This window comes from Chiloscyllium punctatum, chromosome 23 (genome assembly GCF_047496795.1).
Source record: "Chiloscyllium punctatum isolate Juve2018m chromosome 23, sChiPun1.3, whole genome shotgun sequence".
Taxonomy (NCBI): domain Eukaryota; kingdom Metazoa; phylum Chordata; class Chondrichthyes; order Orectolobiformes; family Hemiscylliidae; genus Chiloscyllium; species Chiloscyllium punctatum.
In genome coordinates, this window is record NC_092761.1 from 85,788,178 (window position 1) to 85,896,906 (window position 108,729).

Genomic DNA, 108,729 nt, shown 5'->3' on the forward strand with positions numbered 1-108,729 from the left:
GCCATCCCTCGAGGTTTGTAAAGCATCCCACTGATTTGAAGTAAAGGAGTAACCCACAACAGAAATGCATGAGGATGGTGACATATTATTCTGGTTAGAGGCAGTAAAAATGATTTACATGCTCCAAACACAATTTAACCATGACAAATGGATTTTCTCTCTACCAATGTAAAACACAATTAATGTGTTTAACATGAGGAACATTGAACCCTGCTCAGCTCCTAATTACCTCTCCTGTAACATTCAGAATCACATTTTGAGGAGCTAACAAGTGCAACGAAAATAAATACAGAAAGATTAATGGCAGTTATTATCACTGACCCGCCTGGTTTAAGAGGCAGGAACCAAAATGATAACTAGGTGCTGATGGGTAAACTTGAAAAGTTGCAGCATTTTCTCCAATAGACGCACATAAAAGTTTAGAGTGTGGTGCTGGAAAAGCACAGCAGGTCAGTCAGCATTTGAGGAGCAGGAGAGTCGATGTTTGTTTCGGGCAAAGGCCTTTCATCAGGAATGAGGCTGGGGACCTCAGGAGTGGAGAGATAAATGGGAGGGGGTGGGGTTGGGGGGGGAAGGTAGCTGAGAGTGGTACGTCGGCCGACCTATCATCTCCGCACTGCCCGATTCTACCTCCTACCCAACATCCACAAGCCTGACTACCCCGGCTGACCTATCGTCACACTCTCAGCTACCTTCCTCCCCCCTTTCCCCCACCAACCCCCTCCCATTTCTCTCTCCACCCCTGAGGCTCCCAGCCTCATTCCTGATGAAGGGCTTTTGCCCGAAATATCGTTTTTTCTGATCCTCAAATGCTGCTTGACCAGCTGTGCTTTTCCAGCACCACACTCTTGAGTCTAACCTCCAGCATCTGCCTTGCACAAAAGTCTGCTTTTCCCAGTCTGTGTTCAAGCAGAGTTATCAGAAAAGGACATGAGGTAAAAAAAGAAAAATGTGAAAATTAATCTGCAATCACCAGTGTAAATTAGAATATTTTGTACCCAGCGAGCTCCCATAAACAACAATGTGGTAATGAAGGGGAGGTGCTGCTATACAGTACTGAGTGGAGACTTGCAATGCCAGAGCCTTTGGCTACTGTATGGGAACATGGCTTTGAATCCTGCAATTGTAGATGGAGAAATTTCTATTTAATAAAAACTGCCACTGGGTCAAAATCCTCACACGTGGCATTGTGTGTCTACTTACATGAAATGATTAGATTAGATTACTTACAGTGTGGAAACAAGCCCTTCGCCCCAACAAGTCCACACCGACCCGCCGAAGAGCAACCCACCCAGGCCCATTCCCCTAACACTACGGGCCAATTTATCATGGCCAATTCACCTAACCTGCACACTTTTGGACTGTGGGAGGAAACCCACACAGAGACGGGGAGAATATGCAAACTCCACACAAAGTTGCCTGAGGTGGGAATTGAACCTGGGTCTCTGGTGCTGTGAGGCAGCAGTGCTAACCACTGTGCTGCCCATTTTTAAAAAGATTTCTTTTTGGCAAGTTATATTTTTATTCTATCATGCACCTTCTAATTTTACTGCCTAGTAGATCGATAAATCACAAGGTGAGTCTCCGATACAATTATTCAAACACAAATGTGCAGTTGTTCAAGAAGGCAGCTTACCACCACCTTCTGAAGGAATGGGTAAACAAATGTTGGCCCAGCCAGCAATGCCTATATCCTGGGAGTGAACAAAATAAAACTTAGATGTATGGTAACCATGTAACCACTGATTGTTGTAAAAATCCATCAGGCTCCTTTTGGGAAGGAAATCCACCATCCTTATTAGGTCTGACCCACATGTGACTCTAGACTCACAGCAACATGGTTAACTCTTAACTGCCCTCTGGGAAACTTGGGATGGGCAATAAACCGGCAACAACTCCCCAGTGATGTTCACAGCCTACGAGTAACTAAATTAAAACAGTTTGTTTTTGAATGTATCTTGTTTGAAGAAGACCAGGATGTCAGAGAGAACGGCCCTTCTTCAGAATTATCAAGGAATAGCCAATTAAGTGAGCTTTACGGTCCAATTCGTCCATGCCGACCAGATATCCCAACCCAATCTAGTCCCATTTGCTAGCACTTGGCCCATATCCCTCTAAATCCTTCCTATTCAAATTCCCATCCAGTTGCCTTTTGAAGTGTTGCAATTGTACCAGCCTCCACCACTTCCTCTGGCAGCTCATTCCATACACGTACCACTCTGTGTGAAAAGGTTGTCCCTTAGGTCTCTTTTATATCTTTCTCCTCTCACCCTAAACCTATGCCCTTTTGTTCTGAACTCTTTCTCTCCCCCCCCCCCCCCCCCCCCCCCCTCAAAGGAAAAGATCTTGTCCCTCATGATTTTATTAACCTCTATAAGGTCACCCCCTCAGCCTCTGATGCTCCATGGGAGACAGCCCCAGCCTGTTCAGCCTCTCCCTGTAGCTCAAATCCTCCAACCCTGGTAATGTCCTTGTAAATCATTTCTGAATCCTTTCATGTTTCACAACATCTTTTCCAATAGGAAGGAGACCAGAATTGCATGCAATATTCCAAAAGGGGCCTAACCAATATCCTGTACAGCCACAATATGACCTCCCAACTTCCATACTCCATGTTCTGTTCAATAAAGGAAAGCATACCAAATGCTGCCTTCACTATCCTATCTGCCTGAGACTCTATTTTCAAGGAGATATGAACACTTTTTAAGGTGTGGAGATGCCGATGTTGGACTGGGGTGGACAATGGAGAATGGGGATGAGAAACCTATCAGCTTAGATTGAATGGCAGAGCAGACTAGATGGGCTGATTGGCCTAATTTCTGCTCCTTTTGGCCTTATGATTGTCCATTATTGGCTTTATGATCTACTCAATAATATTTTTGCTTTTTCACAGGGTATACTGTTAGACCCATTAATTAATATAGTGCAGACTTGATAACCCAGCATGTCTTTTATTGCATATTGTTTTCTAGTGTGGTGCAGATTGGTCTTGCCTCTGAATCAGTGCCTGTGAGCTCAGTCAAGGATGATCATCCATTTGAGTACGACATATCTAACATTGAAATAGCAACAGTGCTTCATTTTCTGTAGCTTGCTCTGGGCCATTCTAATTGTGTGCTGTTTCAATCTATAAATCCACGTCCTGCTCTTTAGGGTGGCTTTGAATGTCTTTTTCTATCTGTCATTTTTGTGTGTTTATATTCTGTCACATACCTCTCTCTGGGGAGGAAGTTAATTTGAGGCATTCCTGCAAAATGACTGATAGTAAATTGACCACAGGTTTTATTCTCCATTGAGAAAAGAGAAAAAGAAATTGGACAGAGTGTAAAATGAGCTATCAATCATTATAATCCAAATCAGACAACCATCCAAAATGAATTTCATTCTGATTAACCAGTATTGAAAGAAACTCTGCGTTCCTTTAACAAAAGCCTCATGATTTCTCTGTTAGGAAGGTTTTGTTTATTTTTTATTTATGGGATGTCGGTGTCATGTTTTGGGCCAGTAGTTTTCACTCCTCCTTAACTTCCCTGGAGAAGGCAGTGATGAGCTGCTGCTTCAATCACCTGGTGAGAGTAGACTCACAATGCTGTTTGGCAGTGAATATTATGGTCCCAGCCAATGGCAAAACTGGACAAGTTTATATCCCAGAATAAAACATGGTGTGATAGATCATTAGTTTAATTTTAACTAAAGTGCAAGTTTTAATTTTGTTAGTTACCATGGTAATTGGTCACTGAACACATACACATGAAGCTGCAAATGTTATTTAACAAAAGAACACAAATTTATTTTGCCAATGAAGAAAAAAACCAAACCTATGGATTACAGTTTAGAAAGGCTAAATCATTGTTTATGTTAAAAATCTATGTGTCAGCAATATCTTTTACATATACTCAAATCGAGAGAATTATCACTCTAATCTCACTTCTCATATCTTCCTGAATTACTTTGCCCAGTTCCCCTCCTTTGACTACTGTCACAGTTTTATGATTGTTTTCAAGGTCTGCTGTCATGAACTATTTTTCAATTCTGCTGGTCCAAATTTTGATTCTGTTCTGACTACTTGAAAATGCCTATGAAATTCTCACGACCTACAGACTTCACAAACTAAAACCCTTCTGCTATGGTGAAACTATTGTCCTGACTGGAAATTTGAATGTTCTACTCTGAAGTCAAAACTAAATTTGTACCTTTTGACCCCTGTTTTACACTGTCAACCATAAACACAACAGTATAATCAATTCATCTATTAACACCACAGATATTTTGCTAGGTCCTTGTCTGAATCTCATGCTTTCTTAGAAATCAAGTCTTCAGTTCACTGTTTCAAATGACATTCTGACCTCTTTTAGAAAAGAATTTAGCTTCACAGAACTAAAACCAAAACCCACCTCCTTCTGCTTTTAATAATCTAAATCCCATACCATAATAATTTATTACACATCTTTTATCATGAATTCCAAGATTTTGCAACAATGACAATGAAGGAATGACAAATATAATGCAGCATCTGGCGGAGATGTGTCTTAGAGGCAAAATTGCAGGTACGAGTGCTCCCCTGCAACTCTCACCATTAACCTTCCAGGAGGAAGCTCTCAGATTTGGAAGCTGCTGCTGAAGGAGCTTTCTCAATATTCAAGAACAATGCCAGTCAATTCATGTTGATGAATTATAAAAGATTAGCCATTGCATATGCTTTCTGTAGTCAAACCAACCAGAAGGTGATATGTGAGGTTGAAAACGCGTACAGTAGGCAGGAACAAAATACATTGTATTGTTAATGACTGAACAAGCTTGATTAAAAACTGAGAACATATTCTCTGAGTGGTTGGCAGTTTCTCAGCACAGCCATGAGGCAGCCAGCAAGCTGCTGAGATCACCTGGATCTAAAATCTTGCAATTATAATGTGACATGATAAAAATCACACTTTGGGCACAGAATTGAAACCTTCAAACATTTTCTCACCATCGTAAGTGTCATAGCAAACTGTGCTATCAACATTGTTCTTGCAACTTAGGTGCAGTTTTTATTTTCTCTGTTTTGTTGCAGCATAGAAAACAGTATGGGAGATTTCCAGCACTTGTAACTCAACCCCAAAATGTTGGCTCTTCTGTAGACCCATTGCTGATCACAGGTTAGCCATTCAGTGGAAACTTACCTTGCACTATAATTTGTCGTGAGATCCATGTTCTGCAACATTTTGATAGTAGAGAATGAATTTTACGCAATTAAAATAGTTATTCCTGTTAATCTCTTATCTGAAATTTATCAATGAGGAAATTACAGCCCAATGTTTAATGTCTAATTTTTGCAGAAAGTATGCAAAATAATCAGCAGTGCCCTGACTAGGGATAAATTCAATACATTTTACTGCTTACAGAATCTGACATTTTATTCCACAATTTCAACCTTACTCCAATTTATGAGTGTCTGTGCATGTTGTGTCTCTGTGTTTGCACAACTATGTGTGCATGCATCTGTGCATGTGTCTATGTGTCTCTCTGCATGTGTAAGTTGTGCATGTGTGTTTGTGTTGGACATGTGCATGTATTTCTCTGCAAGTAAGTTGTGCATGTGTGTGTTTTTTTTGTCCATTTATCTATTTGTCTATAACTGTGTCTTTGTGTATATGTGCCTGTATGTGTCTATGCATTTGCAGGTGCTTGTATGTGTTTTTGTGTGGTAAAAACAAGGACTGCAGATGCTGGAAACCAGAGTTTAGATTAGAGTGGTGCTGGAAAAGCACAGCAGGTTAGGCAGCGTCCGAGGAGCAGGAAAATCGACATTTCGGGCAAAAGCCCTTCATCTATTCCTGATGAAGGGCTTTTGCCCAAAACGTTGACTTTTCCTGCTCCTTGGATGCCGCCTGACCTGTGTTTTTGTGTGTGTTGTGAGTCTGTTTGTGTGTGTGTCTGTTCTTGTCTTTATGTGACTGTGAGTGGGTGTGTGCACATCTGTGTGTCTGTGTCTGTGACTGTGAGTGTGTGTGCGTATGTGTATGCCTTTGTGAGTTCGTGTGTGTCTGTGAGTGTTTATCTTGTCTGTCTGTCTGTCTGTCCGTCCACCCACCCATGGGGACCCTTCACCAGACAAGCATCTCCATCCTCTAGCATTCTGTGAACATGTAACAGTTATGGAACTCTGCATTCCAAGAGTAGTTAGATGAAAATATTCAATTCTGACCTGTAATAGGAGTGGGTTTCTTACGAGTTTCTGAATAAGTCCCTAAAATCAGTGAAAGGGTTGCTGAAAAGCAGGTTGGGGACTCGGTTGGGTTAGATAGAAACACTCCATGTTTGAAATGCTGGTGTTCAGCTGTCCTTCAGGGAAGCAGTCAAAACCAGCTGTGGAGTTCAGTGCAGTCAGACCTCTGAAGAAGTCAGTGATGCTGAGGAACTGGGAAGGTTACTGTCTCCGGTTGGTGGAGGCTGTGAGGAGCTCAGGAGGAGCCTATGAGCATTAATACTTCAGTGCAGGCGTGAAAATGGAAGTGGAAAAGCCTATAAGCAACATTTCCAACATATGAATGAGCAAGCTGAAAGCATGGTGGCTCAGTAGTTAGCATTGCTGCCTCACAGCACCAGGGACCAGAGTTCAATTCCAACCTCTGGCGACTGTGTGGAGTTTGCACATTCTCCCCGTGTCTGCGTGGGTTTCCTTCCACAGTCCAAAGATGTGTAGATCAGGTTAATTGCCCATTGTGTTCCGGGATGTGTAGGTTAAGTGCATTAGTCAGGGGTAAATAGGGTAGTGGAATGGTTTTGGGTGGGTTACACTTTGGAGGAACAGTGTGGACTTGTTGGGCCGAAGGGCCTGTTTCATGATTTGAATATATCGAGGTTGGCAACATTAGCCATCAGTGAGAAGTTGTGCCAGTGAATAAGTAATTGGAGTACAGTCTCCGAGTGCCAGAAAGGATGAATTGTGATTCCTACTAAAGTTTAATGAGATTTGAAGACCCGCTGTGTCCTTAACATCAGAGAATTCTGTGGGACTTGTCTTATACAGTCATACAGCAAACAGACCCTTCAGTCTAACCAATCCATGCCAGCCATAATGCCAAACTAAACTAGTTCCACCTGTGTGTCCAAGTCTCATGAAACCTTTCTTGTTTATGTTCTTATCTGAATGTGTTTTTTAAACTTTGTAACTGTCCTCAGATCTGCCACTCCTTCTGGACGTTCATTACCCACACCCACACCCACACCCCACTTGATGAATTCTGTGGGGTGTTCAATCACAGTATGTTTATGTCTGTACTGACTTATATTGTACACAACTGCTGTCTGTTCCAAACTAGAATTTTGTTGACTTATCCTCTCAGTAAGCCCCTGAATCTCACCCTCAATCTACCTTAAAACTAAAGTTACTGGTCGCTAAATGGATCGCAACATAACTTGGTGATCTCTTAATTGACGGTCTGGACCGGGATCATAACAATATTTTTAAAAAGTTGACAGTAGCACATAGGCTGGAAAAAAAAAGTAGAAAGCAGTCCCATGCATGTGGAAGACTTAAACAGTCATGTCATTTAAAGGGAGGAAGGATTTAGCTGTCTGTATAAGTTTGTAGAGAGATCCAGGTATTCATTGCATCCTTTTCCTTTACCTCTTTGGACTGGTAGGAAATTTGACTGGACCAGCCATATGTTGCTACTGTGGCTACAAGCCTGAGTCAAAGGCTGTGAATTAGATTAGATTAGATTACTTAGTGTGGAAACAGGCCCTTCGGTCCAACATGTCCACACTGACCCGCCAAAGCGTAACCCACCAGACCCACTCTCCTAACACTACGGGCAATTTAGCATGGCCAATTCTTCAGTGAATATCTCACATCTGGGCTTCCCAAAGCCTGTCCACTGTCAACAAGTCACGAGTCAGGAGTGTGATGGAATTCTCCCTGCTTTCCTGGATGGTTGCAAATCTAACAACACTCGAAGCTCAACGCCATCCAGGAGAAAGCAGCCCACTTGCAGTTTTCCCTGCATTCCATCTTTCCCACTCGACCAATGTCCACTCAATGTATACTATACTTAGCTTATTTCAGATGATGTATAATACATGGAATGTTCCTGATCTCTTCTCCACTTTAATTTTCTTGCCTCTGTACAATGTGCTTGTCCTTGCATATGATGCTGTTGTCACACATTGTTGTTTCTCATTTGTATAAGGGTTTGGGGATGAGAATTTAGCAGGTATGATTAGTAGGTTAGTGGACAATACCAAAATTAATGGTATAGTCAATAGTGAAAAAGGCTATTTAAGACGACAAAAAAGAGATCTCGATCAATTGGGCCAATGGGCTGAGGAGTGGCAGATGGAGTTTAATTTGAATAAATGTAAAACAGACAAGGGCAGGACTTATACAGTTAATGATAGGGCTCTGGGGAATGTTGAGAGAAAGTGAGGACTGCAGATGCTGGAGATCAGAGTCGAAGACTAGGACACAGGAAAAGCACAGCAAGTCAGGCACCATCCGAGGAGCAGGGAGAGATGACATATTGGGCATTCCTGAAACGTGACTCTCCTACTCCTCGGATGCTGCCTGACCTGCTGTGCTTTTCCAGTGCCACAATTTTCGACCCTGAGGAGTGTTGTCAAACAGAGGGGCCTAGGGTTCAAGTACATAGTTCTTTGAAAGTTGTGTCACAGGTAGATAGGGTGGTTAAGAAGGCATTTACCATGCTTGCCATCATTGCTCAGAATATTGAGAATAGGAATTAGAACATCATGTTGAGGTTGTACAAGACGTTGGTTAGGCTACTTTTGAAGTACTGAAGTACAACTGTTCTGGTTGAACTGCTGTAGGAATGATATTATTAAATTGAAGAGGGTCAGAAAAGATTTACCACTATGTTGCTGAGACTGCAGGGTTTGAGATATAAAGAGAGGCTGGATAGGTTCGGACCTTTTTCACTGGAGGGGTGACCTTAGAGGTTGTTAAAATCATGAGGGGCAGAGATTAGGTGAATAGCAAAGATCTTTTCCCGAGGGTGGGGGAGTTCAAAACTAACAGACCTTATTTTTAAGGTGTGAGGAGAAAGATTAAAAGGGACTGGAAGAGCAACCTTTTCACAAAGGAATGGGCTGCCAGCGGAAGTGGTAGATGCAGGTAGTTGCAAAATTTAAAAGACACTTGGATAGGTACATGAATAGGAAAGATTTAGAGGGCTGTCAGCCAAATACAGGCAAGTGGGACTCATTTAGTTTGGGAAATTTGATCGGCACGGATGAGTTGGACCAAAGGGTCTGCTTCAGTGCTCTATGACTCTATAACTATGTGACTTGAACAATACTGTATACAGAGCATGTACTTTAGAATGTTAACCTTTAATCAGCTTACATTGAGAGGTTATCAGCATCATTTGTGATAAATAGGAGACTTATTGCTGTGCAAAAGTGATTCCATAGCCTCTCCACCATATATTGATATCAGCTAATGAGAATTAATAAATTATCTATACTATCAGGTTCTTCAGAAGTAAAGGGTCTTTATTATCTGCCAAACATTTGAAGGAAAGCTAGATAAATGTGATTAAGAAAGGAATATAAGGACATGCAAATAGGATGCGCTGAAAAAGACTGGGAGAAAAATCGCATGGAACATAAATAATAGCACAAACTGTTTGGACTGAATTGCTTATACAATACAATAGTACATTTTTTAAAAAATGGGATTGATGAAACTCCAGAGCTAATTTACTCTTTACACTGGCAATATAACTACTTTTTAAATGCCAGTCTAACCCTAGAGGAGATTAAATTGTGCCAGTTTTGAAAATGAAGACCCTCACCTCATACCGTCTACCAAGGCTGACAGCAAGACTAATGTTATGATACCTGAATCTGTAAAGCCTTGCTAATCTTTTTGTTTGCAGAACTGTAGTCACAGTCACTGCAGTTCCATTTCTATTGTTACAAGCAAGTCCGGGGGGGGTGAATAAATTCCTCTTCTTGGATAGCAAGATTGGTTGTAATAAAGTTTGAATTTTTAAAGAGTTGTAATGTATTTCTCCAAGTTAGTGCATATTTGACAGTGGACAAAGAAGCATGGAGGAATAAACTAGAAAGGTTTCTTGAGTTAACAAATTTAAGGAGATATTTTTGCTTCAAACTCATTCAAGTAAAGTATAAAACTGATTAAAATGTTAAACATCTTCCTAACATCTTCACACACATTCACATGCACATATTCTCTCTTCCCCACACACACACACACAACATTGGAGGAAGTCCATGAATTAAGGGAATTACAAGTTCTGAGGTAAATATGATGATCTGAGTTCCCTTGGGGTTGTGTCTGTTGTGGACTGATTATTCTTTGACCGTTTCATTTGAACTGCAATCTATCCTTTTGAAGGGTTGGTGCTGGGGCACTTCAAGTTCCCTGTATTTTAAAGTTCTTTACCTTGTGAAGTCCTCTAAATTGTGGTAGGATCACAGCACAACATTAAGTTTAACTTTGTATTTTGTACATTAAGTCTTAAGAAGGACGAACATGGTTTAAGTTTCATATTTTAAAAAGTTGTTCTTGTGAGTTTGGTGCCATGATGTCTGGAGACCAGTTTTTTAAAAATTAGATTAGATTCCCTAGAGTGTGGAAACAGGCCCCTCGGCCCAACCAGTCCACACCAACACTCCGAAGTGCAATCCACCCAGACCCATTCCCCTCTGACTAATGCACCTAACACTATGGGGCAATTTAGCATGGCCAATTCACTTAACCTGCACATCTTTAGACTGTGGGAGGAAACCAGAATACCTGGAGGAAACCGCACAGACAGGAAGAGAAAGTGCAAACTCCACACAGACAGTTGCCCAAGGTGGGAATTGAACCCGCGTCCCTGGTGCGGTGAGGCAGCAGTGCTAACCACTGAGCCACCGTGCCGCCCCAGTTTGTTCACATGTATTTTTTAAAAAGGCCGTAAGATGTAGGAGAAGAAATAGGCCATTCAGCCCATTGAATTTGCTCCTCCATTCAGTGAGGTCATGAGAGTTTGACAATTCTCAACTCTACTTTCCTGCCCTTTTCCCCCAATACCTAGGACAAACCCAGTGAGTAAATACAGTCTACCCCAGCCCTGAATATACCTAATGATCCAGTCTCTACAGCACTTCACAGGAAGGTATTCCATAGATCCACCACCCGCAAGGAGAAGAAATTCATTTTCACCCTGTTCGAAACGGGTGATCACTTATTCTGAGATGATGTCATCTGGACCTAACTTCTACCACAAGGGGAAGCAACCTCTCTGCATGGACCTTGTCATCCCCCAAGAATCCGATATGTTTCAATAAGGTCACCTCTCTTTCTTCTAAATTCCAATGAGTACAGGCCCAACTTCCTCAACTTCTCCTCATAAGGCAAGCTCTCTAAGATTTTACAAGCCTGAAAGTGAAAAAGTGGGGTTTGGTAGTTGAGTCGAAACAGAAGTTGAAAAAACTGTGCCAATGCCGAGCAATAGGTGATCTAGGAAAATACAATGACATATAAAAATCCAAAAAGGTGTTTTTTTGTGTGTATGTGTTATGTTTTGTGTTGCATTTTATCATGTGTCTGTGTGTATGGAAGTGTCATGTGTGTTTGTGTACATGTCTCTAAGAAACTCTCAAATAGTAAATTATGCAGGACTGCTGAAAACTGAGTTGGAGAACTTGTGTTTGTTCTGAAATTAAAGTAATAGTTTGCAGTTTGTTTTTTGTTGTCTCAGAGATACCAGCTGAAAAAAAGCATCTTCTGGTTGTGCAGAAATTCAACTGAAAGAAACCAATGGCATCTGCACCAGCCTGAGCTTGACACTTCAGTGGAGTTTTACTGGAGTTTTAGTGTTTGTAAGAATATTGCTGGGATTAAAGGAATAGTGTAAGTTTTGATTATTTTATGATGTGTAATGAAATATTCCCTATATTTCTTTTTGTCCAGTAAGATAATGCTCACGTCTCTTGTTCACGGAATGTTTTACTGTGTTCAAAGCAAACTGGCAGGCTCTTGTGAAATTGAAACTGACCTCCAAGTTTTAAAAGTAAATAATAAAAGGCAGGGTCTATCAAACCAGGTTTCTCTGAGATCAATTTTACCCAGTTCTAATGTCAGGGTGGGATTATAACGTTTGTAACAGAGAAATAAAAAGCTGCTGAGAGAGAGCTGTTGTGACTGTTCCATCCTGCATGTTTTTATGATGTTACGTCAGTCTGTAACGATTGGCTAAACTTATAATCATCACTTTTCACAAGGAGGAATTCCAGTCATGTGGTGATTGGTACAGAACAATGTATGTACATGAATGACTTCAGACCCTAATTACCAATGTTATTGAAACAGATAAGAGTCTTCAGCAAAATGAAGCAAAGAACTTCATTACTAGAAATCTGAAACAGAAACAAAAAAACTCAATAGATCTGACAGCATCTGCGGAGGGAGAACAAGAGTTAACATTTTGAGTTCTTCAGTTCTTGAAGAAGAGTCATATTAAGGTTTGAAACATTTGCTTGGTTTCTCTTTCTACAGATGCTGCCTGATCTCCAGCGTTCTCTGTGTTTAAACTAAGCTGATTGCTAATCTCAGTCCTCATGTTCCAGGCTTAATCTTAAAAAAGGCTTGGTTGATATGCTCCAAGTTGCAGGTCTCAATATTCGGAAGGGACAGTTGGTCTAGCCAAATCATTCCCACTTCCAATGGGTGAAGCACAAGTTTTAAAAAATGAGGGAATTGGGAGGAAGAAATTTCAACCCATGCTCATAGCAAAATGTAAAAAAAAAGTAGGAAAGGACATTGAGTTACTTTTATGATCTGCCAGTCATACATCTCCTGAGTTATAAAAATTCACTAGGGTCACCCTTCAGACAGATGTAATATATAAACCCTTTATATTCCGTCCTTTAAGTCCCTCACTGGAGGTTTCCCATAGTGTCAGATGCAACATTGATACATTTTAAGAGAAAGAATAAGACTTGACTCTGCCTTTTTCCAACGGTTTTCACATAATTTGACATGTTGAGATGGGTTCACAAGCAATGCTGTGCTGTCCTCTGCTGGCTTAGCAATAGATCAGATAAGGCATGATTTAATCACTGTAACAATTCATGCATATGTATGCAAAGGAAAGATTTACACGTGTACGGGAAGAAATGTAGGAGTAACTTAGGCCACTCATTTAGAGAGACCTTAGTGGCACAATGGAAAGGATAGCCTTATTTAAGGCTACAAATCACACAATACCAGGTTATAGTCCAACAGGTTTAATTGGAAGCACTAGCTCCTTCAACGAGGAGCGTCGCTCCGAAAGCTAGTGCTTCCAATTAAACCTGTTGGACTATAACCTGGTGTTGTGTGATTTGTAACTTTATACACCCCAGTCCAACACCAGCATCTCCAAATCATTTAAGGCTATATGCTTATACCTTTGTTGAAATACTGTAAACTGGCTGACAAAGGCTTCTCATGGTTGTAACTCCACTGAAAGCAATATGTTGCCTGGGAAATCAAATAGGTCAATAATGCCTCTTTAACAGCTCTTAATAGCAGCCGAAAGAGATGGTTTCTGTCCCAGTTCTGGTAGAACAGAGGGAATTTAATAACCTTCGCTGATGATTTCAGTCACCCGCCTCAAGCCGGAAATTTTGAACCAGTTTCTATTCTCTTCACAGAAAGGCCTAAATCACTCAATTTAAGTTGTGGTCGATTTGCTAAGACGCAAAGGTTCAGAGCATTTTTTAAAATCAATAACAAACTACAGGGTAGTCTGGTGGATTTAGAATTCCTCTAATGTTCTTTCAGTCCAATGTTCATCCTAAAGCACTTTACTTACAATTCTCTCTCTCTCTCTCTCTCACTGGAATGGTTATACAGAAAAAGGTTATTCAATCCTGTTGATGTTTATCTTCCAAATGAGCTGTGGTCTTAATCCTATCTGCCCAGCAAGCTTTTTCCAATATTCTTTAATCACCTTTTCGCTAACCACATTCCAAATCTATTAAAATGTTGACAAAGTGTTCCCTTCAGGCCTCCTAGTACATTACAATCCTCTGTGTAAACTACATTTGCCCTGCTGCATCTTTTGTACATAACCTTGTAGCGGTGGCCCTCCCTTCTAAGTCAATTGAAAGTGACATTTCAAAATATTCCAGCCACAACAGACCAAATGGCACAAAGAACAGGCATGTCAACCACGATCCAGAAATGACACTGGTCAGGAGCAGAGGCAACAGATTTGCTCTCTAGAGATCATTGGCAGTCCAGTCACACAGTTCAGAAACTCTGCTCCTACCTCAGAATCGTGACCCCAGGAACATATTGAAAAAATTATACTCAACCTGTAAAACTTTATGACATAAGAGACTGTCAGCAAGTCACAATCCAGTCAGGAGACTAATTTCCTTGGGGCATATGAGAAACTCATGACCTTTTTCAACTTATAAATAAATGAATCATCTATATTTTCTATTCCTCAGAGTGAATGTGCCATCTTGGATGGTTTAGAGCCTTTGTTCTATATGGGGGATTGTTCCCATAAAAACAACCTTATCACATGCTCTCAAAATGTCCTTGAGGTATTTCCAGAGACCAATTAAAGTTCTCATAGCTCTCTCTTTCTCCTGTCTGGTGAGCTTAGTGTTTCAAAAGTTTGGTCTTTTCGTTGCATCTGTTGACAGACCAACATGGCGTTTCAGAGCTGTAAGACAATGAAAACTGTGCTCTGAGAGAACAACATTGCTCTGTTGAGAGCTGGTGCTGAACTTTGGGGTTAGAACAAGGAATCTAGCATTAACATCGGCAGGGGAACCCCAGGTTATGCAAGTATCTGCAGGGGAAACCCTGGTTATGTCAGTATCTGTAGGGGATGCCCAGGTGTGTATCAGCATTTACAGGGGATCCCCAGGTATGTATCAATATCTACTGGGGATGCCCAGGTGCATATCAACAGCTGCAGAGGAATCACAGCAATGTGATTGACTCTCAACTGCCCTTTGAAAGGCTTAGCAAGCCACTCAGTTCAAAGGCAACGAAGAATGGACAATAAATGCTGACCAGCCAATGACACCCACATCTATGAGTGAATAAAAAGAAAAAAAGAAAGTCCTGAGACAAGAGAAGATTCTCTCTATCTTACTCCATTAACTCCCTTAATCTCAACATCTCCAGTAAATCACACGTTTACTCTCCAAGAAGCAGAAGCTTCAATCCAAGGATACAAAGTCAAATTTTGGAGGAACTTTGCATAACCTCAGGCCTGACTGTTAAACCGGGATTAAACCAAGAAAGTCTCACTTCTGGAAAAATTTACATTGACCTCCAATATGGAGGCAGGAAAGAAAAGAGGTTTCGGTGGTGGAAATTCAACTTATCCAAAGTTTTATCTCATACGGAAATTCATTAAGTTTTAGGTCATGTTGAGCTGACGCAAAGAAATACTTTTGCATTAGAATTTAATTAAAAACCATTTTTATGAGAAAAAGAAAGCTATCATACTTGGTGTGTAATTAATATCAACAAATGCCTAGTCTTCAGGGAATCACTTTTACTGATCCAGGTAAAGTATACACAGATCTTTAAGCACAACAGGGAAATTAAGCCAAAATATCATTTCTCTCTTGAACTAGTCACCTTTGTTTTCATAACGTGCAGACATTTAATAACTTGCTTTCTATAATCTTGCAGAATTTATAATTCATTGAACATACTCCTAGAAGATTTAAGATTCTTTTCCAAATACCAATTCTGGCTTTCCTAAACTCTAAGTTTTTCTTTAATCATCGATTACATTGGAAGAAGAGAATGTGGAGGCTAGAAATGTTAATGATATAAATTAAGGGTTTTTAAAATTTGGGAATTTTGTAAGACATTGATTGAGGGAGACATTTTTCTGCTGGTGGGCTAGAAGCAAGTCGAAGAAAAGGGGACTTAAAAATCTTAAAAACATTAAAATCAGAATTATTCAGGAGACAAGTTAGGAAGCACATCTTCATCAATAGGTAATAGAAATGTGGAATTCTCTCCCACAGTCGATACCAACTCAATTAGTCCTTTTAAATCTGAGATGAATAGACTTTTGTTACATAAATGTCTCAAAGGATATGGATCCAAGGTGGGTAAAGTTAAGATAGAGATTAGATGTGATGTTGAATGGTCAAATGGATTTGAAGGGCTGAATGGTCTTCACTATTTCCAATGTTCCTTTGTTCTTAAAGTAAAGTGAGGAGAATAGCCCAAGAGAGCATTGAACTCTTGGAAGCTTATAGGTCTCTTGCTGTGACTCAAACGTGTGTGGTGAAAAACAATGCTATAACAGGGATGAATAGACAGCACTGCCAGTGTGTCCTGATTTAACACTATCTAACAGGCACAGACTAGAGATCAAATCTAAGGCTTTCCCACTCAGCAACTTACTTGAGAAGATAACCAAAAGAGAAAATGCTGGAAAATCTCAGCAGGTCTGGCAGCATCTGTAAGGAGAGAAAAGAGCTGACATTTCGAGTCTAGCTGACCCTTTGTCAAAGCTAAAAAAAAAGGGAGAAATAAGGAGGTATTTATACGAGGCTGAGAGAAGGTGAGTCATGGCTCCAGAAGCAAAAGTAGCAATAAAGAGGTGATACTGTCTAGTGGGCTCCCTATTTATCCCTTTTTTTAGCTTTGACAAAGGGTCAGTTCGACTCAAAACGTCAGCTCTTTTTTCTCCTTACAGATGCTGCCAGACCTGCTGAGATTTTCCAGCATTTTCTCTTTTGGTTTCAGATTCTAACATCTGCAGTAATTTGCTTTTTTACTTGAGAAGATCACTGATCCATGGAGAAACATTACAATCTACTCAACAAAAAAGGTTGTTTATGTCCAGGAGCATTGACTAACTGTGAGAAGTTATAATAAGGGATTAGGTTTTTCCCAATTTCAACTGAAGATAAGTTAGCAACTAGGGGATTAAGATTATTAATTATCGATTAAAATTAATGCCGACAAACACAGCGAGCAGTTAATAAAGGGGATGTTATGATGTGGAATATAGAAACAGTAATTCAAAGACAATCTACAATAACTTTTAAAAGGAAGGAAGATAAATCATCATCGCCAGATGCAAGGTACAAGTCAGGAGTGTATTGGAATGCTCTCCTCTTCTTGCAGTTCAAACAACACTCAAGAAACTCAACATCATCCAGAGCATCGCAATGTGACCTACTCTACATTGGAGAAACCAAATGCAGATTGGTTGACAGCTTTGCGGATCACCTCCAGTCCATGCACAACATGAGCCTGATCTTACTGTAGCTGGTCATTTTAACACAACGTCCTGGTCACATGCCCCACATGTCTGACCTCTGTATGCTGCAGTGTTCCAGTGAATCACAGCGCAAACTGGAGGAACAACATCTCATCTTCACACTAGGCACTTTACAGCCTTCTGGACTTAATATTGAGTTCAATACCTTCAAACTGTAGACCATTTCTTTTAGCTTGTTATCATGTCCTCCCCTCCCCCTATCCCGTCTGGTAGGAGGCAAGCCATTGCCCTGCCATTCTCACATTCTGAGCACTTAATCTGAGCTAGCAACATCTTTTCTTCACCAGGACTCGACACCTACTCCCCTCAAACTATAACATAAAAGCTGCACCCTCCACACATCATTTCAGCTCTAATGAAGAGTCATCTAGACTCGAAACATTAGTTTGCTCTCTCTCCAAGGATGCTGTCTGACCTGCTGTGATCTCCAGCATTTGTTGTTTTCAGTACCATCCAGAGGAACCCAGCCCACTTTTTAAATGTTTTTTATATTTCCCTTTTGTATTGATCAGGAATGCACACCAAAATGACCCAGCAACCAGTTGGAATAACTGAGCCCCATTTGCTCACGAAAACATCTCACAAATTTTAACTGCATGAAAACTCCTGAAAGTTTATAATCCCTGCTCCTGAGAAGGTTATAACTCCTTTGATAAGCTTCAGTTATCTTGTCGCATGAGTTATCAAATCTTATAGACTTGGAAGACATGGTGTTTGATCTCTAGTTTATTTTGAATTGAACATGAAGTGAAGTAGCAGTGGGGATACTGCAATTAATCTCAATGGCTGTGGATTATTTTCATACGCAAAATTTTAAAAATCAGACAATAGTCCTGTCATCAGCATTCCCTGTTAGCAGACACAGTTGAAGATAGGATTCTCTTCCGTTGAAGAATACTCTGTGGTCAGATATAAATAATCCTGCGAGCAAGTGTTCAAATCGCACCATGCCACTTTGACGGCGAATACCCTTGCCAACTTTTATAGGTGCACTATCGAGAGCATTCTGTCTGGATGTATCACGACCTGGTATGGCAACTATACCATTCAAGAATGGCGATGATTACGGAAAGTGGTGAACTCTGCCCGGACAAACACAAACGACAACCTCCCATCTGGAGAATCCATCTACCAGGCCCGCTATCAAGGAAAAGCCGCCAGCATTCTCAACGATCCATCCCACCCTGGCAATGTTTTTCTACAGCCTCTACCATCGGGGAGAAGGTACAGAAGCCTGAACACACGCATCAGCCGGTTTCGAAACGGTTTCTACCCTCCTGTTGTTCGAATACTGAATGGACTCACGAGCTCTTAACATTCACCTGTACCTGAGTTTTTGTTTTTGCTGCTGTTTACCTATTATTTACTTATCTATGCTACTTAACTATGTGACCTGTCTGTATTGCTTGCAAGACAAAGCTTTTCACTGTGCCTCCGTACACGTGACAATAAATTCAATTCAATTCAATTTCTGTTTATTAAAAACACATTTAAAATGTGTAAATAAAACAATAAAATGATGTCAGTGGAAGATGACAAGAAGCTGTTGGATTGTTGTAACAAGCCAATTGATTCTTTAGAGAAAGAAACCTGTCATACTTCCTTGATAGGGGTCTATTTGTAACTCCAACCCCACTTCAACAATATTGAGTTTTAACCACACAGCCATCCATGTACTCAGCCAGATCAAACCATCAGCCTCCCCATTCAAATCACCTAACAATGCCATCTTCAGGCATCAAGGTGGCTCAGTGGTAAACACTGCTGCTCCAAAGCGCCAGGGAACCAGCATTGATTCTAGTGTTGGCTGACTGCATGTTTGCACATTCTTCCCGTGTCTGTATGTGTTTCCTGTGGCTGCTCCGGTTTCCTCCCACAGCCCAAAGATGTGCAGGCTAGGTCGATTAGCCCTGACAAATGCAGGGCCACAGGGATGGAGTGAGCCTGGATGGGATACTCTTCGGAGGGTCACTGTGGAGTTGCTGGGCTGAATGATCTGCTTCCAAACTGTAAGGATTCCATGTTGACAATTTGAGGTGAGCAATAGCCCCCTTTGCCAGATTTTCCAGGAACATTCATATCCTGAGAATAATTAATAACTCATTAACTAGGCTTGCATGTGGGGAACGGTCATTTAAAATGTACATTGGACAAATGATGTGGTGATATCCATTTTGATCTGGCACCTATGTCAAATTCCCACCTCTTACACTAGTGCCAGTCAGTTGCTTCAGAACAAGATGGAAAATCCGAACTTCTAAATAGCTGAATTAAACTGCTGAGCCATTATCATATGATTGCCTGGAATCTTCAGTTAATCTACATTGAAATTCATTGACAGTTGTCCAATGTTCTTTAAACAATGCTGTCAGTGTCACAGTGGCACTGCAATCATTGCTGTGCTCTCTGAGCAATCCTAATTATCTAATTAACCATTTGTCAATAATAAAATGTAATCTTCAGCAGAGAATTCAAATGCCTGTGCACAAGTGGAGATGTGCCAAAGTCATCTGTCTGCACAGAACCTGACAGAATCATTTGTACAAAGATTGAAACAGCACAAGAAATTGTCTCTTCAATTTCTACCTCCACATGCCGCAGTCATCATAAGACATTCTGGGACTGCCAATGACAGGAGGTGTGATTGTGACTGGAGATACAACTGTTTCCAAATGTTCATATTAGGATTCCAAGTAAGCTGCAGGGTTGGTTCACAGGATATCTGTCTTTTCTCAACCTGATGGCCCAACTTTTCACAGAATTTCGGGTTGAAATCAAGCCAGAGGATTTTTTAATCATTGCCAAATATTTCATGAGAATGCTTGAATGGGTTAATGTCATCATCTAAACCTCAGTTGATGGAATTTGAAGGAAATTACTCTATCAAAAAGTACCGAGATCCATTTAGTTCACATGTCTAATGAAAGATTATTGTACTGGAATGTTAACTCAGTCTCTCTCTTCACAGATGCTGCCATTTTTTGTCTCTAATTTAGCCTTTTGCCATTCTGTGAGTGACACCATCATGTTGACTGATCACAGCAATCAATCTCTATAAATTACTCTGACCTGACCCAGACAGGAGGCAAAGAAAACTTCATTGTTTGTAGACAGTTTTAGGAAGCATTGTTGCTTCCTCCCTCCCAAGCATTGCCAGACGCACTGGCACCCCATGTTTTAAATCACTCCTATATTGTGAGAAACCCAAAGAATGAATGTGCTCAATTTATCCAATGTTAAATCATAGGCCATGAATTTAACACCATGGACATAAACCGGATATCAAAATGAGGATTTCACAATCTATAAGCCCAATACAGAGCTTGCTTGCTGGGAAACAAATGGAGAAATCATAAGGTTCATGATGTGTGTCAATGGTCAAGGGGGCTACCATCATTTGTAATGTTATGAGTCATAGAGTCATAGAGATGTACAGCATGGAAACAGACCCTTCAGTCCAACCTGTCCATGCTGACCAGATATCCCAACGCAATCTAGTCCCACCTGCCAGCAACCGGCCCATATCCCTCCAAACCCTTCTTATTCATATACCCATCCAAATGCCTCTTCAATGTTCCAATTGTACCAGTCTCCACCACATCCTCTGGCAACTCATTCCATACACGTACCATCATTTGCGTGAAAAAGTTGTCCCTTAGGTCTCTTTTATATCTTTCCCCTCTCACCCTAAACCTATGCCCTCTAGTTCTGGACTCCCCAACCCCAGGGAAAAGACTTTGTCTATTTATCCTATCCATGCCCCTCATAATTTTGTAAACCTCGATAAGGTCACACCTCAGCCTCCGACGCTCCAGGGAAAACAGTCCCAGCCTGTTCAGCCTCTCCCTGTAGCTCAAATCCTCTTATGGAAGCAAAATACTTCAGATGTTGGAAATTTCAAACATGAGCAGAAAAGGCTGGAGAAACCCAGCAGGCATGACGACATCTGTGGAGAGAGATACATGTTAACATGTTCAGTGTGACGCCTCTCCAGAACTGTGTCTTCATTGGAACTATGTTCTTCAGTTCTGAAGAAGAATCAGACCTGACTTGAAACACTAACTCTGTTTCTCTCTCCACTGTTTCTCCAGCCTCCTCTATGCTTGTTTCTTTCCTAATGTTGAAAATCACACACACCAGGTTATAGTCCAACAGGCTTATTTGGAAGCACTAGCTTTCAGAGCGCTGCTCCTTCATCAGGTAACCAGTTCATCAGGTAACCTGATGAAGGAGCAGCACTCCGAAAGCTTGTACTTCCAAATAAATCTATTGGACTATAACCTGGCATTGTGTGATTTTTAACTTTGTCCACCCCAGTTCCACACCATCTCCTCCACACCTTTCCTAACATTGTTTAACTTATTATATAATTCCAGCATTTCTGTTGTATTTCATATGATTGTACAATAGAAGGCCATTCAGTTCAAAATGCTTGTGCTGACTCTTTCAGAGTACTCTTGGTCCCCCTATTCCTGGTCTGTACCCAAAACACCTCTTCTTCACTTTTCAAATATTTTTCCAGCTATCTTTTGAAAGTTTCTGTTGAATGTTTTTCCAATGTCCAATCAAGCATAATGCCGAGCTGTGAACAAGTTGTCTTTGTCCTCTATTAGGTTCTTCTGTCAGTTATTTTAAACTTACATCATCTAGCTACTGCCCCACTCATTGGTGGAAGCAGTTTCTCTTTAGTTACCCCAAAATTTTTTTCGCACCTTAATTAAATACTTTCTGTACTTCACAGGGAACAAATACTACCTTCTTTGTAGGACTTATTTAACCTTGAAAAAAAACTTTGATGGTTATCTGAAGAAGGTTTAGTTAATAAGACTATAAGACGTAGGTGCAGAATTAGGACAGTTAACCCATTCTGTCTGCTTAACCATTCAATGAGATCATGGCTGATCTGATAATAAGCATAACAGATATCACAGCAGAAGTAGGCCATTCTGCCCATCGGGTTTTGTCTCCTCAAACTCCACTTTCCTGCCTTTTTCCCTTGTGTCGTGATTGCAACAAGGTCAGCTAGATGGATCTCATTGTTTCTGAGTTCCCAGGTTAGGGCTGTTAACCTGGGCCTGATAGAGAGCCCTGACTGACAGATATAATCCGGAGTGTAAGAGGTTACATTCACTCTGAGAGCTGGATCTTAGGATGCCAGATCAATGTCAGATATATGTATGTGTAAGTAAAGGGTGACTAGATGATGGAATACTAGCCTCTGTAGAGTTATTTCACCTTGATTTCCTTATTGATTAAAAATCTGTCTATCTCAGCCTTGTATATACTTAATGATCGAGTAACTACAACCCTCTGCAGGTAAAATATTCCACCAATTCACTTGAACCTAAGAGAAGAAATTCTTCCTCATCTCTAACTTAAATTTGAGATTCCTTCCTCTGTGATTATGCCCTCTGATTCTAAACTGTCCCATTAGGGAAAATTACCTCTGAGTGTCTACCTTGTTAAGTCCCCCAAGAATCCTGATACATTTCAATAACATCACCTCTCAATCCCCTAAATTCCAGTTTGTATGGACTAATTCTACCAAGAGCAAAAGGTACCTATCTCATCTCTTTCTGACAGAAGACGTTGTGTTCTGAGTGCAGTAAGCAATCGGTTCAGCATGAATTATTTTTTGAAGTGCCTCAGGCTACTTCTCCCAGTTGGTGTGCCTCACAGTGGAGGTCACATGACTATGGCAAAGCAGGAAGGACATTTTTACATGATTTCATTAAGTCCAAATATTGTTCAGAACAGCTCAGCAATGCTTCATGAATTCCATTCACTAGTAATCCTTTAGTTAAGGAATGGTGAGTGGGTGGAAGATTGAGAGCAAATCCCTGCAATTTCCTCCATTGGGAGGTCTCGCTCATGACAATTTTCATTTATATAGCAATTTTAATCAGACACTACATAGCAAGAGTCAAGATGTGTGGCGCTGGAAAAGCACTGCATGTCAGGCTTCTTGACTCTGCAGCATCTGCAGTCCTCACTTTCTCTTCATATGTAGCAAGGGTTAGCAAGCAAACTCTGACACCGTGCTAGCGAAGGAGATATTAGGATGGAGAAATCGAAAGGCTTGGTCAAAGAGGTTTGTGTCAAGCAGCATCTTGAAGGAGAGAGAGAGAGAGAGAGGTAGAAAGGTGATGAGCTTTAGGGAGGGAATTCAGCAGCTGAAATTACAGGCTTGGAATGAGGAATGATTAATATCAGGGTAGCGTAAAAAGATCAAACTGGAGGAACACAAAAATTCTCAGATGGTTTACGATCAGCAGGTGTTTGCAGATGGGGTTATGTTATGTATGGGCTTAAATCAGTAGGCACCAAGGTATAAAAGCATCATCATTACACCTACACAGTTTACTTTCAAATTAAAATCATAAATGCTTTGTTTGTGAACACATTAGTTTTAATATTAATATAGCACTAATTATGCAACAGGGGACAAGATAAAATACTCTGTGCAAAAATTTTGATGAGGTGCCTGAAGTAAATGTGACTGTAATAACAATAAAGGAAACAGAAAGGCCATCTCAAAATTAAACCTGATGACGAGCACAGCTGCTAACTGTCCAAAGAATCTTAATTGTATGATATTAATCCAATGAGGAGCAAATGAGTGAAATGCGTGGATGCTGTGGCGCTACAGCTCTGCATTACTGTTCTTGAATTCAAATTAAATCATGTTCATTCCCCTGGGATCCTGGGGCTGTATTAAAGTGTCAATCAGGCAGAGCCTTCCACAAACTGTGGAAACTCCTTAATCATGGTGTGAAGCAGTACTCTGTCCAACTCACAGGCTGCTTTATTAAAGAAAGTGCAACAGGAAAAATGGTGAAGTTACAAATGTTTTAAAATGATGCAGTTCTAAATTGTGTCTTGCCCCTCCCCCACCCCCCCACCCCCAGCAGGACATAGAAGAATCACAGAATCCCAACAGTTTGGAAGCAGGCTATTTGGCCCATCACATCCACAATGACCCTCCAAAGAGCATCCCACCCAGACCCACCTGGTAACCCTGTATTTCCCACAGCTCACCCATCTAACCTGCACACTATGGACGATTTAGCACGGCCAATCCATTTGACCTGCAGATTGTCGTACTGTGGGAGGAAACCATACCCACACAGACACGTGGAGAATGTGCAAACTCCGCCGCCGTAGGGTGGACTCAAACCTGGATCCCTGGCATTGTGAGGCAACAGTGAGCCGCTCAACAGGGTTGTCATTTTAGAATTAAATCTGGGAAGGATGACCCTAAAAATACAACACAAGACTATGAGAGTGAGTGTCCCACTGTGGAGAGGCAATTGGGAGCACCATTTGAAGATTTTCAGCAGTAGCATGGGTTTTCCAGATGCTGGGAAATGCGGTAGTGAAAGCTAGGTGGGAACTGCTGGATTTACCAAAGTAAGTAAATCATCCTGAGCTCAACCAGTCCCACTGCTTCCAGGAAGCTGTCGACCACTTCCCTCCTGATCTCATGCCTCATCAGCTCTCAGGTGCTGGGGTCAGTCCCCAAAGGTCCCTGGCTCTAGGCTCCTGCTCACCCAACAGCCAGGCTTTCCATCTGAGCAGCAGCTGAGAGCCAAAAGGAGCTAAAACAAAAATGCTACTTTTGACATGAATTTCACAAACCCAGACTTCCTGAGTTTTCAGACTTTGCCATTGCCCTGGTAAGACATCAAAGCAAACAATGAAGGAGCAATACCTTCTAGGTAAGGATGGTGAGTGAAAAAAAAACAAAAGAACTGGGGATGCTGGAAATCAGAATCAAAAACAGAAATTGCCAGAAAAGCTCGGCAGGTCTGGCAGTATCAGAAATCAGGAGTTAACATTTCAGGTCCCGTGACTCTTTCTCAGAACACAGGATGGTGACTGGCTTGGAGGCGAACCTGCAAGTGGTGGTGATCCTATGTATCCGCTACTCTTGCTTTTTAAGAAACTCATAAATACTCACAGAGTCTTGCAGCGTGGAAGCAGAGGTCACACATTTTCAAGGTGCTATCAGAGGAGGCTTGGTGAATTGTGACATCCATCTTGTGAAGGGTGTGTCATCGAGTGAACTGCTTTGACCTGGTTAATGTCAAGCTTCTCAAGTTTTTTGGAGCTGCACTCATCCAGGCAAGTAGAAGGTATTCCGTCAAAGTCCTGACTTGTGCCTTGCAGATGGGGGACAGGCTTTGTGGAGTCAGTTGAATTATTCACCTCAGAACTCCTGACGTATTCTCCTAGCCGTATTACTTTTATGACTGGCCCAGTTAGGTCTAATTCTAAACCCCAGAATATTGATAATGGTGGATTCGGCAATAGTGATGCCACTGAAGGCCAAGAGAAGATGGTTGCACTCCCTCTTGTTGAAGATGTCATTACCTAGGCCTCTTCTTTGTTGTGTATTTGTTCCTTATCAACCTTGCCTGAATGTTGTCTCAATGTTGCTGCAGGCAGGGATAGATAATTTGAGTATGTGAGGAGTTGCAGATGGACCAAATACTGTGAGGTCATCAGCAAGTATCCCCATTTCTGACTTTGTGATGGAGGGGAGGTCATTAATGAAGCAGATGAAGATGGTTGAACCTAAGAGACTGAGAAACTGTTGTAGCAATGTCCTGAGACTAAGATGATTGACATTCAACAACAAAATCATCATCCCTTTAGACTAGATATGACTCCAAAATGTGACGAGCTCCCCAAAATTGATTAACTTCAATTTACTCAATCAAATGATGCCTTAAATTCAAGGAGAGTCAATTACACTTGTCCTCTGCAGTTGAATTATTTTGCCATTTTGGACCAGTACATTAATAAGATCAGGAGTCAAATGACTCTGGTGAAACCCATACTGAACATCAGTGAGCAGGTTATTGCTGGGTAGGTTTTGTTTGATAGCACGATCAACAATTGTTTCCATTATTCTGCTGATGATCCAGGGTAAATTGATGGGTTCATAAGTGACCAAATTGGATTTGTACAGAATTTTTGTGGACAGGACAATCTGGACTATTTTTCCACATTGTTGTGTCGTAGCCAGACTGGAACAGCTTGAATAGGAGCATAGCGAGTGCTGGAGCACAAATCTTCAGTACTAATGCTGGGATCCTGCAAGGACACACAGCCTTTCCTGTGTTCAGTGCCTTCAGCCATTTCTTGATATCATCTGACGTCAATCTAATTGGCTGAAGATGGACACTTCTGGAGAAAGCCAAGATTAATCATCCACTTGGCACTTCTGGTTGACAATGATTACAAATGGTTCAGGCTTGTCTTTTGCACAGATGTATTGGGATCCCCATCACAGAGGACAAACCATTTTAATTGGTAACTCCTTCCTTCGATTAGTTGCTTAAATGTCTCCCACCCACTCACATCTGTTTGTGACAGGACTGCAGAGCTCCGATGTGATCCTTTGTTGTGAGATCTCTTTGCCCTGTCTATTGTAAACCCTTCTCACTTTTTAGCACATAGTTAGTCCACTGTTGCACCTTCACCAGGTTGGCATCTCACTTTAAGCAGCGTCTGGTGTTGCTGCTGTGTACACCTGTACAGAGGAAGCAAAGACTCAACTTGACAGCGGAAGAAGCGCTTGTTTAAGAAATGGTGCTATAAGTGGTGGTTTGAGGGTTAAAAGTTGCAACCATGCAGCTACCACTGAACTGGTCAAAGTCTAAACTGTGTTATTGCCATGGGACCTGTGACTAACAAATAGCATCCGCCCAGCTTCTGGATATTTTGTAGATAACTATACTAATCATGCAAAATACTAGATTAGAGATGTGGAGGCTGAAAAAAATCTCTGGGTTAAATATTAACGGATAGTGGAAAAAAGATCATATCTACAGCAAACAACTTGCAGCTAATGGAACCACATGACAGAGTTCTTCCCTAGAGCTAATCACGTAATTGACTCACTTCTATATAAATGAACATCTCTCGCTCTGTTATTTCCATGAAGCAGTAACAGCTGAAGCCTTGCAGGCTATACTACATCATGACCACTTGTTTCCAAACAGCCTTCTTCCCCACTGCGAATTTGTACTTGGATAGAACAATGCACAGAGACATCTGGGAGAGAGCACAGGTCAGAGTGACACATCTTTCTCTGTCCTGCAGCAGAGAAGCTTTATTTTCAAAGAAGCATATTGCCCTTCCTTTCAAGTCAATGCAAAATGGTCAAGCTTGAGGCTCTTTAATGCCGTTAGCTGCTTGTTTTTGATTTTCTTTTTCAAATTGAAAAAGGAAAAAGCTGAGAGATCCACTGCAGTAATTACGAATGATGAATGAAGGACCTCCATTGCAGTCAATGCCAACAATGCATGCAGCTGTACAGGTAAAAACAACTCGTCATTTAATTGGAAATGCAGACATAGGATGGCACTGTAGGCTGTCAATGGGTTATTTATATTTTCTAATCCACCATTTCAGAGATGTTATGACATGAGTGAGAGTAAATGGGAATTGATCCTTGGTCTCCTGGCTTGGAGGTAGGGACTCTATCATTGCAGTACAAGGGCCCTACTTTAGGATTGCAATTAACTTTGTTGCTTGGTTGCTTGATGACTGGCTATTGGTATTTATAAAATATTTAGTGATAGGGGATGTAGTCTGAACTGGTCGACAATCTGCCTGGAATCTCTGCAGCAGGCTATGGTCAGGTTTGAAACAGTTTACATGAGATAGTTGTATTACAAACTTAGTTTTTCCTCAGGCTTCAAAAATGTGGAATTTCTCCATTTCTTCTGCAATAATGGTGGAGATGGTGGTGTAGTGGTACTTTATTTCTTTGAGAATGTATTTGTATTTGTTAATGAGATATTGGTGTTGCTGGTCAAGCCAGCATGAGTTTGTACTGAGCTAATAATCTAGAAAGCTTAAGCTATTGCTCTGTAGACAACAATACAAATTCTGCCATGGAAACTGATGACATTCAAATCCAATTTATTAACAAATCAGTAATTGAAAGTGGGTCTCAATAACAGGCACCATGAAACTAAAATTGATTGGTGTGAAAATCCATCGGGTTGACTAACGTCCCTTAAGGAGTAATATCTGCCATCCTTACTTGGTCTGGTCTACATGTGACTCCAGCCCAAAAGTTTCACAGCTGACTCTTGACTGCCCTCTGAAATGGTCAAAGGTTTCTGATTGGTTCTCCAGCTTTGACCGCCTGTCCCTGTCTTTAATTGGACAGTGAATATGCCATCTGACTAGTAATTGCCTAATTAACCATTGGGTGATTGTTCCAAAAATTGATAATAAGATCATAAGACATAGCACCAGCAGAAGTTTGCCATTCTCCCCATGTCTTTGTGGGTTTCCTCTAGGTGCTCTGGTTTCGAGTCCCACAGTCTAAAAATGTGCAGTTAGGGTGAATTAGCCTTGCCAAATTACCCACAGTGTTCAGAGATATGCAGGTTAGGTGTATTAGTCGGGTATAAATGTAGAGTAATATGATAGAGGAATGGGTCTGGTTGGGATACTTTTCAGAGGGTCAGTTAGGACTTGTTGGGCCAAATGGCCTGTTTCCAAACTGTAGGGATTCTATGATTTTAAGTCGGCCATTCAGTCTGTCAAAACACTTTGCCATTTAATAAGATCATGGCTGATCTGATAACTCCACTTTCCTACCTTTTCCACATAACCCTTGATTCCCCACTGATTAAAAATCTGTCTCTGCCTTGAGTATGCTTAACAATTCAGTCTTGGTCTTCTGCCTCCCCTCTGAAAGAAAAAAATTCTCCTCATCTCTACCTTAAATCTGCGACACCTTAGAATCCCTACAGTATTATTATTCTGAGTTTATATCTGTTGATCGTAGTCGCTCTCACAAGGGGAAACAGCCTCTCAGATCTCAAATTCCCAAAGAATGTTTCAGTAAAACTGCCGCTCATTTTTCTGAATTGCAGTGAGTACCTGGCCAACCTACTCAACACCTCCTGAAAAGACAGTCTTCCCCATGACCAGATGAACCTAATGAACTTTCTCTGGACTATCTGCAATGGCAATATATCTTTCCATAGAGAAGGACCCATCACATTTCACAATATTCTAGTTGTTGTCTGACCAGTACTTTGCAAAATCTCTCTACTTTAGATTCCTTTCTCACATAGCTAGGGAGTTCACCCACCACACCCACACCCACCCCAATTTGATTGTAGCAGTAAGGTTCTGAACCAAAACCCAAAGCCCTACAAATATTATAATTTTCCCCTGAGATCTAAATCCGCCAGTGAATTCTCCCTCTCATACAGCTGATAGGACATCTGCTAAAACCAAATTTTTAATTGCACCAAGCCACATTTCCATGAGAAAGATCATTTTCTTTTTCACGAGTTGGTGAAACCTTTGGGCTTTCATAGAAAAAAATAACTGTTTGTATACTGTGACCCCAAAGCAGTGAACAAAAGTCCAGAAATCCTTTTTCCTTCAAACATAGAGTCATAGAGTTGTCCCGCATGGAAATAGACCCTTCGGTCCAGCTCATCTATGCTGACTAGGTATCCTAAATTAACCTAATCCCATTTGCCAGCATTTGGCCCATGTTCCTCTAAACCCTTCCTATTCATATAACCATCCAGGTGCTTTGTAAATATTGTAATTGTACCAGCCTCCACCACTTCCTCTGGCAGCTCATTCCATCCACGTACCACCCTCTGTTTGAATAAGTTCCTCCTCAGGTCTGTTTTAAACTGAAAGAATTGCAGATGTTATAAATCAGAGACAAAAATATAAATTGCTGGAAAAGCTCAGTGGAAAAAGCTGAGCTTTTCCAGCGTTTCTATTTTTGGCTCTTTTAAATCTTTCCCTTCTCACCTTAAACCTATACCCTCCAGTTTTGGACTTCCCTACCCTAGGGAAAAGACCTCGACCATTCACCCTATACATGCCCGTCATGATTTTATAAACTTCTATAAGACCCCCCCACTTAGCCTCCGATGCTCCAGGGAAAACAGCCCCAGCCTATTCAGCCTCCCTATTGCTCAAACCCTCCAACCCTGGCAACGTCCTGGTAAATCTTTTCTGAACCCTTTCAATTTTCACAACATCCTTCCTATATTCAGCCTAACGTAAGCATGGGTGAATGGATTTAGCTTCAGAGCTGCTTTCAACTGTTAAGTGAGGGATGTGAGGCACATAAATTTATGCCTAAGGTCCTCTTAATTATCACAATATAATGTAAGGGCTTTATAATTTTGATGTACATGGCATTATTAGCTTTGGGAAAAGGTTTAAAAAAATGCTAGCTGCCTTTTCCCCTTGGTGTCCTCCTTCATTCCCACCCAGCTCCCTTTCTCCTGTTACCTGCTCTTCCATAATCACTCCCTCCTGATTTTATTTTGCATGCAGCCTGTTGTTTACTTATGTTTCTCCTCATAATATAAGAAATTCGATGTGAATGGCGTAATGTTGACGACCTCAACAGACAATTTTTACAACTACTGGTTATACATAAACATTGCATTTACAGGCACATAAATGTCTGGCTAATGGTAAACTGTCAGATTATAATAGAGCAGCAAGCTTTCGATAGTTTCATGCCTCAACTGGTCCTACACTAAGGTGGAAAATGAAGTTTATAAATTTAGGTCACATGTTAAGATACAATGATGATATCATTAGCATTTGGGGTGTAGGTTTGCTCGCTGAGCTGTAGGTTTGATATCCAGACGTTTCATTACCTGGCTAGGTAACATCATCAGTGGCGACCTCCAAGTGAAGTGAAGCTGTTGTCTCCTGCTTTCTATTTATATGTTTGTCCTGGATGGGGTTCCTGGAGTTTGTGGTGACGTCATTTCCTGTTTGTTTTCTGAGGGGTTGATAGATGGTATCTAGATCTATGTGTTTGTTTATGACGTTGTGGTTGGAGTGCCAAGCCTCTAGGAATTCTCTGGCCTCTCCCAGGATAGATGTGTTGTCCCAGTCAAATTGGTGGGTTTTTTCATCCATGTGTAGGGCTACGAGGGAGAGAGGGTCATGTCTTTTTGTGGCTAGCTGGTGTTAGTGTATCCTGGTGGCTAACGTTCTTCCTGTTTGTCCTACGTAGTGTTTGTGGCAGTCCTTGCATGGAATTTTGTAGATGACATTGGTTTTGTCCATGGGTTGTACTGGGTCTTTTAAGTTTGTTAGTTTTTGTTTGAGAGTGTTGGTGGGTTTGTGTGCTACTAGGATTCTGAGGGGTCTTAGTAGTCTGGCTGTCATTTCTGAAACCTCTTTGATATATGGTAAGGTGGTTAGGGTTTCTGGCTGTGTTCGGTCTGCTTGTCGTGGTTTGTTCTTGAGGAATCTGCGGACTGTATTTTTTGAGTATCCGTTCTTCTTGAATATGTTGTATAGGTGGTTCTCCTCTACCACAAACTGCAGGAACCCCATCCAGGACAAACATATAAATAGATATCAAACCTACAGCTCAGCGAGCAAACCTACACCCTAAACCTCAACCTTCACAAACCTTGCAAAAAATATCATTAGCATGTTTGAAAGACATACTGACTGTGAGATACAACACAACACTTGTCCCACTTCCCCAAATAACTATCTACTCCCCTTGGCCACACCTCTTCTCTCCCCAGACACACATCACATCTCCTACATACATCCTTCTCTCAGCTCTCCTGCCACATCTCCCTTCCTCCATCCTCAGGCCATGAAAGAGATGTTAAGAAATGTATACTGATATGATTAGGTTAAGGAGTTAGTTGGTCAGTTAGCTTAGTTGGCTGGTTTGTGATTTCAATTCCCACACCTACTGAGACTACCATGAAGGACTCTTCTTCTCAACCTCTCCCCCCACCTGAGGCTTGACGAACCTCAGGTTAAACCACCGTCACTCTTGTCTTGCATGAGAGAACAGTCCTATAGTTTGGTAGGGCAAAAATGACTTCAACCTTTTCAATGGGGTGAAAACTCTAAGGCCCGCTGCAGACTAATTGGCTTAATCCCATGATGTGGATTCTATGATGTGCGTAATAATATCTCTGAACAGGTTAATGAGAGAATACCTGTCACCTCAGTGCAAATGATGCTGCTTCCTGTGACTAAAGTTCGCTCATTCCCTCCCCAAAGACCTTTTGAGAAATATGTGATGGATATATTAATTGTTAGCACTAGAACACTGACAGCTAATTACTACTAATTCAAAGAGGGTTTGTCTGCTATTATCTACACTTAGAGTAGGAGGATCATCCATCTTGCTGAAGTTACTAATTCTAATACCCCTACAATTTAACTAACTGCAATCAGTTGACCGACATTGATTTATCTCATGTCATTGAGTTAAAAGCACCTGAAAAAGTCAAAACTGGATTAAAGTAACAAACTTTTGACTAGGGGGCGCACCTATGGAGTGAGTTCCTAAATGCAGAAAACTTTCTCACACCCTATAAGCAAACTCTGCAAGCACGTGGCTGAATATCTTTGGCTGTGGTTTGGATTTGTGCAAGTGAGATGCAGAGAAGCAGCAGCAGTGATCAGTGCCCAGAGGAGAATAGGCTCCAAATATAACTGGAGACATATCCTGAAGATGCAAATTAATATAGACTGAATTCAGATGTATGAACTCTTATCTCCTATGAAATACATCCTGCTGTATAGGTATCCTTATTTCCAGTAATCGTTCCCCATATTCAGTCTCTATTTTCTGCCGATTGATCTTCTGACTGTGTACAAGATGAATGCAGCAATAAAGTAGGCAGTGAGTGCCATTACCTGTTACACGTGATATAATTGCTTTCAACATTTCTGACATTATTTTACAATACCGGCTAACTTTCCTTTAAATCCTGCAGTCATGGTCCCTTTAAGAAGACAAGGACACAGATGCAAGATCGAAATTAAAATTACCGATCCAAAAATGACTCGAGCTTAAAGGTGTGGCCAACACAAAGTACATCTTGCTATGTTTAATGATCACATTTTGCTGGGTCAGCTCAGTGGAGAACAAAACCTTCAAACAGTTTTGCAGTGTTGTCAACACCACAGGTTTGTAAAACACAAGGTAAAACTCCCCAGAAAATCACCCCAGTTTGTTTTTTTCTATTTAATAGATATCAGGTATACTCCTCGAGGTCTTGTCACAGAAGTCTCTTGCCATCTGATTAGACACCCAAGTGAAGCATTCTCTCACGCCCACACTGTTAGAAAGAATGATTTGGAGATGCCGGTGTTGGACTGAGGTGTACAAAGTTAAAAATCACACAACACCAAGTTATAGTCCAACAGGTTTAATTGGAAGCACACTAGCTTTCGGAGCGACTATCACCTGATGAAGGAGCGTCGCTCCGAAAGCCGGTGTTTCCAATTAAACCTGTTGGACTATAACCTGGTGTTGTGTGATTTTTAACTTTGTTAGAAAGAACACAGGCTCTCTTTGCCAAAGTAGATGATATACAGATTAATTATCAATCAAACACCATTTACATTCTCATCCCTTATCCAATATATATTGTAGGAAAAAGCATGTGATCAAAAGCAAATAAGAAGAGCTTTTCTTAATTTCTTTTCAAAGATTGTTGAAAGCAGAATCAATGACAAAATCAGAATTATTACAGTGCAGAAGGAGACCACTAAATACATCATATCTGTGCCTGCTGTTCAAATGAGCACCTCATTTATTCCCATCCTTCTGCCTTATTCCCTACACATTGTTCCTTTTCAAATCACAGTCAAATTCCCTTTTGAAGGCCTTAATTGAAGCTGCCTCTAACACACACTCAGGCAATGCATTCGGGACCCTCACTATTCACTGTGTGAAAGAACAGAAATGAGAACATTAATCTTTTGATTCCTGGAAAATGGAAGGCAATTCTGGATGCATTCTGAGCTCATCAGATTCAGGCAAAAGGATCAATGAGCAGAGAAAGAAGTCCCAGATTGCCGTTGTCAGACACATTCAGAGAATGCACATTATAATTTGGAGGATAGGTTCAAAGTAGGTCCAGGCTAGCAGCTAGGTGAAAGTGAGTACTGCAGATGCTGGAGATTAAAGTCAAGATTAGAGTGATGCTGGGAAAGCACAGCAGGTCAGGCAGCATCTGAGGAGCAGGAAAATTGACGTTTGGGCAAAAGCCCTTCATCAGGATTAAGGTTGGGAGTTTTGGGGGTGGAGAGATAAATGGGAGGGTGGGGTGGGAGGGAAGGTAGTTAAGAGTGCAATAGGTAGATGGAGATGGGGTAAAGGTGATAGGTCGGAGAGAAAGGTGGAGCGAATAGGTGGGAATGAAGATTGACAGATGGGACAGGTCATGAGGACAGTGCTGAGCTGGAAGGTTGGAACTGGGATAAGGTGGGGGGCGGGGAGATGAGGAAACTGGTGAAGTCCACATTGATGCCATGGGGTTGAAGGGTCCTGAGGCGGAAGATGATGCGTTCTTCCTCCAGGCGTCGGGTGGTGAGGGAGTGGCGATGGAGGAGGCCCAGGACCTGCATGTCCTCAGCAGAGTGGGAGGGAGAATTGAAATGTTTGGCCATGGGGCAGTGGGGTTGATTGGTGCAGGTGTCCTGGAGATGTTAGCAGCTGTCTATTCCATTGAAGGAAAGATTTATCATTACATAGCACCTTCCATGGTCACCAAACATTACAAAATCCTTCATTGACAATCAACTGCATTGTTGAATGTAGTCACTATTGTATTGTAAAGAGTTCAAAATCTTCACAACCTGATGAACAGGCAGCACCTCAAAAGCTAGCGCTTCCAAATAAACCTGTTGGCCTATAACCTGGTGTTGTCTGATTTTTAAATTTGTCCACCCCAGTCCAACACCAGCACCTCTGAGTAATATAAAGAGCGCAGCAATCAATTTGCGTACAGCAACCTCCCAAAAACAGCAATGTGTCAATAATCAGACAATCTCTCTTTGTGATGTTGATTGAGGGATAAATGTTGCCAGGATTTCAATGAGCTAGAATGTATCTTATCTTCACTTTCAGACAAGGATGAATGGTAACTATATTCCCTGTGGATTTAATGTGTACATTATAAGCAAGGCATGTATTCAGGATTTAATCAAATTCCTGTCTAGGTGGGTTGACCTAATGTCATTCTATTTTACAAATCCATCATAGACTATGAAGATTCCATATAAGTGATTCCAGAGCAATTAATGCAACTTTGAACAGACAAATGAAGACAATAAGCCTCATTTTTATACATCTTACTAATCTCATAAACCAAACAGAATCTAACCATCATCCCTTAATGTTCAATGGCAGTACTATTGCTGAATTCTCCATTATCAATGTTCTAGAGGTTACTATTCGCCATAAACTGAACTGGACCCATCACAGAGTCATGGGGGGTCTTCAGCACAGAAAAGACTTGTCACCCCATCGAGTCTGCACTGGTCAACAACATGCCCCTATCTATTATAATCCCATTTTCCACCACTTGGCTCATAGCTTTGTATAGGCGAAAGTGAGGACTGCAGATGCTGGAGATCAGAGTGGAGAATGTGGTGCTGGAAAAGCACAGTATGTCAGGTAGCATCCGAGGAGCAGGAGAATTGATGTTTCAGGCAAAAGCCCTTCATCAGGAATGGGGCTGTGAGCCGAGGGGGTGGAGAGATAATTGGGAGGGAGATGGGGCTGGGGAGAAGGTACCTAATGAGGGAGTTGTGGAGGGAATAGTCTTTGTGGAAAGTGGATAGGGACGGGGAGGAAGAGGGACTTCAACACCTCCTCCCACTCCACCAAGGACATGCAGGTCCTGGGCCTCATCCATCGCTATTCCCTAACCACCCGACGCTTGGAGGAAGAACACTTCATCTTCCGCCTGGGACCCTCCAACCCCATGGCATCAATGTGGATTTCACCAGTTTCCTCATTTCCCCTCTCCCCACCTTACCCCAGTTCTAACCTTCTAGCTCAGCACCATCCTCATGACCTGTCCCACCTATCAATCTTCCTTCTCACCTATCCACTCCAGCCTCCGCTATGACCTATCACCATCACCCCCACCTCCATCCACCTATCACACTCTCAGCTACGTTCCCTCCAGCCCCAGCCCCCCTCCCCATTTATCCCTTCACCCACAAGGCTCACAGCTCCATTCCTGATGAAGAGCTATTGCCTGAAACATCAATTCTCCTGCTCCTCAGATGCTGCCTGACCTGCTGTGCTTTTCCTAAACTGCACTCTAGACTCATAGCCTTGGCATCAAAAGAACACATCTAAATACTTCTTTAGTGTTAAATATACTCTGTGGCTGCAAAATCAAATCCAAGGCTAGGAATTCTGCAATAAGTAATTCACTTCCTGACTCCCTTATCATTGCCTGGATTGGATGCAACTGAAATCACACTCAAGAAGTTCAACACCCTGCAGGACAAAACATCTTGCTTGATTGGCACTCCATTCACCACCTTTTACATTCACTCCCTTCAACATCAATCTACAAGATGGCTCCACCAAGGCTTCTTCAACACCACCTTCCATATTTTTGACCACTACCACCCTTAGAAGGGAAAGGTCAGCAGGTGTATGTGAATACCCACACATATTGTACCACAGAACATCACTGTTCCTTCATTGTTACTGGATCAACTTCCTGCAACTCCGTCCTTTACAGTGCTGTGATGTATCTATAACACATCAAACCTTTGAGAGGACAGTGCACCATCACTTTTTTGAAGGCAGTTTGGAATGGGCAATAATTGCTGGTCTTGAACAAATAAACTGGGACCAGATAGATTGAAGCTTTTGACCACAATTACTGAGACTAACTTTAGATAACTCTTAAGCACCTGCCATGAAGGCACTGGAGAATGAGTTGAAATCTTCTAATCTCCAGATTGTAGTAAACAAAAAAAGGAAGTTTCAGGCCAAGGAGGGCAGCTCGGCCAACTGGAATAACGATCCTGGGTTTTATGGGGAGTCATGAACACATTACTTGCCCTAGATTGTGTCACCAATTGGACTGAGCAAGTCAGGAAGCTAGCTCATCATCACCTTCTCAAAGGTAACCCAGGATTTTGCCACATTCTGTGACTGCTGCAGGAGGGGCACGGTTCAGTTAGAGTTTGGGATCGAGGGGTGTCGGATGTCTGAGGGAGGTGAGGGGATGAGGGAGTAAAGTAAGATGTTTCTCCTGCTTGGTGAGTCTAGAACTAGGAGCACAGTTTAAGAATATGGACTGAGGTAAAGAAAAATAGCTTTAGTCAGAGGGTTGTGAATCTTTGGAAATTTTTATCCCAGAGGGCTGTGGAAGCTCAATCTTAGGGTATAATTAAAGTAGAGATTGGTAGATGTTTGTTCATCCACAGTGTGATGGGTTCTGAGGATACTGTGGATAAAAGGCATTAATTGTATTAAATTCAAGTACAGGCTTTGGGGGGGGACTGGCCTATTTCTGTTCCTTTGATGTCTAAAGAAAGCTGAGTCTTCTTGTTCATTGGTCACTGAAAGCTACCATGTAGATGCAACAAACAATCAGAAAGACAAACAGAACACCTGCCTTTATCACAGAGTACAGAAGTAAAGATGTCTTACTTCAGTCATATAGAACCTTGGTGAGACCATACCTGGAATATGATGTGCCATCATGATCCCATTACCTAAAGAAGGACCCACCATAGAGAGAGTGGACCAAAGACTCATCAGAGTGATTCCCTGAGATGGCAGCAATGTCCTTTGAGGAGAGACTGAGGGGACTGGGCCTGCATTCTTCAGAGTTCTGAAGAATGAAAAGTGATCTCATTGAATCTTATAAATGTTCTTAATGAGCTCGATGTAGAAATAATTCTTCCCCTGGTTCAGTGGTCTTATACCAGGGACACAGTCTCCAAATACTTCATGACTGCAATGAGAAATTATATCCTCAAGAGGATGTGAGTCTTTGGAATTCTGTCCCAGAGAGGGTTGTGGAATCTCAGTCAAAAATATCTTCAAAGATTTCTAGATGCTAATGGCATTATGGTATATGGGGATAGCACAGGAAAGTGGCGATAAGATAAATGATCAGCCATGAGCTAGAATGGTGAAGCAAGATCAAGGGACTGAATGGCCTACTCTTATTCCTAGCTTTCACCAGCTGCCATCGTGTCCCCAGACCATGAGTCTGGGACACTGGGTTACTGGCCCAGTGACATTACTACGGTAATATCAACCTGCTTTGGTTGAAAAGTAAATTTATTTGTTGCCCAGCAACACTCAATTATATTTATGGAATTTGCCTGCAGCAGTGACATTGGGCAACTGGTTTTGCCAGCTGAATAACTTCTGCGATTGCTGTATTAAAGCAGAGCTCAATTGATTGCAGTATCTCTCAGAGTGTCATTGGACAGTGCACAGAATAAAACAAGCTCCAAAACTCCAGACACTGACAGCCATGAGTCGCATTTACTGAAAACCTTCAATTATGGTAAGACTAGCAAATTAGGAACTTAAATCATTGTTTCTGAAGTACCGATTACATTAATTTTTTTTAAGAGCTGTCATTTATTGTAACTTTGGTAGAAAATATTGAAAATATTGTTAGTCAGTCATTGCCTGAAGGGGAACAAATATCCTAACACTTCACGTAGACCTGATTCACCAATTCTACATTTATATTCATTTTTTATGCTAAAAAGTGGCTTGTACCCAAATTTTCAAAATGCTTTTTTTTTAAATGTTGCAACACATTATGCATTTACAAAATTACGTTGGAATAATGCTGAAAGTTGAAGGAATCAAATATGTCTTGGTGGGTAGCATTCTGGTTTGGAAACCACTACCCAAACGCAAATTCTAAGCTGTGTTGAAGAAGCACTGTGTTCTCTCTCTCTCTCTCTCTCTCTCTCTCTCTCTCTCTCTCTGAGGTGTTAAGGCTGCTTGGTCCATAGCCTGGTATTCCTTGGTTGAGCAAATGTACGTCTAAACTACTGAACATTCATGAGGATTTCTGCCTCTACCACAGGTACAGGCAGTGAGAGAGATGCAAAGATACCAGCATAGACTATCAGGACCAAATAACCTGTTTCCATGGCAAAGGTTTTCTGCATTTAAACAATCATAGATAGACCTGGGAATCTTCCACTATGTTAATATAGCTATGTATATAAATGCCAAGTTGGGTTTGACAGGCAGATCAAATGCAAATGTTCCATGCAGGAGTATGGGTGTCATTGTTTAACAGGCACACCCTATTTGCAAGTCACCAATGTCTGCCTCTTGCCTAAGGATCAGAAACTAATCCATTCCCTTTGAATGTAACAGCTATTGCAGAAATTAGCCCCAGTTCTTTACACAGAGAGTGGTAAGGGCGTGGAATGCCCTACCTGCTAAGGTAGTCACCTCAGCCCCATTAGGGAGATTCAAACAATCCTTAGATAAGCACATGGATGATTTTGGGAAAGTGTAGGGGGACGAGTTGAGAATGGTTCACAGGTCGGCGCAACATCGAGGGCCGAAGGGCCTGTTCTGCGCTATATTGTTCGATGTTCTATGTACCAGTGAACAAAGCTCTGGTAATAAATGAGCTTGCTATCATGTGGAAATATCTCAGTTTGTTGACAGTGAGCATGTGTCAGCTTGAATATAGATTTGGATGTGAGAACAGAAGAACATAAACATTAATGAAACTCCTTGGAGATACTCAGCACTAATAAAAATCATTTCTTTCCTACAGGATAAGAATTCAATGACACTCCCTACTCCCTTTCTCTCTCCCACCATGCTCTTCTTCTTCTCTTCCCCTCTTTCTCACCTATCCCTTTCTCTTTTCTTCACTCCCTGTCTCCTCCTCCCTCTTCTTCTCTCCCTCACTCCTCACTTTCTCTAATCCTTGCCTTCCCCCATTCTTCTCTTTCTTGATTTCCAAAGCCATCTCTCGGACACTCTCTCCAACACTCCTTCTTAAACAGTGTGGCACAGTGGGCAGTGTCCCTACGTCCTCAGCGCTTGATGGCCATGGAAGCGTATCAGAATGAAAGTTGATCATTAATCTGTAAATCCCTCTAATGGGAGACCATGAGAGCAGAAGACTTTCCTGGTCAGCCAGAACTGCACTAGCTGCCAGACGGCAGCCTCCATATGTAGGTTCTTGCCATGAGCAAGTGTCATCCTCATTCCAAGGGACTATCTCACACACTCTCCTTTCCATTAGACTCGTAGAAGGTCTCATCGGAATAGAAGCTCTGCAGTGTGGAAACAGGCCCTTCAGCCCAACAAGTCCACACCGACCCTCTCAAGAGTAACCCACCCAGGCCCATTCCCCTATCTTATATTTACCCCTGACTAATGTACCTAACCTACACATCCCTGAACACTATGGGCTATTTAACATGGCCAATTCACCTAACCTGCACGTCTTTGGACTGTGGGAGGACACTGGAGGAAACCCACACAGACACAGACACAATGTGCAAACTCCACACAGTCACCTGAGGCTGCAACTGAACCGGGGTCCCTGGCACTGTAAGGCAGCCGTACTAACCTTTGAGCCACTGTGCCACATTGACCCGCTATCTCCTCCTCCCTCCTCTTCTCTCCTCTTCTCTCGACCTGGGAAAATTGTTATGTAGAGGTAATGCTATGGAATTCAAAGTTAGTGAGAAGATTTGTAGCTCGGGTGCTCCCGAGATGGGTGAGCCCATGGGGGTGCCGTTGATTTGGACTCTGGACTCATAGCAGAAGCGGTAATGCAAAGATTAGAACAAACAGTCATACCACAAATTCAACCCAAACTCTGGGTCAGATATGTGGATGACACCTTTGTAATCATTCAAAACACAGACATAGAGAACACACACCAGATCATCAACGCCACACTCTCAGGAATCTGATTCACTAGAGAGAGGAAGAAAAGGACAACCAACTCCTATTCCTAGACGTGATGGTACAAAGAACACTGAACGGAGAATTCACCACAAACGTGTACAGGAAAGCCACACACACAGACCAAGTCCTGAACTACAAAAGCAACCACCCAATACACACAAAAGAAGTTACATCAAGGCACTGTTCAAAAGGGCCACAACACACTGCAGTACACCAGAACTGCAAAAAGAGGAAGAAGAACACCTATACAATGTATTCACCAAAAACAGATACCCACACAATTTCATCAACAGATGCCTAAGGGAAAGACAACGGAACGAGGACATGCCACAACCCAAAGGACTAGCCACACTACCATACATCAAGAGCATTTCCGAACTGATAGCCAGACAACTGCGACCACTAGGACTGATAACAGCACATAAACCAAAAGCCACTCTCAGACAACAACTCACCAGAATGAAGGACCCAATACCCAGCATGAGCAAAACCAATGTAGTGTACAAAATCCCATGCAAGGACTGCACAAAACACTACATAGGACAAACAGGAATACAGCTAACGATCTGCTTTCATGAACACCAACTAGCCACGAAACGACACAACCAGCTATCCTTAGTAGCCACACACTCAGATGACAAGCAACATGAGTTCGACTGGGACAACACTACTATTATAGGACAAGCCAAACAGAGAACAGCCAGGGAATTCCTAGAGGCATGGCACTCATCCACAGATTCAATCAATAAGCACATCGACCTGGACCCAATATACCGACAACTGCAACGGACAGCTGGAACGGACAACCGGAAGCAGCAGAGACAAACCACTATAAATGCCAGAGGAAACATCACAGAAGCGCTTCACAGGAGGCTCCCGAGCACTGAGGAGGTCACCTAGACAGGGGACGAAACGTCTGCAACACAAATTTCCAGCTCGGCGAACAGAACCACAACAATGCCATGGAATGGCCCAGATTATGGTTCTAGAGACTTAGGGTTAATCCTATCGCAGTATTTTTAAATTCTGCTAATTCATTTTCCAATATCTGAAATTGAAAGCTTGTCACAGTAATGGTGACCATGGAATGATCATCAATTGTCACAAAAACCCACCCAGTTCGTTCATTTTCTTTTAGAGAAAGAAATCATTTTTGTTCACTCTTTCGATCCGGGCATCACAGGCTCTATCAGCATTTACTACCCATCCCTAGTTATCCTTAGGAAGGTGTTGGTGAGTTGCCATTTTGTACCTCTGCAGTCCACATGCTTTAGATAAACCTGCAATGCCCTTATGAGGAAATTCTAGGAGTTTGACCCAGCAAGAGTGAAGGTATGGCAGTATATTTGTAAGTCAGGATTGTGAATAGCTCAGAGAAAAACTTGCAAGTCATCGTGCTCCGAGGTATCTGCTGCCCTTGTCCTTCTAGATATAAGTATTGATAGGTTTGGAAGATGCCATCTGAGGATCTTTGCTGAATTTCTGCAGTGTATCTTATAGATTGTAGATGCTGCTGCTACTAAGCATTGGTGGTGAAGGGAGTGGATATTTGTGGATGTTGGTGCCAATCAAGTGGGCTGCTTTGTCCTGGATGGTGTCAAGCCTCTTGAGTGTTGTTGGAGCTGCACTCATCCAGGCAAGTGGGGAGTATTCCATCATCCCCTTGACTTGTGCCTTGTAGACGGTGGACATGCTTTGGGGAGTCAGGAGGTGAGTCTGTATTCCTCGTGTCTAGTAGCCACTAGGTTTATGTTGTGAGTCTAGTTCAGTGTTTGGTCAATGGTAAGCCCCAGGATGTTGATAGTGTGGGATCAGTGAGGTAACCCCACTGAATGTCAAGGAGTGGTGGTTAGATTGTCTCTTATCGGAGATAGTCATTGCCTGACATTTCTGTATTGGGATGCTACTTGCCACTTGTTAGCCCAAGCTTGGATATTGTCCAGAGCTTGTTGCATCTTAACATGGATTGCTTCAGTATTTGAGGAGTTACAAATGGTGCTGAATAATTTACAATCATGAGCAAACATCCCAACTTCTGACATTGTTCAGAGTTCTGAAAAAATTGACTCCACTTTCTCTCCACAGACGCTGCCAGACCTGCTGAGTTTCTTGAGATACTGCTGTAAGTTTGAAAATGCCACAGCCAATCTGTACATTGCAAACTCTAAATAACGACAATGTGACAATGACCAAATTGTCTGTTTTAGTCTAGCCAGTCTATGCCAAACAAATGCCAAACTAAACTAATCCTACCTACCCACTCCTGGCCCATACCCCTCCAAACCTTTCCTATTCATTTATCTATTCAAATATCTTTTAAACATTGCAATTCTACAGAACCGGCTCAAAGGTAGAAGACAGAGGGTGGTGGTGGAGGATTGCTTTTCAGACTGGAGGCCTGTGACCAGTGGAGTGCCACAAGGATCGGTGCTGGGTCCTCTACTTTTCATCATTTATATAAATGATTTGGATGTGACCATAAGAGGAATAGTTAATAAGTTTGCAGATGACACCAAAATTGGAGGTATAGTGGACAGCGAAGAAGGTTACCTTAGATTACAACAGGATCATGATCAGATGGGCCAATGGGCTGAGAAGTGGCAGATGGAGTTTAATTTAGTTTAATGCGAGGTGCTCCATTTTGGGAAAGCAAATCTTAGCAGGACTTATACACTTAATGGTAAGGTCTTCGGGAGTGTTGCTGAACAAAGAGACCTTGAAGTGCAGGATCCTAGCTCCTTGAAAGTGGAGTAGCAGGTAGATAGGATAGTGAAGAAGGCATTTGGTATGCTTTCCTTTATTGGTCAGAGTATTGAGTACAGGAGTTGGGTGGTCATGTTGTGGAGGATATTGGTTAGGCTGGATGTTGTGAAACTTGAAAGGGTTCAGAAAAGATTTACAAGGATGTTGCCAGGGTTGGAGAATTTGAGCTATAGAGAGAGGTTGAATAGGCTGGGGCTGTTTTCCCTGGAGCATCAGTGACTGAGGGGTGACCTTACAGAGGTTTATAAAATCATGAGGGGCATGGATAAGATAAATTGACAAAGTCTTTTCCCTGGGGTGGGGAAGTGCAGAACTAGAGGGCATAAGTTTAGGGAGAGAGGGGAAAGATATAAAGAGACCTAAGGGAAACCATTTTCATGCAGAGGGTGGTGCGCGTGTGGAATGAGCTGCCAGATGAAGTAGTGGAGGCTGGTACAATTGCAACATTTAAAAGGCATCTGGATGGGTGTATGAATAGGAAGGGTTTGGAGGGATATGGAGTGGGTGCTGGCAGATGAGACTAGATTGGGATGGGATTTCTGGTCGGCATGAACAAGTTAGACCAACAGGTCTGTTTCCATGCTAAACATCCCATGACTCTACCCACATCCACCACTTCCTCAGGAAGTTTATTCCACATGCGAAACACCCTCTGTGTAAAAAATTTGCCCCTCGTGTCTTTTTTAAATCTCTCCCCTCTCACCTTAAAAATGTGTCCCCTGGTCTTGAAATCTCCTACAGTAGTACCACTGGACTGTTTAACATTTAGCTTACAGGCTGCCAGTACCTAGAGTTAGCACCATAAGGTAGCATCTTCAACTCAGAACTGCACTGGAATGTCAATTTGGATTTTTGCTGAAGGATCTGAAGCTTGTACCCACAGCCAAAGTTTATAATTACCTTTTGGCAATGCTCATAGTCCATTTGTAAAGTTCAGTTTGTTTCAACACCAAAGTTGGCTATTGCATTCAGAGACACTCACTTGATAGAGCCAACTAGTGGCCAGAGCCAACAATTACATTGTAACAGCTGTGATTTGGAGATGCCAGTGTTGGACTCGGGTGGACAAAGTCAAAAATCACACAACACCAGGTTATAGTCCAACAGGTTTAATTGGAAGCACTAGCTTTCGGAGCGTTGATCCTTCATCAGCTGGTTGTCACACCTGGTGTAGTGTGATTTTTAACATTGTAACAGCTGACATGGTTAAGTTGAATGGGAAATATTAATGCAGGAATTTACATCAGAAAATACAGACGCAATACTTTGATTGAATATTATTGGTTCTGAAGTAAAGCTTTGAAATTTAATGTCCTCAGAAATTCCCTGGGATGGCTGTGGCCCTCCAAATCCAGAGTCGTGTTTATCGCCAGGTTTTTGACTGTCCTATCATTGGCTGTTGAGACCTAAGCTCTGAAGGTCTATCCCTAAGCTTCTTCACCTGTCTGCCTCTCTCCCCTCCTTCAATATGTCTTTACAATCAATAGTTTTGGCCAACTTTTGGTCACCTGTCCTAATATGGCTTGGTAACAGAATGTTGATACTTCTGTGGAGAAAGTTAATGGGTTCTATACAAATGTAAAATGTTATTGTTAAACTGCTTTAAATAATGATGTGGAGGTGCCAGTGTTGGACTGGGTGGACAAGGTCAGAAGTCACATGACAAGATTGTGATTTCAAATAAACCTGTTGGACTATAACCTGGCATTTTGTGACTTCTGACCTTGCTTTGTATATACTCCTGCTATCTTTGATGAGTCATTTTCAATATTACAGAACTTGAACGTTGAATCTTCTGGGACCATGCAAACCGTCGAACCCCAGGGAGAGATTATACCTTTAATAAAAGCAACAGCCACTGATACATCACCAGCACAGATTTCAGGAGACTGCACTCAGAGCTCCAAATGCATTGAACTCCAGGCGATGGGTGTGCCCCTTTTAGCACAGTCAAAATTGGAAGCACCTGAGCTGCCTGCGCAAGACTCCAGCCTGGGGTCTGAATTGACAGTACCAGCTTCAAAGGAAGACTCTTATCTCACTACGAAACCGATTGAACCCCAGGCTGTACCCTTGTTAGAGGCACCAATAGCAGAGGGCCCCCCTGAAGCTGTGCGTCGTAGGCGTTGGCGTAGGAGATTCAGTAAGTCTGGAAAAGCATTCATACACAATCATTACAGTGTAGAATGAGACCATTCAGCCCATCCTACCGGTACTAGCTCTATTGTCTCGTGTCAATATCCTGCCTTTTGACCATATCCCTGCACAGCATTACTCTCCAAAGTAAACATCCAATGCCATTCCTTCTTCCTGCACCCCCCGTGGATCATTAACATTGGTGTATTAACAGAACAGCAGAACAAGCAGCTCTAAATTATGAAGCCTTGCTTTATGAGTTATTGCAGGGCACAGTTCCTAATAGTGTCAACTTACTGCAGTCATTGAACATCAATAGCAGATTAGAGGATGTTTTGCCATGTTCGTCTTTATTGCGCAATTCAAAAGACAAAAATTGAAATGCCACAAAGAATTTCAGAATTTCAGTAAGGCCTTATTTGAACCTGTTACCAGCACATTTCCAGGCAGTAGATTTCCGATCACCAGTCTTAAAAAATCTGCTTTAAAGGCTGAGTGTCAAAAATAACTCTTGAGCAGGTGTTTGGGATATTTTACAACATAAAAGACACCAATTAGATGCAGCTTGTTATGACACTGAATGACCCAGGAACTATGAAAGCATTTTATACATCTGTTTATTCTCTTCTCAAGTCTTAACAACTCTATGTTCTATGATGCCTATAAACATAAAAATCTTTATAATTCATAAACTCTTGCTCATGAGTAGATAAGCAATGAAGGAATTGCTTGAAGATGAAAGACTAATGTCTATTTATTTCTCTTCTACCATCCCATGATCCAATGATGATGGGTGTCTTACTAAGCACAATGATTGATGTGTATAACTAGACTACAAAGACCCAGAACATGAAGTAAGGAAGCACATCAATTAATAGAGAGATCTGAGAATCAAGGCAAGGTGACCTGATGTTCCTCATCACACTGTGCTCACAACATATGTCTCTTTAATCAATCAGCGATGCCGGCTATGCCTTATTAGTCCTACGCACAAGGTACTGAAATTCCTCCCCTTCACCTCTACCTCACTCTCTCCTCTGAGATGCTTTGTAGGATTCATGTCTTTAATCAAACTTGCCATTTTTATTATTTCATATGTGGTCCAAATTTATTGCTGTGAAGCATTTTGAGAAGTTTTCAGCAGTAAGACCTCTCTCTAGAAGTACAGGTTATTGTCTATCCAACGGGAGTTAGTGATAGACAGACTTCCTGCTGAAGAGGGGGATGGTTACATTCAATCCATTTGTCATCTTGTTCCTTTAGGACCTCGCAGACGACCACCCCGTGCAACCAAGAGGATCCTAGTTCTCCTTTGTGCGGTCACCATTTTCTCTGCAATTGTCGTTGGAATATATTTTGTAGGTAAGACAACTAAATGTTTCTCAGAGGATCTCTGCATAAGGTGGGGCATTTTGAAAGGGCCATCTCAAGTTTTAAGTTATCAACTTGAGTAAGTAGTCACATCTTAAAATCGCCTGATAGTTGCCATTCCTTCTTCCTGCACCCACGTGGATGATTAACATTTGTGTATTAACTGGAGGCTAACAGAACAGCAGAACAAGCAGCTTTAAATTATGAAGCCTTGCTTTTTGATTTACAGCAGGGCACCATTCCTAATAGTGTCATCTTACTGTAGTCATTGAACATCAATAGTAGATTAGGGGATGTTTTGCCATGTTCGGTTTTATGGCGCAATTCAAAAGACAAATTTGAAATGCCACAATGGAGTTCAGTTATTCACCTTTTAAAACTACAGAGTAGTGATGCTACAGGAGACCAGTCAGCTATCGGATCCATACTAACTCTCTGTAGGAAGTCAGTCCCATCTCCTCATCTCTCTTCATGGTCTTCTAAGTTTATGTCCTTCAAGTGCTCATCCAATTTCCTTTGGAAACCATTGATCATTGTCATTTTCACCATCTTTGCTCCACATCATTGGCACTCTAAACATTTGAAGGTCCTTCCTCTCATTCCCCCTGCATCTCTTGCTCAAAATCTTAAAACAGAAGTGGTTGAAGATGGGATCCTGCTCCATGAATGTCCAGAGTCCATCTGTGTCTTTGCAAGGAACCTCTCTTCATGTGTGAACAGGATATTGCTAAAATATTATCAGGATCATTGTCTGAAGTTATCTCTCCTCTCTAACCCAGTGCTGAAGTCAATGATCATACATCTATTCAATCCCACCTCCTCCCCTCCATTGACAGACATTGCTAATGTCCCTCAAGCTGAGTGACTGGCTGGACCATTTTAGAGGGAGGTTAAGAGTCTTAACATCTTGCTGAGAGTCACAGGTAGCCTAGACCAAGTGAAGGAAGGCAGATTTCCAACCTAAATAACATTAGTGAACCAGATGTGTTTCTGTGACAATCAATAGTCACTATAACTGACATTGTTTTGAATTCAAAAATTAATATTTTCCAAATCAACCTGTTCAGAGATGTTATTACAGACCTCTCGTGCAAATGGAAGCTGGACCCCAAACTCCTGACTCAGAAGTAGGACGCTCATTGGCAGTCACTCACTAATGAGTATGAATATGTCCACCTGGGAATTTCTGTGTCACTGGTCACGTGTTCTGTGGGTCCTTGTGTGACTGATGAGCCTGATCCTAGAGCCACGTCTCCCACCGCAGGTGTTTGGCAGGTGTTTCCAGGTGGAATTGGTCCCTGGCCTTGAGATTATTGCCATTCTTTCTCCGATTCCTTTTCCGCATTCATCTTACCAATGGGTATACTCAAAGAATTGTACCCCTTCATATAGGAGCTTCCTACAAGTTGGTTTCTTCTGAACAAGCATCTCCCATGCATTGACATTGATGTTGCATTTCCTGAGGGAAGCCTTCAGGGAGTCTTTGAAACACTCCCTTTGTCCTCCTCTCGTTTGAGTGCCTTCATTGAGCTGAGTGAAGAGGATTTGCTTTGGCAGGCATTCTCAACACAAGGCCAGCTCAGCAGAGTTGGTTTCATGGCCCAAATGCTGATGCTATTAGCTGCTGCAAGGTTGCAGATGTTAGTGCACCTGTTCTCTGATGCAGAGAATGTGTCTCAAACAACATTGATGGAATACCTTGAAGGCCTTGAGGTTGAGTCTGTATGTAGTCTAAGTTTCAGAGCCATATAGAAGAGTCAGAAGGATGACGGCCTTATGAACAAGGGTCTTGGTATCAGCATGGTTGTCACAGTCATCCTTAGGCATCCAAAGACAATGCTCACAGATTGGATGTATTGTTGAACCTTCATATCAATGTGATCCTCAGATGAGAGGTAGCTTCCCACACAGGGGAAATGTTCAAACGTTTCGGAGGATTGCTCCATGGATCTTAATGGAGAGATGAACTGGTCAAGGTTGAGGCTGAGACCAATTCTTCAGAACGTTTCCATAAAGGCATTAATCCGAGGCTCAAAGATCCTCATCTGAGAGAACAGAGATGACACCATCATCCACAGACTGAAGGTGTACAAGTGAGGTCAGTGTTCATTGTTCTCGGGTTCTGACCAGTTGAGTTAGAAATGTTTTGCATTCATCCTGTCGTAAAGCCCAGGCCCACTGGGGAGCTTGTTGTTGACAAGGGAAGAAATGGTGCCAGTGAAGATGGAGGAAAGAATGGGGCCAATGACGCATCCCTGCTTGACCTCAAAGGATTCTGTCAAATTACTATCGAGGGTGAGGACCATCATTGACATCTTGGCAGGGAGTTGACAAGAGGAAGTTGATGAACTTCTCTGTATTGTCAACATAACATTCCCGAGCCTTGGTCATGTCTATAAAGCCTATGTAGAGTGATTGGGTTTTTGTAACAATCAATGGTCACTATTACTGAGACTAGCTTTCAGTTCAAGATTTTCCTAACAATATGTTCAGAAATGTTGCAACAAACTTCTGGACCAGGTGAATGTAACTCTCCTAACTCAGAGGTTGGGACACTACCACTGTGCTACAAGAACCCTCAATTCAAGATTTCATTCATTGAATTTCAATGCCATCAGCTGTTGTGATGAGTCCTGAACTCATGGTTCCAGAGACTTAGCCTCAGTCTATGGGTCGCTAGTCCAGTGATGTTACCACTGTAGAGCCTGGTGATCAAAACCAGGAATCCTTACATGAACGCAGAACCAAAGAGGCGGACAGAAATCTGAAATGAGTACTTAAGACCTTGGAAATGCTCAGCAGATACACAGGCAGCATCAATGGACGGAATACAATGTTAATGTTCAGATCAATTCTGTTCCTGGAAGGCTTTGAAGAGGCAAAAGGTGAAGACGGAACACCCCATCACTCCATCAGTTCAAACTGCTCACCCTGACTTCACCAGAGCAATGAGAATTGGGTTATAAATGCGGGCCTATCCAATGACACACCCACATCCCATGAATGAACTATCAAACATAGGAGTTAAACGAGTACAGAGAAAGGAAATACAGGCAGGACAGGAGGATGGAATGTAAGGGAAGGTCAGGTCTATGATTAAATATAATTAGAATGACCGTACAAATTAAGAAACAAAAGTTCAGTCTAGAGGAAGGATAAATTCCAACAGCAGAATCAGAAATAACTGAAGTCTGAACAAAATGACAGCAGTGATCAGATCTGAAAGTTGTTGAACTCTACTCCGATTCTAACTCGAAACCAGTTTCACAGGATCTTGGAATCATTGTGAGTTAGATTGTATATTGCAACTAAAGGTGAGGCAAGAATACAAATATTTTCAATCACACCCAGCTGACCTCACCTAAATGTTTTCATAGAATCATAGAGTCCCTACAGTGTAGAAACAGGCCCAACTAGTCCACACTGACCCTCCGAAGAGTAACCCATCCAGACCCATTCCCCTACCCTATTACTCTTCATCTCCCCTGATGAACGTACCTAGCCTACCCATCCCTGAATGCTATTAATCAATGGTTGCACACCTCGCACAGCCTTACAGACCACCATTTAAATATCATTTCTGCTCTCACTCTTACTGATAACCTCTGTTGTGCTGAGGATTGTGAATTTCTTCTGGTTGTTTGCACCTATTTCTGAGTTACATCCAACACAGAGAAAGGTCAATCAGTAAACTAACCCACACCACACAACCATAATCCCACCCCACTTCATTTTATCCTGTCAGTATTTCATTCTCTCATGTGTTTAACTAGCTGTCCAGCTATCTAGCATTATTTTATTTATGGTAGATTGGGACCTGAATATGTCTGTGTGATAATGATGGTATTAGGCCAACAGAGAGGGATGTCATATGTTCAGGGAACCAGACTGTAGAAGTGGTTAGGGGAACAATGAATTATAGAAATCCCTACACTGCAGAAGGAGGCCATTCGACCCATCGAATCCACACCAACCCTCCAAAGGACATTGGACCCAGACCCATGCCCCCTCCCAATCGTATTCCCTGTAATCCAGCGTTTCCCACAAATAATCCACCTAACCTACTCATCACTGGTACTTTGGGCAAATTCCCATGGCCAATCCACCTGACCTACATATCTTTGGACTGTGGGAGGAAACCAGAGCACCCAGTGGAGACCCTCACAGACACAGGGAGAATGTGCAAACTCCACAGATTCAATTACCTGAGAGTGGGATTGAAAACGGGTCCTTGACACTGTTTAAGAGTAAGGACCAGTTTGGCAAGACAGAGGAGGGTACCTTCACCTATCCCCATTTCACCACCCTGCTCCTGCCTCCCCCTTTATCTACAGCTCCCCTGAGACCCACCCCCAGTCCTGAAGAAGGATTACGCTCGAAAGAGCGACTTCTCCACCTCCTGACGCTGCTGGCTTGCTGTGTTCTTCCAGCCTCCTGCCTGTTTACCTTGGATTCCAGCATCTGCTGTTTTCTTTGTCCTTGACACTGAGGCAGCAGTGCTAGCCACTGTGCTGTCCATGAGAAATTATAAAATCCAGAAGTCAGTTGTCACTGTGATGTGCTAGCACCCCCAAAGAGTGTTATCACATGGAAAGTAGACCAATAATTGTAGGGGGGGGGTTAACCCACTAGAGCAATCAAATGGACAAAGGAAGTTTTGAGGAGATCATTAAATACTTTGGGATGTTCTGTTCAGGCTGTAATTTATAGAGGCAACCAGAAAATAAGTTATACTGGACATAATATTTTGCAGCTTGAGACTTATGAATGGTTTTATAGTGAAGGAGCTCTAGGTAGCAATAATAATAATAATACAATTGAATTTTACATTCAGTTTGAGTGAGAGGGGAATGAGTCCAAAACTAGTATTTTAAAGTCGAATGAAAGCAATTTGAGAGCATGAAAACAGAGTGAACTGGCAAAGTAGGTAAAGGAGCCAGTCAATAGATTAAAAAAAAGATTAGGTACACTTCAATGAGAAAGAAACATTCCAAAGAGCAACCCCACCATCTCTGGTTCACTAAAAGAAATCAAGGATTGTAGCAAACTTGCATATAATTGCACAAAGATATGTGGTAGGTCAGAAGTCTTAATTTATATGTCCATACATTTGTATTTACCTCAATTACTTTACCTATAGTATGTTCCACATTCTAGCCTCCCTCTGGGTTTAATAAATTCTCCTTGAATTCCTGATTAGAATTATTAGTGCCAATCTTATATTTATGATTTTTACTATGGGACTTCTTGACAAATACTAACATTTTCTCTATGCTTAATCTATCAAATTCTTCCACTATCTTTAAGGTCTTTGTCAGGTACTGCATTTCCAATACAGGATGGCCATCGTGATTATCCCAGAGCTCAGCAGTGAGTCAGCACTGGCACCTAGCTCAGTCAGAATGTTTGCCTCAAGTATTCCCTCTTAGCTCTGCGAGTATGGCTGTGCCCTGGGCAACCATAAGCAATTGCACTTAATAAAGGTGCATGACACAATCACGTACAGTTTCATTTTGATTTCTCACATGTATGCCAGTTTACTGAATACAAATCAATTATAAACAGGAACGTAGAAAGAAGCTATTTTGTCTGTCTAGTCTGTTCTAGTCTGAGGTTAGGAGCAGTAGTAGGCCATTCGACCCCTTGAGTCTGCTCACCCATTCAATATGATCATGGCTGATCATCAAGCTCAATACTCTAAACCCAGCCTTCACCATGGTTTTGTCTCTCCCAGCTCAGGTGCAAACAATTCTGCATCAAACAATCGCATTTAATAAAGGTGCGTGACACAATCATGTACAGTGTCATTTTGACCTCTCGCACGTAAGCCAGTTGACTGGATACAGATCAATTATAACATGGAATGTAGAATCCAGTCCTGTTAGGATTTTAAATATTTTGCTTCACATATGAGGAATGTTTGAAGACCCTGGGTTTATTCTTGATGGAGTTTAGAAGGATGAGGGGGGATCTAATTGAAACATATATAATACTGAATGGCCTGGAGAGTAGATGTTGGGGAGATGTTTCCATTGGTAGGAGAGACTAGGACCCAAAGGCACAGCCTTAGAATAAAGAATGGAGATAAGGAGAACCTTCTTCAGCCATAGAGTGAGGAATCATTGCCACAGAAGGCTGTGGAGGCCAGGTCATTGAGTATATTTTAAGACTGAGATAGATAGATAGATAGATAGCTAGATAGATACTTGAATATGGGGAGAAAGCAGGAGAAAGGGGTTGAGCAACTTATCAGCCATGATTGAATGGCGAAGTAGACTCGATGGGCTGAATGGCCTAATTTCTGTTCCTATGTCTTTTGGTCTTATGGCTTCTATGAGATTCCTCCTCTTTCTTCTAAACAATGAATACAATCCTAACCGACTCATCCACCAGTCAATGCAATCAGCGCTGATTTAGATCTAACCATCATCTACTCACCTTGATTCAATCTTTTCAATTGAGCAAAACCTATTCATTTTGAGTTTTACGGTTATTACCGAGCTTGTGTAGGCTGTTTTGTGTGGAAGAAATTTCTTCACTTCAACTACAGGAAAGATATATAAGGGATCTAAGGGGCAACTTTTTTCGCATAGAGGGTGGTGTGTGCATGGAATGAGCTGCAAAAGGAAGTGGTGGAGGCTGGTACAATTACAACATTTAAAAGGCATCTGGATGCGTTTATGAATAGGAAAGGTTTAGAGGGATATGGGAATGGGACAGGATTAGGTAAATATATCTGGTCAGCATGGACGAGTTGAACCGAAGGATCTGCTTCCACATTGTACATCTCTATGACTCCAAGGCTCTATGACTACCATTTGTGTGAAAAAGTGTTTATTAATTTCTCTGATAAATTGGACTGGTTCTGATTTTGAGATTATTATATCTTCACATAGATCCCTCAAAGAGATCTAAAAGATAGTGACCTTTTGAGTGAAACTACAGTCTCTTTGATCTTCTAAGAATCGATAATTTTAGGATGGTCAAGGAACAATGGCTGATGGGCTGACACAATCGTCATTTTATTTCCTCCAGTGAAAACCAGCAGAAAAATTATTTTTGCCTTATCTTTAATTACAAGTCCGGTTTTAGTTGTATTCAATCCATGAGAAGAATTTTATCCAAAACATAATATTCCGAGAAAGAGTAACCTTTCTTCAATAAAATGGTTCACATTTTCTACTTGTGTAAATAATGTTAGTAAATGTTGAGAGAGTTAGGAGTTGATTTGCTTAACAAAGCTTAAATCTGACTCTTCCTGAGAGCTTGAACATTACTGATGTAATAAACACTGAGCCACCGCCCAGGAGAGTATAATCAATACTGGACTGAAAAGAGTGGGAGGGCTGATTCTATGTAGGATATTAAAGCATGTTTTTTGCTGATGGGAGCCACTCCTTAGCTGAGTCAACATCACCAATAATCTGAGTCAACTCTGGAGTCATAACGTTGCAAGAAACTGAAAACCAATTTAAGATGACAATTTTTAGTTAATTCACTCATGAGATGTGGTGATCACAGACTGAATGAACAATTCTCCAAACTTCCCTCATCAGCAGCCTCCAAACCTGCCAATTCTACCAGCCACAAGGACAAGGGCAGCAGACACGTGGGAAAGTTGCCAGCTACATTATACCCTCTAAGAGACATACCATCTGAAATGGGAACTATATCGCTGTTCCTTCATTGTCACTGGGTCAGAATCCCAGGACTTCCCTCCCTAACACCATTATATTGCACTGTATAGACTCCAGCGATTCCAAGAAAGCAGCTCACCACCACTTTCAACAAATGCTGGTCCTTCCAGCAATACACACATCCCATCAGCAAATTTTTAAAACTGACATGCAAAAAGCATGACTGACAACCTTCATTTTCATCTCGTGCAATATTGTCTGTTCTTGATTAGGTAGATGAGTGCTAACTAGTTTGAGACATGGAGAACTCACTCACTCTCCTCAGTTGGAGTCCTCAATTGGAATCATTGAAAGAAGCAGCAGTTCCGATTTAGATTTCATTGTCATGTGTACTCAAGTATAGGAGTACAGCCAAAAGTGCATAGTGTCACCACGCATGGTGCCATCTTAGGTATCAAGGTTCCTAGGTACAAAAGAAGCTTAGGTACAAAGCAGTAAGAGAAACAAAATTTAAACAGTTAAGCATTACTTCGTAGAATAGAAGAACAATAAAGAAATAGATAATAGTTCACTTTAAAGCCTTTTGTAGTTTAAACTAGGAAAATGAAGTTTCTTTAACACTCATTCAGCATCTTTGAAACTGCTGTTAAAGAACAATGCTAGAGATATGGGGCAGATTAACAAAACCTTCATAACTTTTCACAAACCAGTACGTTACCAAATATAATTCATTTGCCGATTATGGCACTGCACATGAGGAGTGAGACAGAGATACTCCAGGGCACCGAATTGTTCTGGCAACTAAAAGTCTCTTTCTTTTTAATGTTTTTTTTTGTACTACATTAGTGAAGCATTTGGAGAGACCAATTGAGAATAAAAACTCCATACCTACTGGAGGTAACAAACCCACAACTCTATGCAATGGAACCGACACATATGACAGCAGTACACCCTCAAGCGCAGGTTGGTGTCTTCTGTAAAAACTGAAAGGACTGTGGATGTTGTAAATGAACGACAAAAAGTAGAAACTGCTGGAACAGCTCAGCAGGTCTGGCAGCATCTGTGGAGAGAAATCAGAGTTAAAGTTTCAGGTCGAGTGACCCTTCCTCAGAACTTGAGGAACTGTGTGGAGGGGTCAATTCACCTGAAATGTTAACTCTGATTTCTCTCCCCAGATGCCGCCAGATCTGCCGAGCTTTTCCAGCAACTTCTATTCTTGCCTGATGTCTTCTATAGTTCTGTTGGAAAAAACTTGGCATTAAATGAAGGTTAACTCTTCCAGAGAATTATTCTGTTCATCCCTCTTAATTATTGATGCCTCAGCCAACAACTCTCTTTTTGCATTTGATTGGTTAGAAATAGCCGATATGTAGAGTCCAGGAGTTGTTCAGCTGTTGGAGCTAAGCTGCTCTGAGCGTGCTCATGGAGTTTGTCAGCTTTTTGATGATACTCTATTTCTGGGGTTACTGTATTCCTAGAGCTGGTCTGCTCCAGTTGTCCTGATTTGTTTTGCTTCCGGAGTTGACCTGGAATAAATTTGCTCCTGATATTTGTCTCTCCCTGGTGATACTCTGCTCCTGGTTTGAGTCTGCTCCTTCAGTTAGTTTGTTCCAGGAGTAAGAATGCAGAAAGTTCTACCACAGAGTGAATTGAGGGTCCTACTGCATGAATTAGAAAAGCTGGCATTCAAGTTCAGTATTAAAAGGGAAGGTGATAAAACATTGCCTTTATTTCTCAAGGACGTGCAATTCTGGTCTCCTTCCAGAAGGTTGTTGTGAAACTTGAAAGGGTTCAGAAAAGATTTACAAGGATGTTGCCAGGGTTGGAGGATCTGAGCTATAGGGAGAGGCTGAACAGGCTGGGGCTGTTATCCCTGGAATGTCGGAGGCTGAGGGGTGACCTTATAGAGATTTACAAAATTATGAGGGGCATTAATAGGGTAAATAGGCAAAGACTTTTCCCTGGGGTGGGGGAGTCCAGAACTAGAGGGCATAGGTTTAGGATGAGAGGGGAAAGATATAAAAGAGTCTTACGGGGCAACATTTTCACACAGAGGGTGGTACGTGTATGGAATGAGCTGCCAGAGGAAGTGGTGGAGGCTGGTACAATTGCAACATTTAAGAGGCATTTGGATGGGTATATGAATAGGAAGGGTTTGGAGGGATACGGGCCGGGTGCTGGCAGGTGGGACTAGATTGGGTTGGGATGTCTGGTCAGCATGGACAGGTTGGACCGAAGGATCTGTTTCCATGCTGTACATCTCTATGACTCTATGACTAAGTTTTGCGAATTCTATGCAAGATGCTCATGAGGCCATAACTGGAATATTTTGTCAGTTCCAATCCCCTTATCTAAGGAAAGATATCCTGGCATTGGAGGTAATCCAGAAAAAGCTCACTAGGTTGATCCTGTGTTTGGAAGGTTTTCTTATGAGGTGGGTTTGAGTAGGTTGGCTCAGTACTCAGTAGAGTTCAGAAGAATGACAAGAGACCTTATTGAAACATATGAGATTCTGATGGGGTTTGTTAGGATAAATGCAGAATGGTAGGACCAGAGGGAATAATCTCAGAGTCGCCTATTTAAGACAGAAATGAGGAGGAATGTTTGTTAGAGTGTAATAAATCTGTGAAATTCTATACTGCAGAGGGCTGTAGAAGTTTAATGTATTCCATGCTGAAATGGACAGATTTTTAATCAGTAAGGAGAGTCAGAGGTGGGTGATAAAACAAATTACTGATATTCAGAATGATCAGATCTGGCATGACTTTGTGGAATGGTGGAGTGGACTCGATGGGCTGAATAGCCTACTTCTCCTATTATGCCTTATGGTCTCGCTCCTGTTCCTGAATTCACGCTACTCCTTATGTTAGACTGCTCCTGGATTTCTGGAATTACACTGTTCCCAGAGACAGGGAAAAGGCAGGAGAAAACAGATATTAAGTCATAATGCTGATTCAGAGAGCCAGCGCAGGTACGATGGACCAAGTGACCTCCTTCTGTACTCCTGCTGTGAGTCAGCTCCTCGTGCTCACTTAGTTCAGAGAAGCTATTCTCAATGGTCCACCTGAAGATAGTGAGAAAATAAAGTAAGTTGAATCAAAAAGAATCCAACTCAACTGCATCACAGAATGAACTCTGCTCTGACTACCAATGGTTTGTGTTCAGTCTCTTTCAGAATTAATACTGAGAACTCTCTCCTGGAAATACATCACCAGTCCTGGCAGGCCTGGCTTCCTGTGTGTGATGAGAGATGGAACTCCTCGCTGGGTAAACTGATGTGCAGATACATGGGACGTATTAAGTACGCTGTGATTATTCACTTGATACATTACTGTATAATCAGAATATCTGAAATTCTGCTCAGTGTATTTCCTTGCCAGCCCTGTTGGGGGATACATCTGAACTTGATCAGGTCAACCTCATTGACCATCCACAAGTTCCCTGAAAGTCTCAAGACCTGCCAACATTGAGGGTGTCACTGGTCCTCATCCAGGCTCCTACCACAGTGCACCCCATAAGGGGTAAGCAGACACTGAATAAGATGAGCTTCAGTGAGGACCCAACTTATCTAATTCTTTGCTTCTAGTTACCCTCACAAACTCCTATTAAAATTACTGACTGTTAGGAATGAGATAACAAGCTGTCTGTATTTACAGGGAAATGTTCAGGCTGTGCACAGAGTTGAAGACAGAATAATAAATCACTTGTAGTAAGCTGTGCACAGAGCACATTCAATAGTGTCATACAAAGAGGATGAATTAGCATCCTTAAGAGTACTCACAGCAGGAGTACAGAAGGAGGTCACTTGGTCCATCGTACCTGCGCTGGCTCTCTGAATCAGCATTATGACTTAATATCTGTTTTCTCCTGCCTTTTCCCTGTCTCTGGGAACAGTGTAATTCCAGAAATCCAGGAGCAGTCTAACATAAGGAGTAGCGTGAATTCAGGAACAGGAGCGAGACCATAAGGCATAATAGGAGAAGTAGGCTATTCAGCCCATCGAGTCCACTCCACCATTCCACAAAGTCATGCCAGATCTGATCATTCTGAATATCAGTAATTTGTTTTATCACCCACCTCTGACTCTCCTTACTGATTAAAAATCTGTCCATTTCAGGAATGTTAAGTACAGGATACTGGAAAGCACACAATACCTTATTTATAAGAGTATGTTCAATCACAGGTCCACATTATCAGCAGGACCACTTACTTTCACTGCCATAACAGCACCTGACTTCACCCCTGCCTCAATTCATCTGCTGTAAAAAACCTTCATTCATGCTTTGGTCACTCCGAGGCTAAATATGCAACAGCTGGGCTGCCTGGTCTCCCTTATTTACTGTTGAGAACTTAAGGTTATTCAAACTTTGCTGGAAATCTCCTTCATCATACCATGTCTCTTCCACCCTGATCCTCTCTGATGTATAACTTCCTCTGTTGAAGCAATGCCTTGATTTTGAAGTTGACATCTTTGTTTTCAAATTCTTTCAGGGCGTTTCCCCTCTCTATCTGTTTAATTACCTCATAACTCTCTGCACTCCTCATCTTAAATACCTGCACTCCTCAATTTCTGGCATCTTAAGCATCCTTGGTCTTAATCACTTCTCTGTTTATAATCGTGCCTTCAGCTGCCTGGGTCCTAATTTCCTCCACAAACCTCTCTCTGATCTCTACATTTCTTTCCTCATTTCGGATGTTTATCTAAAACCTGCCTCTTGACCTAAGCTTTCTGGCCAGCAGACTCACTTTTTGAGGCTCAGTATCTGGTTTTAATTTAAGGTAATTTTTCTCAAACCGTCCAGGAATGTTATGAGACACCTCTGGAGCAGATGGGACTCCCATGTGAACCTCCTCACTCAGAGACAGGGGTTCTACCACTGCATCACGGAGCCCTCTTAGTTCTGATTTTCTTTCTCTTTTTTTTGTTTTATGTCTTTTTTTTCCCCGTTTTTATATCCAGTAGTGCTATCACACACAACCAAATGGCTTTCTCTGTGCCAAATCACTTGTGGTCTTATTCACCATGTGTAAATTCACCTTGTTTCCAATTGTTCAATTTAATGCAGAACCCACTAAGGGGAATACAGTAACACCAAAAGTAAGGGAGAGGAAAGGGGTGGGGGGGTGTGGGGTGGTAATTCATAACGGAGTTTTTAGGGGAGATAAGGCACCCTACCCATTGCGATGCCCACCTCCCTCTAAAAGCATTAAGAGTATCGGGGAGCCAGCATGCTCCCTCTTCCCTAGTTTTGATTTATAATTAAATCATAGAGTCATACAGCACAGAAACAGACCCTTTGATCCAACCAGTCCATGCTGACCATAATCCCAAACTACACTAGAGTCATCTGCTTTTGCTTGGCCCATTTTCCTCAAAACATTTCCAAATGGTTTTAAATGTTATAACTGTACCTGCACCCATTGCTTCCTCTGGGAATTCATTCTGCATACAAACCACAAAAATTGCCTCTCATTGTCTTTCTTAAATCATTTTCCTCTCACCTTAAAATTACACCGTCTCGTCTTGAAATCCCACCATTCTAGGGAAAAGACACCTGCCATTCACATTATCTATATCCCTCATTATTTTATAATCCCTCATTATTTTATAAGGTCACCCCACTGCAAATGTGATTAGCCACAGACATCTCTATGAGATAGGAATTGCTTAAATATAGTTTAAAAGATACCACTCCACTAGTATGGGGCACGATGAGGAGATAGCCATTTCTGAACTGTAAAGGGCAGTACGTTTACTGTTAATATCTGTCAGGATCACATGCTGAGCTGACAGTTTCTCACTTCAGAATGCTTCACAAAGTACCTTATTATGTTAAGGGATTTTTACCAATATAAGCTGCTGTTGTAAGTCGGTGTGTAATGTGCAGCCCTTTGGATGTGTTTTGCAGGATAACATGTCGCTTGATACACATTGTACAGCAACAAGACTTCAAGGAGAGCACAAAGGTTTTTTTTTAAAATGATAAGAAAAACTGACAGAGTGAGAAAGAACTGCATCACTTCAGATTCTCAGTTTAGCAAAGCGGGCTTTGAGGTTTCTTTAACAGCTCATTGGGAAGGTACCACAGCTGCTGTCCATCACACTCCCAATCTCAGAGCAGAATCTTCCCACCTTAAACAGGGTGAGATCTTCAATTGTAGTCCCAACAGAGTCCCGAGGATTCGAAGCATAATCTGCCTCCACACAAGATGTTACAGTCGAAACACAACAAGAGATCTGCCCGTACTGCTCACAAACAAAGCTTTTCACTGTACTTAAGTACATGTGACAATAAATCAAATCAATCAATCACGAGTGTGATGTAGAAAGGCTTGCTTGGGAACGTTGATTGCAAACTGACTTAAAAAATAGAACATAACAGCACAATACAGGCCCTTCAGCCCTCGATGTTGCACCGCCCTGTGGAACCAATCTGAAACCCATCTAACCTACACTATTACATTCTCATCCAAAGTTAAAAATCACACAATGCCAGGTTAAAGTCCAACAGGTTTAATTGGAAGCACTAGCTTTCGGAGCACTGCTCCTTCATCAGGTGCTTTTGGAGGACACAGTTGTAAGACACAGAATTTATAGCAAAAGGTTACAATGTGATATAACTGAAATTATACATTGAAAAATGCCTTGATTATTTGTTGAGTCTGTCATCTGTTAGAGTGACCATGATAGTTTCACTTCTTTCATGTGTAAATCACAAAACTTTTTTTTAAAAGTTACATCCTCAGGTTAACTGTAACAATTGGTGTCAGCCAGATAAGATGTTAAGATGTTGAAGGTGTTAGCCCCCTTTGTTTCCTGTCTGTGCCACCTTGTTTTCCAAACCATTCTCATCCATACACCTCTCCAAGATTTTGAAGCTCCTTGGATGCTGCCTGAACTGCTGTGCTCTTCCAGCACCACTAATCCACCATTTAAATGCGCATAAAGTTAACGAGTCTATAACTGTTGCAGGCAGTGTATTTTACATCCCTACTACTCTCTGAGTAAAGCAGTCACTAGCATTCTTCCATTGATAATGAAAAAGTCCAGGAAATGGAGAGTTAACTTTATAATGAGCCCTTTAGTAGCTGGCTGAAAACATCAATCTGTGAGAAACACATTCCTTGACAAGTGTGACATTTGAACTGGCGATCAGGTATTTGTGTTAATAGCCCCTGTTATCACCCTGCTGAGGCCTGGGATATATTGTATGTTAATGGGAACTGAATAAATTCATTGGGTGTGACATCATTCCAAACATTTGTGCATTATTCTGCAGGTACCTGAACTCCAGTGAAACTCCAGTGAGTGAGATTGGACCCAACTACACACAAGGATTTGTTGAAGTCTCTGATGGATACAACAGAGATTTAGAGAAGATGTGGAGCTATAGGTTTGTACCGTTCCCTCAGATCTCAGAAATGTTACATTTACACTAGATCAGAGAGGTAAGGGTCTACAGTTGTGAAGTAGAAAGAACAAGCTCTTTAGAGGATTCTTTTGAGGGAAGATTTCATAGTGGTTACAGGCCAGAGCAGTTCCTATTGGCAAAGGTGCTGTTGGTATTATCATTAGACTATTAATCCAGAGAGAAAATGAGCTCTGCAGATGCTGGAGAGTCAGAGTTGAAAAGTGTGCCGCAGGCCAGGCAGCATCTGAGGAGCAGAGAGTTGATGTTTTGGGGTATAAGCCCTTCATCAGAAATCAATCCAGAGACCCAGGTAAGTCATAAAGACCTGGATTCAAATCCTGACATGGAAGAATGTGGAATTTTAATTCATTTTTTTTAACAATCTGGAATCAAGAGTCTAACAATAATCATGAAACTATTGTCAATGATCAGGAAAATCTCATCTGGTTCACTAAAGTCCTTTAAAGAAGGAACCTGCTTTCTTTACCTGGTCTGGCCTATGTGTGACTCCAGTCCCTCCACAATGTGGCTGACTCTTAACCACACACTCTGCAATTAATGCTTGCCTCACCAGTGACACTGACATCCCTTGAAGTTCTGCTGACCAGTATTCATTCCTTACCCCTTCACAAAGACGGACAATTTGATCATTATCATGCTGTTGTGTGTGGGAGCTTGCTGTGTGCACTTTGGCTGTGTATGTCCTACATTAAAGCAGTGACTATGTTTCAAAAACTGCCCCGTTGTTGTAAAGTGCCTTGGAACATCCTGAGGCAAAAGAAGGCATTGCAATATTTTCCCTTTATTTCCAAAAAACATCCTTGTTAGCATCAACCTAAATCAGCTTAAGAGAGAGAGATATAAAATACAACCATTGTTCAATTAGTTGTTCATTCCTTTTGGTGACAGGTGTTTGCAATCCTCACAGCATCTTCCTGATTATTAATTCTTCTTGTTTCTTTCTCCAGGGCTAGCTGTGCATCTGGAAAAGTAATAAAACTGAAATGCTCTGGTAAGTGCAAGTGTTCAAAATGGAATCTTTAATGGGCATTGCTTTGATTCATTGTTCTCAAACCGGGGAATGTACATGACCTCAATCAACACTGGAAACTACTAAGGTTTCACCTTTTACATTCTCCTCAAAGTCACATGGCACACTGACCTGGACCTGTACTAACTGTTTCTTCATCATCCCAGGATCAATATCCTGGAATTCCTGACCATCACTGCTGCCCCAAGTATCACAAAGACTCCAGGGGTTCAGTCATACAATCATACAGCACAGAAACAGAACCTTCAGTCCAACCAGTCCATGCCAAACATAGCTGAAAATGTGTTGCTGGAAAAGTGCAGCAGGTCAGGCAGCATCCAAGGAACAGGAGAATCGACGTTTCGGGCACAAGCCCTCCTTCAGGAACATAACCTCAAATGAAACTGGTCCCACCATCTGCTTCTCCTCAAAGAAAATAATAATTGCTTGATGAAGCAATTCTGCCACAAACAGGAACATTGAATTCATTCCCAGCAGAGTATGTAGCAGCAACAATGGCCAGATTAAGATTTTGTTAGTTTTTTTGGGAGAGGTTGCTTATAAAGAGATCCATCTGTGCTTTGAGACAAGGAGGAGCCAGAAAGGAACTGTGTCATTGCAAAATACATTTGACAAACAATATGATGACTCATTAATTTTTGACATTGTCCTTTCATCAGCCAGTCGAGAAAGTTTACACAAAGTTGGCATCATGATGTTTGGAACCTGAAAAGTGTGAGTGTTTCAGGGTGGAAAACCAACCACTTGACATGGAATATTTTTATTCAGGTTTGCATAGGTTTTACAGCAGAGAAACAGTCCATTCCACACAGACTGATCTGTGCTTTGTATGAACCTTCTCCCACTTTACATCATCCCACCATATCAGTGAATGAATGAATTTGTTTTATTGTCACATGTACTCAAATGAGTACAGTGAAAATTTTATGTCACACTTACAGTGCCATCTTTGGTACAAAGGTACTTAGATACAGCTTCTTCAATGCAGCACTTTGTCTGTCTGGATATTCTGGTAGGTTTCAGAGCCCAATCTGAGATGTCTCCCCAGATCTTACCACTTGGTGGTTTACTGTGTCTGCACATAATCCACAGGGACTACCGTGCACTGTTGTTCCTTGAGTATTTTTAAATGCAGTGTTTCTGAGCACCACTAGGTGGCTTACATATGCAGAGTTAGAATGACATTTGATGCAAAGCCAGTAAAACTGAGAACTGTTTTCCCCATTCAAAGGTTTGGGGTGATTCAGGAGAGTGTTTGTTTTTGTTGATTCAGATGCAACTGTATGGCAAATGGTCTTAGAGTTAGTGACATAGTTTTGATTAGTTCTTCCTCAGAAGGGTGAATCTACACCACCATTACTCTGGGAACCATTACTGTCTGTACCCTGCATTACACAGTGAAGCTAAACTTGGTTTGGAGCAGTGTAGCAGCTGCTGGGGTGACTGCAACCAATCTTCACTGCTTCAGTGAGCTTTGTTTGAAAAGCTGTTCTGTTCCTTTCCTGTTAATGGCAGGAAGTCACAGGTGCATATACACAGATGGGTTACAGTAATCATTTTTGATGTCAGCACCTTTTTTTTAAAATTTGTTCACGGGTGTGGGTCTCAATGGCTGGACCAAGATTAATTGTCCATCCCTAATTGTTGTTGAACTGAGTGGCTTGCTAGATCATTTCAGAAGGCAGTCAAGAGTCAATCACATTACTGGGGGTCAGGAGTCACATGTATCTAGACCAGGTAAGGGTTTCCTTCCCTAAAGGACATTAATGAACCAGATAGGTTTTTTTTAGTGACAATTTGGTCACCATTAGAACGGCATTTATATCCAGACATTTAAAAAAATAATGAATGCCTATGATCTTTCCTGGTCCATCCACATTGACACAACAGTCAAAAAAGCACAACAATGCTCCTACTTCCTCAGGAGGCTAAGGAAATTCAGCATGTCCACAGGACTGTTACCAATTTTATTGATGCACCATAGAAAACATCCTATCTGGGTACATCACAGCTTGGTATGGCAACTGCTCTAAGACCATAAGAGACTCCAGGGAGTTGTGAACACAGCCCAGTCCATCACGCAAACCCTCCTTCCAGCCATTGACTCCATCTATACTTCCCACTGCCTTGGAAAAGCAACCAACATCATCAAAGACCCATCCTACTCTGGTTATATTCTCTTCTACCCTCCTCTTCTTCAGGCAGAAGATATAAAAGTGTGAATACATGAACAGGTTCAACAACAGCTTCTTCCACGCCTTTACCAGACTTTTGAACGGACTTCTCAAATGTTAATGCTGATCTCTCTGCACCTTCTCTGAGGCTGTGACACTGTATTCTGCACTCTGTTTTGCTACCTTGATGCATTTTGTATGGTACAATCTGCCTGTATATCATGCAAAACAATACTTTTCACTGTATCTCGGTACGTAAGACCACAATAACTCAATCAATCAATTCACATTTCAAACACTTGCCATGATGGGATTCAAACCAATGCCCACAAATCATCAGTTCTCTAAGTCAATGATATCACCAGTATGATGCTTTTCCTGTATTAGGAATATACACTCCGTAGGATATCAGGGATGGGAATCCAAGACTAATGACCAGAGAGATATTGAAGTAATCTTAAAAAGCTACCAATATTCTAACTGAGTTACAATAACTCAGTACAGACCAAAGATTTCACCTGGGATCTTCCTTAGCTCTTATAGTCTACACCATGTAGAAAGTCTGTTAGTTCATTAAAACTCTGGAGCAAATTAGGGCTGTTTGCAAGTCAGGTATTATAAGCAGATACCACAGAATCCCTACAGTGTGGAAAAAGGCCATTTGGCCCATCAAGTCCATACCAACCCTCCAAAGAGTAACCTACTCAGACCCATTCCCATATTACTTTACATTTACCCCTGACACATACACCTAACCTACATATCCCTGAACACCATGGGCAATTTAGCATGGCCATTTCACCTGACCTGCACATCTTTGGACCATGGAGCACCCGGAGGAAACCCATGCAGACACTGGGAGGCTGGAATCGAACCTGGGTCCCTGGCGCTGAGAGGCAGCAGTGCTAACCACTGAGCCACCATGTCACCCCATGGTGTTTTCTCATAGTATCATCCCACATTAGCCTCATTAGCTGTCTACCCCACTCCAAAGTGCTCCTCTCGACCAAAACTAACTGGATTCTACCACTTACCATAGCTGGATGAAATCACCATGGTGCAAACCCTAAATAAATTGGTGTCTCTGGTGGCACCAGTTGAGAAGTTTATACCTGGTCAAGCATTGGCAGTCCAGAGTTGCCGATTTCTGTTGACAAAGGACGCAAACCAATGCTTCTCACAGCACCAAGGTTGATGTTTACTAGCACATAACTACCCCATTTGCCATTTAATTGCCAGGCTACACATCTCACCAGTACATGTGTACATAACATCATGCAGCCCTCTCCCCAGTGACCACTTTAGCCCAGCATCTGATCATTCTTCACTGGGGGGCTATCACATTTAGGGAAACCTTCAAGCAACGCAAAGGAAACCCTCCCACACACACGGGGAGAACGTGCAAACTCCACACAGACAGTCACCTGAGGCTGGAATTGAACCGGGGTCCCTGGTGCTATGAGGCAGCAGTGCTAACCACTGAGCCTTCATGCCACCCATTTTTTGCTCCCTTCACCCAGCCCCTTCTCCACCGCTTCAACTGAGCACCCGCCCACACCATTTGCCTCTGGGCTGTTAGAAACACCCTCCTTTGCACACGCACAATCTCTAACTGCAACAACCTGTCGCAGTCAAAACAGTCGGCTCTCATCCCAAGTACAAACAGTCTGCTATTGAGCCAATTGGCATTCAGGAACTCTAACTGTGATATATTTGCTTCGGCAATAGCGCTCCTAACTTCTGATTTCTGTATTCAAGTCCCACTTCAGGACTTGGGCACAAAGGTCAAAGCTGACAGCCCCAGCTGAGTGTGTGCTGCCTATTCAGAGATGCTGTCTTTTGAATGAGGAGTTAAGCTGTGGCTTTGTCTCTCTATTGAGGGGATGGAAAAAAAATCCATTGTGGTATTTTGAAGAAGAGTGTGGGTGTCCCAACCAATATTTATCCTTCAATGAGTATCACAAGAATAGGTTATCAGGTCATGGTTGTGTTGTGGGATCTTGCTGTGTGTGAATTGACAGCTGCATTTCCAACAATATAGCAGGGACTATGTTTCATAAGTACTTCATTGATTCTAAAGTGTTTTGAGGTGTCAAGCAATTGTGAACAGCTCTATCTAAATCCGACTTCTATCATCTTTCATTTGCTCTGTCTCTCAACATGAAGCCTGTGGAGAGAAGCATGACTTTTCCATGATCATCGGGGGACAGGAAGCTGAAAAGGGGAACTGGCCCTGGCAGGTCACACTGTACAATAACTACCAACACATGTGTGGAGGCTCCATCATTGACGGATACTGGATCATAACTGCAGCACACTGTTTACACAGGTACATCATCCATCAGCACAGAAGATAAAAGTTAAGCAATATTGTACGGATCATTTATGTCTCAGTCCATATTCTGGTGGAGGGAGTTGATGGTTAAGGGTTTCGCCTTGCTATTCCCGGGCATAATGGAAATGCCTGTATAATATTGATAAACTTCAACATCCCCCACCCACTCCCCTGTGGATCACAACACGCGATTGCATAACTATAATGATTGCCTTCACACACATCATTTATTTTGTATAATTATTGACAATACAGCTTGTTTTCACCCAGATGTGTTGTTCTCTCTGCTGCAGTTCTTATAGGGTTATTATGAATGAACTCTGTAGATTGTTTAATGTCTTGCACTGATCAAATAGACTCTGCTGAGTAAATAGACGGTTTGCTCTGAACAGACCTCACTCTGAGGACACTCTAAGCCCTTCCTCACCTCCAGTTCAATGCCTGAGTAGACGTTACGAGCAGATATGTGTTTCAATGGACAAAATATATCTTTTTCAAGTTTAAATGCAAGAGATTTGAGTATTGAGAAATGGAACCACTCTGTCATTTCATAGGAATATCAATGCATTTTTTTTTCATCTAAGATACAATCCAAAAGATGAGAAATCCTTCATTTCTCTTCCTCAGTGGTGTACCCTCATGCCAATACCATAGGATCAATCTGTATTTTGGATGTAGGTTTGCTCGCTGAGCTTTCAAATATTTTCTTTTTTATTGCATATTTATTCTGAGCCAGAATGACTCCTTTGATGTAAAATCTGTATGTTCTTTTTCAACCCTTTATGAGTATATTCTGTTTGGGAAGATGTGTCTTCTCTCGCCATTTAAGTATCCATACCCAATTAAATAATTTAGCAGCAAGCTTTTGTGAGTTTAAAAATAAATAGTTATTTACTCTCACACAATTAGCAACCTTGCACATCTTAATTCTCAAACATGCTCACAAAGGTCAGATATAAATTCCAGTTAATTCAGCTTCTGGCTTCTTCCGTAGATTTGATTCTTTAAAGTTGAGGCAAAGACCTTATAAAGTGCAGGTTTCCTGCAGTTGGGGATGGTCCTCAATGACTGTGCTGGCTCTCATCCACAGACTGTTCTGAATTAATCTGTTAGACACACGGAGAAAATATGATTGCCTCACCATGTGGCTTTTCACAACTTCTTGGTCTTTTCCAAATGAGGTGTGCTGTTTATGCTCTTCCAAACCCTGTGTTGCAGGGTTGATATTTCTGAAATGCACCCTCTTCTCCGCAGATGGAGGAGGCCATCATGATATAGTGGGAGACACTGACCAATACTGACTGCAGTAAACCATGACACATACTGTAATTTCTCCACAGTATAAAACTCCCCTCAATTTTAAAGAACGAAATCCAAGACAAAAAAGAAAGAGACTGTATTAACTATACTCCTCATCTGATTTTTTTGAGTGTTTTGGAGAATTAGCATATTGTTAATCCATCTGTCACAAATTGAATTTTGATCTTTTGTCCAGTATGAAACTGAGCAACATATCCTTAAACAAAGAGATGTGTGAATTGCCCAGATAGTGATAAGTTAACATTACCTGTGTGATGTTGTCTGATTAGGGTATTTGCCAAAAACTTGATACTTGCCTGTGGCTCAAATAGGACAAAGTGAGGACTGCAGATGCTGGAGATCAGAGCTGAAAATGTGTTGCTGGAAAAGCGCAGCAGGTCAGGCAGCATCCTGCTCCTTGGATGCTGCCTGACCTGCTGCACTTTTCCAACAACACATTTTCAGCTCTGTGGCTCAAATACCAAAGGTCCCATGATTTGTAGCAGCCATTTTAATAGCTTGTCTGTATCCAACCTTTGATGGTATTATCTAAAAGTTATGGCTTTCCTCTCCTGGGTATGACACTACAGATGTTACAGTTCACACCCTGTAAAGTCCAATGTCTCGAAACTCGAACCCATTTCAAATAGATCCTAGCAGAGATTTCTTCTTACCATGCTGGGCTGCTGGTAGATGCAGATTGCACTGTCAAAGCCCTGAGTTAATAACTGAAAATTAAAAACTGAAATTGATAGGTTATCAATAGGTAGGGTCACGGAGTCAAAGTGGAGAAGTGGAGTTAAGAAGCAGATCAGCCTTGATTGGTGGCACATGTTTAAAGGGCAGAATGGCCTCCGTGCTTGGCTACATTCCCTTCATCTGACTGCTGGAGAATTCCAGCACCGATTGGTGCTAGACTCTGGAATCCCCTCCCTAAATCTCTCTGCCTCTCCACTTGCCATTTTTTTCCAGATGTTCTGTAAAATCTGTCTCACTGGCCCCGAGTGCAAACATCACCTTCTCTGGCTTACTGTCAAATAGTGGCTGCTGATTGTTCCAGTGCAGCACATTGAGCTGTTTTATCACCTGCTGCAGAAGTTGTTGTAAACTGATAAAATTCAAGCAGGTTCAATGCAGGAAGGTTGTTTCTGATCACTGGGAAATCACTGAAATAGGCCATTCAGGACTAAAGTGAGAAGGAATCTTTTCACTCAGAAAGTGTTGAGCCTGAGGAATTTTCTGCCACTGCAAGTTGTTGAGGCCAAAACATTGAATGTTTTCAAGAAGGAGATAGATATTGAGTCACAGAGTCATACAGCATGGAAACAAACCCTTTAATCTAATCAGTCCATGCTGAACATAATCCCAAACTCAACCAGTCCCACCTGCCTGCTCTTGGCCCATATCCCTCCAAGCCTTTCCTGCTCATGTACTTATTTAAATGTTCTTTAAATGTTCTAATTGTACTCAACCACATCCACCACTTCCTCATAAAGTTCTTTCCACACACAAACCACGCTCTGTAAAACATTTGCCCCTCAGGTCTCTTTTAAATCTCTCTCCTCTCACTTAAAAATATGCCCCCTGGTCTTGAAATCCCCCACTCTAGGGAAAAGACATTTACCACAGGGCTACAAAGATCAAAGGTTATGGGGAGAAGTCGGGAACAGCGGACTGATTTGGGTGATCATATTGAATGACGAAGCAGGCTGGAAGGGCCGAATGGCCTACTCCTGCTCCTATTTTCTGTGTTTCCATGTTCCTTTGAGAGGTGCAGGGCAGCTCACCCATCCCTTTCTGTTTCAGGTCACCCCATCCCTACAGCTGGTTGGTGTATGCTGGCGTTCTGGATAGACAGACCATCTTGTTCAGCAGTGTCACCAGCTACTCAGTTGAGAAAATCATCTACCATGATGACTATGATGATGATACGCATGACTCCGACATTGCCCTCATGAAGCTAAAAAAGCCAGTGGAATTTTCAGGTATGAATGTTTGTTTAATTTGGACATGCAGATGGTTCCTTCCTCTGCTAGAATCTGTACAATGTATTCCCAGAAAATGTCGGCAGAGGCAAATTGGTTTCCCTTTGCCTTTGACCCAGTTCTCTGGCCTCTACCTTCCCCAGAAGCTTTGGTGGGTTGTGGGATCTTTCATCACAACCAGCTTTCCTGCACTCCTCCTTCATAGCTGAGCCAAGGCACCAGTTACATTGTACTCAACTGTGGTGAGATCAGTTGCTCAACCATGGTAGGCATCACATAGGAGTCTGGTCCCATTGTCTCTAGTCAGAGATTTTCCAGCAGTGACTGGCTTGCAATAAACTTGGTGGACAGATGGAATTTAATACGCTCCAACGAGGCACGTTTGAGGGGGGCATTTAGTCAGGGGATCATTGCACCATCTTGCTGCTCTGCCCTGATTAAGTCTAGCAAAGGGGTGTTCATTCATAGATGGCCTTCCTGTCCTGCAGCAGTCTGAGGCCATGAGTATCATCCTTTAATTTACCCAGCGACAAAGCAGGAAGCTTGTTATGACGGAAGCCCAAAAATGCAAACTCTGTGAACGTTGTTTCCAGCTTCTGTTTTTTGTTTGGTGGGTGGGTTTCACCTCAGGTGCTCAGTATGAATGGGTAGGTTTGTGTCAATCTATAACAAGCAGTGGTGAGTCTCTGATGAGGCAGATTTGAAGATCACAGTCAGCACTTTGTGCAGCACAGACTCTACAGACTTTGCAGTACTACAAAAAGCAGTAAGGACCTGGTGTGTGCGATAGTTGGCTTGGGAGGGTAGGGGGGAGACGAGTCAAGTTTGAACTGGGTTGAGATGTCCCCCGGTGCAATTCCCACTCAAGAGAAACACACATGAAACAGGGAAAAAAAAACTGCACGACAACCAAATTTGATAAAAATGCAAACACAGCAGCTATATTGCTGAATGTCCCCACAGAATAGCAAGGTTTTAAATTTCTCTCACACAGCAGATGTGTTCATAAAAGGCAGGAGCATCAGAATGTTTACGATCAAACTCCCTCACGTGAGTTACAGACTCGAATTTAAATACTTTAAGCAGAAGAAATGGTGACTTATTGACAAGCCCCTCTTGCTTTGGTTTGAGTACAGGAGTAGTGACCCCTTGTTTCAATTGCTTAGCAGCTTTGTCAGTCTGCAGCTGCAGTACTGTGTGCAGTGATGGTCTCCTTATCTCAAGAAAAACGATATTGTCATAGAGAGAGTGCCATGAAGGGTAAACCAGACTGGTTCCCAGGATAGTAGGACTGTCTGACAAAGAGAGATTGAATAAACTGGGTCTGTATTCTCCAGAGTTGCAAAGAATAAGAAATGATCTCGTTGAAATTTAGAGATAAAAAGGGTAGATGCGGGTAAGAAGTTTCCCTCTTATTGGGGAATTTCAAACTGGGGTGGGGGGGCACAATTTAAAAATAAGACGGTTGGCACTTCATTCTGAAAAGAGAAGAATGTTTTGTTGTTCAGAGGGTTGTGAATCTTTGGAATCCTCTACCCCATAGGCCTGAGGAAAGTCAGTCAATATAATACAATACAGCACGGGAACAAACCATTTGGCCCACCAAGCTTACACCTATTCCCAGTCCTTACTTAAACCCCGCTCTCTATTGCCCTTATGCAGTTTCTATCTCTCTGTTCGCCTCCCATTCATGTGTCTATCAAATTACTCCTTGAATGTTGCTAATGTCCCTGCTTCCACATCTTCACTGGCAGTATGTTCAGATTCAGAAAACTTTTCCCTACACTTCTCCCATAAACGTTCCCCCTCTCTTCTTGGTCTGGTGCCCTCTTGTAGTTGACCTTTCCACTCTAGGGTAAAGCTTCTGTCTAACCATCCCTATCTGTGACTCTCATAATTTTGTAGACCTCTACCATGTCACCCCTCAGCCTCCATCTTTCCAATGAAAACAATCCAAGATTATCCAACCTCTCCTCATAACTAAAACTCTCCAGACCAGGCAATACCCTGGTAAACCTTCCCTGCACCCTCTCCAAAGCACACAATATTCCAAATGTGGCCCTATGAACAGGAGGCAAACAGAGAGATAGAAACTGCACAAGAGCAATAGAGAGCGGTTTTAAATAAGACCTGGCAATAGGTGTAGGCTTGGTGGGCCAAAGGGCTTGTCCTGTGCTGTATTGTGTTGTACAGCTGTAACATAATTTGCCAACTTTTATATTTGATGACCCGGCAGAAGAAGGCAAGCTATGCTGTGTGCCATCTTGACCATTTTATCCACATGTTTCAGGGATCTATGGACCCTTATGCAAGTCCAATGTCTTTGAGTATGCTTAAATTAGAGAGTGAAAGATTTCTGATTAGCAATGAAGTACACAGTTATCGGAATAGGGTGGGTAACAGGCATTGAAGTGTTTGATCAACCATGATTATACTGAATGGCTGGGTGGGCTTGATGGGCTGAATGGCCTATCATGCTCTTCTAGATTAGAGTGGTGCGAAAAGTACAGCAGTTCAGGCAGCATTAGAGGAGCAGGAAAACCGACGTTTCGGGCAAAAGCCCTTCATCAGGAATAGAGGCAGAGTGCCTGCAGGGTGGAGAGATAAATGAGAGGAGGGTGGGGGTGGGGAGAAAGTAGCATAGAGTACAATGGGTGAGTGGGGGAGGGGATGGAGGTGATAGGTCAGGGAGGAGGGTGGAGTGAATAGATGGAAAGGAAGATAGGCCGGTAGGACAAGTCATGGGGACAGTGCTGAGCTGGAAGTTTGGAACTGGGGTGAGGTGGGAGAAGGGGAAATGAGGAAACTGGTAAAGTCCACATTGATGCCCTGGGGTTGAAGTGTTCCAAGGTGGAAGATGAGGAGATCTTCCTCCAGGCATCTGGTGGTGAGGGAGCAGTGGTGAAGGAGGCCCAGGACCTCCATGTCCTCAGCTGAGTGGGAGGGGGAGTTGAAATGTTGGGCCACAGGGCAGTGTGGTTGATTGGTGCGGATATCCCAGAGATGGTCCCTAAAGCGCTCTGCTAGGAGGCGTCCAGTCTCCCGAATGTAGAGGAGACTGCACTGGGAGCAACGGATACAATAAATTATATTGGTGGATGTGCAGGTAAAACTTTGATGGATGTGGAAGGCTCCTTTGGGGCCTTGGATGGAGGTGAGGGAGAAGGTGTGGGCGCAGGTTTTGTAATTCCTGCGGTGGCAGGGGAAGGTGCCAGGACGGGAGGGTAGGTTGTTGGGGGGCGTGGATCTGACCAGGTAGTCACGGAGGGAATGGTCTTTGTGGAAGGCGGAAAGGGGTGGGGAGGGAAATATATCCCTGGTGGTGGGGTCCGTTTGGAGATGGCAGAAATGTCGTTGGATGATTTGGTTTATGTAAAGGTTGGTAGGGTGGAAGGTGAGCACCAGGGGGGTTCTGTCCATGTTACAGTTGAAGGGTGTGGTCTGAGGGCGGAGGTGCAGGATGTGGATGAGATGTGATGGAGGGCATTTTTAACCACGTGGAAAGGGAAATTGCGGTTTCTAAAGAAGGAGGCCATCTGGTGTGTTCTGTGATGGAACTGGTCCTCCTGGGAGCAGATACGGCCGAGGCGGAGGAATTGGGAATACGGGATGGCATTTTTGCAGGTGGTAGGGTGGGAAGAGGTGTAATCCAGGTAGTTGTGGGACTCTGTGGGTTTGTAAAAAATGTCAGTGTCAAGTCGGTCGTCACTAATGGAGATAGAGAGGTCCAGGAAGGGGAGGGAGGTGTCAGAGACAGTCCAGGTAAATTTAAGGTCAGGGTGGAATGTGTTGGTGAAGTTGATGAATTGCTCAACCTCCTTGCGGGAGCACGAGATGGCACCAATGTAGTCATCAATATAGAGGAGGAAGAGGTGGGGAGTGGTGCCAGTGTAACTACAGAAGATGGACTGTTCTATGTAGCCAACAAAGAGACAGGCATAGCTGGGGCCCATACAGGTGCCCATGGCTACCCCTTTGGTCTGGAGGAAGTGGGAGGATTCGAAGGAGAAATTGTTAAGGGTGAGGACCAGTTCGGCCAAACGAATGAGAGTCTCGGTGGAAGGGTACTGGTGGGGACGTCGGGAGATGAAGAAACGGAGGGCTTGGAGGCCCTGGTCATGGCAGATGGAGGGATTGGATATCCATGGTGAAGATGGGGGCCAGGGAAACTGAAGTCTTGGAGGAGGTGGAGGGCATGGGTGATGTCCCAAATGTATGTGGGGAGTTCCTGGACTAGGGGGGATAGGACAGTGTCATGCTCTTCTGTTCCTACACGTTTCCATCAGCAACATCATCCTGCCTTTTTCTCTCATATAGGCTGGGGTCCATTTCTTTCTTTATTTCAGATTCCCAGTCTGATCGCCACATTGCTCCTCTTTTACAGATACAGTCAGAGCAGTCTGCCTGCCAGGATACAATCAACAGATAACACCAGGCAAACAGTGTTGGATAACTGGCTGGGGTCATGCAAAACTAGATGCCTGTAAGTGTGAGAGGCACCATGCACAGATTGTTTACAACGTAGGGGAATCTTTGGACATGGCTCACTCATTGCTGATTGTGTCTTCCAGATCAAACAGAAAATATTTTAAAGGAAGCTTCTGTCCCAATCATAAGCACCGAGCTGTGTAACAGCAGCTGCATGTACAATGGTGCCATAACTTCCAGGATGTTCTGCGCAGGTTATAAGGAGGGCAAAGTTGATGCATGCCAGGTAAGTTGAGTTCATTGACCATGGACTGGAAATTATTTCAATACCATCGAGTTACGTCAGATGCTGGAAATCTGGAATAAGAGAATGCTGATGAAGTTGAGCAGGTCTGGCAGCATCCATGCAGTCAATTAATCTTTTACAGTCCAATATGGCTCCCCCTCAGAACTTCAGTTTTCAGTTGCAAATGTTGAGCAGTACAAGTTGAAATGTCTTTGTTGATTCATTTCAAGATTAAGCCTGGAATATGAGCGCCAAAATTAGCAATCAACTCAGTTTAAAAACAGAAAGTGCTGGAGAAACTCAACAGGTCTGACAACCTGTACGTAGAGAAGAAAGTTGACGTTTTAAATCCGATATCTTCAGAAGTGATGAAGTCAAAGTGTTAACTCTGTGCCTGTCTCCACATACACTACCTGACCCACTGGGTCTCTCCAGCACTTGCGTTTTTATTTGAAAATTACTTGGCTTCTCATTCTCGTCACGTGAATCTGTTAATCTAAGTTATTTGCTCTGACATTAGTGGGTGGAATGTTTGTCTCTGTGTGGGTTAGAGGTTTTTGAGTTCTTCTGAGCATTAGGTTCCATATAGAGTGGCTATAGTCCTTATTGGATCATGAAACATACGTAGCCCAGGTAGACTACCAAGAAACATATTGTACCTGAGACAGAAGTAGTTCCTCCTATACTGCCCTGTTTTGTGACCTTAACTCAAATGCTGGTCCCCCCCCCCTACCATTGCAGTTTGTTCTTCCATTTCTCACATCTCTGAGTGAGACTGACCATTTGCATTCATTTGGGGATAGTTTCTGCAGCCACCCACAAGCCCTTCACATTCCCCTCTGAGCCATGCACACACCATCCTGAATTTGAATCATCTCACCATTCCTTCAGTGTAACTCTTCCCCTTAATAGTTTTGTAGATTTGCCTGCTCCACCACCCACTTAGCAAAGGCATAGAGGGACAGGCAATAAGTACTGGCTTAGCCACCGACACATGCATCCCATGAACAAATAGATTAAACAAAAGGGATTTACTGAGCAATGACTGTGAATATATCTTGCAGGGAGACAGTGGTGGCCCTTTGGTGTGCGAGAACGTCCAAGCTTGGCAGTTGACTGGAGTAGTGAGTTGGGGCATTGGTTGTGCTGAAGCCAATCACCCAGGAGTTTACACAAAAGTGTCTGAGTTCCTGGATTGGATATACAGCACTATTGAGGTAAGCAATCCACTTTGAGAGAATTCAAGGGCAATGTTATTGCTCTTGTCCTTCATTAATAATAGTCACAAGGAGAAAGTGAAGACTGCAGATGCTGGAGATCAGAGTCAAGAGTGTGGTGCCAGAAAAGCACAGCAGGTCAGGCAGCATCTGAGGAGCAAGAGAATCAACGTTTCGGGTTTCAGGTTCCTGAAACGTAGATCCTCCTGCTCCTCGGACGCTGCCTGACCTTTTCCAGCAACACACTCTCGACATTATTAATAGTCACGCCCAGTACATCTCTATCCTCTCAATCCATCTATCTTTCAAAATGGCTGGGATTGAACAAGCTTTCTAATTTATTATCCATCACTTAAAACCTACCTTTTTAAAAGAAGTATAAAGTGGCCCTGACTGTTTCGCATCTGCATTAATATCAATTGCAAAAATTGTCAGGAATCAAGTCTAAGCTTTGTGTGTACTTTGGGAAAAATCTTATGGTTATTTGCTAGTTTGTTCTGGTATAAAAATGCAAAGACATATAAAAGTGGAAAACAGCTCATTAATGAAAAGTAAAATATTCACTTGCTACAAAATTAAACAAAAACAGAAAGTGCTGGACAGGTCTGGCAAATTCTGTGGAGCGGAGAACACAGAGAGCATTTCAGGTTCAGTGTGAGGTTTGAAGAGGTATCACACCAAACTCAAAATGCTAACTCTGTTTCTCCCTCTGCAGACATTGCCAAAATACATACACACACACACACACACACACTAGCATATGGTAACACAACTATTATGCTGCTGGTCTGGTAATCCAGAGGAACTAATGAGAGTTGGAAATGGGAGTTCATGATCCCACCATGACAAATGATTCTGGAATAAATCCATCAGAACTGATGACTGTCAAGTTGCCAAGATTGCCATTAAAAAACCATATGTGATAGGGCTATCCTAACCTAACACTTATCCTAAACCTAACCCTAACTCTAACCTTAACCTAACGCTTATTCCATCTCTGACCCTAACCTTATCTAATTCTCTAATGTCCTTTCTCAGCCTGTTCAATTAGTGAAGTTTTTTAAAAGAACAGTAAATGGTGGATGCTCTCAGCAGGTTCAGCAGCTTCTGTGAGAGACAGAGTTAAAATTTCACATCTGTGATCTTCCATCAGAAAAATATTAGAAAAATGGGAAAATATTAGAAACAAAATAGGATTTGAGCTTGGGGTGGACTGGATAAGGACATAATGGAAGATCCATGATGGGTAAAAGCCAGGAGAGATTGAATGATAGAAAAGTTAGTCTTCCAGAATCAAAGAGAATGGAGATGGGGCAAGAAAAGACACAAACATTCTGAGGTTTGCTGCTCACTACAGTTATTAATAACCTGGAGCCTCTATGTGAGCGCAGCATCTGAAGGGACCTCACAAGCTCCTCAGTTATGCTCAAGAAGTCAGCTCTGCATTTCTGTAATAAGTGACGAAGTGTCAGAATTAAACTAAAGTCCAGACTGGAAAATTCAGTGTTTTTTTTAGCTTCACAAAGGTGACCTCACAGTCAAGAGCTTTGCTGAGTTAAACTGACCGTCTCACATACGGGGACAATCATGTTCACAGGGACACACCCATTATAAATGGTGGGGACATAACCTGATTTAAATAGACTTGCACATATGTGCACCCAAACCGTGGCTTTCGACAAGCTATTGGACCATGACTGGCTTCACAACTAAGCTGAGACATGTCTTGACCGACATCCACTTCTGTACATTCTCTATTAGAAAGCCTGGGATAGTGAACATAGACGTATTGCCTCTCTCCTAATCCATGAGTAGTGAAGCTAATTTTAACAACCACCATGACCTTCCATTCAGTCAAAATTAATCTAGACAATTATCTGTTTTTGAAGGCAAAGGTTTTGCTAATGACTGTCACAAGCCCAGTAAACCAACCAAACAGTTTACTCCTAGTACAATCTGATAAAGACTATTAACCCTGAATAATTGACCAGCTTTAACCATAATTGATTAAATAGACCAGCAAAACAATCAATAGCTACACAGGTAGGGGAGGTGGATGTGGATGAGGTGCTGACCAGTTATGAATCCGTTGATTGGTGGAGTTGGCTCAGGGCTGAGTGGCCTCCTTCTGTCCCTGCATCGCTTATGGAGGAATAAAAACCTTGATTGTGTATTCTGTTCCCCCTTTTAGCATTTGGATACCTCCGCCTTTTAGAAAAGATTCTCAAGTCTTCTAAACACCATGAGGGAGGTAATGCATTGAAGAAGACAAGCCAGTGACTCCGAGAAAGCTGAAGGGCTCACACAGATGCTGTTCCCTGACTTTAAGATCTGGAGAAACTGCATGGATTATTTTCTCACTATGAGAAAAAGAAGAAACAAAATATGACCTTAACCTCACTGAGTGAGATAAATTGTGTATGTGTTTTGTTTTTAAACTGTGTCCAGTAATCTGGTTTTCCCATAATGGGAAATTAGAGTTCACAACGCAGTCAGTTACAACCTCCAAGACTAACTCCATTCTTAAAAAAAAACTGTTCTTCACACAATTAAAACCCATTAAATTAACAAGGTTTGATACGTGTTACTTGCATGAGTCTAAGCACTTTGACATTCACCACATCAAAAATCAAAAATTAAAAGACATTTTTTGCAAACTTCACAAATTTACTGTCTGGGGGTCTTTCTCTGTTTGCAGTACAAATCTTTGAGAATGTTATGGACAAGACAGATGTGGCATGGCCATCCTTAATAACTACATGGTAATGTGAAACCACACCAGTTGGTATTGTGGCCAAATACTTTGGCTTTAAGAACCTCTGAATTTTTTGTGAGCATTTTACTTTGTTCACATGTATCAGAGCAGAGTTTTTGCTGCAGAAGTCTGGTGCCAAAGCACTGTGTTTTTAACCCCACTGTGGATGGAAAAGGTGGAATGTGTTAAACGTATATCCATTGGAGTTTAGAAGAATGAGGTCTTATCTTATTGGAACATATGAGATCTTGAGGGAACTGAATAAGGTCGATATCCAGAATATGTTTCCTTTTTTGAGGATGACTGAAATTCAAAAACATAATTTAAGATTAAGAGGTGTTCCTTTGAAGCCAGACATGAGGAGAATTATTTTTCTCTAAAGGGGACATCTGGTAGTCATCTGATAGAACAAGAGAGATATAGGCCTCTTATGCATCCCTGAGTTTCAGACCTCCACTACTAATGACCATGCCATCAGATGCAGAGGTTAATGCTCCCTATTTCCAAGCGTATTTCTCTCTATTTCTCGTTCCTCCTTTGAAATGCTCATACTTTTTGTTCATATTTTTGATCACCAGACCTAATAACTCTTTACAAGAGCTCTCTGCTTTGGAAGGCAATGGAAATGGGGTCAGTGAATGCTTTTAAGACAGAAGTGTGTCAATTCTTGATAGAAAGGTGAGATGGGAATATGGAATTCAAAACACAACTATTGATCTTATTGAATGTCAAGGCAGGCTCAAGGAGATCGATGGCCTACTACTGCTGCCTTTTCATATGTCCATTGCTCAATGTCAATTTATTTCTGATTGTGTTCCTGTAACATTTTAATATATTAAGGGTTTTCTAATGGTTAAATATACATGTATATTTAGAGTGGCGATGAACTGGAACTCGCTGTTTATGAGGGGATTATAATAAAGATGATCATTGGTTTCCAAGGGAAGATGGATGTGTACCACAGAGACATAAACGTGCAGTGCCACAGGAGAATCTGACTGACTGGGGAGCTCTTCAAAGAGCTCAACAAATGGCAATCTTCCGTTTTGCAATGACTCTATAATTCCATTAAAATGTAAATTGTTACAGGCATAATGAAAACATTCAAAGAGATAAACATTAAAAAATACAAGATTTAGTCATGAATTCCAGAAAAGATGTTCAGAATATATTAATATTTAAAGATAGTAACCAAAAATTTTAAAATGTAATTTTTGCCAAAAAACCTGTTGGAGGTGTGCCAGTCACTAAATCAATAGGCCTCCTGTCCAGTCAATGCATGAACTTCCCAGGAAATGGCACAAATTCATTAAATCCCACTTCCCAAGCATTGCCTTCTCTCTAATCTTTGATCCTCCCTCAAAATGCTTCATTAAACTGTTTTACTCAAATTTTCAATTACCTGCCCTAAACTTCCTTACTGGAATTCCACCTTGGAAGGCTGTGGAATCAGGGGCATTGACTCATTCTAAAAGAGAGGGGAATAGATTCTTGGTGGTAAATGTTATAGGGGGTAAATGGGAATGGGCAATTTGAAGTCCAAGCTGCACTTATTTCCCTGATTGAACTTTGTTTTGTATACTGCTTGCCTTTGGAATACAAATAAATTGTTTTTCTGATTAAACTGTTCCTTTATTCATTCTCACGAGCCTTCTGTGCGTCGATTTATCTTTTAATGTTCTCTGGCACTGATGCAGATACACCAATCCCACACTCCCAACTCCAAGTCACTAGCACTACTGCCTCACAGTGCCAGGGAGCCAGGTTCAATTCCAGCCTCTGGATACTGTTTGTGTAGAGTTTGAACATCCTCCTCGTGATTGCATGGGTTTCCCCATGTGCTCCAGTTTCCCCCACAATCCAAAGATGTGCAGGTTAGGTGGATCTGCCATGGGAAATGTGGGGATAGGGTGGGGGTGGGTCTGGGTGGGATGCTCTTTGGAGGGTTGGTATGGACTCAACGGACTGAATGGTCTGCTTCCACACAGCAGGGATTCTATGATTCTATGAGCTCACAGACTGTTGCAAAGGTAGAGTGGGAGAATTAGTACTGCAGAATTAAGGGAGAGAGATAAAGAGAGAAGGGGAGGGAAAACATGGAAACAGAGGAAAGGGGGAATGGAAAGAAAGATTTTCAAAGAATAAGAGGCAATTTGATTAAAACATATCAGATCCTGATGACGCCTCTCAGGATGAATGGGTAAAGGATGTCTCCTTATGTGGGAGAATCTCAAACCAGAGGTCACTGTTTAAAAACAAAATGTTGACCAATTCAGACAGGGTTAAATTTAAATGTTTTCTTGCAGAAGATCATGAGTCTTTAGAATTTTCATCCTCTAAAGGTGTTGAGAGAAATGTCTTTGAGACAAAGACAAAGACCTGTAGTTTCTTGGTAAACAAAGGGGTTAAATGTTAATGAGACAGGACAGAATGACAGATTTGAAGTTACAACCAAATCAGCCATGATCCTTTTGAATGATAGAGCAAGATGAAGGTGCCAAGTGACCTACTGCTGCTCCTGGCTCATATGTCCACTCAATCCATTCACAAAGCTTCTCAAAAAGATTCACAGTTTGTCTCTGTTGGCTTAATATTCAGAATGATGGAATCATTCACTTTATGTGAGATCGAGTCAGCAAATTGTAAGCATGAAGGAAAGAAACAAGGTTGGTGGGGATAATGCGGGACTGTCAGAGTTGAGTAAGATGATCAGATTGGCAGAGGAGACTTGAAGGCTTAGTTCCCATTTCCACTGATGTTCTAAGCAGTTTGGACCGACAGTGTCAGATAGGAGCCCTGTGAGTCGGTGCATGCTTAACACTGACTTGACAAAGGGGATTTTGCTATAATAGTCCAGCCTGAATTGAAGTAATTTAAACTAAATATGGAAGAATTGTTTTCTTACACACTACATTTTTCTTTGCTGCCTCTTGGTCATTGCATTCATTATGTTAGACTCTGGGGTTCAGTCAGTGGTGTAGTCATTTGATGGCTCCTCCCCTGTAAGTACATTGACTACACTTTGTTTCTGGTGTTTCAAAGCTAGCTGGAGTGGTGTGTTCTGATACATGTCCTCGGCTTTCAGATTGGCACCTTCCCTGATCAGCCTCTTCACAATAGCAGCATTCCCATTCAGCACAGCCAAGTGCAGTGGGGTCCACCTGAACCTATTGGCAACATTCACATTGGCTTTATGGTCAAGTAGCTTCACTAGACAGCAGAGTCTGCCCTTGTGTGCAGCAAGATGGAGGGGGGTCCACCCTGACACATCCGTGGCATCAGGATTGGCGCCACTGACTAGGAGCTCTGAGACAACATCATTGTGGTTGTAGTATGTCGCCAAGTGCAAAGCGGTCCACTCTCTGTCACCACCAACATCAACATCTGAGAAATTCTCAATTAGCAAGTGGATGGTTGTGATCTGTCCCTTCATAGAGGCAAGGTGCAGGGCTGTCCAATTCTGTAAGGACCTTTGGTTGATATTCACTCCATGTTTCAGGAGATATCTACAGATCCCCGTGTGGCCGTTCAGAGCTGACAAGTGCAAAGGGCTGAAGTGAGAATGGTCCAGGCAGTTAACGTCAGCTCCACTGTTCACCAATAGCCTGACAACTCTGAAGAAACCCCTTTCAGCAGCCAAATGGATCGGTGTCTTGAAGCCAACCTGTATTTTGTTTAAATTAGCTCCTTGTCCAATCAGAAGCTTGGCGATGCTGTAATTGCCGTGATAGGCTGCAATGTGTAGAGCGGTGCGGTTGTCCCTGTCCTGTAGATCGACACTGGCCTGGCGTGTGAAGAGAATTCGGACAATATTTTCATGGGCATTCTGCGATGCCATGTGGAGTGGAGACCACCCATCATGCTCCCTGATGTTGACGTCAGCGTTTTTGTCCAACAGCAGCCGAGCAATTCGGTCATCCCCATTCTGAGATGCAAAATGCAGAGGTCCCCAGTTGTCCTCATCTGTGAGGTTCACATCAGCTCCCTCTTCAATAAGTAACTTGGAGATATCCTCACACCCATGCTGTACGGCTATAATCAGAGGTGTCAACCCTCTGGAGGTTTGAGCATTGACAGAGCCTCCATACTTCAGTATGAGCCTGACAAGTTCCACATCCCTGGTGAAAAGAGTCATGTGCAGCAAAGTGTAGTCCTCCACAAAGTTCATAGCAATGTGTTCTTTCTTTAATATTTTCTTCACGTTGTTAAAATTTTGTTCTAGTAGGTGCTGCAGGAGTTCCCTTCTGTCAATGGAGAGATCATCTACAATCAGAAACATATTTAAGAATGTAGATGAATGTTACATCATACTTGTGAGCTCCAGGCATCACTATAAGGACCTTACTGTATTTTAATCCAATCTATATTTTTTAGCTGACCCGAGCATTGACTAATTATCAAGAGAAAAAGTTGGAAGATTAAGCGGCAGGAACCAGTTTTACTGTAACTATCTCTGGGATTGGTTCCAAGGTTTTTAATGTGGATTTGTCTGTCCACATAAACTCAGGTCAGACCACAAGGTGTTTGTTCAAACTGCATTAATTTGTACAATATACATGATAATTTGGCTTATCTTAAGCTGCTTTAACTCCAACCCTCACAGACAAGCGGGAGCCTGGAAGAACGCAGCAAGCCAGATAGCATCAAGAGACTGGAAAAACACAGCAAGTCAGGCAGCATCAGGAGGTGGAGAAGTCAACGCTTCAGGTGTAACCCTTCTTCAGGACTAGGGGTGGGTGTTGGGAGAACTGCAAAACAAGAGGGTGACAGGGACAGGGTGGTGAAGTGGGGATAGGTGAAGACAGTCAAGATCAGGGTGGTGCTGGAAAAGCACAGCAGATTAGGCAGCATCCGAGGAGCAGGAAAATTCGTCAAAAGCTCATCATCAGAAATGAGACTGGGAGCCTCAGGGGTGGAGAGATAAATGGGAGGGGGCTGGGGCTGGGGGTGAAGGTAGCTGAGAGTACAATACGTGGACAGAGGCGGGGGTAAAGATGATAGGTTGGAGTGGGGGGTGGAGCAGATAGGTGAGAAAGAAGATTGATAAGTAGGACAGGTCATGAGGACGGTGCTGAGCTGGAAGGTTGGAACTGGGGTAAGGTGGGGGGTGGGGAAATGAGGAAACTGGTGAAGTCCACATTGATGCCATGTGATTGGAGAGTCCTGAGGCGGAAGATGAGGCGTTCTTCCTCCAGGCGTCGGGTGGTGAGGGAGTGGCGATGGAGGAGGCCAGGGACCTGCACGTCCTCAGCAGCGTGGGAGGGAGAGTTGAAATGTTCAGCCACAGGGCAGTGGGGTTTATTGGTGCAGGTGTCCCGGAGATGTTCTCTGAGGTGAAGACAGGTAAACGGTATGACCTGGTTGGTCAATGGGAGGAATGAATCCTGTAGGTGGCTGAGAGGGTGGAAGGGCTGGGGAGGGACTGGGAAGGGAGTGTGGGAAGAAGGGGGTGCGGTGGAGAGCTGTCTGAATGCAAGAGCAGGGTAAGCACATTGTTCAAGATAGGTGGACATCTGAGATACTTGGAAGTGGACTGTCTCCTCATCCGAGCAGATGTGGCGGAAGAAGAAGAATTGGGACAATGGGATGGACCTCTTGCAGGATACTGGGTGGGAGGAGGTGTAGTCCAGATAGTAATGTGAGTCTGTGGTTTATAGTAAACATCATGGAGACTGTCACCAGAGATGGAAATGGAGAGGTCAAGACAAGGGAGGGAGATGTCCGAACTGGACCAAGTGAATTTGAGAGGGGCAGGGTGAAAGTTGTGGGCGAAGTTGACAAACTGTTCCAGTTCAGTCTGGATGTACCAATGCAGTCATCGATGTAATGGTGGAAGAGTTGGGGCACAGTGCCTGTGAAGGTACTGAACAGGGACTGTTCAACATAGCCAACAAAGAGGCAGATGTAGCTGGGGCCCATCCTGGTGCTACCCCCTGGATTTCAAGGAAGTGGAAGGAGTTAAAGAAAAAGTTATTAAGGGTGAGGATTAGTTTGGCTAGGTGGCGGGGGACTGGAGAGGTCTCTTAGAGAGGTAGGGGCTGAAGATCTGAAGGCCATCCTTAGTGGCAAGGGGTGTGGAATTAGATGTCAGATTTTGGTACCAACCTGTCTCTAATGCAAAACGTATAACCAGCCGCACTCACACAGGGAGATCAGTGAACAGATGCCAGAAGAGGTTGAATAAAGTCAGTGTGAAATATCATTGGTGCCAACTTCCATCTGACACTTCATTCAAGTGACCAATTTGCTTGTGTCAGTCTGGACAGTAACGGTTTAATTCTAAATTTAAGTAGGCATTTTGAATGAATCAAAATTTCAAAGGATTCGTTCATTTAACTAGATGACAGCCTCTCAATGTGGATGTTCTCACAGTGGGGATTCAGTGCCTGAAGTTACCATGAAGGACTCTCCTTCTCAAGTTCTCCCCTTGCCTGAGGCATACTGACCCTTAGGTTAAACTCAACACCAGTCACCTCTCTCTCTCTCTCTCACTCTCTCCAATGAGATGAGAGCAGCCTTATCTCCAGTAGGACTGTGTAGAATTTGCTTATATCATTGGCACTTTCATCGTAAAGTAAAATGCAAAATGAGGCCACCAGTGTGGGCCCAGTTCCCAGACTCACTGAGATTACTGTGAAGATTCTGATTGAACAAACAACCAGTTGCCCCTCTCTCAGGTGAGAGGTATGGGTCAATAGTGACTTTGACTTCAAAACCACATCCTAGGGTCGGCTTCAGTGGTGTGCACATGGAATGGGGTGTGAGTACCTTCAGAGGTAATCCCTCGCTGGCGAGGAATGTTTGCTTGCTCCAGCTGCTCACTGAGCTTCTTGTCCAAGGCATCTCACCTGTCCTGCCTGAGGTTACCATTGTCTGGCTGGAGCCTGAATGCTGTTCATAGAATCCCTACAGTGCAGAAAGAGGCCATTTGGCCCATTCAGACTACACCGACCCTCCCAAAGAGCATCCCACACCCCCGACCCATAACCCTGCATGGGGTTTTTAAACCATGAGTAACCCCTTCTAACTTGTGCACCCCCAGACACTTCGGGACAATTTAGTATGGCCAAACCACTTAACCCGCACATCTTATTTTGTGACTTTGGGAGGAAAGCAAAGCACCCAGTGGAAACTCACTCAGACATGGGGAGAATGCGCAAACTCCACACAGTCACCCAAGAGCTGGAACTGAACCTGGGTCCCTGGCACTGTGAGGCAGCAATGCTAACCACTGAGCCACCGTGCTGCCTCTGTTCTTCAAAACTGCAATGCTGAGTTGCTAAATCTATTTTCAAGGGCTAGAATGAGCAATACGGGAGAGGAGAATTCTTCAGAGGCAAGGGAAGGGGGAAAGATCACAAGATATAAGAGCAGAATGAGGCCGTTCAGCCCATTGAGTCTGCTTCACCCTTCAATCATGACTGATATATTTCTCAACCCCATTCTCCTGCCTTCTCCCTGTAACTGTTGATCCTCTTACTGATCCAGAAATAATCCATCTCTGTTTGAAATATACTCAGTTACTTGATGCCCACAGGCCTCTATGGCAGTGAACTCCACAGATTCACCGCCCTTTTGTTGAAGAAATTCCTCCTCATCTCAGTTCTAAAGTGACATCCTTTCACTCTGAGGCTGTACCGTTGGGTTCAAGTCTCTCTTACTAGCAGAAATATCTACCTAGGCCTCTCAGAATCCGGATTCTCCCTCATCCTTCTAAACTCCATCTTGTACAGACCCAGAGTCCTCGACTGCTCCTCATATGGCAAGCCCTCCATCCCCGGAATCATTTTTGTAAACCTCTTCTGGATCCCCTTCAACGCCTTTCTTTAAAATGGCACCTAAAACTGCTCAAAATATTATAATAGTTGTTTTCATTGTCTCCTTATTGCCATTCCTGATTGGTCCCAGCTTTGAACAAATGATAGGCCCATCTCTAGACACAGGGGGAAGGTTGCCATTGTTTCTCTATTGAAAACAAATCACTTTTCTCTCCTGCTGGGAAGACAGGTATTTGGGCCAGACTTGTGCTGAGACCTTTAAGTGTCTGTTCACTGACTATATAAAAGTTTTAATAGATGGTACATGTTGCCTCGGGTCCTTCACAACCAGGTCCTAATTGCTGACGCATTGAGAAGGGGTTGAGTGAGCCAACTTAACCAATATTTGTCCTCCCCACACTTTTTTTCTCCATCGCCATGTTGGAGAAAATTGCTGTTAAATGTCAATAGGTTTAGGTGACAAGGATGAACCAATCAAGGCACCTGATGAAGTGGCGCTCCGAAAGCTAGTGCTTCCAATTAAACTTGTCGGACTATAACCTAGTGTTATGTGATTTTTAACATGGTTAACAAAGGCAGTCAAGGAGAGTGTCAATGAGAAACTAAGGCATGCAAAGCAGCTAAAATTAATAGTAGGCCAGAATATTAATGACTATTTTAGGAACCAGAGGTAGATGACTCAAAAGCTAATAAAGAAGGAGAAACCTGATTGTGAAACTAAAATAGTAATAAACATAAACACAAAGAGTATGAGCTTTTACAGGTATTTAAAAAGAGAGTAGCTAATATAAGTGTGGAGATCTTGGATGGTGTAACTGATGAATTAATAATGAGAATCAAGGTCACTTTCAAATACAGCCTAAAAACCAGCAAGCCCTTACTGTGATCAATATTTTCCTCACTTGGCCTCAGATTCTTGACATCAGTACAATACATAAGGTACACTCCGCAGCACGAGCTCTACGCAAATACTCACCATTAACCCCAGACTTTGACACCAGATTCATATTCTGCAGTTCAATGTTTGCAATATCAGCAATTATTTTGCTATTCTACAATAAAGGAAAAGAGAAAATCCATTGACTTACTGTTCAGAAATTCTAAATCTTATCATTGTATTTGCTTTTAGTGACATGTAATAAGCTAGTACTCATTTTGTGAATGTTTGCTGATTAAACTACTGTGCACATCAAGGGGAGAAATCTCAACGTTAAGAAATTTCACACATTCTGGAGTTTAGAAGAATGCGAGGTGATATAATTGAAACATAGATGTTTGAGGACTTCAGAGGTTGCTCCCTCTGGCTGGAGAGTTTTGAACTAGGGGGTCATATAATCTCAGGACAAGGGATTGACCTTTTACGACTGGGATAAGGAAACATTTCTTTCCGCTGAGAATTGCAAATCTGTGCAATTCTCTACTTTAGGGCCTATACTTGCTCAGATGTTAAGCGTTGAATTAGCAGCACACAGACATTTAAATCAACTGGCTAGTGCCAGTCATTATATTCCCATTTGTAGGAGAAAGTAGGACTGCAGACGCTGGAGATCAGAGTCAAAATGTGTGGTGCTGGAAAAGCACAGCCGGTCAGGCAGCATCCGAGGAGCAGGAGAGTCGATGTTTTGAGCATAAGTTCTTCTTCAGAAATGGCTTCATCAGCATATTCCCATGTGTACTCATCTAAAGCTCTTCAGCTCGCCCTACCTGTCTGTCCCTCTCTTTAAAACAATCAAGCACAACGCTTTTCAAAAGATGCAATCATAAGAAAAAGGTCACCATACCTGGATGCTGCTACTTGATGGGAGAGGAGCCAGGTTTGGTATTTCTATTTGTCTGTCGACTTGAATATGTGGAGACTGTGACAGGTTGTACAGCATTTCAGTTTCCAGAACAAGTTCTAGAGAGCAAAATGCATACAGGTTAGTTTCTCAAACTACGGATTTGTCAACTGGTGGTTCCCTGATATTTTTAGTGTAAGGTGGATATAAGAGTGGAGCTGCACCATATCCTTTCCCCAGGAAACTCGCATATCACTGGTTTGCATCTGTTTTCTGATAGAACATAGTAACATTGGATTTCCTCAAACACAGAATGCAAGCGTAGCTCTGCAAACCCCTCGCCTACAACTATGTACAAGAGACTAAGGAACAAAGAACAGTACAAGACAGGAATAGGCCCTTCGGCCCACCAAGCCTGTGCCAACACATGATGCCTTTCTAAGCTAAATGCCTTTTGCCTTAAGTGGTCTGTATCCCTGTATTCCCTGCCTGCTTATGTAAATGTAAAGATGCCTCTTAAACATTATACTGTAACCAGAAAACAAATTTGCTGCATTTACGTCACTTCTGAATTGATGTAACTTTAATCCTGCAAGACCACTTGCTGACGTGTCTAGACTAAGAGACACAATTTCAGAATAAGGGACAAGCCATTTTGGACCAAGCTGCATTTCTTCACTTAGAAGCTGATGAATCATTCGAATTTCTACCCTAAAGGGCTGTAAAAGTTCGGTGACTGACTATGATCAAGACAGAAATTGGTTCATTTCTAGATATTAAAGGCATTTGAGGATTGTGCAGGAAAATGGCTTTGAGGTGTGAGTTTATTAAATGGCTGATTAGGCTCAACAGGCAGAATTACTCTGCTCTGCAAATTGCACAAATCACCATTTCTGGAATCTTACTCAAAAGGTTTTGCAATTTGTTTTTCCATTCTTGAGATGTACATTGTATTTTGTTTTGATTTTCTTATAATGTCATCAGAACTTGTTGCATTTCAACTGGAAAAGCATAATTATACCTTCATAAACATGTTGGGCATGATTAGTTAGAATTTAATCATTAATTTTCAAACTTCAGTGAGATAAATGACTTCAAGAAGATGATGCCTGTTCTGGGCTTTCTACAGGACCAATTACTGACTGATTTCTGTCTGTGTAATGCTGGGGTTTAGGTTCGGGGTTGTAGAACACTGAGTGTCATAGAAGCCCATGTGAACTGTAATGTAGCATTGGTGTAATTTGGATTGAGGAAAGCCGGACCAACATTAGGAAGAAGAAACAGTTGAAGTAGGACATTCAGCCCTCTTGAGCCTGCTCCACTAATTCATTCTGATCTGGCCTAGTCTTCTACACACTCTCTTTGAACTCATCCTATCAATTGGCTGAGAATAACTTGCATTCTGGCTGCATTTTGAATATGTTTAAATTTTAGAGAACTTTTTAATATACCTCAGTTATCGTCTTACTTGAACCATTGATGCTACATTTTCATCTGGTCTATTTCTCTTTCCCTCTCACTCTCTCAGAGCCCTCAATTGCTCTGGGAAAGGTTTGCTACATAGTTGGTACAGGGCTCAGTTTAGCTCAGTTGGCTGGACAGTCGGTTTATTATGTAGGATACCATCAATGGTGGTAATTTAATTCCCTCCTCAGCTTGAGCTTACCACGAAGGACCATCTTCTCAACCTCTCCCCTCGCCTGAGATACAGTGACCCTTGGTTTAAACCACCACCCATCTCTCTTTAATGAGAGGACAGTCTAAGGCAGACAATGTCAACTTTACGTTTAACTTTGTAAAGCAGCACACCACCCAAATCACAAACATAGGCCAAGATCCTACTTCCTCTTATCATTCACATGCAGGTCAAGTGAGTAGATACACTACCAACCAGTCAGCAGGTCAATTTGGTAAGACATTGATGCTAAATTCTTCAACCAGCAGAAAAGAGAGAGCGATGAGATTCATTACGGCTGCCTTCTCATTGTAAAAACTCATTTCATGTGCTGCTGGATTCTGATCCAAAACAAATTAGTTGGGTAAAGGGCACCCACTTCATAAATTGTTAATGATGAATCGATTTTAGGACCTCTCAAATCTCTGCTGTTCATCTAATTTCCACTTAGTCTCACTTGCTCACCATCAGACTTTTGAATGGACTTCTCAAACATTAATTCTGATGTCTCTCTCTGTACTTTCTCTGCGGGTGTAACACTGTATTCTGCAAAGTTTGTGAGAAGATGTGTAGCTCGGGTGCTCGTTGTTGTGGTTCTGTTCGCCGAGCTGGGAATATGTGTTGCAGACGTTTCGTCCCCTGTCTAGGTGACATCCTCAGTGCTTGGGAGCCTCCTGTGAAGCGCTTCTGTGATATTTCCTCCAACATTTGTAGTGGTTTGACTCTGCCGCTTCTGGTTATCAGTTCCAGCTGTCCGTTGCAGTGGTCGGTATATTGGGTCCAGGTCGATGTGCTTATTGATTGAATCTGTGGATGAGTGCCATGCCTCTAGGAATTCCCTGGCTGTTCTCTGTTCGGCTTGTCCTATTATTGTAGTGTTGTCCCAGTCAAATTCATGTTGCTTGTCATCTGCGTGTGTGGCTACTAAGGATAGCTGGTCATGTTGTTTCGTGGCTAGTTGGTGTTCATGGATGCGGATCGTTAGCTGTCTTCCTGTTTGTCCTATGTAGTGTTTTGTGCAGTCCGTGCATGGGATTTTGTACACTACATTAGTTTTGCTCATGCTGGGTATCGGGTCCTTCGTCCTGGTGAGTTGTGGTCTGAGAGTTGCTGTTGGTTTGTGTGCTGTTATGAGTCCTAGTAGTCGCAGTAGTCTGGCTGTCAGTTCGGAAATGCTCTTGATGTATGGTAGTGTGGCTAGTCCTTTGGGTTGTGGTTCCATTGACCACTAGGACCACTTCGACCACTAGGACTGATAACAGCACACAAACCAACAGCCACTCTCAGACAACAACTCACCAGAATGAAGGACCCAATACCCAGCATGAGCAAAACCAATGTAGTGTACAAAATCCCATGCAAGGACTGCACAAAACACTACATAGGACAAACAGGAAGACAGCTAACGATCCGCATTCATGAACACCAACTAGCCACGAAACGACACGACCAGCTATCCTTAGTAGCCACACACGCAGATGACAAGCAACATGAATTCGACTGGGACAACACTACTATAATAGGACAAGCCAAACAGAGAACAGTCAGGGAATTCCTGGAGGCATGGCACTCATCCACAGATTCAATCAATAAGCACATCGGCCTGGACCCAATATACCGACCACTGCAACGGACAGCTGGAACTGACAACCGGAAGTGGCAGATTCAAACCACTACAAATGTTGGAGGAAATATCACAGAAGCGCTTCACAGGAGGCTCCCAAGCACTGAGGATGTCACCTAGACAGGGGACGAAACGTCTGCAACACATATTCCCAGCTCGGCGAACAGAACCACAACAACTGTATTCTGCACTCTGTTCTGTGATCCTGATGCATTTTGAATGGTATAACCTGCAAGTAAGCATGCCAAACAGTGTTTTTCACTGTTTCTCACAAGATGTGACAACAATAAATCAAACTCAAATTGTGCCAGTTGACTTATCTTGATCTTGCTCCCACAATGCCTCAATTTTAAAATTCTCAATTTCAGATTCAATTCTACCTACAACCTCTCCCCGCACCTCCAAAAACCCCTCCAGCTATCCAAGAATTTTGAGCTCGATCTACATCAGTCTTGTGAATTGTCCATTTCCTTCAGTCCATTGTTGACGGCTGCATCTTCAGCCCTCTAAGACATCAGTTCTGGAATTCACTCACTATCTCACCATCCCTTTCTCCTCCTTCAAGGCATGCCATACCTTTGTCAAGGTTTATGGTCACCTATCTTAACGTCTCCTTCTTTGGTTGGCTGTTTTCCTTTTATGCCAATGTTTACTGGCATTAGACATGTGCTAGTGACTAAAGGACCCTCATGGTGCATTTCTGATCCATTTACAAGATCCATCTGTTCTGTGTTTTTTTATTTTTCTGAGTGTTCTTAAGATTTCGTACTTCGGTCCTGATGAAGAATCCCGACCTGACACATCAATGCTCCAGCTCCTCTGATGCTGCCTGACCAGCTGTGCCTTTCCAGCTCCACATTTTATCAACTTCTGTACCTAGGTACCTTGTATCTGAGATGGAATGAAGGACGGTAATACTGAACTATTCAGAACTCCTCCAGAATTCTGCTTATTGTAAAATATCACATGATGCTTCAGGGAACCATAATGGGGCATAAACAGCCAACCCAAAGTAAGATAGGTGACCAGAAATCTATTCCCAAGATCTTGTACCTAGGTACTTTTGTTCCTAAGATGGCACCGTAAACAGCGATGTTGTAAACTTTTCCCTGCACTTGTATGAGTACAAGTGAGAATAAACTTAATTTTAATTCTAATCGTAATTCGAATTCAATGCTGTACCTTGGGCTGCACCAGTAGCTACAATTGTAATGTTGCAGCAAGGATACTGTGTGCTCAGGGACACACACCCAGCTCCTGGACTGGAGCAGAGTGTATCTCCAGACTGTCTCAGCACTCACTCACACCAAACCTGCCTGGATGCTCACACCACCCCTGCCTTGCCTTACCGCTCTTTGACCCCTGAGCCAGAGCTACAAGGCTCATTGACTGCTGCCTTGCCTTACCATTTACTGCAGGCACAAAAAGCTACAGATTATTGTCAGCAATAATCTGTGGTCAACAGAAATAGCCTTTGATCAGGTAAGCCAAAACAGTAAGCCAAGGGCAGTCCATGGCATGAGCTTTGAAATAACGTGCCAGTCGCTCGGGATGCTCAGTCAGGATGCTCCCCTCACACTGAGTGAGGGGCTTACTGTCAGGTACCATGTACCTTTACCCTTTCTGCCCCACTGTTGGCTGTTGGCCTCCTCAATCAGAGAGCTAGAGGCAGGTATTAAGGGAGATGAAAGTGGGTGGCACAGCTGGTGGTGCAGGTGGGAAAGTGTCACGCGGGTATGACTAGGGCAGCACAAACAGCATTCAGAGCTGTAGGGGGCTGGCATGAGTGACAGCATGTGAGGGAAGATGCAGCAGCCAATAGTGAGAGTGGTAGAGCATGACCCTTGGTGGGAAGTGGCTACAGGAGCAGAAGGAGAGGGAGCGTGAGACAACGGTGAGAAGACTTACCACAGGAGAGCAGCAGTTACACTGGCGGAGTGGAGAAGGTGATCAAGATTACTCTCAACTGGGTGGCAGCCTCACACAGGCTGACGTGGTCTGAAGTCATGGCCTCCACGGCTGGTTATAGTCACAGAGGGTGCTACCACAGGTCGGTCCTGGGGCGGTGGGCAGTGTGAATAGGAATGCGTGTGGTGAAGTAAGTCCAAGCTCTGCACCATGTAACCCAGCTTGCCAACCAGGTCCCTGCCCTCCCAGTGGTACACTGATTTCCCGCGCCTGCTGCACCCGGAGTAAATCCCAGGAATTGAGCAGGGCAGCTCCGGACAGTACCTGCCCAGATATACAATGAGCTTTTAACAATGGCGTGGGCACGAGAGATGCTGGTGGGATGGGGTAAGTAGTTAATGAGGCAAGTTTGACAAGATATGGTTCAAAATCTCAATAGTCCTTGGGCAGAAACCTTCCAAAATACTCAACACAACTTGAATTTAGCCAGAAGTCCTAACAGAGAACAGAATGTTACAATATAAACTCAAAGTTCTATTCGTAGAATCCATACAGAGTGGAAGCAGGCCATTTGGCCCAACAAGAAAGTCCACATCAACCATCCGATGAGTAACCCCCCCAGACCCATTCCCTTCCGCTATTGCTCTACAGTACCCCTGACTACTGCACCTAACTTACACATCCCTGAACACTATGGGGCAACTTAGCATGGCCAATCTATCTAACCTGCACATCTTTGAATTGTGGGAGGAAAATCAGAGCACCCATAGGAAACCCACACAGACACAGGGAGAATGTGCAAACTGTACACAGTTACCTGAGGCTGGAATCGAACCCAGGTCGCTGGCACCATGAGGCAGCAGTGCTAACCACTGAGCCACCGTGCCACCCCACTTTTGTTGGTTGCCACCAACCAAATTGTTGGTTTTGTTTCTCCCGACAACACAATATTGGAGCCAGAACTGGTGATCCTGGGGCAATGTTAAACCACATGTAAAAGTACCCATAATGGCACATTCAAAGCTCCTTAAAAAGATTGATTCTCATAAAACAAGAGGCAATCACAGAGTTACTGGGATCATGTACTGTTCTCAAGTGTTCCTTAGTGCAGTTAGTTGAAACTTATTTGATAAAAGATGTTGAAACTTTGATTGAAATCCAAGAATGTGCTGGCAAATTATAAAAAGGTTTGAGTCACCACTGAACAATATGTTAGGAACTGTCTTGTACTATTTGGGCATGTCAAATCCAAACATTTGTTTAATCCCTGACCTATATTTTCTATATATCCAATGTTCAGCATTCTATAGTTTCACAACACTTTTAAAGACAGCTTGTTCCACAGGAAATGAATCTCATGCCTGAGAATGCAGGCCGCCTTTTCAACTCCCAATCCCAACATCTCTTCATCAAGTCAACCATCTGTGCACACTCTTGTGGAGAATTTTCTGGAATGAATGTTAGGCACGGTCTTTCTCCTGCCACCACTTTAACAAATACAGCCATGGCGTTTGTTCCTGGAATGGGAAGAATGAGTAAGATTCACATAACGTTTCAACAATATCAGTTTTGCTTTAAATCAAGGAAGGACCGTAGCTGGTTGTACCAATACTGGGATAAACAAGTACAATGCCAGCTAAATAATGGTACATACACGCAGATACACTCTCTCACACACACACACAGACACACACACACACACAGACACACACACACACACACACACACACACACACACAGACACATACAGACACACACTTTTTCATTTGGAAGCACTAGCTTTCGGAGCGCTGCTAGCAAAAGTTTACAGTGTGATGTAACTGAAATTATATATTGAAAAAGACCTAGGCCAACATGACACTTATTGTTAAAAATAGTTCACTTGAGAATGTATCTTTAAGAAAGTTCTGGAATTTACACATGAAAGAACTGAAACCAACATGCCCATTCTAATAGATGAGAGACTGAACAAACAATCCAGGTTTTTTTCAATATATAATTTCAGTTACATCACACTATAAGCATTTGCCATAAGTTTGCCAGGGTTGGAGGATCTGAGCTACAGGGAGAGGCTGAATAGGTTAGGGCTGTTTTCCCTGGAGCATCGGAGGCTGAGGGGTGACCTTATAGAGGTTTACAAAATTATGAGGAGCATGGATAGGATAAATAGACAAAGTCTTTTCCCTGGGGTCGGGGAGTCCAGAACTAGAGGGCATAGGTTTAGGGTGAGAGGGGAAAGATATAAAAGGGACTTAAGGGGCAACTTTTTCACACAGAGGGTGTATGTGTATGGAATGAGCTGCCAGGGGATGTGGTGGAGGCTGGTACAATTGCAACATTTAAGAGGCATTTGGATGGGTATATGAATAGGAAGGGTTTGGAGGGATATGGGCCGGATGCTGGCAGGTGGGACTAGATTGGGTTGGGATATCTGGTTGGCATGGACGGGTTGGACCGAAGGGTCTGTTTCCATGCTGTACATCTCTATGACTCTATGACTCTAAATTCTGTATCCTACGATCTTATACTCCACAACCACCTGATGAAGGAGCAGTGCTCCAAAAGCTAGTGCTTCCAATTAAACCTGTTGGACTATAACCTGGTGTTGTGTGATTTTTAACTTTGTACATCCCAGTACAACACCGGCACTTCCAAATCACACTTATTCATGTATGTGTCCATATGCAAACTCATACATAACTCGTGTTGACTATATAAATTGACGCTTCCTTCGTAAAAATAGATAGAAGGCATTCTTTGGTTACTTGAGTATACATTGTATTTTAAAAACTCACCTGCATATATGCACTTGAGGTTTTATATTTTACAGGGCTAGAGACCATAACAATGAAAGTGAGGTCGGGTTGGGATAGCATTTAATGTTGCTGGCACATTTCAGCTTATTATGAAATGCAGCCATTCATTCTCCTGATTGAGTTAAAGAACCAGAGACAAATAAACAACAGTTGAGTTTTTGGCTGGAACCCAGGGATCTTTGAGAACGCATTAACAAATTTATTTTAGCTCTCACTTGTCCATTAAGGAGATATCATTGATGTAGCAGCATGCTGGTTAACATGTTGGTAGTGTAATTTATTAATGCATTTTTGTAATGCAACCATTAACCTATTTATTTGAGTGGTTATGTTAGAATAGCATTCACACTAGGATTAGCCAATCCACACAAAAACATTTGGAGGCCAATGAATCATAATCCATCAAATGCTTTGCTGAGGAGCAGTGATTCATAACAGCTTTGGGCTTTATACATATTCTCTTGTGAGAAAACACTAAAGCAAACAGACAACTGAATGTTATTCAAACTCAGCTGTCTTCAACAACTAGAAACACATATTCATAAGACCATAAGAAATAAGAGAAAGGGGATGGCCTTTCCGGCCCTCATGCCTGCTCTGCCAGTCACTAAGATCTTCGTGTAGTCTCAACTCCATTTTTCTGTCTGTTTTCCCCCACGCCACACCCTCCCCCCAACAACTCAATCCTTCATCAATCAAAAATCTGTCTATCTCAGTAATGAATACAGTCAATAACCTATCCCTCCACTGCTCTCTGTTCAACACAATTCAAAATACAACCAACACTGTGAGGAAATTTTCCCTCATCCCCTTCATTAATGGGAGACTCTCATTTTTAAACTATGTCATCTGCTGAATTCTAGACCACACCATTGCAGGAAATATCTGCTCAGTATCTCTGCTGTTAAGCCAAAACAAACTTACATAGGGTCAGAGGGTTATAGAGCATGGAAACAGACACTTCAGTACAACTCTTCCATGCCGACCAGGTGTCCCCAACTGAACTAGCTCAATTTTCCTGTGTTTGGTCCGTATCCCTCTAAAGCTTTCCTATCCATGTACCTATCCAGGTGTCTTTTAAATGGTGTAATTGTACCAGTCTCCACCATTTCTTCTGACAGCTTATTCCATGCACTAGCCTCTGCATGAAAAAGTTGCCCCTTAGGTTCCTTTTAAATCCTTCCTCTTTCACCTTAAACCTATGCCCTCTAGTTTTGAACTTCCTAACCCTGGAAAAAAGACCTTGGCTACTCACCTTATCGATGTCCCTCATGATTTTATAAGGTCACCCCTCAGCCTCTGATGCTTCAGAGTAAAAGGTCCCAGCCTATCCTTATATCTCAAACCCTCCTTCCAGTCCCAGCAACATCCCTGTAAATGTTTTCTGTACCCTCGCTAGTTTAACAATATCCTTCCTATAGCAGAATGAACAATGTTTTAAAAGTGGCTTCAGCAATGTCTGTACAACTGCAACATGATGCCCCAAATCCTATACTCAGTGCTCTGACTAATGAAGGCAAGCATTTGGAACATTTCTTCACCACCTTGTCTATCTGTAATGCCACTGTCAAGGAACTATGAAGCTGCATCCCTACATCCCTCTGTTTGTCAACACTGCCCAAAGCCCCACCATTAACTGTAACATCCTGCCCTGGTTTGCCTTACCAAATGCAACAACTAAATTCTCTAAATTAAACTTTATCTGCCATTTCTCAGCCTATTGGCCCATCTACTCAAGATCACATTGTATTCTTCTTCACTGTCCACTATACCATCAACTTTGGTGTCATCGACCAATTTATTAACCATACCTCCTAGATTCTCATCCAAATCATTGATATAAATGACAAACAACAGTGGACCCAGAATCAGTACATCTGACCTCATGACTATGAATCCAGAAACCAGGTAATGTTCTCGGGATCTAGGTTTGAATCTCACCATGGCAGATGGCGGAATTTGAATTCAATAAAAATCTTGAATCAAGAGTCTAACAATGACCATTATTGATTGTCAGGAAAACCCATCTGGTTCATTAATGTCCTTTAGGTTCAGAAACTGCCATTCTTAACTGGTCTGGTCTACATGTGACTCCAGACCCACAGCAATGTGGTTGACTCTTAAAATGCCCTCTGGGCAATTGAGGGCGACTATTAAATGCCCAGCAATGCCCACATCCAATGAATGAATAAAAACAAAATTGTTCCAAATTCCAATGAGTATATTTACAACCTGCTCACCTTCATAAGAAACCCTTTCATTCCAGGGAATGGCCAAGTGAATTTTCTTTTCCATTACAAACATACCCATCCTGAGTAAGGACTGAAAACTGTATACATCAAAATGAGAATTTATTATATAATTAAATGTTTTGGAAATTATGAAAAGGTTCACCACAGCATGTTTCCATGGGTGGAGAAAAAGGAAAGTTGATCTTTTTCTCAATAAATCAAGATTATCCCATTTGAAAAATCATGTCCTATTCAACAGCCAAGCTTGCTTTGAATTTTAATTGACTCTGATTGGCCAAGACACTGTCCTAAAAATGAACCAGAGAAAGGCTGTCATCTATTTTGTTGAGTTGAAACATGGACAATGTAAATCTTTTTTCTTTATGTTTGCAGAGAATAGGTCCCTGTGTATTAATATCTGTAGCTTCCAGTATGCACCAATATGCCATGCAGTTTTGCAGTTAACTGTCTGTCATTATCTACTGGTGCAGGGTCCGTGTCAACTCCTCTATCAGTCAGAGTCCACCTAAATTCTAATCAGCATTCTCCTCTCATATAGAATCAATATTTGTTTCAATTTTACTTTGATATTTCTTGCGATGAGTGCGAAAAGAAAAGCTTCAACAAAATGCGTTTTTCTTAAAATGATTCAATCTACTCACAAGGATTGTCAATTATTCTAAAAAAGGGACTAACAGTTGCTACGTACACTGAATGAACGTATGAGCTATCAGAGACAGTATTACCTGCATAGGGCTTCTGCTGAGTCAGGACCTCCCACATAACAATCGAAAAGCTAGAATGAGAAGTTGCCAGTAAGTTCCCTCAAGGCAGAAAAACAAGTAATGGCATCTTAAACTGAATGAACAGGTGACTGTTTTATGCAACATAAAGGAAACAACTTGCACTTATATAATATTATAAAACAGAAAGTTCTGGAGAAACTCAGCAGGTCTGACAGCTTCTGTGGAGAGAGAGAGTTAATGTTTCAAGTTTGAGGCGACTCTTCTTCAAGTTCAACACTGAGAAGACTCATATCAGACTCAAAACATTAAAAGACATCACCAACATCTGCTGAGTTCCTCCAACAGTTTCTGCTTTTACTTCAGATTTCCAGCATCCACAGAATCCTGTTTTCATGTGCATTTGTAAAGCAACTTTAACACAGTGGAACATTCCAAGGTGTTTCACAGATACATTAATAGATACATTTCACATCAGGAGTATAACTGGTGCAAAATTCTCAATCAAAAATGTAAGTTGAATGGGAGAAGGACAGTAATACAGACAGAGAGGTGTAGGTGAGGAATTCCAAATCTGAAGGCACATGATTACAATTGTACAAGAGGTCAGAACTGGAGGAATACAAAGAACGATAAATGTTTTTGGTTAGAGGAAGTTACAGAGATAGGCAAGTGTTAAGCCAGGAAGGGATTTGAAAATGATTTGAGAAAATAGCAAATGGAATGTTCGGACTCATTTTCAGGAACTTTGAATACAGAAGTAAAGATGTCTTGTTGTAGTTGTATAGAGCCTTGGTAAGACCTTATCTAGAGGATTATGTTCAGTTTTGGTTACCGTATCTCAGGAAGGGAATATTTTCTACAAAGGGAGAAGGATGGACATTCACCAGACGTATTGCTGGAATGGTACGACTTTCTTATGGGGAATGAGCAAGAGCGGCCTGTACTCTCTAGAGTTTCAAAATATGAGAGGTGATCTTATTGAAACTTAAAAAATAATTACAGACTGGATGTAGATGGAATGTTACTCTGGTTACTGTCACTAGAACCCGGAGACTGAATCTCAAAATAAGCAGTTGGCCATTTAAGATTAAGCTGAGCAGGAATTTCTTCAATCTTTGTGAAATATCTGCAGGGGTCAGTATCCCTTTATCCCTTTGTCACTAAGTCAGCCTTTATTTTTATGTACACATTACATAAACTCTGACCAGCCAGCTTAGAGCCAGTCCCTAGAATGAGGACACTCTCTGAATTTCCTGTTTATATCTGTCAGCCAGGGCTCCTTAATTAGCCCAGGTTAACAGCCCCAATCAGGGAACTAATACTTAATTAGATCTTCCTGGCCCTCGCTCCAATCACTGCATTTTGGAATTCCTGACCCCAGGGGGCTGTGAAGACTCCGTTGTTGAACAAGTTTAACACAGAAATTTGTAGGTTCCTGGAGACTGAAGACATTATGGAATATGGAGATAGTGCAGGGAAGTAACATTGAGGAGCTGATCTAGAATGGCAGGGCTGAATGGCCTAGTCTTTTCCTATGTTACTAAAACAATTATGAACATTTTAAAATGAAGTAATACTTAACCAGGAGGCCATAACTCATCAATGGTGAATGGTATTACCACTCTGGTGTTTAACTTGCGCTGGTGAAATAAGTTACTGCATGCAGGTTTGAGACTTCCATTTCTCTCTAACAAATACAAATTATGGTTGACCGTTTATGGAACAAACATCAGGTCAAACAATGTAAAGCAAACTAACACAAAGAAAGAGGTAAGGAGAAACAGAAGGAAATACATTTGTATAGCACATATCATGATCTCACAACATACCAAACACCTTCCAACAATGAAATAGTTCTGAAGCATAGTCATAGTTTTAATGTGGAAATCACAGCAGCCAATCTGCACGTAGCAATATTCCACATGATACTGAGTAGATAATCCGTTTTAGTACTGATTTGGAGATAGAGGCTACACTGAATATTGGAAAGAACTCACTGCTCTGATCTGAAAAGTGTCATTAGACCTGCAATGTCCACCTCATCTTAGACATGGCACCTCCAACAGTGCAGCAATCGCTTTGGACTGACATGCTCAAAACTCATAAGGGAAACTCAAAATCATTATTGAGTCTAAAACACCTGGAAACACTCACCTGTAAACATCATGTTTGACTCCAGAAGGTCCATTCAATAGTTCAGGTGGCATATAACTGATAGTTCCTCTTGTCACAGACCTTTCAATTAGTTCCTTGCTACTTAAGTAATCTTCCCATTTTGATAATCCAAAATTGGCAATCTAAAACATGGACATTGTTTAACATTCACATATCTTTGTAATGGTAAAAACCTGTTATGATTCTGTTCTTCTGGGACTCTTATTCACATTGTTGATAAGTGCAGAGGAAGAAGTAGTTAATACTTTGGCTCCATCCCATTCTCTACAGACAGCTCTGCTCACCAATATTTAATCAGGTGAATTCACACTTATTGCACAAATATTGCCCTGAAGTAGCCTCTCACCACTTGTCAGAAATTGGACTTCTCTTAAATAACAGCTACAACAAAATTTGTGCGTTTTCCATATAACAAAAACAGATTAAATTAAAAGGAAAACATCAACGTTGGTAGCTCTTACAATAGCATAGCACCACTCTAGTTCAGTTGATATTGCAGAATACTGTCTCTCTTTGACTCTCTTCATCTATTCCCATCAACTTATCCTTCCAGTCCCTTCTCCCTCATGAGTTTATCTAGCTCCACCTTAAAGTAGATCTACGATACTTGCCTCAGTTGGATTGTCAAGGATCATGAAGGTAGCTCACCACCACCCCCTCAAGAAATCCCTCCTACTGAATTGCAGAAAGTGACACTTTTTGAATTAATTTCTCCAGCTATGTCTTTCTGTTGCATCAGTCAATAACACTACCTGCCTTCCTTACAGATAAGTCAAGTTTAAAATTGCTTAAAATAGCACCTCTGAAAGTGCAGCACTCCCTTATTACTGCTGTGGAATGTTAGCCTGTATTATATGCTCAAGTGGCTGAAGTAGGACTTAAACCCATAGCCTTCTGACTCAATGATGGAAAAGCTTAGTGGAGGGCTCAATCCTAACACACAGAATTTATAGCAAATATTTACAGTGTGATGAGCCCTCCACTATCACCTGATGAAGGAGCGACGCTCCGAAAGCTAGTGTGCTTCCAATTAAACTTGTTGGACTATGACCTGGTGTTGTGTGATTTTTAACTTTGTACACCCCAGTGCAACACCAGCATCTCCAAATCATGACCGAGTTAGGAGTGCTTTTGTGGTCTGGGAAGGCCACTCTGAACTGGGAAGGCCTAGGTTCAATTCCTATCTGTTCCAGAGGTGTGTTAGAACATGTCTAAACAGGTTGATTAACAGAGCTGTATTTCAGGCCCCACCTACTCCTCAGTTTTATCTGAACAGGTTGACCAAAACTATTTGTATCTCATTAAGGCTTGAAACACAGTTGTAATGTAGGAAGTGCAGCAGTCAGCTTGCATACAGCAAGTCCCCACAAATAGCAATATGATTCTAATCAGTTAATCGTTTTGATTATAAGATAAATGTTAGGCAGGAAACCTTCCTGTTTTCCTTTGAATCCTGTCATTGAACCACTTGATAGGATAGACCTGGCCTTGACATAACCCCGAATTTAAAATCTCAGATATAAGTTTGAATATTTAACATGGCAACCTTGATATGAAGATTCTCATCCACCAGAACGTTTCCAGGTTTCAGATCCAAATGAAGGAGGGGTGGTTTCATACTATGCAGGAAGTTCATTCCCATTGCTATCTCATGAATAATCCGAGACTTCATCATCCAGGTTAGTGTGTACCTGACAAGCAGTTTATCCAGAGCACCATTGTTCATGTATTCCACTACAATTCCGGCCGGTCTTGTACAAATCCCATATATTGGTAGGATATACTTGAACTTTATTTCCAAAATCCTTGCTGCCTCCTGCAGTAGATGGCTCATATTCCTTTAACAAATGGACATGAAAAGATCGTCATAATTATCCATTTCCTTAAGTAATCCTGCTATGAATCAATTTTCACTCCACTTGAAATGTCAACTCGACCCAGATTTGTATTGAATTCATTCACGGAGCGTGAACATCATTTGGCAAGACAAACATTTATCTCCCATCCCCAGCTGATCTTCAGGAGACAGTTACTAACAAGCAATGAATTAACTTTCTTCCATATATGAAGCCAGTATGAACCAATCTGTATGTCGAGTTGTTTGCTAACGTTATGACGTACATAAAAAAGTTAATTTTAGAATTAAAACTTAAGGCAAAGACTGTGAACTACTTTTTTTTAATGATTCAAAGAGTTAGCACAGATAAATTTACAGCACAGAAACATACCATCTGGTCCAATTGGTGCATGCTAATAGAAACTAGAAAACAGAGAAAATAGGAACAGGAGTAGGCCATTAGGCCCATTGAGTTTATTCCACCAATCAACATGATCATGGCTGATCCTGTATTTCAATGGCATACTCTCACTCTCTCCCCACACCTTTTGATAACTTAAGCCTTAGAATTAAAAATGTATCTATTTGAAATCTATTGAGTGACTTTACCTCCTCAGACTTCTGTGGTGGAGAATTCCACAGGTTCACCATCCTCTGAATGAAGGGACTTGTCCCCATCTCAGTGAAAAGTGTCTGCCTTGTCCTAGATTCCCTGGCCATAATATCCCTGCAGGCAGCCCTATTGGAATTTGATCTGTTTTAATGAGATCCCCTCTCAATTTTCAAAACTACAGGGAATAAATTGGCCTTGCTAAATTGCCCATTGTTAGGTAAGGGGTAAATGTAGGGGTATGGGTGGGTTGCGCTTTGGCGGGTCGGTGTGGACTTGTTGGGCCGAAGGGCCTGTTTCCACACTGTAATGTAATCTAATGTAATCTAATCTAATCTAAATGACCAGTCAACCCAATCTTTCCTTGGAAAGCAAAAACTGCCTTCCCAGGATTCAGAAATTGCTAGAAAGACTCAGCAGGACTGGCAGCATCTGTGGAGAGAAAGCAGAGTTAACATTTCAGGGCCAGTGACCCTCCCTCCGAACATGTTGACCAAAACCACCTGGACCTAATTCAGACCTGAAGCACAGTTGTAATGTATGAAGCTCCCACAAATAGCAATGTGATGTTAAGCAGTTCTTAAGAAGGGTCACTGAGCCCAAAACATTAAATTTGCTTTCTCTCCACAGATGCTGCCTGACTTGCTGAGTTTTTCTCACAATTTCTGATTTTGTTTATGATTTCCAACATCTGTGGTTCTTTGGAGAATTTTTAAATTCCCCAGGAATCAGTTTGGTGTTTATGTTGACTCTCCATTGACTCTCTTCATCTAATCCCATCAACATAATCTTCCAGTCCCTTCTCCCTCATGACCTTACCTAGCTCCCCTTAAAGTAGAGCTACAATACTTGCTTCAGACAGATTGTCAAGGATCATGAAGGTAGCTCACCACTACCCCCTCAAGAAATCCCTTAATGATACAATCCTGGGGTGTGTTGCTGAACAAAGAGAGCTTGGGGTGCAGGTTCATTGCTCCTTGAAAGTAGAGTCACAGGAAGACAAGGTGATGAAGACGGTTTTGTCTTTATTGGTCAGTGCATTGTGTATAGGAGTTGGGAGGTCATGTTGTGGTTGTGCAGGTGAGACCACTTTTGGAATATTGTGTGCAGTTCTGGTCTCCCTGCTATAGAAAATATGTTGTTAAACTTGAAATGGTTCAGAAACAATTTGCAAGGATGTTACTGGGGTTGGAGGATTTGAGCTACAGGGAGACTCTAAACAGGCTGGGGCTGTTTTCCCTGGAGCATCAGAGGCTGAGGGGGTGACCTTATAGAGGTTTATAAAAACATGAGGGACATGGATAGGGTGAATTTTCAAGGTCTTTTTCCCAGGGTAGGGGAGTCCAAATAAGGAAGAGGTTTAAGGTGAGAGGGGAAAGATTTAAAAGTGACCTAAGGGACAACATTTTCACACAGAGGGTGGTGCGTATATGGAATGAGCTGACAGAGGAACTGGTGGACAATAGACAATAGATGTGGGAGTAGGCCATTTGGCTCTTCGAGCCAGCACTGCCATTCATTATGATCATGTGATCATCCACAATCAGTATCCTGTTCCTGCCTTATCCCCATAACCCTTGATTCCACTATCTTTAAGAGCTCTATCCATCTCTTTCTTGAAAGTATCCAGAGACTAGGCCTCCACTGCTACCTGGGGCAGAGCATTCCATACACCCACCACTCTCTGGGTGAAGACATTTTTCCTCAACTCTTCTAAATGGCCTACCCTGTATTTTTAAGTTGTGTCCTCTGGTTCTGGACTCACCCATCAGCGGAAACATGCTTCCTGCCTCCAGAGTGTCCAATCCTTTAATAATCTTATATGTCTCAATCAGATCCCCTCTCATCCTTCTAATCTCAAGTGTATACAAGCCCAGTGGCTCCAATTTTTCAACATATGATAGTCCCGCCATTCCGGGAATTGACTTCGTGAACATGTGCTGCACTCCCTCAATAGCCAGAATGTCCTTCCTCAAATTTGGAGACCAAAACTGCACACAATACTCCAGATGCGGTCTCACCAGGGCCCTATACAGCTGCAGAAGGACGTCTTTGCTTCTATACTCAATTCCTCTTGTTATGAAGGCCAGCATGCCATTAGCTTTCTTCACTGCCTGCTGTACTTGCATGCTTGCCTTCATTGACTGGTGTACAAGAACACCCAGATCTCGTTGTACTTCCCCTTTACCTAACTTGATTCCATTTAGATAGTAATCTGCTTTCCTGATCTGGAGGCTGGTACAATTACGACATTTGGAAGACATCTGGATGGGTACATGAAAAGGAAGGGTTTGCGATATCCACCTGGTTGATTGATAGGAATTTCAGGATTCTGACTCAGTGACATTGAAGAACCATCTAAGTCAGGATGGTGAGTGGCTTGGAGGGGAACTAGCAGGCGGTGGTGTTCCCACATATCTGCTGTCTTTCCCCTCCTAGATGGAAGTGGTTTTGGGTTTGGAAAATGTTATCCAAGGGTCTTTGGTGAATTTCTGCAGTGCATATCTTGGAGTTTGTACACACCGCTGCTACTAAGCATCAGTGGTGGAGGGTGTGGATGCTTGTAGATGTGTTGCCAATCAAGCAGGCTGATTTGTCTGGGGTAATATCAAGCTTCTTGAATGTTGTTGGAGCTGCACCCATCCAGGTAAATGGCAGTATTCCATCATACCCCTGACATGTGCGTCATAAATGGTAAACAGACTTTGGGGGAGTCAGGAGGTGAGTTACGTGCTGCAGAATTCCTAGCCTCTAACCAGGTATAGATACAATAAAGCATAAGAAAGGACATCTCTTTAACTCTGCTGCCTTCAGTCCTAGCTCCATGCGATCTGACATCATTATGACATATGCACATAGAATAAGATTCAAGCCTGCTCCACCATTAATGAATCATGGCTGATCTAATTTTAACCTGAACTCTAATTGCTGCATATTCCAATAATCGTTCATTCTGTTGGTAATCAAGAATCTATTTACTGCTGCCTTAAAAATATTTAAAGATTCTGCATCACCTGTTTTCCCTGAGGAAAGGAATTCCAAAAACTGCCGACTTCCTGGGAGAATTGTTTTTTTTTTCCTCAACTCTGTCTTAAATGGGCATCCTTTTATTTTTAAACTATCACCCCTTGTTCTAGATTATCCCACAAGAGGAAAATCCTTTCCACATCTACCCAGTCAAGTCCCCTCAGGATCTCAATGTTTTAATTACGTCACCTCTAACTCTTCTAAACTCCAGAGGATACAGGCCCACCCTGTCTAGCCTTTCCTCATAAGGCAATCTAGTCATTCCAGAGATTAGTCAAGTAACCCTTCTCTGGACTGCTTCCAATGTATTAACGCCCTTCCATAAGTACAGTGACCAGTGACAGAGCTCCAGATGTGGCTCTCACAAAACCCTGAACACAGAAACATAACCTCCCTACTCTTGTATTCAATTCCCCTCATTCTGTTAGCTGTCCTGATTACTTGCTGCACCTGCAGACTAACCTGTGATTCAGGCAGGAGAACACCCAGATCCCTCTGCATTTCAGAGCTCTGCAGCCTCTCACTATTTAGACAATATGCTTCTTTTTTATCCTTTCTGTTAATTGGACCATTTCACACTTTCTTACACTCTACTCCATTTGCCAGATCTTTGCCCACTCACATAACCTATCAATATCATGGCACAGTGA

The 108,729-nt window shown here is 42.3% G+C and overlaps 2 protein-coding genes across 5 annotated transcripts; one reads left to right on the plus strand and one right to left on the minus strand.

The window, feature by feature from the left end:
• Positions 1–33,134: 33,134 nt before the first annotated feature.
• On the plus strand, positions 33,135–81,498 carry tmprss5 (transmembrane serine protease 5). Of its 4 annotated transcripts, none has more exons than XM_072593363.1 (13): positions 33,135–33,251; positions 45,565–45,931; positions 47,188–47,286; positions 55,779–55,895; positions 58,098–58,233; positions 62,213–62,326; positions 63,313–63,356; positions 67,736–67,898; positions 71,010–71,188; positions 75,573–75,671; positions 75,760–75,902; positions 76,967–77,119; positions 79,311–81,498. In XM_072593363.1, exons 2-13 carry the CDS (start codon positions 45,592–45,594, stop codon positions 79,332–79,334), a joined length of 1,611 nt encoding a protein of 536 aa, XP_072449464.1. In that variant the 5' UTR covers positions 33,135–33,251; positions 45,565–45,591; the 3' UTR covers positions 79,335–81,498. The 4 variants fall into 4 exon arrangements, with proteins under 4 accessions (XP_072449464.1, XP_072449463.1, XP_072449466.1 ...); XM_072593362.1 differs by lacking the exon at positions 33,135–33,251 and adding an exon at positions 38,540–38,626; XM_072593364.1 differs by lacking the exon at positions 33,135–33,251 and adding an exon at positions 43,126–43,147.
• Positions 81,499–82,348: 850 nt separating this feature from the next.
• On the minus strand, positions 82,349–91,109 carry LOC140494014 (uncharacterized). The gene is made up of 4 exons (XM_072592946.1): positions 91,097–91,109; positions 89,434–89,549; positions 88,629–88,704; positions 82,349–84,137 (listed from the first exon to the last, which is right to left on the minus strand). The coding sequence occupies exons 1-4, from the start codon at positions 91,107–91,109 to the stop codon at positions 82,840–82,842; spliced, it is 1,503 nt and encodes a 500-aa protein (XP_072449047.1). The 3' UTR covers positions 82,349–82,839.
• Between the last annotated feature and the right edge of the window lie 17,620 nt (positions 91,110–108,729).

What these genes read in the sequence shown, in the direction of transcription:
- LOC140494014 (XM_072592946.1), bottom strand. An exon ending in CATCAAGTAGCAGCATCCAG is followed by an intron (nt 88,705 to 89,433) that starts GTATGGTGACCT and finishes CCTTTATTGTAG; the next exon opens with AATAGCAAAATAATTGCTGA. An exon ending in GTCAAAGTCTGGGGTTAATG is followed by an intron (nt 84,138 to 88,628) that starts GTGAGTATTTGC and finishes TTCTGATTGTAG; the next exon opens with ATGATCTCTCCATTGACAGA.
- tmprss5 (XM_072593362.1), top strand. An exon ending in CGTTGGAATATATTTTGTAG is followed by an intron (nt 47,287 to 55,778) that starts GTAAGACAACTA and finishes GTACTACATTAG; the next exon opens with TGAAGCATTTGGAGAGACCA. An exon ending in AAAGCCAGTGGAATTTTCAG is followed by an intron (nt 71,189 to 75,572) that starts GTATGAATGTTT and finishes CCTCTTTTACAG; the next exon opens with ATACAGTCAGAGCAGTCTGC.